Source organism: Mesoplodon mirus, assembly GCF_964341445.2.
Source record: "Mesoplodon mirus genome assembly, chromosome: 15".
In the NCBI taxonomy this organism is placed as follows: Eukaryota; Metazoa; Chordata; class Mammalia; order Artiodactyla; family Ziphiidae; genus Mesoplodon; species Mesoplodon mirus.
Window position 1 is genome coordinate 24,069,244 of NC_138991.1, and position 107,420 is coordinate 24,176,663.

The 107,420-nt window shown below is 46.6% G+C and overlaps 3 protein-coding genes across 4 annotated transcripts; 1 reads left to right on the plus strand and 2 right to left on the minus strand.

The window, feature by feature from the left end:
- Positions 1–310: 310 nt before the first annotated feature.
- Positions 311–73,629, plus strand: TRPC4AP (transient receptor potential cation channel subfamily C member 4 associated protein). 2 transcript variants are annotated; one of them, XM_082643897.1, is made up of 19 exons: positions 311–545; positions 19,637–19,765; positions 23,077–23,193; positions 26,060–26,117; positions 28,351–28,406; positions 32,247–32,375; positions 41,159–41,366; positions 49,889–50,074; positions 58,940–59,082; positions 61,983–62,114; positions 64,215–64,273; positions 65,863–65,964; positions 67,368–67,451; positions 68,525–68,615; positions 69,697–69,837; positions 70,424–70,532; positions 71,152–71,264; positions 72,279–72,485; positions 72,690–73,629. In XM_082643897.1, exons 1-19 carry the CDS (start codon positions 378–380, stop codon positions 72,825–72,827), a joined length of 2,370 nt encoding a protein of 789 aa, XP_082500023.1. In that variant the 5' UTR covers positions 311–377; the 3' UTR covers positions 72,828–73,629. The 2 variants fall into 2 exon arrangements, with proteins under 2 accessions (XP_082500023.1, XP_082500022.1); XM_082643896.1 differs by having other exon boundaries at positions 312–545; positions 58,916–59,082.
- A 65-nt stretch (positions 73,630–73,694) lies between these two features.
- MYH7B (myosin heavy chain 7B) lies at positions 73,695–91,212 on the minus strand (the record flags this gene model as incomplete). Its single annotated transcript, XM_082643895.1, is given in 36 exon segments — positions 73,695–73,859; positions 73,935–74,072; positions 74,526–74,621; positions 74,704–74,808; positions 74,900–75,070; positions 75,155–75,280; positions 75,356–75,752; positions 76,199–76,314; positions 76,413–76,537; positions 76,662–77,011; positions 77,137–77,333; positions 77,424–77,542; positions 77,630–77,756; positions 78,417–78,806; positions 78,884–78,974; positions 79,292–79,437; positions 79,524–79,700; positions 80,360–80,602; positions 81,559–81,814; positions 82,621–82,757; positions 82,859–82,982; positions 85,108–85,225; positions 85,427–85,514; positions 85,939–86,015; positions 86,096–86,228; positions 86,321–86,500; positions 87,625–87,795; positions 87,979–88,128; positions 88,220–88,338; positions 88,639–88,777; positions 88,891–88,994; positions 89,663–89,761; positions 90,811–90,874; positions 91,009–91,140; positions 91,143–91,191; positions 91,193–91,212. Coding segments are annotated over 36 exon segments (5,286 nt in total). The 3' UTR covers positions 73,695–73,847.
- A 1,954-nt stretch (positions 91,213–93,166) lies between these two features.
- LOC309816424 (myosin-7B-like) lies at positions 93,167–97,416 on the minus strand. Its single transcript, XM_082643898.1, has 6 exons — positions 97,314–97,416; positions 95,938–96,044; positions 95,630–95,773; positions 94,966–95,122; positions 94,647–94,674; positions 93,167–93,594 (listed from the first exon to the last, which is right to left on the minus strand). Exons 1-6 carry the CDS (start codon positions 97,402–97,404, stop codon positions 93,399–93,401), a joined length of 723 nt encoding a protein of 240 aa, XP_082500024.1. The 5' UTR covers positions 97,405–97,416; the 3' UTR covers positions 93,167–93,398.
- Positions 97,417–107,420: the final 10,004 nt, after the last annotated feature.

Sequence of the window (107,420 nt, forward strand, 5' to 3'; positions counted from 1 at the left end):
CTGATTCCTGGTCTGGAATCCAAGATCTTTTCCTAGCCGGTTGGCTGTAACCTCCCCAAATAGGCAAAAAATGGGAGAATGCACACGCAGGGACCTGTCTTCGACCTCGAGGGACCTCGAGGGACCTCACTGAAATGCTGGACGGAGGGGCCAGAAGGACAAGTGGCGCAAGAAACGCCACATCGCTCTCTCGCACCTGCCCTCCTGAGAGCAAGACTACATTTCCCAGCAGCCCCCGCGGCGCGCACGGCCCCTGCCACGCGGCTTGCACCTCCGCCGTTGGCCCACTGGGGGCGCTGCGGCGACCCGCTCCGCCGCCCCGTAGGAATCTCCGCGGCCCCGGGGCCGCTTGCTTCCTGTTTGTCGGACGAGGAGACATGGCGGCGGCGCCGGCGGCTGTTGGGTCTGGGGTCGGCCGAGGGCGACGGGCGGCGGCAACTGTGGCGGCTTGGGGCGGATGGGGCGGCCGGCCGCGGCCTGGTAACATTCTGCTGCAGCTGCGGCAGGGCCAGCTGACCGGCCGGGGCCTGGTCCGGGCCGTGCAGGTACGAAGCCGGCCCGGAGGGGCGGGGCGGGGTGGACCGGGCGGGAGCTGGCGGGGGGCCGGGCAAGAGGCCTTTCCAGGCCGCCGCTGTACGGGTCCGACCCCTCTTGGCTGGCCACGGGGCCTCCCTGTGGGCTGTCGCGACGCTGTCAGCCGCGGCGGGGCAGTGGGCAGCGGCAGGCTAGAGGCTCCGGGTTAGGGGCCGAGCAGGGCTGGGCTGCATCGGGCATTGATGGCGTGTACGAGTCCTAGGCCCAGCTCCTGGATCCTCCCTTCCTTGCGCCACGTCTGCACGTCTGGGGGACCCTGGGCGAGTTTGCTGTAGCCTCTACGGGCCGCGAGTTTCTTCCCCGTGACTTGGGCGGTGGGTCATCACTGCAAACCCCAAACGGTTGCAAAGCCATCATAAATGTCATTCTCTCAGAGAGGCCTTTCCTCGACACAACCCTCCCTCTTCTAAAGTGGGTCCCCACTGTTATTCAGTTACAACCCTGAATTCGTTCCGTTCACATTACTTTCTTAGTCTGTAATTACATATTTCTTTGTTGTCTATCCTTTTTCTCGCGTGTATCCCACGTTAGGCTGAGCTCCAGCGGGTGCAGGGACTGTATCTGGTTTGCCAGAGTAGAGCGTCATGGTAAAGAGCTAGGGCTCTGGAGTCAGGCCTGGATTCAGAACCCTGCTCTCTCTTGCTTGGGCAAGTTATGTTTCTGTGCCTCAGTTTCCTGATTTGTAAACTGGAGATGATAATTAGTAACCTACCCGTTAAGGTGTTGTGAGCATCAAAGACAATTGTGTAAAGCGTTAAATGCATTTCTGGTGCACAGCAAGAAGCTGAAGAGTAATCAGTTAATATTAATGCTATACTTGGTATCTGGCTTATAATAGTGCCCAATATATGATTAGTATTTTTTTTGAATGAATGAATGAAGGACCCTGCTGTAGGGTGAAGCAGGATGAATAAACCTAGGCTGCTTGCTCCTCTACTCCCCCCGCCCCCATGTTCCCAGAACTTACGTTGCAAACACACCTGTAAAGCATTGGCTTAATTTAAGGATAGCTTTTGCATAAAGAAACTTTTTTTTTTTTTTTTTGCAGTACGCGGGCCTCTCACTGTTGTGGCCTCTCCCGTTGCGGAGCACAGGCTCCGGACGCGCAGGCTCAGATGGCTCACGGGCCCAGCCGCTCCGCGGCATGTGGGATCCTCCCGGACCGGGGCACGAACCCGCGTCCCCTGCATCGGCAGGCGGACTCTCAACCACTGCGCCACCAGGGAAGCCCCATAAAGAAACTTTTTAAGTAAATACAGGAATAGTAATAAAGTGATTGGTGGGAGTGGAGTGGGAATTGGGTAGATGAGGGAGAGAATGAGAGTGAGACTTTTCACAGTATAACTTTATATATGAACTTAATTTTGAACCACTTCAATATTACTCATATGGTTAAAAGGACAGAATATAAGATAAAGACCAGGTGGTCTGTGTTTGTAGAGGGTTACAGATAAAGAAGCAGTTCTGGGTGAACAGTATTTTCCTGAACATCAGTTAACCATAGATGAGCAACTTTTTTCCCTTTGCATTCTTCTCTGTCTGCCTTAAGTATTCTGGAAATACTTGCTCTATCCTTTAACCCAAAGACCCTTACTGAGCTGGGTATGTAGGAATGGGCAGAAAGGGAACTAACTCACCTTTACTGAGCACATATTTTGGATTAAGCATTGTGCAAGGTATACAGTGTCTTTATTTAATTCTCAATCTTTTGAATCAAGTGTCAGGACTCATCTCAACACAGATGAAGAAACTGAGGCTCAGAAAAATTAGGTAATTTGCTCCTAAGCACTCGTCTTGATAATCCTCTATGTTCTGAGGGCAATAGTGAGCCACGGAAGTTCTTTAACTTAATGAATGGGGAAATTTAGTACACTTAATTTGTTTCCAGTGCTGGATGACTTGGAATGGGAGGAGACTGAAGAAGCTCACCAGATAGAAGGTGCTGGAATGTTCTTGAGCCTGGTCTAGGCTGGTTATTGTGGTAATCAGTAGTTGTATACAGATAGGAATGGGAGCTATTTCAGAAGTTGAGATGGATGTACCTTCCCAAAACTATAGTGAAGATAAAGTGGGGAACTTCATCTTTCAGATGTGTCCTTTCTTAGTCACTTTCTTTGATCTCTTCCTTGCTACACCCCCACATTGCAGAATAAATTATATCCTCACAAGTATTTCCATAGCACTGTAAGCATATCCATTATGGCATGTGGTATACTTGGAAAGACCAGATTAAAATTTTTTTCTTTATGTTTTTTTTTTTTTTTTTTTTTTCTTTTTGCGGTATGCGGGCCTCTCACTGTTGTGGCCTCTCCCGCTGCGGAGCACAGGCTCCGGACGCGCAGGCCCAGCGGCCATGGCTCACGGGCCCAGCCGCTCCGCGGCATATGGGATCCTCCCAGACCGGGGCACGAACCCGCATCCCCTGCATCGGCAGGCAGACTCTCAACCACTGCGCCACCAGGGAGGCCCTTCTTTATGTTTTAAACACATAAAATTTACCTTCTTAATCATTTTTAAGTGTGCAGTCAGTAGTGTCAAGTATTCACATTGTTGTGAAACAGATCTCCAGAATTTTTTCATCTCGCGAATCTGAAACTCAACCCATTAAACAACTACTTTTTCCCCCTCCCCCAGCCCCTGGTAACCACCATTCTACTACTTTCTGTTTCCATGAATTTGATTACTTTAGATACCTCATATAAGTGGAATCATACATTGTCTTTTTGTGCCTGGCTTATTTCACTTAGCATAATATCCTCAAGGTTCATCCATGTTGTAGCATGTAACAGGATTTCCTTGGAAAAGACCAGATTTTGAAGTAAGATGGACCTGGATTGAATCCTAGTTCTGTCACTTATAACTAGGTTATATTATTTAACCTCTCTGAACCTCAGTTTCATTATTTCTAAAACGGCTGTAGTAACATCTACCTCATAGGGCTGTTAGGAGGAGTGAAATCACATGTCTAAAAAGCTTGGCCAGTGTGTGGCACATAGTAAATGTTGAGTAAGTAGTTGCCATCAGCTCAGCCATCAGAGTGGGCTTCTTGAGAGACTGTCTTAATTTTTCTTTGTGTCTGCAGAGCCTGAAACAGCGCCAGTCACTTGATCTTCAGGACTCAGGAAATTGTTTGACTTGAAATACTGTACGTGAGGGCTCTGTCCTCCTCCTCCTCAGTCCTGTCTCTTTGTATATCCCAAACAGTCCCATGGCTTTAAGGAGTTCTGGAGTCAGATTACCTAGGTTTGGGTTCCAGCTCTGGTACATACTTGCTATGTGTCTTTGGACAAGTAGCTTAATCTCTTTATGCCTCAGTTTCTTCATTTTTAAAATAGAGATAATCATGGGACCTAACCTGCTAAAGCTGTGGTAAGGACCAAGAGCGTTTATACATATAAAGCCCTTAAAATGGTATCTAAAATATAGTAAGCACGTTATAAAGATTAGCAACTATCGTTTTTAGCAAAACTATATTCTGATAGATCCTAAATCTGTATTTCCATCCTGGTTTCTCTCTTTAGCTCCAGTTGGATATATCCAGATACTTTCTCAGGATCTCCACCTAGGCGTCTAATGGTCACCTCAAACTTAATATGGCAAATACAATTCCTGATTCCTCTTCCACCAAACCTGATCTTCCTCAAGTCCCAAACAGAACTTGAGAGAAGCCTGGGAGAAGACCCCAGGCCACATGATTTAGAATGGGCCTGTCCTACTTGGATTTTAATGTTCCTTATTTTCACCTCTCCCTTTCAGTTTGACCTCTATCAAGGTAATAAAATATGCTGGTATGATGCTTTAGCATTTACAGAGCCTGTTCACATTTATCAGCACATTTGATCCCTAAAGCAAATCAGATCTTATAATCCCTTGCTTAAAACCCTCCAATGGCATCCCATTGCAGTTGGAATCAAATCCAGATTCCTTTCCAGGGGTGCACAAGACTCTGCACGATCAGTAGGAATTGAGGGAAAGGGATAGACTAGGCAAAGCAACTCACACAGGTCATGACCCACCACACCTAGAGATATTACTTCAGTTTGGCAATCTGGTGACAGGCTGGGTTATGGCATCCTGTTTTGTTTCCCAAATTTCTGGTCATTGCTTCCTTCGTGATTTTTGGCATATCTAAATTTTACCTGAGTGTTACCTCATATATATTTTTTTAGATTGACTCCTCTTCTTTTTTTTTTAATTTCAGTTGGCACAATTGTTTTAACCTTGTTCTGAGCATTAGCATTTGAAACCTAGCGGTTCAAGTCAAATACAGTCTTCCTTTGCCTGTCAAGGATAATTTGATATCGAAAACCCTGTAGATAGGATAAATTCTCATTAATTAAAAATATGAATAATGTTTAAAAAGTTTTTGTATTCGCAAACCATAAAATTCATTCTTATATTGAAACAAATCCCATTAAAGTAGACACAAGCATTCATTGGTTAATGTTTGTTATCAGAATAATATAACAGTGTATTTAATCTTCATTAATTAAAGGTATTTAATCTTCATTAATTATTCTTTAAGAAGGGTATTTACTTGCACTTAATGCATTTTGAGGCATTATATATCTTAGGACTAAACAAGTAAGATATACATTTTATGTTTATGGAATTCAGCCTTTAATTATTTAAAAAGAAAAGCAGTAAAGACGAAAATAAGTCAATGAAAACTGTAAATGTCTGGAAGTGTCACATTCACTAAACAGGTTGACAGCTTAGGCAGCATGATGTAAGAGATTATCACTCCTGTAAACTGTCAAACCACAGGTATTCTGAGAGAAGAAACCCATACAACATCTGCCAAAAATTCAACTTTGAAGATGCCTGGATGGTGGCTCTTTTCATCACACTACTCAGCTGTTCACAAGGAAAACAAAATCCAGATGATTATTTTTATCTTATTTATTTATAAATTTATTTAGTTTTGGCTGCATTGGGTCTTCGTTGCTGCATGCGGGCTTTCTCTAGTTCTGGCGAGTGGGGGCTACTCTACGTTGCTGTGCGCGGGCTTCTCATTGCGGTGGCTTCTTGTTGCGGAGTGCAGGCTGTAGGCACGTGGGCTCTAGAGCGCAGGTTCAGTAGTTGTGGTGCATGGGCTTAGTTGCTCTGCAGCATGTGGGATCTTCCTGGACCAGGGCTGGAACCCATGTCCCCTGCATTGGAAGGCGGATACTTTTAAAAATTTTTTAAAATTAATCAATTAATTAATTTTTGTTTTGGGCTGTGTTGGGTCTTTGTTGCTGTGCATGGGCTTTCTTTAGTTGCGGCAAGCGGGGGCTACTCTTTCGTTGAGGTGCGCAGGTTTCTCACTGTGGTGGCTTCTCTTGTTGTGGAGCACGGGCTCTAGGCACACGGGCTTCAGTTGTTGTGGCACATGGGCTCAGTAGTTGTGGCTCGCAGGCTCTAGAGTGCAGGCGTCAGTAGTTGTGGCTCACGGGCTTAGTTGCTCCACGGCATGTGGGATCTTCCTGGACCAGGGCTCGAATCCATGTCTCCTGCATTGGCAGGCAGATTCTTAACCACTGAGCCACCAGGGAAGCCCCAGATGTTTATTTTTAAATGAGAGTAAATGCCTTGTGAGACAAACTAGTAGTGGTAAAAGAAATTCCATGTGAAGTTGAAAATTTTGAATATGATTTGGAGGATCTCTGGGTATCATGAACCATGTAACAAATAACAACAGTGCCCCCACTTTTCACCCCCAAGTTCCACCCTCCCCAGGCAACCACTGCCCACACTGTAGCTGTTTTCTTTTGTAGGGGAAGAGTCCAGGAAACAGGAAAGCCAGCATTCTAAATAACATGCTTATAAGGCTATTTCTTGACTTTACAGTTTTAGAGATTATCTGTTTTCTTCCTCTTGTAGAGATTAGGATTTAATTCACAGCACCCTGTGCTACACATTTGGTCTCCATCATTCTCCTTATGTAGTTATATCAGTTTTGGCTGTTGGTGTTAAGTATTTACATTATGATGATAGTGATGAGATATAATTGTTTATAGCAAAGGCATATAGTATACAACAATTGTATTTGTTCTGTATGATTTGTTTTTCTTAGAGTTAAAAGCTGCCCTTTCTCCCCCTACTCTTTAAATTGAGATACAAATATAGTAGAATTCACCCTTTCAGTGTATAGTTCTACAAGTCTTGACAAGCACACACCGTTGTGTGGCCACCACTACAGTTAGGATTTAGAAATTCCCTTGTAGTAGTCAACCCCTTCCCCACCGCCCTCCTTTGGCAGCTTCTCATCTGTTTTCTATTCTGTTAATGCCATTTTACTATCATAGAAATGGAATCATTCCATATGTAGCATTTTGAGTCTGGCTTCTTTCACTAGTATAATCATCCTTATAAAATTTGCTTTTCTTTTTGTTTACTTACAATTGACTCCCAAATTCTAAAACCCCTACTTTTTTTTTTTTTTTTAAAGAAATCTTTCTTGGAACCCTCTGTCCTCCAATTTGGACTAGTTATTTGCTAGAACAGCTGTATAGGTGAATTCTTGGGATTTCCCTTCACCAAATTCAGGGCATTTTATTTATTTTTCTCATGTTTTGGATCTCTGTTTTCTGAATCCTGTTTTCCTTTTTCTTGGGGGAGTACATTCTCTAGTAGCCTCCTAAGAAAGCCTACATGGGAGGTAACTTTTTTTTAAAGCTTGCGTGTCTGAAAATGTCTTTTATTCTTATACTTGAGTATTTAGTTTAGCTGGGTATAGAATTCTAAGTTGGAAGTTATTTTCCCTTAAATTTTTAATGGCATTATATTATTCCATTGTCTTTAAGTATTTGGTGTAGCTGTTGAGAGGTTCTGTTCTGATTCCCTGTCCTTTGTGCATGACCTATTTTCCCACTCCTCACTCCCTAAGCATTTTTCGGATCATCTCTCTTTCTGGTATTCTGAAATTTAACTATGATATGCATTGATGAGAGTCTTTCTTTTTATTCATTGTGGGTACACCTCGTGTAGATATACATTAAAATATATAAGAACTATAATAAAGTCATGTCTATCACCTGACATTAACTAATCCCCTCTGCAAAATGATTCACTAAGTGTTCTCTTTTTTTTTTTTTTTTTTTTTTTTGTGGTACGCGGGCCTCTCACTGTCGTGGCCTCTCCTGTTGCGGAGCACAGGCTCCGGATGCGCAGGCTCAGCGGCCATGGCTTACAGGCCCAGCCGCTCCGCGGCAAGTGGGATCTTCCCGGACCGGGGCACAAACCTGTGTCCCCTGCATCGGCAGGCGGATTCTCAACCACTGTGCCACCAGGGAAGCCCAGGCTTTCACTTTTTTAAAAAGTGAAGTCCATCCTTTATTCAGATTTCCCCAATTTTTCTTTTCTTTTTTTAATTGAAGTATAGTTGATTTACAATATCATATTGTTTCAGGTGTACAACATAGTGATTCAGTATTTTTACGGATTATACTCTGTTTAAAGTTACTATAAAATAATGGCTATATTTCCCTGTGCTGTACAAAATATCCTTGTTGCTTATTTATTTTATACATAGTAGTTTGTATCTCTTATTGTCCCTCCCCTCTTTCCACTAGTAACCACTAGTTTGTTCTCAGTATCTGTGAGTCTGTTTCTGTTTTGTTATATTCATTCGTTTTATTTTTTATTTTATTAAAAAATTTTTTTTATTGGAGTATAATTGCTTTGCAGTGTTGTGTTAGTTTCTGCTGTACAGTGAAGTGAATCAGCTATATGTGTACATATATCCCCTCCCTCTTGGACCTCCCACCCCCACCCCCGAACCCATCCATCTCGGTCATCAGAGAGCACCGAGCTGAGCTCCCTGTGCTATACAGCAGGTTCCCACTAGCTATCTGTTTTACACATGATAGTGTATTTATGTCAAACCTAATCTCCCAATTCATCCTGCCTCCCCTTCCGCCCCATGTCCACAGGTCCGTTCTCTAGGTCGGCCTTTCTATTCCTGCCCTGCAAACAGGTTCATCTGTACCATTTTCCTAGATTCCATATATATGTGTTTTACTCTTTCTGATTTACTTCACTCTGTATGACAGACTCTAGATCCATCCACATCTCTACAAATGACCCAATTTCATTTCTTTTTATGGCTGAGTAATATTCTGTTATATATATGTACCACATCTTCTTTACCCATTCATCTTTTGATGGACACTTAGGTTGTTTCATGTCCTGGTTATTGTAAATAGTGCTGCAGTAAACATTGGAGTACATGTGTCTTTTTGAATTATGGTTTTCTCAGGGTATATGCCCAGTAGTGGGATTGCTGGGTCATATGGTAGTTCTATTTTTAGTTTTTTAAGGAAATTCCATACTGTTCTCCACAGTGGCTATATCAATTTACATTCCCACCAACGGTGCAAGAGGGTTCCCTTTCTCCACACCCTCTCCAGCATTTATTGTTTGTAGATTTTTTTTTTTTTTTTTTTTTTTTTTGCGGTACGCGGGCCTCTCACTGCCGTGGCCTCTCCCATTGCGGAGCACAGGCTCTGGACGCGCAGGCTCAGCGGCCATGGCTCACGGACCCAGCCGCTCCGCGGCATGTGGGATCTTCCCGGACTGGGGCACGAACCCGTGTCCCCTGCATTGGCAGGTGGACTCTCAACCACTGCGCCACCAGGGAAGCCCTGTTTGTAGATTTTTTTTTTTTTTTTTCTTTTTGCGGTATGCGGGCCTCTCACTGTTGTGGCCTCCCCCGTTGCGGAGCACAGGCTCCGGATGCGCAGGCCCAGCGGCCATGGCTCACGGGCCCAGCCGCTTCGCGGCATATGGGATCCTCCCAGACCGGGGCACGAACCCGTATCCCCTGCATCGGCAGGCGGACTCTCAACCACTGCGCCACCAGGGAGGCCCTGTTTGTAGATTTTTTGATGATCGGCATTCTGACCGGTGTGAGGTGATACCTCATTGTAGTCTTGATTTGCATTTCTCTAATAGTGATGTTGAGCATCTGATTTTAATGTGCCTCTTGGCCATCTGTATGCCTTTTTTGCTGAAATGTCTATTTAGGTCTTCTGCCCATTTTTTGATTGGGTTGTTTGGTTTTTTCTTGATATTGAGCTGCATGAGCTGTTTGTATATTTTGGGGTTAATCCTTTGTCTGTTGCTTCATTTGCAAATATTTTCTCCCATTCTGTGAGTTGTCTTTTCATCTTGTTTATGGTTTCCTTTGCTGTGCAAAAGCTTTTAAGTTTAATTATGTCCCATTTGCTTATCTTTGTTTTTATTTTCATTACTCTAGGAGGTGGGTCATAAAAGATCTTGCTGTGTTTTACGTCAATGAGTGTTTTTCCTGTTTTCCTCTAAGAGTTTTATAGTGTCTGGTCCTACATTTAGTTCTTTAATCCATTTTGTGTTTGTTTTTGCATACAGTGTTCGGGAGTATTCTAATTTCATTCTTTTACATGTAGTTTTCCAGTTTTCCCAGCAACATTTATTGAAGAGGCTGTCTTGTTTCCATTGTATATTCTTGCCTCCTTTGTCATAGATTAGGTGACCATACATGTGTGGGTTTATCTCTGGGCTTTCTATCCTGTACCATTGATCTATATTTGTTTTTGTGCCAGTACCATACTGTCTTGATTACTGTAGCTTTGTAGTATAGTCTGAAGTTGGGGAGCCTGATTCCTTCAGCTCCATTTTTCTTTCTCAAGATTGCTTTGGCTATTTGGGGTCTCTTTTGTGTTTCCATACAAATTGTATGATTTTTTGTCCTAATTCTGTGAAAAATGCCATTGGTAATTTGATAGGGATTGCATTGAATCTGTAGATTCCTTTGGTTAGTATAGTCATTTTCGCAATATTGATTCTTCCAATCCAGGAACATGGTATATCTCCCCATTTCTTTATGCCATCTTTGATTTCTTTCATCAGTGTTTTATAGTTTTCTGAGTACAGGTCTTTTGCCTCCTTAGGTTTTATTTCTAGGTATTTTATTCTTTTTGTTGCAATGGTAATTGGGAGTGTTTCCTTAATTTCTCTTTCTGATCTTTTGTTGTTAGTGTATAGGAATGCAAGAGATTTCTGTGCATTAATTTTGTATCCTGCAACCTTACCAAATTCATTGATTAGTTCTAATAGTTTTCTGGTGACATCTTTATGATTTTCTATGGATTGTATCATGTCATCTGCAGACAGTGACAGTTTTACTTTTTCTTTTCCAATTTGTATTCCTTTTATTTCTTTTTCCTTTCTGATTCCTGTGGCTAGGACTTCTAACTATGTTGAATAATAGTTGCCAGAGTGAACATCCGTGTCTTGTTTCTGATCTTAGAGGGAATGCTTTCAGTTTTTCACCCACACCATCACCAGAATGATGTTTGCTGTGGGTTTGTCATATATTGCCTTTATTATGTTGAGGTAGGTTCCCTCTATGACCACTTTCTGGAGAGTTTTTATCATAAATGGGTGTTGAATTTGTCAGAATCTTTTTCTGCATCTATTGAGGTGAGCATATGCTTTTTTTCTTTAATTTTTAATATGGTGTATCACATTGTTTTGCATATGTTGAAGAATCCTTGCATCCTTGGGATAAATCCCACTTGATCATGGTGTATGATCTTTATATATATAGATATAGATATAGATATAGATATATATTTATTTATTTATTGGTTGCGTTGGGTCTTCATTGATGCATGTGGGCTTTCTCTAGTTGCAGCAAGTGGAGGCTACTCTTCATGCAGTGTGCGGGCTTCTGATTCTGATGGCTTCTCTTGTTACAGAGCATGGGCTCTGGGTGTGCGGGCTTCAGTAGTTGTGGCGCTCAGGCTCAGTAGTTGTGGCTTGCAGGCTCTAGAGTGCAGGCTCAGTAGTTGTGGCGCATGGGCTTAGTTGCTCCGTGGCATGTGGGATGTTCCCGGGCCAGGGCTCGAACCCATGTCCCCTGCATTGGCAGGCAGATTCTTAACCACTGTGCCACCAGGGAAGTCCAGTGTATGATCTTTTTAATGTGTTGTTGGTTTCTGTTTGCTAGTATTTTGTTGAGGATTCTTGCATCTATGTTCATCAGTGATATTGGTCTGTAATTTTCTTTTTTTGTGATATCTTTGTCTGGTTTTGGTATCAGGGTGATGGTGGCCTCATAGAACGAGTTTGGGAGTATTCCTCCATCTGCAATTTTTTGGAAGAGTTTGAGAAGGATAGGTGTTAACTGTTCTCTAAATGTTTGATAGAATTTGCCTCTGAAGCCATCTGGTCCTGAACTTTTGTCCATACTTTATTCAGATTTCCCCAGTTTTTCTTTTTCTTTTTTTAATTGAAGTGTAGTTGATATACAGTATCATATTGTTTCAGGTGTACAACATAGTGATTCAGTATTTTTACGGATTATACTCTGTTTAAAGTTACTATAAAATAATGTCTATATTTCCCTGTTCTGTACAAAATATCCTTGTTGCTTATTTATTTTATACATAGTAGTTTGTATCTCTTATTGCCCCTCCCCTCTTTCCACTGGTAACCACTAGTTCACAGTATCTGAGTCTGTTTCTGTTTTGTTATATTAATTCATTTTATTTTTTAGATTCCACATATGAGTGATAATATGCAGTATTTGTCTTTCTCTGTCTGACTTAGTTCACTAAGCATAATACCTTCATGGTCCTTTCATCCTTTTTTATTGCTAAGTATATTGTATATTGATTTTGTATCCTGCAACCTTGTATTCTGTTGTATATATATACCACATCTTCTTTATCCATTCGTCTGTTGATGGATGCTTAGGTTGCTTCCATATCTTGGCTATTGTAAATAGTGCTGCTATGAACATTGGGGTGCATGTTTCTTTTTGAATTAGTGTTTTCGTTTTCCTCAGATATATAGCCAAGAGTGGAATTGTTGTATTATACAGTAATTGTGTTTTCAATTTTTTGAGGAACCTGTGTACTGTTTTCTGTACTGGATGAAACAATTTACATTCCCACCAACAGTGTACTAGGGTTCCCTTTTCTCCACATCCTCCCCAACATTTGTTATTTGTAGACTTTATGATGATAGACATTCTAACAGGTGTGAACTGATATCTTACTGTGGTTTTGTATTGCATTTCTCTGATGATTAGCAATGCTGAGCATCTTTTCATGTGCCTCTTGGCCGTGTTTATGTCTTCTTTGAAAAAAATGTCTATTTAGGTCTTCCACCCATTTTTAAATTGGGTTGTTTATATTTTTTTCCTCTATTCTATTAAAGTATAGTTGACTTACAGTGTTAAGCTAATTTCTGCTAATTGGGTTGTTTGTATTTTTGATTTGAGTAATATGAACAGTTTATATATTTTAGATATTAATACCTTATCAGTCATATATTTGCAGATATTTTCTCCCATTCAGTAGGTTCTGCCTTTTCATGTTGTTGATGGTTTCCTTTGCTGTGCAAAGGCTTTTAAGTTTGATCAGGTCCCATTTATTTATTTTTGCTTTTGTTTCTTTTGCCTTAGGAGACTGGTACAAAAACATACTGCTATGATTTATGTCAAAGTGTGTTCTGTCTGTGTTCTCTTCTAGGGGTTTTATGGTTTCCAGTCTTACATTTAGATCTTTAATGCATTTTGAGTTTATTTTTTATATGGTGTGAGAAAATGTTCAAATATTTTAAAAATTTATTTTATTGAAGTATAGTTGGTTTACAGTGTTTGTTACAGATTTCATTGTTTATCATGTAGCTGTACAGTTTTCCCAACACCACTTATGGAAGAGACTGTCTTGTCTTATTGTATATTCTTGTCTCCTTTGCTGTAAATTAATTGACCATAAGTGTGGGGGTTTATTTCTGGGCTCTCTATTCTGTTCCACTGATCTGTGTCTGCATGTGTGTGCCAGTACTGTGCAGTTTTGGTTACTGTAGTTTTGTAGTATAGTCTGAAATTGGGGAGTGCGTTACCTCCAGCTTTGTTCTTTTTCCCTCAGGATTGGTGTGGGAATACAAGGTCTTTTGTGGCTCCATATAAATTTTAGGAATTTGTTCTAGTTCTGTGAAAAATGCCATGGGTATTTTGATAGAGATTGCATTAAATCTGTAGATTGCTTTGGGTGTATGGACATTTTAACAATATCATTCTAATCCAAGAACACAGGATATCTTTCCATTTCTATGTATCATCCTTAATTTCCGTCATAAGTGTTTGATAGTTTTCCGAGTATAGATCTTTTACCTCCTTGGTTAAGTTTATTTCTAGGTATTCTTTTTGGTATGATTTTAAGTGGGATTGTTTTCTTGTTTTCTCTTTCTGATAGTTCATTATTAGTATATATAAAAGCAACAGATTTCTGTATATTAATCTTGTGTTCTGCAACTTTATTGAATTCATTTATTCTAATAGTTTTTTGGTGGAAATTTTAGGGTTTCCTATATATGGTGTCATGTCATCTGCAAATAGTGACAGTTTTACTTCTTTCCTTCCACTCTGGATGCCTTTTATTTCTTTTTCTTGTCTGATTGCTGTGGGTGTGGCTTCCAATACTACATTAAATAGAAGTAGCAAGAGTGGCATCCTTGTCTTTTTCCTGATTTTAGAAGAAAATCTTTCAGATTTTCACTGTTGAGTATGATGTTAGCTGTGGGTTTGTCATAAATGACCTTTATTATGTTGAGATATGTTCTCTGTATTACCAACTTTGACAGGAGTTTTTATCATGAATGTATGTTGAATTTCGTGAAATGCTTTTTCTGTATCTATTGAGACGATAATGTGATTTTTTATCCTTTTCTTTTGTTAATGTGGTGTATCACTGATTGATTTGCAGATATTGAACCATCCTTGCATCTCTGGAATAAATCTCACTTTATCATGACGTATGATCACTTTTATATATTGTTGAATTCAGTTTGCTAGTATTTTGTTGAGGATTTTTGCATCTATATTCATCAGAAATATTGGCCTGTAATTTTGTTTTGTAGTGTCTTTGGTTTTGATATCAGGGTAATGGTGGCCTGGTAGAAGGAATTTGGGAGTGTTCCATCCTCTTCAATTTTTTGGAATAGTTTGAGTATAGTTATTATTTCTTCTTTATATGTTTGGTAGAATTCTCCTGTGAAGCTGTCTGGTCCTGGACTTCTGTTTGCTGGAAGTTTTTTAAATTTCAAATTCAGTTTCACTATTAGTGATCAGGCTGTTCATATTGTCTGTTTCTTCCTGATTTAGTATTGGAAGGTTGTATGTTTCTAGAAATTTGTCCATTTCTTCTAGGTTGTCCAACTTGTTGGCGCATAACTGATCATAATATTCGCTTGTGATTTTTTTGTATCTTTGTGATATCAGTTGTTATTTCTCCTCTTTCATTTCTTATTTTGTTTATTTGTGTCCTCTCTCTTTCTGGCTAAAGGCTTAACAGTTCTGTTTTGTCTTAAAAAAAACAAAACTAGATATTGGTTTCATTGATCTTTTCTATTTTTTTTTTTGGTTTCTCTTATATATTTCCTCTCTGATTTTCATTATTTCCTTCCTTCTGTGACTTTGGGCTTTGTTCTTCTTTCTTATTCCTTTAGATAGTAGGTTAGGTTCTTTATTTGATATTTTTCTTGTTTCTTGATATAGGCCTGTATCACTATAAACTCCCCTCTTGAACTGCTTTTGCTGCATCTCAGATTTTAGAATGTTGTGTTTCCATTTTCATTATTTGGGTATTTTCTGATTTCCTCTTTGATTTCTTCAGAGACCCATTGGTTTTTTGGTAGTTTAATTTAGTCTCCACCTCTTTGTGTTTTTTCCCCATTTTTCTTGTAATTGGTTTCTAGTTTCATACTGTTGTGGTCAGAAAAAATGCTTGACATAATTATCTATGCACTTAAATTTGTTGAGACTAGTTTTGTGGCCTAGCATGTGGTCTTTCCTGGAGAATGTTCCATGTGCACTTGAAAAGAATATATGTTCTTTTTTTGGATGGACTGTCCTGTAGATACCTATTAAGTACAACTGGTCTAATGTGTTATTTAAGACCACTGTTTCATTATTGATTTTCTGTCTCAGTGATCTGTCCATTGATGTAAGTGGGGTGTTAAATCCCCTACTATTATTGTGTTATTGTCAACTTCTCCTTTTATGTCTGTTAATGTTTGCGTTATGTATTTAGGTGCTTCTGTATTAGGTGAATATATGTAAATGAGTGTTACATTCTCTCTTCTGTTGATTCCTTTACTATTATATAATGCCCTTCTTTTTTTGTTATATACTTTGCTTTAAAGTCTATTTTGTCTGATATGAGTATTCTTTCTTGTTATTTCCATTTGCATGAAATGTCTTTTTCCATCCCCTCACTTTCAGGTGTGTTTTTAGCTCTGAAATGAGTCTTTTATAAACAGCATATAGATGGGTCTTGGTTTTTTATCCAGTCAGCCACCCTATGTCTTTTGATTGGAGCATTTAGTCCATTGACATTTAAAATGATTATTGATAGGTATGTACTTACTGCCTTGTATGTACTTATTGTTACTTTTTTTTTTTTTTTTTTAATGATCAGGGCCTTCTTTCCTTTTTTCAAAAATTTATTTATTTTTGGCCACGTTGGGTCTTCGTTGCTGCATGTGGGCTTTTCTCAAGTTGCGGTGAGCAGAGGCTACTCTTTGTTGCAGTGCGCGGGCCTCTTACTGCAGTGGCTTCTCTTGTTTCAGAGCACAGGCTCTAGGCATGTGGGCTTCAGTAGTTGTGGTGCGCGTGCTCTAGATTGCAGGCTCAGTAGTTGTGGTGCATGGGCTTAGTTGCTCCGCAGCATGTGGGATCTTCCCGGATCAGGGATTGAACCTGTGTCCCCTGCAATGGCAGGCAGATTCTTTTTTTTTTTTTTTTTTTTTTTTTTTCCGTACGCGGGCCTCTCACTGTTGTGGCCTCTCCCGTTGCGGAGCGCAGGCTCCGGATGCGCAGGCTCAGCGGCCATGGCTCACGGGCCCAGCCGCTCCGCGGCATATGGGATCCTCCCAGACCGGGGCACGAGCCCGTATCCCCTGCATCGGCAGGCGGACTCTCAACCACTGCGCCACCAGGGAGGCCCTGGCAGGCAGATTCTTAACCACTGCACCACCAGGGAAGTCCCTATTGTGACTTGTTTTCTGGTTGTTTTTGTAGTTCTCCTCTGTTCTCTTTTTCTTCTTTTAGTTTCTTCCTTTGTGGTTTGACGATTTTCTTTAGTGGCATGCTTGTGTTCCTTTTTCTCTAGTGTTTGTGTATCTATTTTAGGTTTTGATTTGTGGTTACTATGAGGTTCATATATGTTGACTTATAACTGTATTGACTTGTTTTAAACTAATAGTCATGTAAGTTCAAATGCATTCTAAAAGATCTACGTTTTTTTTACTCCTCCCCCTCACATTTTGTTTTTGATGTCATAGTTTATCTTTATGTTTATCCCTTTATTGTTTATTATAGTTACAGTTGACTTTACAATTTTTTGTCTTTTAATCTTCATATAGCTTATTTAAGTGGTTGATCCTCAGCCTTTACAATATATTTGCCTTTCAGGCTTTCACCGTTAATTATGATGATAGCTGTGGAATTTTGATTAATGCCCTTTATCAGGTTGATTACATTGATTAGTTTTCATGTTTGACCCAACCTTGCATTCCTGACATGCATCTTGCTTTGTCGTGTTGTATAATCCTTTTTACATATTGTTGGATTTGGTTTGCTAGCACAGCTGATCCTTGAACAATAGGTTTGAATTCCATGAGTCCACTTATACATGGATTGTTTTCAATAAATACTTACTGCAGTACTACATGATTTGCGGTTGAATCTGTGGATGTAGAACCGTTGATACAGGGCTGATTGTAAAATTCAACTGTATGGGCAGTTGTCACCCCTAACCCCCATGTTGTTCAAGGACCAGCTATTTTGCTGGACGTTTTTGTGTTTATATTCATCAGAGATATTGTTCTGTAAGTTTTCTTTTAATGTCTTTGTTTGGTTTTGGTATCAGGGTAATAGTAGCCTCATAGAATGAGTTGGGACCTGTTCCCTCCTCTTCTGTTTTATGGAAGAGTCTGTGAAGTATTTGCTAATTTCTCTTTAAATGATCAGTAGAATTTACCAGGGAAGCATCTGGACTTGGGCTTTTCTTTGTGGGTAGTTTCTTTCCTTCCTTACTTGCTCCCTCCCTCCCTTTCTTCCTTTCCTATTAAATTACTAATTTGATCTCTTTAGTTGTTGTAGGTATGTCAGATTTTCTGTTTCTTCTTGAGTCAGTTTCTGTTGTTTGTGTCTTTCTGGGAATTTGTATATTTCATCTAAGTTATGTAGTTTGTTGGCATACACTTGCTCCTAGTACTTCCTTGTAAACCTTTTTATTTCCTTAAAATTGGTAGTATTGTCCCCTCTTTCATTCCTGAATATAGTTGAGTCAGTGTGAGTTGGTCACTGTAACTATTTTCAATATTGTTGGTTTTTCAAAGAACCAAATTTGATTTTGTTGATTTTTCTCTGTTATTTTTCTTTTCTCTATATCACTTATTTTTGCAATGATCTTTTTAATTTCCTTGTGCTTGCTTTGGGTTTGGTTTATTCCTTTTTTCTCCTAGTTTCTTATGGTGGAAGATAAGATCATCTGAGATCCTCTCTCCTTTTTAATATAAATGTTTATAACTATAAATTTGTCTGTAAGCACTGCTTTTGCTGAGTCCCATGAAACCATTATTGTCTTCTCTTTCTCTCCTTTCAAGGAAGGGAAAGATGTTTTTTCATAGTTTTGGGGCATGCCTTGATTTGAGCTTGCTTGAAGTATATAAAATTTCTGATAATCATTTAGACCTACAGAAGTGGTAATTTCCTATGGTTCACCCTAATACAAATTACTTTCACAAACGTCTCATTACCTCCCATTACCCCTGTATTATCTTATTTTTACAATCTAAGAAAACAAGCTCAGGAAGAATAATGGGACTTGTTCAAGGTCATAGGACTTATATGCGTCCGGATAGGCTAAGATGTTATTGAAGACCTGCATGTCCTGTAATACATTACAGTGAACTTTTGATCTAATTGAGGGACAAGTGTACATGAGAATAATTGACTTCTGGCACCTGGTAATGCTGTGTCCCCAAAGTAGACACTGCCATATTGATTAATGAACCTGTCATTAGACTAGGCTATTGCTCATGCCTTCACACATTTACTGAGTGTCTGATCTGTGCCTGGCATTCTTTGAGAGAAAGAAGGTGTGCACAGTAAACACAGCTTGGTACCTACTTTGAAGGAGCTTGTGGTCTACAGGAGGGGGGGACAAATGAGCCAGTAATTATGATACAATATGATAAATGTTAGATAAGGCCCCAGACTCTTAGAAAGGAGAGAGGGGAAGGCCTATCAAGGAAAATTTCTGGTTTTTTGGCTGGCATTTAGTAGAAAGAGCTTTCTGGGTAGAAAAGACAGGGAGGAGAAGGAGCTTTCCAGATAGAAAAGACATCCAAAGATGTTCTGTGGCAGTAGAGTTCACTCTTGAACAATACAGGGGGTCGGGGCACTGACACTCCACAGTTGAAAATTCTTGTATAGCTTTGAGTTGGCCCTCCATACCTGCAGTTTCCCTGCACCTGCAGATTCAACTAGTCGTGGATTGTGTAGTACTGTAGTATTTACTTTTGAAAAAAATCCCACATATAAGAGGACCCACGCAGTTCAAACCTGTGTTTAAGGGTCAACTGTATATGGGTGTGTGTGTAAATAATTACCCCCCTAGCCCCAACCTTAGGTTTATTTTCTCCCTGCACAAGTGGCATATCATATATACAGGTACACAGCTCTGTAGGCAGGGAAAAGCATGTGCAGAGAGGCACAGAGAGAGAACATGTGCATCTGGAGCCTAGAGCAGGCACTGGGAAAGAGATGAAGCTAGAGAGGAAAGTAGGCGATAGACTAGGAAGGGTGTGTATCACGAACACGGAGCTGGACTTTTATCTTGCAGGCTGTTGGGGAACTTCTGAACGTTTAGAAAGACCTTTGAATTACTTGTCCTGGGTGGGTTTGGGAGCCAGCTGCTCTCTTTTGCTGTATATGCAAGCAGTTCTTTCCTCACCAGTAAACGTTTCCTCTTTTTTTTTTTTTTCTTTTGCCTCACAGTTCACTGAAACTTTTTTGACGGAGAGGGACAAACAGTCCAAATGGAGTGGAATTCCTCAGCTGCTCCTTAAGCTGTATGCAACCAGCCACCTCCACAGTGACTTCATTGAGTGCCAGAACATCCTCAAGGTAACTGTTAGGGGACTTGGAGGGACTGCATTCAGGGTCTCCAGATGATACAAGATGTCTGTTTTTTTTTCTCTTCTTCCGCCTACTTTTTAAAATAGTCTGTTTTTGGGCTTCCCTGGTGGCGCAGTGGTTGAGAGTCCGCCTGCCGATGCAGGGGACACGGGTTCGTGCCCCGGTCCGGGAAGATCCCACATGCCATGGAGCGGCTGGGCCCGTGAGCCATGGCCACTGAGCCTGCGCATCCGGAGCCTGTGCTTCGCAACGGGAGAGGCCACAACAGTGAGAGGCCTGCGTACCACAAAAAAAAAAAAAAAAAAAAAGGTCTGTTTTTATTACATAAGCTATAGAAAATTTGGGAAGTTCGGAAAAAGTGCAAACAAGAAAATAAAAATCACCAGTAATCCCCCACCACCCAGAGATAATCACCATTAAGTTTCCTATGTATATACTTTTGGGTTTTATTCACATTTGTTTTGTATCAGTGCTTGCTTAATTAAGGAGGCCTGTGCCCTGGGATTAGGTTACATTCTTTTTCAACAGGATTTAAAAGATCCCATTTTGCTGAAGGTTCAAGAAGTAGCCTTGTGGCTGTTGATAATTATGACTAGCATATAAAGATGAAGGGACTGGGCCTGGTGGTTGGGAGAGGGATGGAAAGAATGCATAGACATCTAGGGCAGTTGTTCTCAATCTTGAGTGTGTATCAGAGTCACCTGGAAGGCTTGTTAACAGAGTCCTGGGCCCTACCGGCAGAGTTTCTGATTTAGTAGGTCAGACTTCAGCTTGGGGAGGTGGGTCCAACTTTGAATTTAGATTACTGGCTCTAATGTAGCTAAAACCCATGCAAGTTATATTTGATCATAATGAAACGACATAATGTTTTTCAGAGGTGAAATTCTGTTTATTATATCGCATAAGAAGTCATTTAAAAATATAATAGGGCCAGGGGCTTCCCTCGTGGCACAGTGGTTGAGAGTCCGCCTGCCGATGCAGGGGACATGGCTTTGTGCCCCGGTCTGGGAAGATCCCACATGCCGCAGAGCGTCTGGGCCTGTGAGCCACGGCCACTGAGCCTGTGCGTCCGGAGCCTGTGCTCCGCAACGGGAGAGGCCACAGCAGTGAGGCCCGTGTACCGCAAAAAAAAAAAAAAAAAAAAAAAAAAAAAAAAAAAAATATATATATATATATATATATATATATATATATAAAATAGGGCCAAAAAGTTTAGTCTGTACCTTTGAGAAGAGATGTTTTGGGACTTCCCTGGTGGTCCAGTGGTAAAGGATCTGCCTTTACCACTGGTGAGGACGCGGGTTCAATCCCTGGTCAGGGAACTAAGATCCTACATGCTGCAGGGCAACTAAGCCCACTTGCCACAACTACTGAGCCCGTGTGCCTCAACTAGAGAGCCTGCGTGCCACAACTACAGAGCCCAGGTGCCCTGGAGCCTGCGCGCCACAACTAGAGAAGAGAAAACCCGCACGCCACAACTAGAGAGAAACCTGCACACTGCAACGAAAGATCCCACGTGCCTCAACAAAGATCCTGCATGCTGCAGCTAAGACCTAACACAGCCAGAAATAAATAAATTAATTAATAAATAATAAATCTTTTTAAAAAAAGAAGAGATGTTTTGTCTATACAACTTTTTTGTAAGTTGAAAATCATTCCCAAATAAAAGTTTAATTTAAAAAAAGGCATTTTGTGTTCTTGATCTTCTCACAGTCTGATTAGGATAGAAATAGTGTCTTACACTTGTTTGAAAACATTTTGTAAGGAATAATGCATTATTTCATTTGATTCCTGCAAAATCCCTGAGATATGAGGTAGATGAAAGAGGGAAATTAATATTTTGAGTGCTTGCTATATGATCATCATTTCTTTATGCACTCAGCAAATACTTATTTGAAATTTACTGTGTACCAGGCATATTTAATTTTTATGATAACTCTGTGAGATGGGTGGTATTAGTGTATTAGTCCAAAATAGTTTGATTGCAGGTAACAATAACCCACTCAGATTAGCAACAAAGATCTTTTATTGTCTCACGTAATTGGAAAAACACAGATGTGAACTGAGGGGCCAAATAGAGTTAGGCTGTCCATTTCTTATCTTGACAACTGTGTGTGGCCTCCTGTTCCTCCACAGAAGTAGGGCTGTTGCCTGAGGAAGAGAAAAGGAGATACTGAGCAGGCAAATCCGGATGTCTTCCCCGTTCCCTTTTTCAGTTGAGAAAACAGACTCAGCATAACCTGCCCAAAGTCACGTAGCTATTATTGCTGTGAGCCCAGATTTGTCTTACTCCTGAAACCAGTTTTGTACCATGTTGCCAGCAGAATTACATTCTAGTTTTATAAATGAGAGAAATGAAACCCAGAGAAAGTAGTTCAGTCACTTACTAATTATGTGATCTTGTACAACTTTGTGATTTTGTTTTTCACCTGTAAAACTACACTCACTTCACTGAATTGTTTTAAAGATTAAATGGTCTAAAGTATAGAAACCCAGTGCTTGGCATATAATAGATTATCCATAAGAGAGGGTTCTGCTTTTTCTTGATGGACCAACATCAAGTTGGTCCAGTTGGTCCAGTACCTGGACCAACATCAGCATCACTTGGAGACTTATTATAAATGCACATTCTCAGGCCCCACCCCAGACCTATTAAATCAGAAACTGCAGATGGGACCCAGCAGTCTGGGTTTTAACAAGCCCTTCAGATGATTCTGATGCTCATCACTGTGTGAGAACTACTGCTCTAGCCCACTGTGTTCCATCTTCCCTCGAGGTTCCTGAGAAGGGAGCATAATGAGTAGGGCCCTATTATATTCTTCCTATCCTATCTCCTGTTTCACCCAAAATAGTTCTGCTTGCTTTTGTGAGCACAGACTCAGGAGCCAGACTTCCTAGGTTTAAGTCCTGACTCTGTCACATACCCTGTATGACATTGACAACTTCTTTGTGTCTCAGTCTCCTTATCTGTAAAATTGGACTGATAAATTACTATTATATCATTGGGTTGTGAGGATTAAAATAGGTAACAAAAAGAAAAAAAATAAATAAATAAAATAGGTAACAGATGAAGTACTTAGAACCATGCCTGGTACATAATAAGCATTTAATAAGTTAGCTATTCTACTGTTATAACAACTTTTATTGTATCAGCTTTTCTGTAAGATTTTTTTTTTTTATGGTTCATTGTCTTTGACCTCATGGGAGTTCAAGTTGTGACTAAAATGCAAACTGTTGTTTTGGTGTCTGGTTTGTGTTGGATACTAAACTGAATGTCTTTCTGTATCCTTTTTCACTAGGAAATTTCTCCTCTTCTCTCGATGGAGGCTATGGCATTTGTTACTGAAGAGAGGAAACTTACCCAAGAAACCACTTATCCAAATACTTATATTTTTGATTTGTTTGGAGGTGTTGATGTAAGTTGTTGTTTATTATTACTACTGCTACTTAATGGCTTGGGAATTTAACTCTTGAAATGGGAGGTAGGAAACGTTTTAGAATTTATAGCAAACATTTCAGAATTTTCATCTTTCTTTATGATTTTAAAAAAATTGTTATTTGGTTATAATTTACGTACCATACAGTTCACTTGCTTTATTTGTACAATTCAATGATTCTTGGTGTATTTACAGAGTTACAGAGTAACTATCACTACAGGCATAGCTTTTTTTTTTTTGGCCACGTAGCATGTGGGATCTTAGTTCCCCAACCAGGGATTGAACCCACACCCCCTGCATTGGAAGGTGGAGTCTTAACCACTGGACCCCCAGGGAAGTCCCCAGAATTTTCATCTTTAGAAGCTCAGTGGTATTCACATGTATTGAAGCACCAAAACTTTTACACTAGAATAATTGATTTATGTAAATTGATCTGGTGGTGCAGTGGTTAGGAATTCACCTCCCAATGCAGGGGACGCTGGCTTGTTCCCTGGTCAGGGAACTAGATCCCAAATGCATGCCGCAACTAAGACCCAGCACAACCAAAAATAAATAAATTAATTAAACTAATAAAATTTTAAAATATATGTATATATCCCCTTTTTTTTTAAGGTACAAAGTAAAAGATATGTCTCTCTGGGACTTCCCTGGTGGTCCAGCGGTTAAGAGTCCACATTCCCAGTGCAGGGTGCCCGGGTTCAATCCCTGGTCAGGGAACTAGATCCCGCATGCTGCAACGAAGATCCCACACGTGGCAACTAAGACCCAGTGCAGCCAAATAAATAAATTTAAAAAAAAAAAAGAAAAAAATGGAGATCTGTATAAATTAAATGACTTCAGGGACTAGGATGAACTGGAGAGTGCATGCCTGCTTTTATGGGGAAATGGCTTCCATTCCTATTGACCTTTGCCCTCAGGGATGTAGGAAATCTAGATTCTTATGTAGAATCTCCCAGCTTTTCAGTAGATGTAGACCACGTGAATTATGCCTGTGGGCCAGGTATGATCCATCACTTGGCATTCAGGGACTTTTAATTTATTCATTGACATAGTCCATCCTCTATTTGAAGAGAATTTATTTTAAATATAATAACCTATGCAGATGAATATCTTATACTCTTCTTGGATGACTGTGAAAAGTGGGGCATCTCTTTTCAAAAGCATTTGTGTAGTATGCCTCAAAACCTTAAAGATCATTACTCATTTTGCCCTGTTGTTTCCATTTATGTGAATCTCTCATGAAGACATAAGTCAAAATGAGATAAGGCTTTGTATACAAAGATGCTTAGTGTGGCATTATATATAATAGTTAAAAGTATTCATCAGGAGGAAAGCAGTTCTTGTTTTCTATAAGATCAGTGGTGATCTCGTTGATATTCTCTGTTATTTTCTATTCTCTGCTAAATTAGTTTCCATTCTAATCCTTATTACTTCTTTTCTTCTGCTTGCTTTGGGTTTGTTTTGCACCTCTTTTTCCAGTGAATTGAAGTGAAAGATTAGGTTATTGGTTTGAGATAATTCCCTTTTTTTTCTTTTAAGAGAAATTCATTTTTTGCATTTTTATTGAAGTATAGTTGTTGTATAGTATAGTGATTTTAAAGGTTATGCTTTGTTTATAGTATTGTAAAATATTGGCTGTATCCCCCCATGTTGTACAATACATCCTTGTAGGCTATCTTAGACATACTAGTTTGTACCTCCCACTCTCCCACCTTTATATTGCCCCTTCCCCCCACTGGTAACCACTAGTTTGTTCTCTGTATCTGTGAGTCTGCTTCTTTTTTATTATAGTCACTATTGTGTTTTACTTTTTTAGATTCCTCATACAAGTGATATACAGTGTTTGTCTTTCTCTGTCTGACTTATTTCATTTAGCATAATGTCCTCCAAGTCCATCCATGTTGCTGCAGATGGCAAAATTTCATTCTTTTTTATGGCTGAGTAGTCTTCCTGTGTGTGTGTGTGTGTGTGTGTGTGCATGTGTATTCCATGTGTGCTTGAGTAGAATGTGTATTCTGCTGTTGCTGGGCAGAATGCTTTATAGCTGTCTGTTAGAGCTTGTTGGTTTATAGTGTTCAAGTCTTCTATATTTTTGGTAGTACGTCATTGTCTATCCATTATTGAAAGTGGGGTATTATCCAGCTATTACTTTTGAATTGTCTCCTTCAGTTCTGTCAGCTTTTGCTTCATGTATTTTGAGGTTCTGTTGTTAGATGCATATATGTTTATAATTGTTATATCGTCCCGATGGATTGACCCTTTTATCATTATAAACTGTCCTTTGTTTCAGCAGAATGGGTTTTTAAATGCATATTTATTGTAAACAGTTTAAACAGAATTATGTGTTATATTAAAAGTATGTAAAATGAAAAATGAATGCATATACTCCCCAGCCCCCTGTAGAAATCAGTATTAACGGTTTATGGTATACCTTTTGTGATTCTTTTTATAAACTTATGTTTATAAAAAGAACACAAATATTCTAAAGCAAAAGAGGAATCGTAGTGAAAATGTTCTGCAGCTTTTAAAAAATTAAAGCTACCCCAGAGATTAACTAATCTAACGTTCTTATTTTTAAAAATGAGAGCCAAGGCCATGGAGGGACACTGACTTGCCCGAGTTTACATGGGGAATAGGTGGCTGAGCTGCAACTAGAACCCAGGTTTCCCGACTCTTGGTACAGTGCTCATTTCCCTGAACTTCACTGCCTTCTGCCTGTGTTGGGAACAAGAGGGTCTTGCAGTACCCTGACAGATATTTGGGCCATGAGTTGTCATGGCAAAGATTGTTTTGTAAGTTGTGCTTTGAATTTTGAAGGTTTTATCCAATTTTTTTTTTTTTATAGCTCCTTGTAGAAATTCTTATGAGGCCTACAATCTCTATTCGGGGACAGAAACTGAAAAGTAAGTATACTTATCAGCCACTGGTACTCATTTCCTAACCTGCTGTTATGATGACAATTCCCAGGAGTTTCTCTTCTTTCCCTTCCTAACTCTTAACAATGAGGACATGCCTTATATTCGGCTGTAGGACACTCTCTGCCCCTAACTAAGCAGCTTTCTTTATTTTATACTTGGTAGAAATATAAGTCTAGTGCTTTAAAAGAAAAAGTGTGAAAACTACTGGGCTAAAATTATTGCATCTTTGTAGTTTCTAATAGTCCTTGGTTTCAGCTTTTATGTTTTCTTTGCAAATTCTTATTTCTCATATAGTTAATTGAGAGAGTAAGGAAAAGCCTGGTAAGATCATTTGTTTTATTTTTAAAAATTATTGTCTTGTTTTTGTTGTTATAAAAGTGATATAAGCTCTTTGTGAAAAGTTCAGTCATTACCAGAATGTGTATGGTAAAAAGTCAAAGTGTTTAGGGTAGCACATTATTTCTTGGACTGGGTGGTAGGTATATGGGTATTATTCTATTATTATTCTCTATAACTTACACATGTTGCAAATATTATTTTTAGGTAGTCAGTTGATAATTTAAAAAAATGAGTAAGTACACTTACTTTGGCATTAGAAGCCAGAGATCAGTTAACATCTGATGAATGCTCTACTACAAATATCACTTTTTTTTTAATTAAAAAAATGTTCCCCCCAACATCAACATGACATACTATGTTAAGGCCTTGTTTATATGTGTAGTAGTGGTTAAGAGGATTCATATTCATCTTTTATGTCGCAGCTTTGTATCCTATCTAAATTGGTCATCATGTCCTCTACCCTCATAGCAGGTAGCATCTTGTAATTACTTGTTGGTGTACTTATTTATTCTCTCTTCTCCCACTAGATTTATAAGTTCCATGAGGCTTTGTCTTTTTTTTTTTTCTCACTAACCACTGTATATTCTGTATCTGCTCTAGAGTGGATGCTGAATAAATATCTGATGAATGAGTGAATTCCAGTTCCCTTTGAAAATGAAAGGTCTAGAAGTACTGAGATATACTGATTTGGTGTTCCAGCCTGCTCTGAAGTCATGAAATAAATAAACCAAAAAGGCTCCATAGGTTGAAAAGTGGTGATGAGGGATACAGGACACCTGCATTGTCTCAAGATTATGTCAGATAACCCTTCTGGTCAAGCTAGCTTGGCAGGGCTGCCCACTGGGATCTTGGAGGGAAGCCTAACATTTTAGAGTGTGTGGCAGCATAGGAATGAATGGGAACAGTTTTTAAAAATAAAAGTAATGCCAAACAAAACACTTTATCCATGATTCATACTCAATTTTATCATCTCCCAGTTTTGAGGACTTGAAAATTTAGTTTCCTTTTTGTCGTACTCTCCTGTTCCTGCTCACAGAGAAGTAACTAGTTCTTTATTGGTACCCAACGTAAATAACAACAGAACAAAACACATTGAGTCTGTAGGAAAAATGACATCCTTGTTTGCTGCTAGTAGAATTTTCAGTGGAAATTTATAACAACAATCCAATTACTTTGGATTCTCGTAATTCTGCTTTTGGAGATGTACCTTAGGGAACCAGTTCAACACAAACATTAAAGGACTATATATTATGTTGTTTATTTCTAGTCTGTTTAAATAGCAAAATTTTTAAAACCCTGGATATAATTCTTTTTTTTAATTTTTTAATTTTTATTTTTATTATTATTATTATTTTTTTGCGGTATGCGGGCCTCTCACTGTTGTGGCCTCTCCCGTTGCGGAGCACAGGCTCCGGACACGCAGGCTCAGTGGCCATGGCTCACGGGCCTAGCCTCTCCGCGGCATGTGGGATCTTCCCGGACCAGGGCACGAACCCGTGTCCCCTGCATCGGCAGGCGGACTCTCAACCGCTGCGCCACCAGGGAAGCCCTAAAACCCTGGATATAATTCTAATCAAGCTGTAAAGGGAACATGGCTTACTAAGTGATAACACCACAACAGGTTGAAATTATGAAGACTATGGAACATAATAAGCATAATACTATATCAAACCAAAAAGCAGTATACAAATTGGTTTGTAGGCTCTGATGCAGGCACCATGAAACTCTTTGGTGAATAAGGACTAGAAGGAGGTATGCTAAAAGGAAAATAATCATCTTGGAGGGGATTATGAGGAACAATTCTATGTTCAAAAATTTAATTCTGTTACACTATCTTTCCAATGAGAAAAATAACCAGTTATTCCCCTTTTGCTTTCAGTAAGTGATGAAATGTCCAAGGACTGTTTGAGCATCTTGTATAATACCTGTGTCTGTGTAAGTATCCCTGCCATCAGGGCCTCATTTTTCTCCCTACCACATCTGCAGTGCTTGAGGAGGGAAGATTTGACTGCGGGTGGTAGACATGACAGCTATCTTCAGACATTGGAGAATTGGACTTATATGTGCCTGAGAACCATAACCAACAGGTAGAAATTATGGATGGCAAAATTTCCTATTAATTGAGCCATGGCTGCTTCAGCAGGTACTGAACTCCTCTAGCCCTGGAGGTGTCCAAGCAGAGACTGAACAAAAAACTTGTTAAATGGATGCAAGCATTGAAAGAGTGCCTGTGACCTTTTAGGATTCCTTTAAACCCTATTGTGCCTACTCCTTCGTTATTATTGTTAGAAAACAAAACAAGAACCAGAAGACCCACCATGTGTTGACCAGGACACCCAACTAGGTTGATCACTGAGTGGGAAAGAATGGTGAATAGAAGAAGCAATTTGGTGGAAAGAGCATAGCACTTAGTGCTAGAACTTGGTTTGGGGTTCTAGCTCTTGGCTTCATGCTTATTAATTCTCCTCCCTGTGCTTTAGTTTCTTATCTTAGTAGAGTGTAGTTGGTAATCATACATCATAGGGTTGTTGTGGGATTTAAATGAGATGATAGACGTGAAAGCACTTTGTAAAGTAATATACAAATGTTAATTTTTGTAAGACCCAGTACCTGTCTTTTGGGAACATATGTGGTAAACTGTAAAGAGTGAATCAAATACAGCAGAATGAAACAAATGCTGTTGTAGAAGTGAAACCTGTATGCAATGAAAACACAAAGGAACATTTAATTCCATGTCATTTCTTGCCTCATTCAAAAAAAGATTTCGGGCATCGTTAGGAGCATGTAAGATCTACCAATATTATAAATTTAGAAGTAGGTATCCAGGAATTGGGCTGAACATAAAATCATCTGTACTGCGGATGGGGTACAAATTTGGGTTTAAGCCGATATCGTGTATTAACGCATATATGTGGAACCTAGAAAAATGGTACAGATGAACCGGTTTGCAGGGCAGAAATAGAGACACAGATGTAGAGAACAAACGTATGGACACCACGGGGGGAAAGTGGCGGGCGGGCGGGGTGGTGGTGGTGGTATGAATTGGGAGATTGGGATTGACATGTATACACTAATATGTGTAAAATGGATAACTAATAAGAACCTGCTGTATAAAAAGATAAAATTCAAAAATTCAAAAAATAAATAAAACAGAAGCAATATTGTAACAAATTCAATAAACACTTTAAAAATGGTCCACATCAAAAAAAAAAAAAGAATAATGCTACTATGAACATTTGTTCATATGTGTAAACTTGACTGAGCTAAGTGATGCCCAGATATCTGATTAAACATTTTTTTTCTGGGTGTGTCTGTGAGGGTGTCTCTGGAAGAGATTAGCATTTGAATCAGTAGATGCCCTCACCAATGTGGGTGACCACCATCCAATCCATTGAGGCCCTGAATAGAGCAAAAAGGTGGAGGTTGGGCGAATTCACTCTCTGCCAGAGCCGAGACATCCATCTTCCCCTGCCCTCGGACTTGGAGTTCCTGGTTCTTGGGCCTTTTGCTCCAACAGGGACTTACTCTGTTGGTTCTGATTCTCAGGCCTTCGGTCTCTGACTGAATTTCATCACCAGTTTTCCTGGTTCTGCAACTTGCAGATGGCATATCAAGGGACTTCGCAGCCTCCATTAAAAAAAAAAAAAAAAAATTTGGGTTTAAGCTTCTTAGCAACCAACACAAATAGGGAAATATGTTTCAACACTTAACACAAAGTTCAGCATCCATAACATTGCTATGCAACAGAAATATAACACAAAACACTTAGGTTATTTTATTTTACCTTTAGGAATAGCATATTTATTAGTTCAGGATTGATATCTTTTCTTTTTTTCTTTTTTGTTTTGGCTGCGTTGGGTCTTCGTTGCTGTGCGCGGGCTTTCTCTAGTTGCGTTGAGCAGGGGCTACTCTTCGTTGCAGTGTGTGGGCTTCTCACTGCGGTGCCTTTTCTTGTTGCACAGCACAGGCTCTAGGCGCATGGGCTTCAGTAGTTGTGGCACGTGAGCTCAGTAGTTGTGGCTCATGGGCTCCAGAACGCAGGCTCAGCAGTTCTGGTGTGTGGGCTTAGTTGCTCTGCGGCATGTGGGATCTTCCTGGACCAGGGCTCGAACCCGTGTCCCCAGCATTGGCAGGCGGATTCTTAACCACTGCACCACGAGGGAAACCCCAGGATTGATATCTTAAGATAAAATCAGCATCCACAAAAACCTTGACAACATAAATGATAGGCTGTTTGAATAAAAAGAATTGAAAAGGGATAATGTAAAGCTTTGGACATAACTCTAAACAAACAAATAAGAAATTAATGCTGAGGTCCTGAGCAAGGGAGATATGTCTTAGGGACATACAAATGAAAAATAGTTTAGGGGCCTAAACTGTCAGTAAGTTCAAAAGGATTCAGCAAAAACTATTGTCACCAAAAAGGCTAATGCAATCTTAGTGTAATAAACCTGCACTTTTAGTCACTGATTAGGCTATATGTGGTATTTTGTGTTTGCTTCTGTGTATCGCATTTTAAAAAGTATAAGAATGTATTATACCAGTCTCTCGAGAATATTATAATATAAAAATACTCCAAAAACAAGTGAAATAACCCATCACCCCACCATACTTAGGTTATTTTCAATTTCCTTGTAGCCACGTTTTTTAGAAAGTAAGAAAAGAAGTAGGAAGAAATAGGTGAAGTTAATTTTAATAATGTGTTTTATTTAGCACAGTATATCAAGAATGTTATTCCAACATGTCATCAATATAAGTAATTATTAATGAGATATAATTCCTTTTTTTTTTTGTATTAAGTTTTCAAAATCCAGTGTGTTTTTTACTCTCAGAGCACATCTCAGTTCAGACTAGCCACGTTTCAAGTGCTCAGTAGCCACATGTAGCTAGTGGCACAGGTAAGCACAGACAGACCCGTGAGATAAAAATAAACTAATTGTTCAGGTAGTGCACAATTATTCTTGTAACTAAGGCCAGTAAGAAATTGTTCTTGTAAAAAAGATGATATATGTGTGATGTAATGACTCCATCATTGTCAGCTTCCATGTAGTTAATAGTCTTATGAGGCTGTTCTTTAATAATGACACCTAATGTTAATGATACTCCAGCAAAACACAGTTCAGTTAAAAAAAGGAAGGAAGGGAAAGGAAAGAAAGGGAAAGAAGGAAGGAAAGAAAGGGAAGGAAGGAAGGAAAGGAAGAAAAGGAAAGAAAGGGAAAGAAAGAAAAGGAGAGAAAGGAAAGGAAAGAGAAGAAACAAAAACGTAAAGAACATAGGGTGATATGGTCCAACTTTGTGCTGATCTGGCTTAAATCCAAGTTAGATGGAAACCTAGGGCTTTTAGAGTTGCAAACACCAGTGCCTCCAAGGATCAGGAAGAAAACAAGAAACGCTTGAAGTTGCCTGTTTGGAGTGGGGACTTGTGCAAATTGTGACTAACCTGGAGTAAGCATATCCTATCTGAAGACTTAAAGTCAAAATTTTAAAGGTATTGCTGGCCAAATAAAACTTGGCCTACTGGGTGCTGGCTTGTAGCTCTTGATTTAGATACTAGGTTAAAAACCTATGATGGATATTATTTAAAACTCCTCCCCAGAAAAATACATTTGTACACCGTGTTTTATATATAGTTTTAGGGAATTAAGGGCTCAGCTAACAGTTCCTGATGTAGCATGGAATTGCTTTTCCAGTGTCTGGAATGGATATTTTGCCCTTCATATTTTATTTTGGGGTTATAACCTATTCTGCTTTTTCTCTTCTTCTCCCTTGCGATAGACGGAAGGGGTTACAAAGCGTTTGGCTGAAAAGAATGACTTTGTGATCTTCCTGTTTACACTGATGACGAGTAAGAAGACATTCTTACAGACAGCAACCCTCATTGAAGATATTTTGGGTGTTAAAAAGGTGAGCTGTATCCTCTAGCAGGTGAATGACCAGGTAGAGAGTGCCTCAGACAGTTGACCAGGTGGAGAGAATGACCAGGTGGAGAGTACCTCAGTTGGATTCTCAAACCTGAATAGTATACAGAACTCTTTTAAAGAAAAACTCTGCCATATTCCTAGTGTTAGAATTATTTTTTTGTGTTACTTAAATATATTCACTAGGTTATACTACTTATACTAATAGGTCTTAAATGATTATAAAACCTAAACAAATAGATTGAAATCAAACTAATCATAAAACTCAAAAGCTCAGATTGACTTTGTGAATTTAATGTGTTAGCTAATGTTACTTTGCTGAAATCAAATTGTCCCTCAATTATTATGGTGCAAGATCTTTTTAGCATAGCTCTAATACTGTATGCTGTATAATAACTCCGTTCTCCTACCACTTTTCTATATTTGAACTGCTGTGAAGCTTTCTTTTGATGATGTTTGACTTTCACTTATTACGTTCACCTCTATTTTTTCTCATTAGTTTTCAACAGTTAAAGTTTAATTGACACTAACGTAGGAAATAACAAATACGAGCACTGAAATCCTGCCAGTTGGTCATAAGATGGACATTCAAATGATCCAGAATATGCTTTAAAAAAAAAAAACAAAAAAACTATGATTGAAGTGAAAGCACTAAATTAAATATTTGTCATCGAGAATTCACAGACCACGCCCCCCCCCCCCCCCCCCCCCGGCAAACAGATCTATAGGCATGTTAGAGAATCACTATGTTAGATTTTTGGTGTAATGCTTGTTAGGACCTGGCTTACTTCCCCAAGTCCTTGTCCCATGCCTTCATGTCGGTTGCAGGTTTGCAGATTTCTTCCTTTTACTACCGAGGAGGTAGGAGCAGCCTCTTAGATTTTCTGTTGTAGTGAAAAGAGTACCCATGTGCATTGTGGTGACCCCAGCTTTCATTTCTGTGTTTCTGCTGCACTTTCCCCAGGCTCTGCTTGTTATTGCCCAGGCAGAAGATGCACAAGTGACCCATTGTCTGTAGGAATACATTGGAGATGTGTGCAGGTCCCAGACAGACCCTTTGTGCCCTTTGATGAAAAGGCTTTGTTATTTTTCCAATAATTGTATGCACCAGTGTGTGAGAAGGGGCTTCCAGGGCGGAAACTCCAGACTCCCTGGCAGTCTTAGCATAAGACTCTAGGATTGCTCCTTCATAACTTTTCCGGCTTGTCCCTCATGCCCTCTCCCTCCCTCTCATACCTTTCTGTGTTGCCACAAATAGTGATGAGTTCTGCTAGACATTACGGGTACCTTAGTGCTGTTTGAAAGGGGGATAGACACCATAAGAAAGTGGGAACACAAGCCACAAACTGGGAAAAGATATTTGCAACCCATGCAACTAACAAAAGATTGGTATTCAGAATTTATCATGGGGAATTCCGTGGTGGTCCAGTGGTTGAGACTCCAGGCTTCCACTGCAGGGAGCATGGGTTCGATGCTTGGTCAGGGAACTAAGATCCCGCATGTAGTGTGGCACGGCCAACAAACAAACAAAAACGACAACCAAAAAAACTCCCAAAACAACAACAGAATTTATCATGAATTCTTGTGAATCAGCAAGGAAAAGACAAATGGCCCAGTAGAAAAATGGGCAATGATAGGAGCAAGCATTTTACAGAGGAGAAACAAATGATCCATAAAAAGAAGATGCTTAACTTCACTGATAATCAGGAAAATGCAAATAAGACCACAATGAGAGAGCTCGAGAATGTGTATCACTGGAAACACTTACATTACTGCTGATACCTTTTTATATTAGCAGAATATACCTATTCTGTTTTTTAGTTGAATGTGGGCATACCCTGTGACCCAGCACCTAAGGAAGCACTGACCTGAGGGCCGAGGCATCAGTATCGTGGCCTGGGTAACCTGTAACCTATGCCCAGGCACACTCGTGGGGAAGCTCAATTCCAGAACAGTGATTCTTAGAAATAAAAACACTAAATTGAAGCCAAGAGGGTGTGAAATGAATTCAGTGGATCTACCAGCTAAATAGAAAAGATCAAAATGTATTGTGTAAGGGTACTGTTTAAGTTTTTGTTTCATATTTATACACATACATTCACCTGTGTATATTTACTGTGTTGTGATGGAAAATTTATTTTTTATTCTTGGACATTGTCAGAATGGTTTGGAAGCCACTGCCTCAGAAAAACTTCTGCACATGTGCATCAAGAAACACATAAGAAAGGTTATAGAATTATTGATTAAGGGCAAAACACTGAAACCAGGTCTCTGATCTGTCAACAGGAAAATGGATAAATGTCCTCTATTCACACAATGGGATATTATACAATGACTGTTGCTATAGGCAACAACATAGCTAAATCATAGAAATTGTTGATAGAAGTCAGTTGCAGAAGATTGTATATAGTATATCTTTTTTTAAAATAGATCTTTATTGGAGTATAATTGCTTCATAATACTGTGTTAGTTTCTGCTGTACACCAAAGTGAATCAGCCATATGCATACATATGTCCCCATATCCCCTCCCTCTTACATCTCCCTCCCATCCTCCCTATCCCACCCTCTAGGTCATCGCAAAGCACCGAGCTGATCTCCCTGTGCTATGCTGCTGCTTCCCACTAGCTAATTATTTTACATTCGGTAGTGTATATATGTCGATGCTACTCTCACTTTGCCCCAGCTTTCCCCTCCCACCCCATGTCCTCAAGTCCATTCTCTATGCCTACATCTTCATTCCTGCCCTGCAACTAGGTTCATCAGTACCATTTTTTTTTTAGATTCGTTAGCATACGGTATTTGTTTTTCTCTTTCTGACTTACTTCACTCTGTATGACAGACTCTAGGTCCATCCACCTCACTACAAATAACTCAATTTTGTTTCCTTTTATGGCTGAGTAATATTCAGTTGTATATATGTGCCACATCTTCTTTATCCATTCATCTGTCGATGGACATTTAGCTTGGTTCCATGTCTTGGCTATTGTGAACAGTGCTGCAGTGAACATTGTGGTACATGTCTCTGTTTATCTTTTTTTTTTTTTTTTTTGCTGTACGCGGGCCTCTCACTGTTGTGGCCTCTCCCGTTGCGGAGCACAGGCTCTGGACGCGCAGGCTCAGCGGCCATGGCTCACAAGCCCAGTCGCTCCACGGCATGTGGGATCTTCCCGGACCGGGACACGAACCCGTGTCCCCTGCATTGGCAGGCGGACTCTCAACCACTGCGCCACCAGGGAAGCCCTACATGTCTCTTTTTGAATTATGGTTTTCTCAGGGTATATGCCCAGTAGTGGGATTGCTGGGTCATACGGTAGTTCTATTTTTAGTTTTTTAAGGAACCTCCATACTGTTTTCTATAGTAGTTGTATCAATTTACATTCCCACCAGTAGTGCAGGAGGGTTCCCTTTTCACCACACCCTTTCCAGCATTTATTGTTTCTAGATTTTTTGATAATGACCATTCTGTCTGGCATGAGATGATACCTCACTGTAGTTTTGATTTGCATTTCTCTAATAATTAGTGATGTTGAGCATCTTTTCATGTGCCTTTTGGCCATCTGTATGTCTTCCTTGGTGAAATGTCTATTTAGGTCTTCCACCCATTTTTAAATTCCGGCCATTTTTTAATTTAATTGTTTAATAGTTTAAAATTGCAAATATTTTCTCCCATTCTGAGGGTTGTCTTTTTGTCTTCTTTATGGTTTCCTTTGCTGTGCAAAAGCTTTTAAGTTTAAGTCCCATTTGTTTATTTTTGTTTTTATTTCCATTACTCTAGGAGGTGGGTCAAAAAAGATCTTGCTGTGGTTTATGTCAGAGGGTGTTTTTCCTATGTTTTCCTCAAAGAGTTTTATAGTGTCTGGTCTTACAGTTAAGTCTTTAATCCATTTGGAGTTTATTTTTGTGTATGGTGTTAGGGAGTGTTCGAATTTCTTCCTTTTACATGTAGTTGTCCAGTTTTCCCAGCATCATTTATTGAAGGGGCTGTCTTTTCTCCATTGTATGTTCTTGCCTCCTTGGTCGTAAATTAGGTGACCATAGGTGTGTGGGTTTATCTCTGGGCTTTCTATCCTGTACCATTGATCTGTATTTCTGTTTTTGTGCCAGTACCATACTGTCTTGATTACTGTAGCTTTGTGGTATAGTTTGAAGTCAGGGACCCTGATTCCTCCAGCTCCGTTTTTCTTTCTCAAGAATGCTTTAGCTATTTGGGGTCTTTTGTGTTTCCATATGAATTGTAAAATTTTTTGTTCTAATTCTGTGAAGAATGCCATTGGTAGTTTGATAGGGATTGCATTGAATCTGTAGATTGCTTTGGGTAGTATACTCATTTTCACAATATTGATTCTTCCAATCCAAGAACAATAGTATATTTCTCCATCTGTTTATGTCATCTTTGATTTCTTTCATCAGTGTTTTATAGTTTTCTGAGTACAAGTCTTTCTCCTCCTTAGGCAGGTTTATTCCTAGGTATTTTATTCTTTTTATTGCAATGGTAAATGGGAGTGTTTCCTTAATTTCTCTTTCTGGATTTTCATTGTTGGTATCTAGGAATGCCAGAGATTTCTGTGCATTAATTTTGTATCCTTCAGCCTTACCAGATTCATTGATTAGTTCTAGTAGTCTTCTGGTGGCATCTTTAGGATTTTCTGTGGATAGTGTCATGTCATCTGCAAACAGTGACAGGTTTACTTCTTCTTTTCTGATTTGGATTCCTTTTATTTCTTTTTCTTCTCTGATTGCCATGGCTAGGACTTCCAAAACTATGTTGAATAAGAGTGGTGAGAGTGGACATCCTTGTTTTGTTCCTGATCTTAGTGGAAATGCTTTAAGTTCTTCACCATTGAGTATGATGCTTGCTGTGGGTTTGTCATATATGGCTTTTATTATGTTGAGGTAGGTTCCCTCTATGCCCATTTTCTGGAGAGTTTTTATCATAAATGGGTGTTGAATTTTGTCGAAAACGTTTTCTGCATCTATTGAGATGATCATATGGTTTTTATTCTTCAGTTTGTTAATATGGTATATCACATTGATTGATTTGTGTGTGTTGAAGAATCCTTGCATCCCTGGGATAAATCCCACTTGATCATGGTGTATGATCCTTTTAATGTGCTGTTGGATTCTGTTTGCTAGTATTTTGTTCAGGTCTATAATTTTCATTTTTTGTGATGTCTTTTTCCGGTTTTGGTATCAGGATGATGGTGGCTTCATAGAATGAATTTGGGAGTGTTTCTCCCTCTGCAATTTTTTGGAAGTATTTGAGAAGGATCAGTGTTAGCTCTTCTCTAAATGTTTGATAGTATTCGCCTGTGAAGCCATCTGGTCCTGGACTTCTGTTTGTTGAAAGATTTTTAATTACGGTTTCAATTTCATTACTTGTCATAGGTCTGTTTATATTTTCTAATTCTTTCTGGTTCAGTCTTGGAAAATTTTACCTTTCCAAGAATTTGTCCATTTCTATGTGGTTGTCCATTTTATTGGCATATAGTTGTTTGTAGTAGTTTGTAGTAGTCTCTTATAATCCTTTGTATTTCTGCAGTGTCAGTTGTGATTTCTCCTTTTTCATTTCTAATTTTATTGATTTGCGTCCTCTCCCTTTTTTTCTTGATGAATCTGGCTAAGGGTTTATCAGTTTTGTTTATCTTCTCAAAAAAACAGCTTTTTTTTTTTTGACTGGTCTAAATACATAAATTTATTTTCCCCCTTACCTTCCTTTCTTTGGGAAAAGGAAAAAGGAAACATTACTCTGTCTACTCAGAGAGCAAGGAGAACAGCAGAACAGATGAAGGGGGACTGAACTTACTCTTCTACCTGCTTCTGTTCTCTCTCAGCCTGTATGTTGTCCTTATAGGTGAGTGAGAGATGTTAGGATTTCAGCATGCTGCTCCTTAACTGGAATGGGGCAAGAAATGCTCCAGCTGTTTTAATCAGTGACGTTTATTAACATGTTTCAAGTGGCCAAAGTGTGCAGCCAGCACAATACCCAAAGCAATTAGATCATTCCTTTCTTTTTTTTTTGTGGTACATGGGCCTCTCACTGTTGTGGCCTCTCCCGTTACGGAGCACAGGCTCCGGACACGCAGGCTCAGCGGCCATGGCTCACGGGCCCAGCCTCTCCGCGGCATGTGGGATCCTCCCAGACCGGAGCATGAACCCGTGTCCCCTGCATCGGCAGGTGGACTCAACCACTGCACCACCAGGGAAGCCCAGATCATTCCTTTTTAAGACCAAGAAACTTTCTCTTGGTTTGATCTACTCCAAAATACCAAATACATAGATTTTGGAATAAACTCAAATAAATGGTAATTTACTTTCACCCAAAATTACACAGCCTCTACCTAAGGACAAAGTCACTGCTCTTCTAAAGATACTGAGGGGAAGGGGAGTAGCTCAAATGAGCCTGTAATTTAAAATCACAACCAGAGAAGAAACACTTCAAGCACAATGGGGACATTCCATTGAAGAGCCACATTCATTTGGAATGTTTGCTTTGAAAACAACTCTTCTGGGGAATAAAGAACCAGCTTTTAGTTTTATTGATCTTTGCTATTGTTTTCTTCATTTCTATTTCATTTATTTCTGCTCTGGTCTTTATGATTAAGATTTCCTTCTACTGACTTCGAGTTTTCTTTGTTCTTCTTTCTCTAGTTGTTTTACGTGTAAGGTTAGATTGTTTATTTGAGATTTTTCTTGTTTCTTGAGGTGAGATTGAATTGCTGTAAACTTCCCTCTTAGAACTGCTTTTGCTGCATCCCATAGGTTTTGGGTCGTCGTGTTTTCATTGTCATTTGTTTCCATGTATTTTTTAATTTCTTCTTTGATTTCTTCAGTGATCTCTTGGTTATTTAGTCGCACACTGTTTAGCTTCCATGTGTATAGTATATCATTTTTACAAAGCTCAAAAATAGGCAAGCTCAAATCATACAAAACTTTTTTTTTAATGAAAAAGCAATAATAAACAAAATTCAGGGTAGTGGTTACCTCTGGCTGAGAGAAAGGGAGATGTGATAGGAAAGGCACCCATAGCTATTCACTTTGTTAGGCTTTATAACATATGTTGTATCAAGTATTAAATAAACATTAAAATATAACACAAAGAAGTGGGCCTGGAGGGTAGGGGCACCTGGTTTGCAACCCATACACTAAGCTGGACAGGGCTAAAGGAACAGGTGAGCTGGAAGTCCCAGTGTCCAGTAATAACAATAACTAACATCTGTGTACTGGGAAGGCAAAGGTGGAAGAAGCTGCTCCCAAATAACCCCTCCACAGCCAACCAGAAATGGGAGTGAGATTCACAAGGGCTTCTAGGAATCATTCATTGGTTCAGTACACATTTACTGAGACCTTCACTACCAGGTTCTACGCACTGAGGCTCTGGAGAGGAGGTAAGACACATTCCTGCCTCAAGGCAGTGTCAGTTTATTTGGGAAATTAGATGCAGGAACAGATAATGACAAGGTCATGTTATATGTGCAGTGATAGAGAAATACCCAATCCAGTGGAAGTTAAGTACGTTAGTGGGATGAAGGGTAGCAGGGATTATCTGAGGAATGTAAAGATGTTTCAGAAGGAGAGAAGATCATGTGATGTACAACGTTTGTGGATATTAAGGAAGAAAGAAAATGGGAATATAACCGAATAACAAAAAGCATTTCATAAAATTCAGTACTCATTCATGATAAAAGCTAGGAATAGAAAGAAAATTCCTTAACTTGGTATTGGATATCAATTAAAACTTAACAGCAAACATCAAACTAAACCTGAAACTTTGGAAATATTTCTAACAAGGAAAAAGAGAAGGTCTGCTATCACTTACTCTAGATAATTGGTTACATGGGCATGTACACAAGGAGACATCTATAGGAATGTTCATTGCAACCCTGTTTAATAGTGAAAAATTATAGTCCACCTAAACATACACATATTTAAAAAGGAGAATGATTGAATAAATTGTGAATTAAAACAATGAGAAATGATTGAAGTAGACTTACTCGTATCATTGTAGTTGAATCTCATTGTTGACCGTGAAGTATCATTCACACTGTGCATGCAGAACAAAACCATGTATTTTGGTTTTATTTTTTATTGAGATATAATTGATTTACAGTATTATATTAGTTTCAGGTATACAACATAGTGATTCAAAATTTTTATAGATTATACTCCATTTAAAGTTATAAAATATTGGCTGTGTTCCCTGTGCTCTACAATATATCCTTGTAGCTTATTTATTTTATACATAGTAGTTTGTAAACAATACCATATATTTTTTATGGAAATATTTGTAAGTGTGAAAACATATAGAAATAATAAACAGAGTTCAAAATAATGGTTACATCTTGGGGGGGAATGAAGTGAATGCAACTAGGTAGGGATACACAAGGACCTTCAGCTATATTTGAAATATTTTATGTCTAGAAAACATCTATGGCGATTTCTGATTGGTAAAACTTGAGTGGTAGGCGTTTTTTTTTAGGCAAAATGGGGCATATGAGCAAAGGTGGAGAGTAAGAATAGTGGTCCTCAAAGGGTTTAATCCTCAAGCCAGTCCTATGAGGTAGATTAGATTAGTCCCATTTGACAGAAGAGCAGACAAAGACTTAGGTTCCATGACTTACCTAGGGTTGTGCAGCTGCGAATTGTGGAGCTGGGGTTTGAACCTAAGTGGTCTAGCTACCAAGCCCCATTCTTAGGGGAATGCAAAAGAGCAGCACATTCAATCTCAAATGAACTGAGCGTGGGGATTGTTTTATTTGTGTCTTTTGTAGGAAATGATCCGACTAGATGAAGTCCCCAATCTGAGTTCCTTAGTATCCAATTTCGATCAGCAGCAGCTTGCTAATTTCTGCCGGATTCTGGCTGTCACCATTTCAGAGATGGATACAGGGAATGATGACAAGCATACGCTTCTGGCCAAAAACGCTCAGCAGAAGAAGAGCTTGAGCTTGGGGCCTTCTGCAGCTGAAATCAACCAAGGTAAAGTCTCTAAGTTGTCAGAATTTTGACATTGTAGTTCTGAGGTCCCTTCCTAAATCATCTAGCTCTTTCAGTATTTCTAGAGATTTGATCCATGTGAGGGCTCCTTGGGTCCACTTAGAGTATGTAAAACTTATATCTATGTATCTCTTCATTATTTTGGGGGACCAAGTCCATAGCCATCAGACTTTTTAATAGATCCAGAACCTCAGAAAAGTTAAGAACCATTATTTATCAGAATTAAAATTACATACGTTTTCTTCCACTGAGCCTTTTCTGGGCCTTTATCCTATATGATAGATATAGATATATGAGATAGATATATGAAATATATATATATAGAGAGAGAGAGAGGGGGAGAGAGAGAGAGAGAGAGAGAGAGAGAGAGAGAGAGAGATAGAGATAGGTACAGTCATACATCAGAGACACTGGGAGTTGGGTACCAGTATCTGTGACACTGCGATAAAGCGCATATTGCAATGGAGTCACACAAACTTTTTGGTTTCCCAGTGCATATAAAAGTTATGGTTACACTATATCGTAGTCTATTATGTGCAATAGCATTACATCTAAAAAAAGTACATACTTTAATTTAAAAATATTTCATTGCTTAAAGAGCTACCCATCATCTGAGCCTTCAGAGAGTCATAAATAATCTCTTTGCCTCCATATTGATGGCTGCTGACTCATAAGGGTGGTGGTTGCTGAAGCTTGGGTGGCTGCGGCGATGTCTTAAAATAAGACAACAGTGAAGTCTGCCACATTCATTGACTCCTGCTTTCATGAACGATTTCTCTGTAGCAGGCAATGCTGTTTGATAGCATTTTACCCACAGTAGAACTTCTTCAAAATTAGAGTCAGTCTTCTCAAACCCTGCTGCTGTTTTATCAACTAAGTTTATATTATATTCTAAATCCTTTGTCATTTCAACAATCTTTTTTTATTGAAGTATAGTTGATTTACAATGTTGTGTTAGTTTCTGCTTTCCAGCAAAGTGATTCAGTTATATATATGTATACATTCTTTTTTATAGTCTTTTCCATTATGATTTATCACAGGATATTGAATATAGTTCTCTGTGCTATACAGTAAGACCTTGTTGTTTATCCATTCCATATATAATAGTTTGCAACTGCTAATCCCCAACTCCGGAACCATCCCTCTCCCACCGCCCCTCCCCCTTGACTGTTGATTGCATCAACAGTCTTCCCAGCATCTTTGCCAGGAGTAGATTCTATCTCAAGAAGCCCTTTCTTTGTTCATCCATACTCTTCATCTGTTAAAGTTTTATCATAAGATTGCATCAATTCAGTCCCATCTTCAAGCTCCACTTCTAATTCTGTTTCTCTTCCTGTTTCTACCACATCTGCAGTTACTTCCTCCACTGAAGTCTTGAACCCCTCAAAGTCATCCATGAGGGTTGGAATGAACTTCGTCCAAATTCCTGTTAATGTTGATGCTTTGACCTCTTCCCATGAATCATGAATGTCCTTTATGGTATCTAGAATGGTGAATCCTTTCCAGAAGGTTCTTATAGGGTTTTTACCCCCATCCTCCTTTCTTGTGACTTTGGGGGAGTTCTCATTTTACTGAATCATAAAATATACATTCTTAAAAACATGAATTTTATTATAACTAAATTATACCTCAAACCTAGTTTAAGCACATGCATACACCTACATTGACAAAAGCTAATGTTTTTAAGCTCCTGTGTGTGGCAAACATTGAGCTAACTGCTTTACCTAGGAGTGATTTTGTTTAATCCTCCAAGCAACCCTGTGAAATAGAGATTAGCATCCCCATTGCACAGCTTGGGAAACTGAGGGTCATACAGTTTCAGTAATGGATACCTGTGTGTGCTGAGGTACTAAGTAACTTTCATCTTTTAGTTTCCCATTTAAGGAATCTATTCTGGCAGGTTAGTTTTATCCTCTTGATATCGATTACCTTCATGGACCTGTTTGTAAGCTGACAAGTAAAACCACCATTACCCATCATCCTTGGGGAATGAGGTATTCTAGTCAGTTGGGTTTTTAATTAACTGAGGGTTAACCCCAAGCCTAGTTTTCATTGATTTGGGGGATTGAAAAAAGGAAGGCTTTATAAAATGTCAAGGTTCACTTTCATACCTGTGTGGCTAACCCATGAGATTATCTACATGTAATGTCAGCTTATAGCTTTTGGGATAAAGCTTTATTAAATGTTGTATTTTAGCACATGTTGTTGTACAGGGTCTAGTCCTCCCTGACTCTTTGACCATAATTCCTATCTCCTTGTTCCCCCGCCTCACACACATTTTTCTCCAGTCAAATGCCCTAGGAAGGCCAAGGTGAACATAATTAAATTACAAGTGAATGAGAAAGATCTTAGTCTTTAGTGTTGTCTATCTTTAATTGAACTCCAGTAGTGAATACCTTTATTTTTTTATTCCTTTAATTAATTTTTATTGGAGTATAGTTGATTTACAGTGTTGTGTTAGTTTCTGCTGTACAGCAAAGTGAATCAGTTATACATATATCCACTTTTTTTTTAGATTCTTTTCCCATAAAGGTCATTACAGAGTATTGAGTAGAGCTCCCTGTGCTATACAGTGGGTTCTTATTAGTTCTCTATTTTATATATACTAGTGTGTATATGTCAATCCCAAGCTCCCAGTTTATCCCTCCCCCCCATCCCTTTGGTAACCATAAGTTTATTTTCTACATCTGTGACTCTATTTCTGTTTCGTAAATAAGTTCACTTGTACCATTTTTTTAGATTCCACATGTAAGCGATATACGATATTTGTCTTTCTCTGTCTGACTTACTTCACTCGGTATGACAATCTCTAGGTCCATCCATGTCACTGCAAATGGCATTATTTCATTCTTTTGTGTGGCTGAGTAATACTCCATTGTATATATGTACCACATCTCCTTTATCCATCCATCCATTGATGGACATTTAAGTTGCTTCCACGTCCTGGCTGTTGTAAATAGTGCTGCAGTGAACATTGGGGTGCATGTGTCTTTTCAAATTATGGTTTTCTTTGGATATATGCCCAGGAGTGGGATTGCTCTATTTTTAGTTTTTTAAGGAAATAGAGGTATGTGTAATAGTCAGCTTTGGCTGTCATAACAGGATAGCACAGACTGGGTGGCTTAAACAGCAGAAATTAGTTTCTCACAGTTTTGGAGGCTAGAGGTCCAAGATTAAAGAGCCATCAGCAGTGGTTTTTTGTGAGGCCTGTCTTCCTGGCTTGCAGATGGCCACCTTCTCACTGTGTCCTCATGTGGCCTTTTCACTGTACATGCACAAAGAGAGCTCTGGTGTCTCTTCCTCTTATGTAAGGACACCAATTCCTATCAGATTAGGGCCCCAGTCTTACGAACTCATTTAATTACCGCCCTAAAGGCTCTGTCTCCAGATACAGTCATATTGTGGATTAAGGCTTCAACATATGAATTTCAGGGGGGACACAATTCAATCCATTTTAGTGTGGAAAGCTGAAGTGTGTAGGGTGTTGCGGAAAAGTTTTTGTTTTGTTTTTAATAAACTGCAGCCGTGAAATAGTTTTCTTGGCCAGCAAAATGATGTCTTATGCTATCTTCCTGGAGCTTAGATAATAAAAATGTTAGAGAACTTCTTAGGCTTCTCAGAAAGTACCAGTTATCTCTTCTGTTGATTCAGATAAGAACAAATGGATCCATCTGCAGGGAAAAAATCACTCAAAATGTTAGTCAGATGTAGATGAAGCCACAGGCCTGGTAATTATCAGTTTATAGGTGACACCAATCTGATTTACACAGCATATGAGCTAATTTAGAATCATCTCAGGGAGATGGAAAGCAGAGCCTAAACTGCAACAGGAAAATTTACAGGAGTGTTTGGGAAATACTAATGTTTTAACAAATAAGAGGAGAGAAGAGGTCTGCTTTTGCAGAAATTATCGGAAGTTGTGGGTGTTTTAGCTGTCAACCTGTTTAACGTTAACCAGCAGTGCATGTGGTAGCTACTGATAAAGCTGTGAGAAGTACAAAGACCGTATGATGCTGGGGTGCCAGTCCCCTGAGATTGTGTATAAGTTGGTGAATATAATGGGCCAGTGAGTTTTTCCTGGGGAGAGAATCCAAAACTTTCATCAGCTTTTCAAGAGACCAACAAAAGCTCAGGAATCTCTGGGGTGGAAGTCAGTCTCAGAACCCTGAATACTGGGTAGGTTACATCTGAGGGTCTGTGTTCAGTGTGCAGGGTGTGAAGACTAGGTCTTAGGAACTGCCCTGTGAGGAACAGTTAGAGAAACTGGAGCTATTTACCTGGAGAAACGAGGTGTGACTAAAAGTCCATCTTTTTGAAATTTTTCAATATTAGAAATTTTTAGAAATCCAAACTCTTCATTTATTTAATTTATTTTGGGGGGAAAAAATTATAGTTTTTGTTTGTTTTAAATTTACAAACTACAGGGGAACAGCAGGTGTACGGTAGAAAGTTTGTTCCCATCCCAGTGGTGACCTATTACCAGTTTCTCATTTGTCCCTCCAGGGATACTCTGTACGTGACCAGTTACGGGGGTGGAGGAGGGAAGAAGAGAAGACAGGCTCCCTTCTGTTTGTACTGATGGTGATGTAAAATGAGCACCATTCTGCCCCTGGCTCTTTTCACTTAACTTTGTCTTGCAAAGCATCCATTCCAGTACATACAGAATTATCTGATTCCTTTTTACAACTGGATAGTATTCTAGTATATGGGCGTAGCATAATTTATTTAACCAGTCCCCTGTTGATGGAAATTTGGTTTACCTCAAGTCTTTTTTCCTACAAATAACAGCCTTATGTATGGAGTTTAATGTGCTGGATATTTGCCTTTTAAACTTTGATAGATATTAACAGATTTACCTTCCGTAGAAATTACTAGTTCATCTTTCCACCCTGTATACCCTTCCCAGTACAGGGCCTTTTTTAACTTCTTGATATTTGTCAAACTTGATAAGGAAAAAAATGGTATCTCAAAAAAAAAATCTATCTCAGTATATATATTTTTTAAATTGAGGTGAAAGTCACATAAAAAATTAACCATTTAATTCAGTGGTTTATAGTACATGTACAATTTGTGCAGCCACCATCTAGTTCCAAAACATTTTCATCACCCCAAAAGGAAACCCTGTACACATTCAGCAGTTGTTCTCCATTACCCCCAATCCCTGGCAGCCATCTGCTTTCTGTTAGTGGATTTATCTATTCTGGGTATTTCATATAAATGAAATTTTAAAAATGTGATCTTTTGTATCGCATATCATACCTTTCACTTATTGTGATGTTTTTGAGGTTCATCAGTGCTGTTGCATGTCAGTATTTCATTCTTTTTTATGGCTGAATAATATTCTTTGTGTGTACATACCAATTTGTGAAACATTGATGGACATTTGGGTTATTTCTACCTTTTCACTGTTGTGAATAGTGCTGCTCTGAACACATGCATACACAGGTATTTCTTTGAGCACCTGTTTTCACTTCTTTTGGGTGTGAACTTAGGATGAAATTGCTAGGTCATATGGTAATTCTATATTTAACTTTTTGAGGAAAAGTTAATTTCAATGTAGTTGGTTTTCTTTTTTTAAGATTTTTTTTTTTTTTTGCAGTACGCGGGCCTCTCACTGTTGTGGCCTCTCCCGTTTCGGAGCACAGGCTCCGGACGCGCAGGCCCAGCGGCCATGGCTCACGGGCCCAGCCGCTCCGCGGCATGGGGGATCTTCCCGGACCGGGGCACGAACCCACATCCCCTGCATCGGCAGGCGGACTCTCAACCACTGCGCCACCAGGGAAGCCCTTTAAGATTGTTTTGACTTGGGCCATTTTAAAAGTCTTTATTGAACTTGTCACAATATTGCTTCTGTATTATGTTTTGGTTTTTTGGCCATGAGGCATGTGGGATCCCAACTCCCCGACCAGGGATTGAACCCACAGCCCCTGCATTGGAAGGCAAAGTCCCAACCACTGGACCACCAGGGAAGTCCCTCAGTGTAGGTGTTTTTTTTTTTTTTTTTTTTTTTTTTTTTTTTTTTTTTTTTTTTTTTTTTGCGGTACGCGGGCCTCTCACTGTTGTGACCTCTCCCGTTGCAGAGCACAGGCTCCGGACGCGCAGGCTCAGCGGCCATGGCTCACGGGCCTAGCCGCTCCGTGGCATGTGGGATCTTCCCAGACCGGGGCACGAACCAGTGTCCCCTGCATCGGCAGGCGGACTCTCAACTACTGCGCCACCAGGGAAGCCCCCTCAGTGTAGTTTAATTCACCTTTTTTTATTAATGCAGTCACACATTATTTTATAGTCACTCGCTAATTTATAGAGAATGGAAAGGGGGCTAAGATGATTTGCCAAACTCTGTGCTGGGACTAAATTCATATGACTTCATATAATCCTCCTAACTACTTTGTTTTTATTTATTTTATTTTTAAAGAATTTTCTTTAATGTATTCTTTTAAGGTTTACTTTAAAATTTTTTATTATGGGAAACTTCACACATATAAAAGCAGAGACATATATATGACAGTGTAATGATCCCCATTTACCTATTACCTACCTTCAACAGTTATCAACTGATGGCCTGTCTTTTTTTTTTTTTTTTTGCGGTACGCGGACCTCTCACTGTTGTGGCCTCTCCCATTGCGGAGCACAGGCTCCGGACGCGCAGGCTCAGCGGCCATGGCTCATGGGCCTAGCCGCTCCGCAGCATGTGGGATCTTTCCGGACCGGGGCACGAACCAGTGTCCCCTGCATCGGCAGGCAGACTCTCAACCACTGCGCCACCAGGGAAGCCCCTGATGGCCTGTCTTTATCTCTACCCTCATTTACTCCTACCGTCCTCACTTTGGATTATTTTGAAGCATATCCCAGACATTGTAAGATTTCACTTGCATATATTTCAGTGTTTCTATAAGATAATTACTCTTTAAACCATATTGTACACTCCCAAATTAATATCTTGATGTTTTGAAATATCTAGTTATTTATTAATTTTTGATTAGATGATACATGATTCAGAAAATTTACAAATTCAAAAAGTTGTTCACTGAAGATTACCCCTCCCACTGTATTCCCAGTGGTGTTATTCTCTTTGCCTTTGGCAAACCACTGTTTTCTATCCTTAAGAAGATTTAATGCATACACAAGCAAATACGTACAGGCGTTAGCTTTATTTTAAAGAAGGTTAAATTTTGGAGCCAAGATTTGAACCTGTATTCCCTGCCTTCAAAGTTTATTATGTTCTTTATGCTGACCAGAATTTCTGTCCTACTCATCATTGTCAGTAAAATGGGACTGGTGCAAATAGGAGCTGGGTAATTAATTATTCAGTTTCTTTCTTTACCTTAAAAAAAAAAAAGAAAAGGCTTATCTTTTTTCTTACTGCTAATATGTGTGTGTTATAGGAAAATCAAACCATAGTTAAGTAGTTTTAAAAGAAGCATTTATATCCTCTCCTACTCAGGAACAGCCACAGTAAATACCTTCCACAGTATATATCCTTCCATTCTTTATCTGTGTATATGTATATTATGTGCATATTTTAAAGAAGAAAACTTTAAAAATTTTAAAGAAAATGGGCTTAAGCCAATACTGTTTAATAATTTACTTCCTTGGGGCTTCCCTGGTGGCACAGTGGTTAAGAATCCGCCTGCCAGTGCAGGGGGCACAGGTTCGATCCCTAGTCTGGGAAGATCCCACGTGCCGTGGAGCAGCTAAGCCCGTGTGCCACAACTACTGAGCCTGCGCTCTAGAGCCCGCGAGCCACAACTGCTGAGCCCGCGTGCCACAGCTGCTGAATGAAACCCGCGCACCTAGAGCCCATGCTCCACAGCTACAACAAGAGAAGCCACCGCAATGAGAAGCCCGCGCACTGCAAGGAAAAGTAGCCCCTGCTCACCACAACTAGAGAGAGCCCACGCACAGCAACGAAGACCCAATGCAGCCAAAAAATAAATAAATAAATAAATAAATTTTTATAAAAATCACCAAAATAATAATAATAATTTACTTCCTTAACAAGTAAACTCAAACATCTTTCTGGAGTTGCTGTATAAAGATGTGTGTGTCATTGGTCTTAATGTCTGTGTGTTGTATTCCACTGCATGGACGTATCATTTAATCAGTATGCTATCAATGAACACATAGTTATCTCTACCTTTTTGCTGTTATAGAAACCACACCAATGAACCTCTCTATACAGATATCTATGTATATATAATTAGTTATTTCTTTATGGTAAATCCCCAGAAATGGACCTCCTAGCTCAGAGACACACAGATTTACGGCGTAAAGGTTATTCCAGTTTATATTCCCACCAGTAGATATGAATCTGTTTCCCTGCACACGCTAAAATTGAATTTGTTTTTATAACTTTATTACTATTTTGCCTTGGGTTGGCATTTCATTTTAAAGGGAAGCTCTGACTAACTGCCGTCAGATTAAGGTGAGAAGCCGGTTGTTTGTTGAGTGCTTTAGAGCTGGTCTCTGTTTTGACATTTCCTCTTTTGTTCTTTCCTCGACAGCGGCCCTTCTCAGCATCCCTGGCTTTGTTGAGCGGCTTTGCAAGCTGGCAACTCGAAAGGTGTCAGAGTCAACGGGCACAGCCAGCTTCCTTCAGGAGTTGGAGGAGTGGTACACCTGGCTAGACAATGCTTTGGTGCTAGATGCCCTGATGCGAGTGGCTAATGAGGAATCTGAGCACAATCAAGGTACTCGGGATGGGTGTCCTGAGAGGTGGGGAGTGTTCCTGTGGGTTCCTAGAGCCATTCTTGACCTCTTTTCCAAGCAGAATAAGTTGAAATTTGCTCAAAGTAGAATTTCCCTCAGGGCAGTCCTGGATCATGATTGTTAAGACTTTTGATAGCCAGTGACAGAACCTCTTTGAGCTCCCTTAAAGCAGACCTGATTTCAGGGACAGGGGCTTTGTTGCAGAACCCAAGGAATCAACTGGAAACATTACCGGAGCATTTCTAGGAACCCAGAGGGTTCTTTCTCTGTTTCCACTTCTTTCTACACGTTTCTTCAGTCTTATCTTTCCTCCATTCTGACAAGTAGGCTGCCTAGTGAATGTGTGCACTCCTAGTCTCAGCTCCAGCTCCTTGGTGAACTACTCTGGCCTGTTTTGGGTGAGGTGCTCAACCCAAAGCATTTGACTCTGGGATCAAATTGTACAAACCCAGGAATTCCCACTGGAATCATGCAGGTAAAAGTGAAGGGAGGAGTTTCGTTCCTGGGATGGCAGTGTGTGGAGCTCCGTGGATCTGCTTAGTCAGTGAAACTAAACAAAGCCTGTATACAACAGCAGCAACAACAAACATCCACATAAAGTCTGTGGAAGTTGTTCTCAGACTGTGCAGCAAGTGGGGAAACATCTCTTCTAGAAAATCTACTGAAATTTAGGGAGAACATTGAGAGCCTATGACACTAGAATTTCTGCTTGATGCAGGTTCCACTCTGGACAGGTGTGGCCTAAAAGACAGGGCTCCCTCAGCTTCCAAACAAGGAGTACGGAATCTCACTGGAAGGGGCAGGCTACCAGCTTTTCTCATCCCTTCCAGCTCCGAGTGGAAGACGCTAAATTCTTGATGAATATAGCCAAGAGGGCAGGGGCTCCTTTCTTTCTCCCTCCCCTCCCCTCCCTCCCTCCATCCCTTTTCTCAACTTTCTTGAGATATAATCAACATATAATATTGCGTAAGTTTGAATTGTACAGTGTGTTGATTTTGTACATTTATATATTGTAGAATGATTACCACTGTAGCAATAGCTAACACCTCTATCCCATCACATAACTACCATTTCTTTTTTTCTGGTGAGAATATTTAAGATCTGTTCTCTTAGCAACATTCAATTATATGATATAGTATTATTGGCTATAATCACCATCCTATACACTGGATACCCAGAATTTGTTAACCTTATACCTGGAAGTTTGTGTTCTTTGACCAATAACTCCCCATTCCCCCCAACCCCACCCCACCACTAGTAACCACCACTCTGTTTCTCTGAGCTTTTTTAGATTCTACATTAAATGATACCATACAGTTTTTGTCTTTCTCTGACTTATTTGATTTAACATAATGCCAGGGGCTCCTTCCCTCCATCCACCTCCATACTGTACTCATAGTACAGAAGCTCTACCCAGGCCCAGTAGGCCAAGAATTCTATGGCCCTTATTGCCCTTGCCCCAGCTCTCTTATAGGACAGAGGTTCCACCATGTAGGCAGAGGCAAGCTGAGGAAGCTATAGAGGCTACCTATCCTGCTCAGAGTAATAGCACTGAGATTTTGCCAGAGGGAGAGGTAATAGGTAAGAACAGAATGTTGGGAAGTTTGAGCTCAAGGTCATTCTCAGAAACAGTGTAGATTTTGGTGGTAAGAAAATAAAAGGAGCTCTTTTTAATTGAGAACAAAAAGCCAAACCATATGCCAGCTAGTTCACCAGAGAGAACCAAGGAAAGAGGTGGCTAAGAAGAACTTAAAGCTGGGGTCAAAACAAACCTCAGTCTCAAAAACTACCCCTGCCTGAATTTAATTCAATCAGACTTTGGAGCAATTTATGCCTCAAGGCATTGTCAAAAACAGTAGAGCATTCAGCCAGCAGTTAGTGGAGCCTGACAACTGAGTTTCATACTAGATGAGGCAGAAAGTTTAACAGAGATACCAAGGAAAGAGCCAGACAAAGAGAGCCCTGCTAAAACACTGTCATCCAGGGACACATGCCCAAGGCTGCACTCTCTGCCAAGTGGCCTCATCAGTCCTCAGAGAAATAGACTTTACTGAAATAGGCTAGCCAGGGCATTAAAACAAATAAACAAGAAAACAACCACAAGCCCTGAAAGAAGAAAGAGGGAAGAGTATCAAGAGTTGCTACAGTATTTACTTAAAATGTCCAGTTTTTAACAAAAATCAAGACATGCAAAGAAACGGGAAAGTGTGACCCAGACGTAGGAGAAAGCAGGCAACAGAAATTGCCTGTGAGAGAGCCCACATACCAGAATTAACAAAGACCTCACAGCAGCCATTATAAATACGGTCAAAGAACTAAAGGAAACTATCCTCAAAGAAGCAGTGATGACAATGTGTCATCAAATAGAGAATATTAATAGTGAGATAAGAGATATAAAAAGCCAAATGGAAGTTCCAGAGATGAAAAACACAATAACTGGAATGAAAAGTTCACTGAGAGAGAGAAAGGAACAGAAAAAAATAGAAATAATAGCTGAAAACTTCCCAAATATGGTTAATGTACATATCTGAGAAGTTCAAAGAACTGCAAGTAGAATAAACTCAAAAGATTTACACCCATTCACATCATAATGAAAATGCTGACAGAGAAAATCTGGAAAGTAGCAAGGGAAAAATGACTCAACATGTTCAAGAGTATCCCAGTAAGATTATTGGCTTACTTCTCATCAGAAATGACAGAGGCCAGAAGGGAGTGGGATGACGTATTCAAAGTGCTGGGAAAAAACTCAGCCAAGAATTACATCCAATAAAACCTTCTTTCAAAAATGAAGGTGAGTGGGCTTCCCTGGTGGCGCAGTGGTTAAGAGTCTGCCTGCCAATGCAGGGGACGCGGGTTCGTGCCCCAGTCCGGGAAGATCCCACATGTCGCGGAGCGGCTGGGCCCGTGAGCCATGGCCACTGAGCCTGCGCGTCCGGAGCCTGTGCTCTGCAACGGGAGAGGCCACAACAGTGAGAGGCCCACGTACCACAAAAAAAAAAAAAAAAAAAAAAAAAAAAAGAAAAAAAAAATGAAGGTGAAACAAACAGCTTCCTAGATAAACAATAACTTAGGGAATTCACTACTAGCAGACCTGCCTTAGGAGAAGTACTGGCTGAAAGCAATTTATCTCAGCCAGTAATCCAAATTCACACAGCAAAAAAACGGAGCATCAGTGAAAGTAATTGTATAATAATAAAAGACAATATATGTGCATCTTTCTTCTCCTTAACTAATTTCAAAAGCAGTTGTATAAAACTATGTGTTTATAGTTACATTGTTGAACCTATAACATATAGAAATGTAATATATTTGACAATAACAGGTCAAAGAAAGTGGGTGGACCCAAAGTTGTATTGGAGTAAGGAAATTGGACAAGGTGGTAACTTGAATTGACAGGAATCAGTGAAGAAAATCAAAATGGTAAATAAGAGGGTTACTATAGCAGACTGTAAATATTTACTTGTCTCCTTTCTTTTCTCAGCTGCTTTAATGGACATAAAATTTTTTAAAGTAATAATTATAACAGTGTATTGTGTAACAATGTATACAGTGTATTGTACAGTATATTGTTTGGCTTTTAGCACATGTAGATGTAGTATGCATAATAATAGCACAAAAAGGGGGAAGAGGGTGCTCTGGGAGCCCTGGAATTAAGTTAATTTATATCTGAAAAAGAGTCTGTCAAGTTAAGATGTATATGGCAGGCAAGCCTTGTAGCAACTGCTAAGAAAGTAACTTTAGAAATATAGTGAGAAAGTCATTAAAGGAATTACAGTGTTATACTAGAAAATATTTACTTAATGCAAAAGAAAGTGTTAAAGGAAAACTAGAGGAATTCAAAAAAGTGAGCTATATAGAAGACAAAAAGTAAAAGGCAGAAGTAAATCCAACTTTGTCAGTAATAACATTAAATGTGAATGGATTAAATAATTCATTCAAAACACAGATTGTCATGTTGGATTTTTAAAGAAGATCCAATTATATACAGCCTACAGGATACACACTTTCTATTCAAAGGTAGAAATAGGTTGAAAGTAAACGACAGTATCATGCAAAGGACAACCATAAGAAAACTGTAGTGGCTGTACTAAGAGTGACTTTAAAACAAAAATATTATCAGAGATTTTAAAAATAGATTTTATAATGATATAAAAAGGTGCATCTGTCAAGATATAACAGCATGTGTATCTAACAACAGAGCCAAAAATAAGTAAATGAAGCAAAACTAACAGATTCAAAGAGAGAAAAATAGGCTGGAGACTTTAATAACCCATTTTCAATAGTGGACAACTATATAGAAGATCAGCAAGGAAATACAAGACTTGAGCCACACTGTAAGACAACTAGACTAAACTGATATATATATAGGACACTCCACCCAACAACTGTAGAGAACATATTCTTCTCAGGTACACATGGAATGTTCTCCAGGATGGACCATATGCTAGGCCTTAAAAAAAAAAAAAAGAACAACTCAGGAAAGTTAAAAGGATTAAAATTGTACAAAGTATGTACTCCAATCGCAAGGGAGAGATATTAGAAATTAATAGCAGAAAGAAATTTGGGAAATTCACAAATGTATGGAAATTAAGCAATACACTTGTAAATAACTGATGGTTCAAAGATAAAATCACAAAGGAAACTAGAAGATATTTTGAGATGAATGAAAATGAAAGCACAACATACCAAACTTATGGAATGCAGCTAAAGGATGCTTATAAATTTATAGTTGTAAATGCCTACGTTTAAAAAGAGCTCAAAAAATAACCTAACTTTCCGCCTTAAATCATTGAAAAAAGAAGAGCAAACTATATTCCCAAAGCAAACCGAAGAAATAATAGGATTGGATAGGAAATTAATGAAATAGAGAATAGAAAAACAATAGAGAAAATCCACAACACTAAAAGTTGGTGCTTTGAAAAGGTCAACAAAATTGACAAACCTTTAGCTACACTGACCGAGCAAAAAAGGGACAAGTTCAAATTACTAAAATCAGGAATGAAAGAGGGTATATTATAACCAACCTTACAAAGATTTTTTAAAAGGACTCTAAGAGAATACTATAAACAACTGTATGCCAATAAATTAGATAACCTAGATGAAATGGAAGAATTATAAGAAAGATACAAACTCCTGCAACTGACTCAAGAAGAAATAGAAAATCTGAACAGACCTATAACAAGAGATTGCATTAGTGATGAAAAACTACCCCAAAGACAAGCCCTGGCCCAAAAGGCTTCACTGGTTAATTCTACCAACCACTTAAAGAAGTAACACCAGTACATCACAGACTCTTCCATAAAATAGAAGAGGAAAGAACTTTGCTTAACTCATTCTGTGAAGCCATATTACCCTGATACCAAAACGAGACCAAAAGAAAAAAAGACATCACAAGGAAATTACAGACTAATGTGTCTTACAAGTATAGATATAAGAATAGCCAGCAAGCACATGAAAACATGCTCAGCATCATTAGCCATCAGGGAAATGCAAATCCAACCCACAATCAGATACCACTCCACACTCACTAGGATGATTATCATCAAAAAGACAGGTAACATGGGGCTTCCCTGGTGGCACAGTGGTTAAGAATCTGCCTGCCAATGTAGGGGAAAACGGTTTGAGCCCTGGCCCGGGAAGATCCCACATGCCGCAGAGCACCTAAGCCTGTGCACCACAACTGCTGAGCCTGCGCTGTAGAGCCCGCAAGCCACAACTACTGAGCCCGCGCACCGCAATGAAGAGTAGCCCTGCTCGCCTCAACTAGAGAAAACCCGCGTGCAGCAACAAAGACCCAATGCAGTGAAAGATTAATTAATTAATTAATTAATTTAAAAAAGAGAGACAGATAACAGGTGTCGGCAAGGAGATGGAGAAATCAGAACCCTCATTCCCTGTTGGTGGGCATGCAAAATGGTGCAGCCACTGTGGAAAACAGTCTGTCAGGTACTCAAAAGGTTAAACATAGTTTCCGTATGACCTAGAAATTCCACTTGTAGGTATATACCCAAGAGAAATGAAAACATATGTTTACACAAAAGCTTAGACGCGAATGTTCATAAGAGCATATTTACTATAGCCAAAATATGGAAACAACTCAAATGTCCATCAACTGATGAATGGATAACAATGTGGTATATTGTATGTAATAGAATATTATACAGTAGTTTAAAAAAATGAAATACTGTTACATAGTGCAACCTGAATCAACCTTGAAAACATTGTGCTAGAAACAAAAAAACACAAGTTGTATGATTCTATTTATATAAAATGTCCTGAATAGGCAGTTCCATAGAGACAGAAAGTAGTCTAGTAGATGCCTGGGGCTGTAGGGGCTTGGCGGGAAATGGGGAGTGACTGCTAATGCGAACAGGATTTCTTTTAGGGGTGATAAAAATGCTCTAATATTGATTGTGGAGATGGCTGCACAATTCTGTGAATATGTTAAAGGCCAGTAAATTGTACGTTTGAAAGGGGTGAATTGTATGGCATGGGAATCATAGCTCAGAGCCTTTTTTTTTTTTTTTTTTTAAAGTGAGTGTGCCCCAGGGTACAGTACAGATATATGGAGGGTGGTACCCACTTTAGTCAGTATTGTGGAGCTGAAGAGATTTGGAGGGAAGCACAGGCCTCTTAAACTAGTTTTTCCATCCTCATCCTTGGGAATCACTTCGTTACTAAGCTCTGGCCATTGCTTTCAGGACTGTGATTCGTGAAAATAGTTATCCCAGAGAGTTTCTTGTCAGGCCTTTGCAAACCAGGCACCAAAAGTTGGCAGTGACTCGGCAGAATCCAGGCTGCCTGCATCTCTCTTTCTCCACAGACGTTCATTACTGAGGAGGGCTCATGCGCCATCCGCCGCCCCTGCTTCTTCCACAGACGTCCTCTCCCACAGTCCCCCCCAGACCCCCAAGCTAGGTGATGAGGACGCTGAGGCGCTGGAGGCTACATGGCAGGTGTGCAGCAGAGGTGCGATTCTGCGTGATAGCTCTTCAGATTCTCTTTACAAATCAGTTGACTCTTAAACTGTTCTGGGAGTGGGGCCAAGGAGTCCCAAGACGTAAATTGAGTAATTATGGTTTTCCTCCCAACATGCAAGAAAAGATATGTGAATAGATAGAATTTTCTCAATTAGATTTTTTCCAGTAAATTTTTCTTAGTCTTTGCTGGCTGTCACTTTCGTTGTCATTAAGAGCTTGCAGATTAAAAGGAAGAAAACATATAGCGAGCAAGCATTAGCAAATACTCAGAGTTCGTTTTCTACTTCTGTTTAACACATACTTGTATGTTGGGTACATGTGCCCTGCATTTTTTAAGCACTTTCAACATATTAAATCATTTAATCTTTGCAGTGTTGGTAAGAGATAGGTTGTTGCCATTATTTCTGTTTTACAGATGAGGATGGATACTGAAGCATAGACACATCAACAGACTTCCCCAAAGCCACCCAGCAGTCTGGCTCCGAGTCCTTAACCCCTGTGCTGCACTGCCTCTCTGTCCTGCTTCGTTCAGCAGCTGGTCGTCTTTCAGCTTTTATATTAGTGATGTAACATGGCTGGAAAAAATAGTTCTAAGTCTGTAGGGTGGAGTAAGTTAGGTTTTTAGGTCATGATATCACCGTACAGAAATCATAACTGCATGCGCCTCACCCGAATATATCTCATGACCACTGCTCTGTACCACATAGACTTTCTGGCCTTTTCAAAAGGCCTCTAGGGCAACAGTTCCAATAGGAATTAAAAAGGACCTTAGTAGTTACTGATTCATCCTTTCACCTTAAAGATGAGGAAAACTAAGGGGAAGTAAATCCTAAGGTCTCCTGACTCTGACCTTTTAAAATAATAGGGACCTAAGAGTGAGGCTTCCCAAGAATCAGGTGCTGGGCTTTCTTGTGTCCTCCTTCACTCCTCACAGGAACTCGAGCCGACCGCTGCAGCACTACTTTTCTTCCCGTTTACAGAACGCTTGAAAGCCTGCCGAGGAGGTGACTTGCCCAGGGTCACACAGCCAGCAAGTTGTCGTTCCACAGCCGCCCTCAGTCTTCATCCCTTTGCTCTGCCCCCACTCCCGAGAGTACCCTCCAGTGCGGCCTGCGTGACCCACTGAGACTTCTTTGTTAACTGGGTAGTAGAGGAAATGAGATGGTTTACCTAAAGCCCAAAACCCAATGCCTGACACATATCGTGTCCATGAATATTAGGTAGCTTTTGCTGTTGTCGCTAATAATGAAATTGGGTAAAATGAAAACCTGCTAGTAGATAATATGTTCATCTGTATCACTAGTATCGATTGTGATGCCTCGTCTGCCTTAGGAAACTTTCCATGGCTGTTTGAAAAACAGGAGGGAAAAAAATCTTCAAAAAGCCTCCATTTTAGTCCTTCAGCAGTGCCCCCTTGTGGCATCTAAGCAGAGGGACCAAGTACTCAGAGTCCCTTGTGACCTGAAGAGAATTTGACACAGTTTGCTGCTGGACATCTGTCTGGGCAGTTTCTCGGGGTGGGCGCGGTGGGTCTGGTGGTGGCAGGAGAAGGGATTTGGGGGCAGGGCATGGATCAGGTTACTGGTTGGCTGTGTCACAGTATTTTTGCTGAGTGTTAAAAGCCGGTGGGATACAATTGCAGAGTCCATGTTCCTAAGTTTCTAAGCTTCCCTGAACCCGGTGGCCTGGAGAGAGTTTTGTGGCTTTCAAAGTCTCTGTCACAGACTCAGGGCCCAGTCTGATGGCTCCGTTACCTCAGGTCTGTTCAGCGCAGGTTTGAGGGGCAGAAACGTGTTTCCTCATGAGCAGTGATTGAACCCTCTCTCCTGGTGGCTGTCTCAGCCTCCATTGTGCTCCCTCCTCCAGGGGCTTCGGAGGACAATGGCCTGCCTCACGCTTCTCCTAGGACCCAGCTGCCTCAGTCAATGAAGATCATGCATGAGATCATGTACAAACTGGAGGTGCTCTATGTCCTCTGCGTGTTGCTGATGGGGCGCCAGCGAAACCAGGTGGGCCCTTCCGCCACGTCTCAGAGCAGGAGGAGCCGCGGGCAGACTCTTCCCAGGCACCTGTTAGGCCGCCCCTCACAACGCCTCTGTCTCTGGCCAGCAAAGCGAGGGGTTGGCTCCCTTATCCCTGTTTTACACATCAGGAAACCGGTCGGATTCCGGGGCTCATAGTCTTTCCACTGTACCTTGCTGTGGGCATCATTTCTAGACAGAGCATTGGTGCCCCGGGCAGGAGTGGGCGGCTTAGCCATGTTATCTGACCTTGTTAATGTGCAGAGTAAAGGGTGGGTGTCTGCCCTGTAGATGCACTGGAGGAGTTGCCAGTCTGATGGGGGCTTGGGGTGGTGGGTCGGAACTGTGTCAAGTTATGAAAACTAGGCAACTGCGGGGGGGCCCAGCCATGCTGAGGTTCCTTGAACCTTGAAGCAGTTCCAGGAGGGAGGAGCAGGGGGGAGGGGGAGGGCTCTAGAAGTATGCAGCACTCCTCAAGGTACATAAGCGGCCCACTCGCGCTCCCTACGCATTCTCCTAGGGGTGAAATGAGGCCTGGGGGGAGGGGTGGGCTGAGGGAAGGGGGAGCCGGGAGCTCAGCAGTCCTTGAGCACCTTTCTCAGTTAAGGACTGTACTCTCACACAGCTCTCTGCGAGGTGGGTGCAGTTATCACAGGTTTACAAGTGAGGAACAGTTTAGAGAGGGCAGCAGGGAAAAGACCGGCCGAAAGATGACGTCTGGCCCGGCAGGGTCCTCAAGAAAGCGAGGAAGCCAGGCATGCTGACCCTCAAGGCAGCCTGCCAGGTAGAGGGAGCAGGCCCAGATGGGAAGTGGGTGCGAGCCTGCCTGGTGGGTTGGTGGAACAGTAGGGAAGCTGGGGCATGGACAGGAGCCAGCAGCGAGGAGAGGTGGGCTGAGGGGTCACGCGGGGGCCAGGTTGCATTGGGCTTTCATAGGCCATTTAAGGGCTCTTGTGTTTATACTCTGAGTGCAATGGGAAGCCATCCTCCGGCTGCTGTGCGAAAGAGCTCACAGTAGCTAGGACCAGCATGTTTGTGGCAGGAGTGGTGAGAGGTGCTTGCGTTCTGGATCTATTCTGAAGGTAGAACAGGTAAGATTTGCTGATAGGTTAGGTGTGGACATAAGTGGAGAGAGGAGTTAAAGGTAACTTCCTTACCTCTTTGCAAGCAGGTGGGAGGAATGGTTTGCCATTTCTTGACATGGTTAAGACTGGTGGGTAAGGACTGGAGGGGCAGACGTCTGAAGGGAGGAAGGGGAGGAGTTCAGTTTGAACAAGGTAGGTTTAGGTGTCTGTTAGAACTGGCATTTGGCTTCCCTGCACCTGGAGTTAGGGGAGAAGAGAGGCCTGGAGGTATAACTTTGGGCGTCGTCACCCTGTGGTTGGCATTTAAAACCAGGACGCTGGATGAGATCCTGCCCTGATGTCCACAGCACTGGGGCTCCTTCCTTTAATATGGGATATAGTTCTTATAAAAAACATTAGTCATGATATCTTAACCTGTGTTGAGTGCTTTTTCTTTTTTGAGGCACTTTCACAGTCATTCATATTTGAATTTGAGGTTATTTGGTAAGTTATACAGCAGGTGGTGACCTCTACCCCACTTGATGCTTGTGAAAACAAAGAAACAAAAAAGGGCCCTGCCCTCAGTCATCTCAGGCATCGTGAGAGCCAGGATGTAAACTCTGCTGCCCCGACTCTTCTTTCTGTCCCCTCACCATGACAGTTCCCTGCTCCCTGAGCCTTCCTGTTACCAAGCTTCTATGAATCATTGTGGTCTTTAGTTAAACTGTGATCACAGCTGCCGCTTCCTTGGGAGGGACCTTCAGCTGGCCCAGAACCCTACCTTCCTGAGAACCAGTGTTATGCTGCTGTGTCCTCATTTGCACAGTCAGCATTCACTGAGTTCCTACTGTGTGCTAGGCACTGTGGGGACATGGATTCACAGACCCCGCCTACACCAGGACAGCAGGGGGAACAGTTTCCCCGGCCAGGTCCCCCAGAAGGCTCCTCCTTGGAGTGACCTTATTATTGTGCACTCGGGCCAGGTTCTCTGACCAGTCTTGGCTAAGTTGAAATCACTAGACTGGAAATGCTCACCAAATGTCATAAGTTCCATCCCTCTGGTGCTAATGAAAATAATCAATACAACAGTCCTTTTTTCCAGCGCTTCCTGTAAGTCAGACCCTGAGCTTCCCCCACATGACCTCATTCAGCCCTTTCAGCAGCTTCATCAGCCCTCATTTTCCATCAAGGGACGCAGGCTTAAAGAAGAATGTTGCCCAGAGTCACAGCACTGTCAAGTTCTGGTCTCCCAAGATAAACACCAGCCTGTGGTGGGCAGGGAAGGGACAGGCTTTCAGATCAGAACACCTGAGTTAGGGTGACATTTCCACCCCTGCCTTGGCCACATCAGTCCTGCTAAACTTTCCTTTCCTCTGTAAAATGGGAATTAGTAAGCCCTGGGGCTGTGCTCTGGACTAGACATACGTTTTCTGACTTTATCCTTACAACAGCCCTGAAAAGTAGTAATAGTTTTGTTTTATGTTATGTAAAAAATTATTTTAATAGGTCAGTAATTCACATAGCTCTGTATTAAAAGGTGTAAATGAGTATAAGTGAAGCCTTTCTCCCCTCTGATCCTGAACATTCAGGGTTCTCCCATGAAGCATCTGATTTTACCAGTTATTAATGTCTCCTTCTAGAGAGTTTAAGAGCATGTTTGTGCGTAGTGGGAGCGGTGGTGAGGGTAGAGCAAGTGTGGCTGTTCTCTTTAAACATCAGCAGTGCTTTCTTCGTCCGGAAGCCTTATGGGACCTACCTGCCCAGGCTTTGATAGGCCTTCATAGCACATTTGTCTTAATGCTTTTGCCTTCCTGCCCCATCCAGGTTCACAGAATGATTGCGGAGTTCAAGCTGATCCCCGGGCTGAACAATTTGTTTGACAAACTGATTTGGAGGAAGCATTCAGCATCTGCCCTTGTCCTCCACGGTCACAACCAGAACTGTGACTGTAGCCCGGTGAGCAGGGACCCCGGTGACAGATGGGCTTTGCTTGCCAGAAGTAGTTGTTTCAAGAACTGCTGTTGGCCCTTTGAAATTCCGTTCTTTGAGAGTAAAGCAGAAACTGAAAGTCATAGCCTGTGTAACCCCATAATTGGAAGCCACCTTGGGGAAGGATCTGAGCCCCACCCTTCACCTATCCAGACATGCCTTTTGAGGCCCTCCAGCCAGCCTTCCCTTGTTCACCTCTGGGCAGGGCACTCACTTTCCTCCAGACAGGGCCACCCTCTCTGCTACGGAACAGCAAGTTTTTCCTCATTCCGTTCTCTATCCCATTGTAATTTACATCCACTGATACTAGGTTTGCCTTCCAGAACCACGCCAGTGGTCTGCCTCCAAAAAGGGCTTTAGGAGGTTTTCTCATTTTTAAGGGCCAAGGGCTCACCTTTGCTTGGTCTTTCTCACGGTGCCCTAGAGGGCACTGAACTGCGAGTCAGGAGCCCTGTTGTGCCACTCAGCTTTTTGAGAGAGCTTGAACAAGTCACTGAATCTCTGAGCCTCTGTTTCTTGCAAAAGAAAGATCATCGGCTATCAGCATGAGGGGGAAAGTGCCACACGGCCACCAGGCCCAGTGACATGGGTCCTCCCTGGTCTCTAAGCTACATTCTGGGGACTTTCCTCAGTGCCATATCTTCCAGTTTACTGTTTTTCTCCTTGGCTTTGTCAGATTTACCTTTTAGCACATCCATTTGAATTAATTTCAAGTGAATATATTGTGCATTTCTAGACATTTTGTCTGGATCTTTGTCAAAAGCTACGTGGTCTTTTATTCATTATGTTAATATTTTGTTCTTCTGTTGCATTTTCTGTCTTTAATTTTACCTCTTTAATTATTCATAACATACTTTTTGATAGTCTTTTTTGGATTGCTCATGGGGAGCTACTTGTGTCTGAGTCTTCAGACTCACCTCGGGGTGGAGTGTTGCCTTGTGTTCTGTACTGTTTGTAGAAGGTCACCTTCAGGGGAGGGGGAGCTTGTTTCCCCTGTGAGTACGTGTAGCCTGGGCCCTGGAAGTAGTCCTATAGAACATTTGGCTTTTGTCTGCCAGGTACTTCAGAGGGCACAGCATCCCAGGGCAAGGTTTCATTTTGAGTGTCTGCCCTCCCACTCTGGTAGTATGAGCCCAGGGTCCTCCTGGGGACCTGGGGGCTCCCCTCCACCACCAGCAGCACCCTGGCAGAGACAGGCTTCTTTGCCAGCTCCCTGGGCTGGTAGGTGGGGTTTTTCTAACCCTTTTTTCACCAAATGTATACATTCTGCAGGCTTTCCATGCGCCCAAGGTTCTGTCTGGTCCCTGCAGAGCATTGAAACCCAAGCCCTGGCCCGAATAAGTCTCATTTCCACTTCTCCACCCACCCAGAGTTGCCAGCCATCAGCTCTCGTGGTCACTGCTCTGAACTCGGTCCTTTCATTTCTGATTCTAGTGGAATTTCCTTTCTTTCCTATGAACTTAGCCTCACATTTAAAATAATTTCAGTTATTTATTTTTAAGACTTAAAAAAAAAATTAATTTATTTTATTTTTGGCTGCGTTGGGTCTTCATTGCTGCCCGTGAGCCTTTCTCTAGTTGCGGCGAGCAGGGGCCTGTGGTGCGCGGGCCTCTCACTGCGGTGACCTCCCCCGTTGTGGAGCACAGGCTCTAGGTGCACGGGCTTCAGCAGTTGCAGCTCACGGGCTCTAGAGCGCAGGCTCAGTAGCTGTGGTGCACGGGCCCAGTTGCCTCGCAGCTTGTGGGATCATCCCGGACCAGGGCTTGAACCCATGTCCCCTGCATTGTCAGGTGGATTCCCAACCACTGTGCCACCGGAGAAGCCCAATTTCAGTTATTTTTTATCCAGTATGTTGGGGTGTTTTTAACAGGAAGGGTCTACGTTAGCTTAATCTCCTGTTGGCCAGATGTGGACAAAGGATTTTCTGACTAAAGAGAAGTCCTCACTGTGCGCGAGGACAGGGGCTCAGAGAAGCAGAGTGACGTCCAGACTGTCAGCAGAGCCTTTTGTTTTCTTTTGGAACATTGTGACTGTGGTTTTAACATCGAGGATGCACATGTATTTTAGGACATCACCTTGAAGATTCAGTTTTTGAGGCTCCTCCAGAGTTTCAGCGACCACCATGAGTAAGTACAAGCCGTCCCTGGGAGGAGAGTTGTTTCGTTGTCTTTTCTTCTCCCTTTGTCTCATCGCTGACCTCGGCTCAGGAGGACCTGGGCGCCGTGAGAGCCACTCTCACCTCAGGGCAACCGCATGGGGCTGCACTTCGTGATCAGGGCTGCCATTTGTGCAGCCCTTCCTTTATGCCAGGCCCTACACTGAGTTTCCCCTTGCCCCACAGCCACCTTGGAAGTGAGTGTGGAAGTCGCTGGCCCCTTATTACCCTTGGGGTCAATACAGCTCTCAACCGTCTGTCCCTCTGAGCCAGGAGCTTGGCTATTCGCAGGGGCCAGCAGGAACCTCAGATGGCCAAAGTGGGCTGAGTATTGACATGTTGAGCAGATGGAATATTCTTCACCTGTACAAGGAGATGTACTCTCCCCCGTTTTCCTTGAAACACACTCTGCCCTCTTATTTTAAATGTCCAACCTTTGGTGGAGAATGTATTGGAGAATGATTCTCTGATATAAGGAAAGTGCAGGGGAGGGGTAAATGGCAGCTGACCTTGGCGTTGGTGAGACCTTGGTGAGCTGGAACACACAGGCAGCCACTGCTCAGCTCTTAGCAGCTGTTGGTGTACAGGAAACAAGGCCCAGTGTTGCATAGCTTCTGAGTTTTTCCCCCAAGGAAAGCCAGAAATTAAGATTTATGTGAAAAGTCCTGATCTTTAAGTGCTGGTTTATATTCTTTTGAAATATTGTATAAGCTAATAGGACATGCCTGAGGACACATGTGACCTCAGGGGCCTTCACTTTGCAGCTTTTGTCTGGATCGTGTTGATCATCCTCTTTGAGAGGTTCTCTGTCTGAAGGACTCAAGCTCCAGCAAGTATGTCAGCCCTGAAAAATGGCACCAATATGTTCTGAATGTGTCCTTTTTTTCCTGAAGAATTGAGCCCCTAGCTTTCATCAGACTCTTAGATCTGATGGGTCGTGTTCTCAGGCTTGGATTTTATATATTCTAAAGCAGTGTGAAAATGTGGGAGCATTGTTTATGGGAGTGACATGATCAGATTCCAGTTATCTGAAGATCACTCTGGGTGCTGTGTGTGGGATTGACTCCTGTGGGGAGACCATTTAGGAAGCTGGTTCTGTCCACATGACTTGGGTGACGAGAGGCCTGGATGTGAAAGGGAAAGGAAGGAGGGAGTGTCACAGCCGACTCAGGCCTCCTGGTGGGAATGCTGGAACAGGGCCAGTCTTGAGGAGTAAAATGATGAGTTTGATTTGGACATCACTGAGTTGAAAGTGCCTTTGAGAAATTAAATAGAAATGTTCAGTGGCAAAAGAAAGGCCTAGAGATGCTAAGGAAAGGGGCCTCATAAGTGGACGTGGCAGGCAGAGGGTGGGCGTTGGGGCCAGGGAGACTCCCACAGCATGAGAGCAGTGGGCTGCGTGCCCTGCCGCAGAATGCTGGCTCGGGGTAAGTGGCGTTGGGGGCGGGTACCCCGGGGCTTCTTGGATTCCCTCCACAGCAGATGGGCAGGGGACTAGCCCAGTGTTGATGCGGCAGCCACAGTTCCTGTCCTTTACCGCCTCTAACATATTTATTTCAGGAACAAGTATCTACTGCTCAACAACCAAGAGCTGAATGAACTCAGCGCCATCTCTCTCAAGGCCAACATCCCCGAGGTGGAAGCCGTCCTCAACACTGACAGGTGAGCATGGCTGGGGTGCATCTGTGGCCCACAGCCCACCCTGGTTTCCTGCAAGTCCCAGGGCTCCCAGGTGGGTGCACACAGGTGTGTGTACTTGTCCTTTCTCACTCACATGTAGCTACAGTGTCTTGAGGGCTCCTGTGTGCCAGGCACCGTCCTCCCGTCACCTGCATTATCTCATTGGAGCCCCACAGCAGCCCTTGGAGGGAAGCGCCATCGTCGCCTCCACTTTACAGACTGGGGAGCAGGGGCTCAGAGAGGTCACCTACCACAGGTCATATATACTCGGCTCTCTCCCCTGTCACTCAGCTTCATTGACATGCTCCTTTCCTGCCCTCTGCCAAGTCCCATTAGCTGGGTTATACTTGTCTCACTTTCTAGAGCGGAGCAAGGAAGTCACAGGCTCACAGGGGTCAGGGGAGGGAGGACTGTATCCAGCAACAGGAGTTGTAATTCTCCAGCCTTTTTTGATTGTTTGTTTGTTTTTACTTTTTTTTTTTTTTTTTTTTTTTTTGCGGTATGCGGGCCTCTCACTGTTGTGGCCTCCCCCGTTGCAGAGCACAGGCTCCGGATGCGCAGGCCCAGCGGCCATGGCTCACGGGCCCAGCCGCTCCGCGGCATATGGGATCCTCCCAGACCGGGGCACGAACCCGTATCCCCTGCATCGGCAGGCGGACTCTCAACCACTGCGCCACCAGGGAGGCCCCTGTTTTTACTTTTAAAGTAGCAGAAATCTTTGTTCAACTGAAACTGAATATAGTCCCACCCTAATACCTGTAGTGGGTGAATAGTAGAGCTGCTCTATTTGAAGGAGGAGTTTAAGGACCTAGAGTCCCTGGCTGCTTGGCCCTCTCTCCCCGATAATGCAGCCTGAGTCATTTCCTCACTTACTGTCTTTGCTTCCTAGACCAGGAAGCTGAGGCCCAGAACCTCAGGTACTTGTCCAAGGCCAGCTGGAGCTGAACCTGGGGCCCAGGGTACTCCCTGCCTCACCCTGTGGGCACGGACTTTGCCCCATCTGCTAGACTCTGTCGTGGTATTTCAAACCCACTTTTGTTGTAAGCAGCCCTCTCACCAGCAGTGCTGAGCCCTGTGTGACTCTGGTTGTGGCCTCTGATCACTTGTCAGTGAGTTTGGGCAGGGAAAGCTGCCCTGAGATGTAGTGAGAATGCACTTGGCTATTCAGTTGTGAGACTGCAGGAGTCCTTAGGGTGCTCTGGACCCAGGTAGAGCAGGAGGACATCTTGTACGTTTGGAAATGTCACCATGTTTTTTTACCCACCTAACCCAGCAGAGACACCCAACCCCAGGGCCCCAAGACACAGTCCTTTGGCCAAGTGGAAGTTGGCCCCTGTCAGCCTCTCAGATCTGCCCCCAATATGTTCCTGTCTATTTTATTTCAGGAGTTTGGTGTGTGATGGGAAGAGGGGCTTACTAACTCGTCTGCTGCAGGTCATGAAGAAGGAGCCAGCGGAGTCATCTTTCAGGTAGATCTGGGACACGCACCTGCCACTCCTGAGGGCCCAGGAGCCAAGTGTTTCTTAAGCTGTTAGAATTACCTTCTTTAGTCACCAGCTTCTACTCCGGACATCTGGTTACTGTCAGGGAGAGGGAGTTTGCCATCTCCCTTGTGTTGACTCAGCACGTACTCACTAGCTTCTGCTGCGTGCCACCAGTGTGTTTTAAGAATTGACCAAGCATTCACCAAGCACGTGTTCTGTGCTGGTGCTGGACAGGTGGGGGAGAAATGGGAGCTACAGTCCCTGCCCACATGGAGTTGCCTGGGTTGTGAGAAACAAGCATGAAAAGAAACCTGTGTGGGGGTTGCAGTGTGGAAAGGCTCGGAGCCATGACCTGCCCCGGGAGCCGTGGGAGCAAAGGGAGCTGGTGGGGCGGGTGCGGATAGGGAGGGCACCTCAGTTCCTTAGACTCATCTAAGTTGAGTCTTAAAGGCTGCAGACAGCAGTAGCAGGTGAGGGAGGCATTCCATCAGGGTGGGTGTGAGTTGTCAGTAGGCTCCATCCCCAAGGGTCCCCTGTCAACTCAGCCTGCTTTGTCCTGACGTCCTCTTATGGATCCCAACTGTGCCCTCCGGGGCCACTCAGTCAACATCAGCCACCTCGTCTCTAGGACAGCCCATCAGAAGTGAGCTCGGTGGTCTGTCCACAGGTCTGTCAGGTTCCCTTATGCATTCCCAGCCCCTCGCTTCCATGTCCTCCTATTCCTCTGAAGCGGCAGAGGCTAGAGTGTGTTTTCACACGTGATTCACAGGGCCAGCCCTTTGATCCTAGATGCTGCCTTCTCCAAGACACAGCTCCTTCCAGACGAACCACATGGAGGACTATTCCCCCCTGAGCTGTCAGATCCCTGAGGATGGGGACCCTTGATCTGTCCCCAATGCCTAGTATGAGGCCCGATGCCTAGTAGATAGACGTTCAGTAAATGTCTGTTGGATAAATGAAAAGACAGCAGACATCTCCCAGCCCCTTGGTGAATAGAACATGGGCCAGAAGAGGGCAGCCTTAGCCACCTGGGCCAGGGGTCAACATTTGGGTCGCAGGTTTTGGCAAGCCCGGGCTGTGGAGAGTTTCCTCCGAGGGACCACCTCCTATGCAGACCAGATGTTCCTGCTGAAGCGAGGCCTTCTGGAGGTAATGGCCCGGAGGAGCCAGGGTGTCGGGTGTCCCTCTCCCCAGCCCCATGTGTTGCTTTCCTGTCCTGAGACCTAGACAGCTGGCAGAGCAGACCAGATCTCTTTATCGTAAAATGCCAGTGCAGATCGCCCTGGTACTTCCCCATAGCTGTCAACTCTGGGTTCCCCATGGGTGCCTAACGGGTGATTGAGGGATCTGGGGGTGGCCATGGAGGATTATAGGAGTCTGTAAAGTTGCTCAGCAAGGCCTTTTGACCCTGAGGATATTTTGCTGCTGACTAAAAGTTAATTTCCCTTTCTTGAAAAATGGCCTCCATAAAAAGCAAAATTTACGAAGGGAGGTAGGGCAAAATGTCCAAGGTTACAATTGGGTAAAAAAAAAAAAAAAAAGGATACAAATAAGAAACTGATCCATGCATTGTTTTAAAAATCCGTAAGGAAAAGAACTGATCCAAATTGGTATATACAACTTCAAGAAAATAAAAATGAAAAAGGAAACAGTTTAACTGTCGTAGAAAACCTTCTCAAGGAGTTAATTGCTTTATGTTCTTGATAAAAGTTCACTGACTTTAGTGTGAACTTCTTCTTTTATTAACATAAAGACAAACCATGGGGTCAAAATGTGTCTCGTGTTCTTAAACCCTGTGCTTCACTTGAATGGCTTCGGTGCTCGGGCAGTGGCCAGTGTTACCTCTGGAGACGGCCGCCTCCCTGCGAGCTGGAGAGCCTAGCCGTCTTGCAGACACTTTAGCTCGGACCTGGGCAAGCAAGAGAGGTGGTGGCTACGTAGCCCAACCTCCCCCCACACCCGACTTCCTGGTGAGGTGTGTCAGGCCCGGCCCTGCCCTGGGAGCCACCAGTGTCCTCAGATGAGAATCTATAGACAGGAGAGCAGGTTCCATCAACCTGGATGCTTGCTCAAAGCTAATGCCACGTGGTCTGAGCTATGTGCCAGGGCTGGGGGAGGCCGGCGGTGGGCAGCTTAGATGAGCGCAGCCTGGGGGCAGCAGCCATATGTGCCTGTTGGTCCCCGGGATCAGCCGCCTTCCTGCCTTCACCCTGTCCTCTCCCACCCCCAGCACATCCTCTACTGCATTGTGGACAGTGAGTGCAAGTCGCGGGATGTGCTCCAGAGTTACTTTGACCTCCTGGGGGAGCTGATGAAGTTTAATGTTGATGCATTCAAGAGATTTAATAAATACATCAACACGGATGCAAAGGTAAGTCTAACCCAGGGTTCCGTGGGGTTTGGCACATCATCCAGAAGTTATGTTGGAGCCCAGTCTTCAGGTGCTGGTTTTAAATTGCAGAGTCCTGGGGAGTCAGCGGATAGTTGTCAACAAACATTCATTAGCCCTTGCTGTGTGCCAGGCACTGTGCTAGACCCTGGGTACACAGGGATGAAAGTCTCAGCTGCTTGTGGGCAGGTGGGCTTGGAAATGGGTCTGATGCAGTGTGCTGGGTGCCATGATGAGCCCCAGAAGGGCAGGACTGGGCCCGGTGTGTTAGGCTCACAGGATGTGTGTGGCAGAAACCCAGCTCAGACAAGTTGAAGTAAAAATGACAGTAGACCCTTCAGTGCAGAAAACACTGGACATAGCGTCAGAAGGTCTGAGTTGAGCTCTTTTGCTGGGACTGCTTATTAGGTGGTGAGGGCAGGGCACAGGTTTGTCCGAGCTTCAGTCTTCCTGTTGGAAACAGCTGGGCCAGGGTACGGGGATACCCCCTGCAGTGACTGCACGCCCTAGGCCTTGGCTGTCTCCAGCCGAGAGCCCACCGCCCCCGTCAGCCCAGCTTCCGCTCCAGTTCCAGGTGTTCCTGAAGCAGATCAACAGCTCGCTGGTGGACTCCAACATGCTGGTGCGCTGCGTCACTCTGTCACTGGACCGATTCGAAAACCAGGTGGACATGAAAGGTAAGAAAAAGCCGTAATGCCGATGAATCGGTCCAGTGTGGCTGCGATTGGTGTCAAACGCCCAGCCTCTAGCAAGGAGACAGAAGTGTCTGGAAGTAGCTGCACCAAACACTCACATGGTTGGGGTCAAGGCGGTGGCTCTCAGGGTGATTTTCTTGGCTTTACTTTTATCATCCATGCTTCCTCTAATAAGCATGTGTGACATTTTAATGGCAGGTGAAAAAAAAAAGACACTGTTTCCAGCAAAATGCAAAAAACAACACACACCCTTCCTCTCCTGGCCTGGACTTGCCTGGGATGAGAGGCCCCCAGGTGGTGAAGCCTGGGGAGGGCCTCTGGGAGAGACGGTCCCCAAACGTGACCGAAGGAAAAGGTGGAAGCAAACTCCTGGCAGGGGCTCTAGTGAGAATGCAGGCTTTAGCCGGGGTGGCAGGGCAGCTGGAGGTTTGTTCCTGCTGCAGCCAACCTTTCCTGTAGTTGTTTTGACAGTGGGGGCTCCCAGCTTCAGAGTCAGAGCCCCAGGGGGGCTTGACTAGAAGCCTGGGTGTCAGGCCCCTGGGCCTGAGCCGCAGACCAGCTTCCACACCTGCTGCTCACACCTCTGCCTCTCTGTCCCTAGTTGCAGAGGTCCTGTCCGAGTGCCGCCTGCTTGCCTACATATCCCAGGTGCCCACACAGATGTCCTTCCTCTTCCGCCTCATCAATATCATCCACGTGCAGACGCTGACCCAGGTGAGAGGCCCTGCAGACCTGCCACAGGGAAAGGGAGATTGGAAGCAGTTACCCTCATCCCAGAGCCACCTTCACCCTAGAAGTGTTGGGTTGGCCAAAAAGTTCGTTTGGTTAATGAATACATTCACTAAAGTTCTTGGTGAAAATGAAAAATGTGTCTTTTTACTTAAAACTGAACAAACTTTTGGGCCAACCCAATACACCTCCTGAGACCCATCCCTTGGTTCCTGGGAAACCCTCCCAGCTATTCTGAGGACTTTTCTCCAATAGGGATCAGTGCCCCATTTTACAGAAGGGGCCTGGGGAGGGTGCAAGGCTCCAAGGTCACAGATGGTTTGGGGCAGAGTCAGGATGGGCACTGAACTCTGACTCCCAGTCCAGTGCTCTCCGAGCCCAGCCTCCTGTGCAGACTTTGGGGTTGGACCTGATGTTGACTCCCACCTCCTTCAACAGATAACTGTGCAGCCGACCCTTTTCCGAGCTTCACACCCCTCTTTTCTAAAATGGGGGTAATACTCAGAGGTTGTTCTTTCATTCCTTCGTCTAACATTTACCGAGGCGAGACCCTGGGCTGGGGATGCACAGTGAACGAAACAGTCTGAGACACTTGAGGAAGCTGCCTGTCTAGTGCTGAGTGAAGCGGAGTGAGACACCTGGATCTGATGCGTTCACCCCGCCACCCCAGGGATCGAAGCTCCTGGGAAGAAGCGATGCCTGAGCTGGTTCTGGAGGAAGAGTGGACTCTAACTAGACTGATGATACCGTTCCCACCGGGAACATCCCAGGGTGGGGATGGGGGTGGGGTGGGGTGAGGGACCAGGAAGGCACTTGGGCCAGGATGCGGGCATCGTTCCTCTCCCCAGTCCTCTTGTCAGCTTCCTGCAGGGGCAGTGCAGTGCGTGGCCCCTGGACTCCGCCAGGGACACGGTCCTCCCTGCCCAGTGGCACCCCCGCTCCACCGGGGCCCCTGGGGCTGCCGGCACGTGCGTGACCTGGATGGCCTGGTGCTTGCAGGAGAATGTCAGCTGCCTGAACACCAGCCTGGTGATTCTGATGCTGGCCCGACGGAAAGAGCGGCTGCCCTTGTACCTGCGGCTGCTGCAGCGGATGGAGCACAGCAAGAAGTACCCTGGCTTCCTGCTCAACAACTTCCACAACCTACTGCGCTTCTGGCAGCAGCATTACCTACACAAGGACAAGGACAGCACCTGCCTGGAGAACGTGAGTGCCCCGCCCCTGAGGGGTGGTGGGCGGGCTGCGGGCACACAGACCCAGGGCCCCTTGGAGGGGCGTCTGGGGTCCCTGGTCCCCGCCTGGACCCTGTGGCAGGCAGCTCTTTGTCCCCTTACGAAGGCCCTCCCCGCGGGGTGCTGGGCTTGACCCGTGTCCCCCAGGCGCCCGCTCAGCCCCTCTCTCTTTGCCCAGAGCTCCTGCATCAGCTTCTCATACTGGAAAGAGACCGTGTCCATCCTGTTGAACCCGGACCGCCAGTCACCCTCTGCCCTTGTCAGCTACATCGAGGAGCCCTACATGGACATAGACAGGGACTTCACCGAGGAGTGATCTTGGGCCAGGCCTCGGGAGGCTGCTGGGCCTGGGCCAGTGCGGGTGAGCGTGGGTACGTGTGCCTCACGCCCTGCCCTGTCCCGTCCTCCCCCGCCCCTCCGCCTCCCTGCTGCTCTCCGCCGGCCCCAGGTCTTCAGGTACAGGCTTGGTGGGAGGGAGCGTCTAGAAGCCCTTGGCCCCTGGGTCTGAGGGCCCCGGGTCATTGGGGAGTCTCAGTTCCCTCAAGATCTCTATGATGAGGACAGGGACACTGTGCCCACCCTTCCTTCAGAACCCTGGGGTCCCGGCCCACCCAGAGGTAAGGGGACTTTTAAAAATAGCTCTGTCTGAGCTCCTGCCCGGTCTCTTGGCTGTCAGTCCTGGGGTGGGGAGGGAGATATGGGCACCCTCCCCCAATCTGTGAGCCAAGTTTGCCCTGGCCTTTGGACCCAGGCAAAGGCTTCTGAGCCCTTGGGCAGGGGTGGGGGACACCAGAGAACGCTACCTTCCCCCAAGCCTGCCCATCTGTCCCTCCCTTCCTCCCTCCTTTGTTTTCCTTTAGCTCCTCTGGTTCTGTTTGCTCATTGGCCGCTGTGTTCATGGGTTCCCCCAGAAGTGGGAGGGGCCTTCTCTTTCCATCCCTTGGAGCACAGGGAGGCTGTGCCCCGGCCCCCCCCCGCTCCAGGGCAGCGTCTCCTGCCTGAGCCCACCCCGCGCAGGAGCCTGCCTGGGAGCATACCCTCGGCCCCTCCGTGTGTTGCCAATTTATTAACAACAAATAAACCAATTAAATGGAGACTATTAAAGAATTTATTTTAAATGACTGATGTGGACCTGACTTTTGTCCATGAGACCACGTGCTCCCCTCCCCTCCTGAACCCCAAAGAATGAGAAGGAACCCGGTAGGAGCTGCAGACGTGGCGTTTATTCAGGGTGTAGCAGAGCTTGGGGTGGCGAGGCTCCAGCAGGGGTGGATGAAGAGAGGATCAGTGTGGGGCAAACAGCAGGTGTCCCTCTTCAGAGCCCAGGGCTCAGGTGTCACTCCTTGTGCTAAGGGGAGAGGGGTGCCTGGGTGAGCTGCCCCCCACGCGGAGGGCAGGGTGGGTGCCTCACACCACTCCTCACCTTGGGGCCCAGGGTGTCCCGGGTCCGCGCCCGCAGCTTGTTGGCCTGGGTTTCCGCCATGTCTGCCCGCTCCTCCGCGTCATCCAGCTCGTGCTGGGCCTTGCGATACTTGGCCAGGTTAGTGTTGGCCTGCTGCTCCTGGGGGCACAGGCAGGCCTGCTCACCCTTTGGTCACTCAAAGGGTCAGCACCCCCAGAAGGGGCTGGCTTCTCCGGGTCCTCACCTCTGCACCACCACTGCCCGCGGCCCTCCTCCCCCCTTGCCAGTACCCACAGCAGGAAGGAGGGGGTGGAGCCACTCCTTCCAGAGGTGCCCGTGTGCCAGACCTGCCTGGCAGGGGAAGGCGCATGCGGTCCCTTCAGAGACAGAGCTAGGTCTCACGTCTTGCCGGAGCTGTTAGAAAGGTGTCTGTCTTCTTGCTGGGCAGTGGGATCACTGTCCCAACCTACACACAAAGCCAACACGGGGGAATCCACGGCCCAGCGATGGAGCAGGCCTGACCGGCTGCTGGCATCCCACCTGGCTGCGGAGCCTGGGGCCAGCTGAAGAAGTTGGGTGACCACAGGCATCCTCAGACCCCCGTGCACTCACCGCCTCTTCACACTGACGTTTGTAGCTCTTGACCTTGCTCTGCAGCTTGTCCACCAGGTCCTGCATGCGAGCCAGGTTCTTCCTGTCCTCCTCAGCCTGGGCAGGCAAAGGGGGTTCAGGTCTTGCCCGAACCAGGCCAGCTCCAGGGCTGCCCCCCCAGGTGGACCTGGTCACCCACCTGGTACGCGAGCTCCTTGACCCGGCGCTCGTGTTTCCGCACCCCCTTGAGGGCCTCGGCGTGCTGCTTCTGTTCTGCGTCGAGCTCGGCCTCCAGCCCCCGCACCTGCGAGCAGCCAGCCAGTGGGCCTGGTGCCCTCAGCCTGCCCTCGGGTGGCCCACCCTGCAGAGCAAGGGACTGGGAGGGCCGCACACACCTTGGCCTCCAGCTTCTGCACCTGCTTCTTCCCACCACGGAGGGCGGCTTGTTCTGCCTCCTCAAGCCGGGCCTGCAGCTCCCGCACCGTCTGCTCCAGAGTCTTCTTCATCCGTTCCAGGTGTGCAGTCGTGTCCTGCTCCTTTTGCAGCTCCTCTGCCATCATGGCTGCCTGTGCGGGAGGAGGTGGCGTGGTCGGGGGTGAAAGTCCCTTCGGGCTCTGCTCGGGGCCCCCACGGTCCCGGCCCAGCCTCACGTCAGTGATGGCCTTCTTGGCCTTCTCCTCGGCTTCCCGCCTTTCCTGGGCAGCCTCCTCTGCCTCCCCGCTCAGCTGGGCCAAATCCACCTCTAACTTCTTCTTCTGGCTCAGGAGGCCTGTGTTCTGAAGGAGGGGGCAGGGCTTTAGAGTCGGCCTTCAGGCCCCCGCCCCTTGCATCCCTGTGACCCCCGTCCTCACCTGCGAATGCAGGAGGCTGAGGCGCTCGGTGGCCTCCAGCAGCTCCTGTTCCGCTAGCCGTCGGCTGCGCTCGCCCTGCTCCAGGGCGGCCCGCAGCTCTTCCAGCTCCGCGGCCAGCAGGGCGGCCCGCCGCTCCAGGGCCTGTGCCTGCTCGTGGAGCTCGGCCGCCAGCCGCTGCTCCTCATCCCGCCCCGCCTGCTCCTCCTTGAGTTGGGCCTGCAGCAGCCGCGTGGCGGCCTGTGCCTCCGTGGCCTGGCGGGTGGCGTGGCCCAGCTGCAGCTCCAGGTCATTGAGGTCGCCCTCCATCTTCTTCTTGAGCCGCAGCGCCTCGTTGCGGGCCCGAGTCTCTGCATCCAAGGAGGCCTGCAGGGACTCCACTGCCCGCTGGTGGTTGCGCCTGTAGTTAGGAGGGATGAAAGGAAGGGTCGTGGCCTGCGAGGGACTTGCTTACAGACATGCAGGGAACACTGGAGACATGAAGCCAGTTGGGGAATAAATGACTGATCTCTCCCCGGTTTCAAGCCCCTTGTGTCTGCCTGCCTGTTGCCCATCAGAGCAATTTCACAGGCAAGAGTGAGGCCCCAGAGCAGACAGACAGGGACTGAACTCTGGCTCTACCCCCACTGTGTAACCTTGGGCAAGTCCTCTGGCCTCTCCGAGGTTCACCTCCAAACTGTGGACGATAGTCCCCACCTGACACGGTCGTGTGTATGGGGGCATAAGGTGTCTGTGCCAGTCCCCCGCACAGTGGGGCTCAGCCAACATCACCTGCCTTTCTGCTCTCAGGTGGTTGGGATGGGAGAGGCTGTCAGCCCGGGGAGGAGGGACAGCCCGGCCCCGCACCTCAGGTTAGTGCACTCCTCGTCTTTCTCCGCCAGTTTCCGGTCCACCTCAGCCTTGACCTGGGAAAGCTCCAGCTGGATCCGCAGAGTCTTGGTCTCCTCCAGCTCCAGGGTCCCCTGGGGGTGCAGAGCAGATAGTATGGTGGTGGGGCCGTGAGTGTGTGTTGAGAGGGGAGGCCAGGGAGCAGTGGGTCAGGGTCCACCCCGCCCCTGACCTCGGCCTCCTCCAGCGCGGCCTGGAGCTCACTCTTCTCCCCTTCCAGTGCCTTCTTGGCTTTCTCCAGCTCCTGGATGCTCTTCCCGCTGAGGCTGACCTGGTCTGTGAGGTCACTGATCTCCTCTGCAGAGTGGACGGGGCACTGAGGGGCCACCCCCACGGCTCATGCTCCAACCGCATCACCCGGTGTGACCCTGAGGGACTCCCAGTGACCCCAGAGCGGCTCTGACCCTGGGGTGGGTCATACCTTGCAGGTTCTTGTTCTCCCGCCTGAGCGTCTCCAGGGCCTCGAGAGCCTCCTCGTGGCTGTGCCGCAGCCGGAAGAGCTCCGTGCCCAGGCTGCGGGCCTCCCTCTGGGCTGCCTCCAGCTCCCGCTGCCCCTCCTCCTCCTGCCGCCGCCGCTCCTCCAGCGCCCGCTCCAAGTGCCGCTGCTTCTTGTCCAGCGCCGCGGCCGCTGAGGTCGCCCGCTCCAGCTCCAGGGTCACATCCTCTGACTCTGTCTGCAGCCGCAGCTTGGCCTTCTCCAGCGACGAGCACTTGGCATGAGCGGCCTCTACCCCCGCCTCTGCCTCCTGCAGCCGCAGTGCCAGCTTCTTTCTAGGCCACGGGAGCAGACAGGATCTGGATGCATAGCTGAGCCCTGCATCTCCCCTCACCCCTGACAGCTCAGAGGTGCAGGCGCCGTCCCTGTGTGGTGACGGCCTGGCCGGCAAGGCACTCACTTGGCCTCCTCCAGTTCCTCGGTCCTCTGGATGGCATCTGCCTCGTACTTGCTCCTCCACTGGGCCACCTCGGCGTTGGCCTTGGACAGCAGCCGCTGCAGCTCGGCCTGGGCTTCAGCCTCCTCCTCGTGCTGCTCCCGCAGGAGGTCACAGTCATGCCGCGAAGCCTGCACGGCATGGGCCAGCGCGCTCTTGGCCTGCAGAGAGCCCAGTGACCTCAGCATCGGGCCGGGCCAGTGGCCCTGTGCCCACACCGCCTGCTCTGTGGCAGCCAATGGCTTGCCCACCTTGCTCTCCTCCTCCAGCTGCCGCCGCAGTTCCTCCAGGCTCTGGGTGGCCAAGGCCTTCCCACGGCTCAGCTGGCTAATCAGAGACTCCTTCTCCTCCAGCAGGCGGCTCAGCTCCCCTGCAGGCCAAGGGGCGAGCCGGCAGGTCAGGTGGGTGAGGGGCAGCACCGAGCCCCACTGTGGCCCAGCCAAGCCCCCGGCCTCACCACTCTCGGCTTGTAGCCGCCCCCGCTGGGTGCTGGCATCTGCCAGTTGCCGCTGCAACTCCTCCACCTTGATCTTGGCCTCGCTCAGCTGATCCTCATAGGCCCGGCACAGCTTCTCTGCACTAGCCTGGGATCCGGGGTCAGGGATCAGAAAAAGTTTTTGACTCACAGGGCTGCCAGTCAGAGACGGGGACCCGGAGTCGGGAACTAGCAGGCTAGACACGTGCCCAGGAATCAAAGGGAGAACAGAACACCACGTTCAGGGTCCGAGATTCTATTGCTGGACTATGGCTTAAAAGATGAGTGTCAGAAGTGAGAGAGGGCTGTACTAGTCCCAAGGCCAGTGGGTCAAGGTGAGGTTAGGATACTAGAGTCTGAAGTCGGCCGGGGACACTGGTCAGAGGTCAGCTGTCAAGCTTAGGTGGTACAAAGGTCAGGGGTCAGGGTTGGGTGCTGGGATTCAGGACAGGAACAGAGTCAGGACAGGTATGAGGTCAGAATTCAGAGGTCAAGGACTGAGAAGTTGGAATTGGATGCTGGGTCAAAAATCCCCTGGAGTCAGGGCACAGAGTTTAGGGGATAGGGTTTGAGGTCAGGACTGGTGTGGGGTTCAGGCTGGGTGTCAGGTGAATCGGTCAGGGGTCCCGATCGGGTGCAGGGCCAGGACTAGTATGGAGTCAGATTGGCAGCGGGTGGTCAGGGGTCAGCTGCTGGAGTCAGAAGGGGTTCGGTCAGGATAGGCTGCTAGAGTCGGGTCAGAGGTTGGGATCAGGAAGGAGGCAGGCACCTTGCCGCGGGCCAGAGTCTCCACGCTGGCGCCCAGATCGTCCACCTCCATGCGGAGCTCGCTCTTCTCCTTTTCCAGCTTCTGCCGTGCCCGCTGCAGACTGTCCGCCTGCTCGCCCAGCTCGGCCGCGCTCTCCGCCTGCTTGCGCCGCAGCGCAGCCACTGTGGCCTCGTGCCGCAGGGCCGCCTCCTCCAGTTCCCGCCGCAGCCGCCCCAGCTCGGCCTCGTGCTTCCGGCAGCCCTCGCGCCGCCCCGCGGACGCGCCGCCCGCCTCCTCCAGCCGCTCGCTCAGCTCCGCCAGCTCCCGGGCTTCCTCTGCCCGCTGCTTCTCCACGCGGGCCCGGGCTGCCCGCTCGGCCTCCAGCTCCTCTTCCAGCGCCTCCGCCCGAGACTGGGGACGCGCAGGCGGCAGTGTCACCCCCAAGGGCCTCCGATCCGGGTCTCCACCCACCCCGTCCCCCCGCACACCTGCAGCTCCTTGATCTTCTTCTGCAGCTGGGCCCCAAGGAGCTGCTCGTCCTCCACTCGAAGGTTCAGCTGACTCAGCTCGGAGTCCTTTCTGGAGGTCACAGGGTGGGCATGAGCCGGCCCAGGGCCTAACTCCCATCCACCTGCCTGGGGCCCCTCCGTACCCGCCCCCAGCACACTCGCTGACTGAGGGACCTCGCCCGGAGCAGCCCTAAGTGACCTCATCCCTGTGTTCCCTCTCAAGCCCCGGCCCCAGATCCTGGCCCTTGGTGACCCCCTACACCCTAGGGTTCAACCTCTGCTGTGATGCAGAACTGACTAGAGTCCAGGGGGATGAGAAGCGGGGTGCAGGTTCAGGAAGCCCCCTGTGGCCAGGAGGTCAGGGCTGCGGGCCCCCCCAACGCCTACTTCTGGAGCTTCTCCTCCAGCTGCTGCTTGTCCTGGGCAGCATCCGTCACCGACTCCTGCGTCAGTTTCAGGTCACCCTCGAGCTTGCGTTTGGCCCGCTCTGTGTCCATGCGCAGCTTCTTCTCCTGCTCCAGGGAGCACTCCAGCTGTGGGCAGGACGGGGTGGATGGGCTCCGCACTGTCCCGGCTGTCCCGGCCCCACCGCACAGCCGCTGCCGTGGCCCCGACTTACGTCTTCCACCTGCTGCTCCAGGCGGGTCTTGGCCTTGGCCAGTGCGCTCACACGGTCCTCCTCAGCCTGCAGGTCGCCCAGGGCCTGCTGGTGGGCCTCCTGCAAGGCCTTCTTCTCCTTCGTCAGCCGGGCCACCGACTCGTCCAGCGCCAACATCTCCTCCGTCAGGTTCTTCACCTGTGTCAGGGCCAAGGTCACCACGGGGATGCCTCCCCCGCACTCTGGTCTGAGTGGCCGCCACACCATGTCACAGCAACCATCCCCTTCAAGCCAGGGAACCTTGGGCAAGTCACTTCATCCTGAGCCTCAACTTCTTCATCCTTAAGGGGTGATTATAGCGTCTTCCTCGAGGGATGAATGAGCAAATGCTCACAAAGCCCTGTGCACAGTGTCCGGCCCAGAGTGAGAGATCAACAGACACCAGCTATTTTGGGGATTCACAGGTGTTTAAGCAGCTGTTTCCTAGTCCTGCCTTCCTTGAGGAGCACCTGTGAGAACCTGAGTAAACGGCTTACCCTGCTGAGCCCCACTTTCCCCTCCTGTGTGAGGGAGTCAGTACCCCAAGTCTTTGAACCACCTGAGCTCTTGGGATGGTTCAATGAGGGAAGGCACCCGGGGGACATGGAGCTGGTGGATGACAATCACTAGCATTTGCTGAGTACCTACTACAGGCGAGGCCCAGTGGCGAGCGCCAGCACAGGCTAGTTACACACTGAATCCTCACCTGCCCTGATGAGGGAAGTGCTGCTATTAACAGCGGCATTTGACAGATGAGGAAATTGAGGCCCACAGAGAGGAAGACACCTGCCCAAGGCCACAGCCGGCCCGGTCCACACCTTATTCTCCGTGGCTTGCTTCTCCTTCTCGGCCTTGGCCAGCGTCAGCTCCAGGTCATCAATGTCCTTCTTGAGCTCTGTGCACTCATCTTCCAGCTTGCGCCGGCGGGCAGCCAGGTCAGCATTCACCTCCTCCTCATCCTCCAGCCGCTCGCTCAGCTCCTTCACCTTCGCCTCCAGCTGCACCTTGGACTTGATGAGCAAGTGGCAGCGCTCCTCGGCATCCGCCAGGTTTTCCTGCTCCTGGAGGGGGACACGGGGAATGGGGCAGGATCAAGGCAGCTCAGGGACACCAGGCCAGGCCCCGGAAAGCAAGTTCATTTGTCCGTGCAGAGGTTGGACACACGCTCATTTGGGCTCCGGGACCAAGGAATGCCGAAGACCTGCTCTTGGCCCTGAAGGCGTTCAAGTATGGTGGGATAAGGACTCAGGTAGAGGGATGGACGGGGCAGCAAGAGGGGAACGTTAGACAGGCTGGGGGCAACCCAGAGTAAGGCCCAAACAAGGGCTCTTGCAGGGAAGCCAACTGCCAGCTCTGCCCACACTGGGCTGAGGGGGTGGGGAGAGCCCTGCACGGCCACGGAGGGCTCAGGTTCTCTGCCATCACTGTTTCCTCACTACCTGGCTGCATAACGTCTCCTGCTCTAGCAGGTGAATCTGTGAGCACAGGCCTGTCTGTTCTCCCACCAATGTATCTCCAGAGCTTCCATGGGGCCTGACACTCAAAAGTATTTGCTGAAGGAAGGAATGGCTCTGTGGACTCGGGGAGGATCCAGACCCTTGATCTCTACCTTCTGGTTGTTACTGTTACCTGCTGCCTGGGTTCCCGTGGCCCTTAACCAGAGAAGGGAGCATGGGGCTGTCTCGGGGATGGAGAGGAGGGGAGAGTTGGGGAGATGGGGCTACGCTGTAGCTTTGCAGGAAGCCATGGGGGCACAAGGCGTGGGAGCATTAGGACACGTGCATAGACTGGGTGGGGAGGTTGGGAACATGGGAGGCTGCACACGGGCACAAGCCCATGAGCCTCCGGAATAAGAAGAAAGACCCGGGTGAGGCCTGAGCACCCAGAGCACGCCAGGTCCGCCCTGGCTGGGGATCTGGTTATGGTATTTTCTCGGAGCGGCCTGGGGTTCTCTGAGGGGGCTGGGGGCCAGGGGGCACCAAGTAGCAGAAAGAAGCCCTGCCCATCCCCTACTCACTGCCTGCAGCTGCAGGGCCAGGTCGTTCTTCTCCTGGGTGACGCTGACGTGCGTCTCCTCTAGCTCCTGGCGCTTGGCCTCGGCTGTGGCCAGTGCCCCTCGCAGCCCCCGCAGCTCCGCCCGCAGGGCCGCCAGCTCCTCCTCAGCCTGCGCCGAGCGTAGTAGTGGCTTCATCTTGAAAAAGAGCTTCATCCATGACCAGTTCTTGACGGCATTGAAGGCGCGGATGTTCCACTGGATGGTGAACAGGGCATCCCTGGGGAGGGGCAGCCACAGGTGGCCAGCAGGTTCAGTGCCGCCCCTTCATAGTGACAGCCCCGATGCTGTCCCTGGGCCCTGAGCAGGTGTCCCTGAGCACCTACCCTGGGCCGGACATTGCACTGAGCACTTTAGCGTGGGACCGCGTTAACCTTCCCAACAGCCTCTCAAGTAGGTCCTAATCCTCTGCTTTACAGGCGAGCTTGAGGGTGAGGCCCAAGGTCACACAGGTCTGCCTCCGGGGCGGGAGCTCAGGAGCCCTGAATGGCCCCTGCAAGTGTCCTGAAGACACCAGGGGCGGTTAAGCTACTGGGCTCTTATATAAGGTCAGACTGCCTGGGCTCACATCCCAGCCTCCCACCTCCCGCCACAAGCCAGCGGACAGGCTCCCTCTGCTCAGACACCCCCTTTAGTGAACAGACACGATCATGGCACCTACCTCTCAGGACTGTCCTGTACTTTAACCGAGATAACTTCAAATAAAGTATCTTGCCCAGGGCTTGGCACTTAAGAGTCTTGGGAAATACTAGATGCCCTTATTACTACTCCGGGCCACACTCTGGGATGGCCTGGAGTACAGGCAGTTTCTCTCACCCCAACTTCTGAGGTGAGGAAGTGGTAGCTGGGGGCTGCGGGGCACAAACCACAGCCTTGCCCCTTGGGAGGCACGCAGGGAGCCACACGGTGAAATCTGACCCACAGGACAGTATGACAGGGTTCAGAGAGTCTGGGTTCAGAGGGTTCTGCGAGCTGGGGGACAGTGGCTGTACCCCCGCATCCCCCCCACCCCCTTCCGACACCCACCTGCCTCCAAGCAGGCGCTGGTACTCGAGGCGCATGAGGCGGCCCCGGCTCCGTGCCTGCAGCAGTGTCAGGACCTTGGCCAGACGCTGGTCACGAAGCTCCTCCAAGACGCCTAGAAGCCCAGCCTTGAAGAACACCTGGGGTGTGGGCGGTAGGTGTAACCCTCAGTCGCCTGAGTGACCCCTGCAGTGTGACTGCCCACATCCGGTCCAGCGCCCTAATTCCCTTGTGCCCTGACCTTGGTATGGCCAAACTGGTACTGGGTGTGGTCGATGTCCAGTGATGCCAGCAGCTTCTCTGTGGCCTTCCTGCCGTCCATGAAGGTGTCGTCCGGGATGGCGCTGGGGTTCAGGATGCGGTACCTGGGGGAGCGGGGAAGGGCTGGAGAGGAGGGTGCTGGGCAGGGAGCCGATGACTGAAGAGGCTGGCCCCTCAGAGGCCATAGCAGAGGCTCCAGTGGGGCACCCTCTGAACAGGCTGGTGGGGGACGGCCTTGTGACACTGGAGGACTGGGCATACTCGGCTTTAAAAGCTTGGGTAGCATTTAGGGGCTTCCCTGGTGGCGCAGTGGTTGAGAATCTGCCTGCCAATGCGGGGGACACGGGTTCGAGCCCTGGTCTGGGAAGATCCCACATGCCGTGGAGCGGCTGGGCCCGTGAGCCACAACTACTGAGCCTGCGCGTCTGGAGCTTGTGCTCCGCAGCAAGAGAGGCTGCAACGGTGAGAGGCCCGCGCACCGTGATGAGGAGTGGCCCCTGCTCGCCGCAACTGGAGAAAGCCCTTGCACAGAAATGAAGACCCAACACAGCCATAAATAAATAAATAAATAAATAAATAAATAAAATTTTTTAAAAATTGGAAAAAAAAAAAGCTTGGGTAGCATTTAAATGCATTCAGTAGTTAAGTTCTTTAAGAGCCTGCAGCATTTGCAGAAGGCATACAGCACTTTTATAATTTTTTAGTTTATAATTTTTAATAATTTATCATTTTTCTCAGAAGGCCAAGAAAAGTAAAGAAAGTGATGTGTTACAGTGTATCACAAACTGAAGAAACATTTGGGAGAGAATTCTAACCAACAAGAGCGAGGGTTCTGGCACATCCACTTCTAAAGGGGGCACACTTGCGCATGTGTACAGGGCTGTGTGGGTCAGGCTGTCGCGACCACACTGTGAAGGCAAAACCCTAGAAACACAAAAAGGCCCCTTACTGAGGGACTGATGAACAACGTACGGTGCACTGGATTATGGGATATTTTGCTGCCGTAACAGAATGGATGCTGCCGTATGTGTCATTACATTTATCCAAAGCCCTAGAATGTACACCACCAAGAGTGAACTGTAATGGAAACTATGGGCTCTGGGTGAGTAGGATGTGTCAGTGTGCGCTCATCAGCTGTAACACATGTCCCGCTCTGGTGGGAGATGCTGATGACGGGGGAGGCTGTGCACGTGTGGGGGAAGGGGCTTATGGGAAATCTCTGTGCCTTCCCCTCAATTTTGCTATGAACCTGAAACTGCTCTAAAAAAAGAAAGTCTTAATTTTTTTTAAAAAAAGGATGATGATGCAGACTTATGTCTATTCATAAGGAACAATCTCCAAGACATATAGTTACAGGGAAAACCAAAGAGAACATGTGTGTGTGCACCCATGTGTACAATATTTGTATGGAAACACAAGTATAACGGTCAGCGTGGATGGCCCCAGTTACTTCTGAAGGGGGGGAGCTGTGCACGATCGCAGCCTGACAAAAATCAAACCTATAAAGGGAAGGCAGAGGGGCTAACACCACGGACTGAGCCCTCACTTGGTGCCAGCCATTACATAAAGTCTAGTCCATGTGAACCCTCATTCAACTCCCAAATCCACATCCAGCTCTGCCTGCCCCCCGACCCTTGAGCTCCAGACTAACAACTCCAATCTCCCCCTCAACTTTCCTATCTGCTGGAGACATTTCTTTTTTTTTCCGGCCATGCTGTGTGGCTTGTGGGATTTTAGTTCCCCGACTAGGGATCGAACGCCTGGGCGCTCAGCAGTGAGAGCGCGGAGTCCGAACCACTGCACCTACCAGGGAAATCCCTGCTGGAGACATTTCAAAGTTGACATGTTCAAAGTAGAGCTCAATCCACTCTCCTCCTACTTCCCCACAAAATTTTTAAAATCCTATCTTGGTTTCTCAGTACATCTACCACCAACTCCCCAGTTGCTCAGGCCAAACAACCAGAAGTCACCCTTGTCTTTTCTTTTTTTTTCTTATTCCACATCCAATTCATCAGTAGCAAGGCCCGTTGGCTGCACCTCCAATATTTACCCTGAGCCTGTTCACTTCTCCCCCAGCCCACTGCCCACCCCCAGGTCTCAGCTATCAGCATCTCCCACTGGGATACCTTCTGGCCCCCTCCCCAGTCCTCCTGCATCCTCCTCAGTGCCTTTCCACCCCCTCAGGCTGGAGCTGGGGAGGAGCCAGGGCTGGGGCAGGGAGACACCCACCGCTGCCGGAAGTCAGCGTAAGGCACCCTGTTGGGGAATCCTTGGCGGCAGATCCGGATCCCCTCCAGAACCCCATTGCAGCGCAGCTGGTGTAGCACCGAGAAGGCATCCGTGACCCCTGGGTGTGGTGGGGGTTAAAGGAAAAGATTAGAGGTCAATGGACACAACTTCATGCCCCAGAAAAGACGAGGAGTCCAGACACAGGCCTCACTTTGAGGCTGAGCAGGCCCTGTGGAGGGGGCAAGACCCAGCTTCCAGTCTGCCCTGTCCCCTCCCGCCAATGTGCCCCCATGCCACCAACCCACCCTGGGGTGACTACCTGGGGTCTTGTTCTCGTTGGGGACAATGCAACGGACAAAGTGGGGCTGTGTGGCCCGCAGGTTGGTCATCAGCTTGTTGAGGTTCTCCTGGGGGTGAGGAGAGGGGAGAAAGCACAAGAGGGCAGAGAAGCAGAATTGGAAACCGCAGTGGATGAGCCCCTTAAGGACTGCGCAGTAGGCGCCTAAGCGTGTCTCTGCAGTGCTGCCCTTTCACTCTGCTCCTTGTGACCCTTTGCCCTCTTCTGTTTGACTGGGTCCCCATTACCATCACCAAAGTCCTCACTCCCCCACCCAATCCCTGTGGCTCCGGCCCATCCCCCCCAAACCCTGCCCAGGCAGCATGGGGACGGGAAGCAGCACAGACTTGCTGTGATGTTCACGTGGAGAGGAATTAAACATCACTGCAAGTCTTAACGGCCGCCCGCCCAGGGTGCAGGGGACAGAGCAGGGAGCGGGGACGGGGTGGGGGCGGCAGGGTGAGGGCCTGCACGAGGCCTAGACTGGGCCTCACCTTGTGTAGCTGGGACACCGTCTGGAATGATGCTGCCTTCCTACGCTTCTCTTTCACCCCAGACTTGGGGGGCTCGGCTAGGAGAGACATGGGACCAGTCACTCCAAGGGACATCCCTCTGTGAGTCCCCTACAGAATCTCATCCCTCTGTACTCACTAGAGCAGGAGCCAGCATAGTTCTCGTAGAGAGTAGCCAAGAGCTTGTTCTGTGACTTTTGGAAGATGGGGACCACCGTCTCATTCAGTGGATCCTTGTTTTTTTCCAGCCAGCCCACGATGCTGTAAGGCACCTGCCAGAGACCCGACGGGGGCTGAACTGAGGTGGGGGAACCCGGAAGAGGGAGCAGAGGGGTCAAGAGCTGGGGTTTCAACAGGTACCTACCACGCCGGCATAGTGGACCACCTCAAAGTGGGCCTGGTATTTGCGCTTCTTGTCGGGCCGTGGCTGCTGGAAATTGGGTGACTTCCCTGCGTGGTTATCATAGAGCTTGGCCCGGAAGCTGGCATCTGAGGCCTTGGGGAACATACACTCCTCCTCCAGAATGGACAGGATGCCCAGTGGCTGGGGACAGGGCACAGCTTGAAGGGCCTCCGTCAAGCCAGCCCATCCAGGCTGGGCTGGATCCCCATTTCCTGGAGCCCCTCCCTTTGGGAACTTTCCCAGACCCTCCAACCTCAGCCATCTGCCCTGAGGGACAAAGAACTGACCTGCACCCAGGAGCCCTGTCTTCTAAGAAAGGAAGTTTGTGGTTTGGCTTCCAAGCCCTTTCTGCCCAACTTGCAGCTCTGAGTTGTTCTCTTTACTTATAAGAAGTGTGCAAACTCAAATCGGCATCTGTGGTCTCACACTCTCACACGTGGTACAGTCAAAAAAGGCAGTTGAGTTCAAATTCTGGCTTCCTCACTTAGTAGCTATGGGGCCCTTAGACCTCTCTAAGCCTCAGTTTCCTAACCTGCAAAATGGGGAAATGAATACTTTCATTGCTGTTATAACAGCAAAAGCTGTCAACCCCCTAAATGTCCACTAGTAGGAGATTACAGAAATGCATGAAAATCATCTGCTGCATGAGCTACTGTGCCTTCTTCAACAAAGCACCATGCTCAAAATACACTCTCAGAGAAAAGGTAGGATGAGAAATGCGTCTGTGTTCATAAGAGAAAAGAGATGCCCAGGATAAAGGACTGGGAGGAAACAGGTTGTGGTAGGATTAGGGGACACATCTTTTCTCCTTTATTTCTGATTTTTCCATTTTTCTTTGATTTTTCTTTCTTTCTAGTCTTTGTACAATAGGGAAATATATGTAATGTTTTACAGACAAATAAACAAACACACCCTACCCTGCCCTGTAGTTCCCGACAGTTTTGAGGGTCCAAAGAAACTGTGGCTGTAACAGTGCTGGGATGCACGCTCACACACACACACTGCTCACCAACACACAATCACACTCAATCTCCAATACACCTAGTCACACACATGCACACATTTCCATTCATATACACGTTACACACACACGTGCACACATTTCCATTCACATACACGTTACACACGTGCACAGCCACGCTCACACATGCACAGACACATGCAGGCTTGCACACGCTCGCTCACACACAAGTGCACATTCATTCCTGCTCACCCACTGCACCCATGCCTTCCCTTCCTTTCAGTGACCTGGCCCTGGGCCTCACCTTCTCGATGAGGTCAATGCAGGGCTGCAGGTCCAGGCCGAAGTCGATGAAGACCCAGTCGATGCCCTCCCGCTTGTACTCCTCCTGCTCGAGCACAAACATGTGCTGGTTGAAGAACTGCTGCAGCTTCTCGTTGGTGAAGTTGATACACAGCTGTTCAAAGCTGTTAAACTATAGTGGGAGGCGCCCAGCTCAGCAGGCCTCCTTGTAGGGGGACAAGGAGACCCACAGAGAACAGGCAAGTGTGGGAGCTCCCCCCGCCTCCAGGCAGACACCCAGGGCTCCTGTCCCCACCCACCATGGTCCTCTACCCCAGAGAGAACAGAGCCTGGGTGGGGGTGGGCCTGCCCTCACCTCAAAGATCTCAAAACCGGCGATGTCCAGGACGCCAATGAAGAACTGACGGGGCAACTTGGTGTCCAGCGTCTGGTTGATCCGTGACACCAGCCACCGGAACAGCCGGTCGTAGGTGGCCTTGGCCAGAGCCCCCACGGCAAACACCACCTGGAGGCGCGGGGAGGCTGCTCTGGGACCTGGCAAGGAGGGGACCCTGCCCCAGCTGCCCCCAGGTGGGCCCCGCCCTCCAGCCACTCACCTGCTCCACGCTCTGACCCTTGGTCACATACTCGTTCCCCACACGCACTCGGGGGTGCAGAAGGCCTTTGAGGAGGTCTCCACCGCTGACCCCCATCAGGTAGGCAGCCTTGTCAGCACCTGGCAGGGCACATGGGTGAGATGAGGGGGAGGAGGCCAAGAACACGGCTATGTGGGAGCTCTACCGGCCTCGACTTAGGGTTATGAGAGGGAGGTTGGAAGAGGTCAAGTTCAGGGTCAGCAAACTGTACAGCTCAGGAGGGTGAGGGTCTGGACTTGAGAAGTCAGGGTTTACAATCAGGGCCAGGTTAAGACTGAGGTCAAAGGCTGTGGACAAGGCTTAGGGTTAATGGTCATGGACTGGATGCTGGGATCAGGGTCAAAGGATGACCAGGTCAGGCCAGGGCCAGGGCCCCTCACTCTCGGTGCCGTCGGCCTCGGCCTGCTCCTCCCGAGGCTTCTGCTTGAATTTCATGTTGCCGAAGTGCAGGAGGGCCCCCACGATCTTGTAGCAGGCACACTTCTCATCCGCGCTGAAGCCCAGGATGTCCATGGCATGCTGGGGGTGGGGTGTGGAAGGCTCAGAGAAGTCTGGGCTCCTCCAGGGTTCAGCCGAGCGGAGGGCACTGGACCTGCTCCCCCAGGTTTCCTCCCCTCCCACCACAGACATACGTCAGTGGCCATGAGTTCCTCCCCGTCATTCACGCGGTCCACAGTGATGACACCCTGGCTGCAGAAGTGGTAGTCATAGGGGTTCATAGACAGAAGCAGCATGTCTGGGGGACACGGGGCGGAGAAGGGCAGGTCGGCTGTGTTCACCCAGCTCTCCTCCGTCTCCCCATCCCAGCGTGGTGGATCCTGGGAGCCAGCCTGGCAGGAGAGTGTAGGGCCCTCCCGAGACTGTAGCTTGCGTTTCTCTCCTCGACTCCCACACCCATGGCTTCTCTTTCTTTACGGTTCTAAGAAATGAGCCTCGGTCCCTATGTCTCACTCATCTTCTGACCATTGCGCAAGCCACGCCTATGGCCCAGACCCTGTGCTGGGTGCTGCGGCCCAGCGAGGACCAGATTCTGCCCTTGAGGGGCTTGCAAGAGAGGGGAGCTGGGCCTAGACAGAGCCATCGCTCCCCACTGGTGCTAGGTGGGGCCTCTCTAGTCTCAGGACAGCAGGAGAGACAACCTTGCCAGGGCAATGGTGCTAAGGGGCCCATTTCCTAGCACGAGGAGGAGAGAGCTCAGCAAGAACTGGAAGTCCCAGGAAGGGGGTGGGTGGATAGAAGGGGCTCTGGGTCTCCAGGAAAGAAGGGATGTCACAGACCCCAGAAGAGTGGGGGACCAGGTAGCCCAGGGCCTGATCTGACGGGGGCCGGGACAGGGCTGGGCAGCCCAACTGCCACCCAGACCTGTGGGCTCTGATTCCCACCCCATCTGCTGCTGGCCCTCACCCTGCAGCTCTGGCTTCTTCCCCGAGAGGATCTGGTAGTAGACGTGGTAGCTTCGCTCACCGGGCAGCTGGAAGATCACCCTTGACTTCTCCAGGAGATCTGGGGAAAAGGGAGGTGCTGGCCTAGTTTCATGAGTGGGTCACCCCACTATGGCTGAGGGGCAGGGAGGAGGTGTAAGCAAGGGGCAGGGCTGTGTGTAGAGGTGCCGTGTCTGCACGCATGCCAGCATGTGCTGAAGGGTGCCTCTCCATCAGCACACGCGTCACGGTGTGGGAATGCGTACGTTTGTACGTCTGTGTGTCTCCGTGTGTGGGTATATGAACGTAGCTGTCTGTGTATGGGTCTTGGTTTGTCTATTCTTTCATCTGTGCTTTCATGCCACCATCCACGGACCACACTCCTTTCCTCCAGAGCACTGCCGGTGTGTCAGCGTGCCCACTGAGCAGAGCCTCTGTGTGTTTGCGCATGGGTCGGTCGGGGCATGAATTATGACGTTCCCGCCTATCACCACCTGCCCATGCTTATCCATCAGGATCTGGCCATGCACCCCAAGATGGGGAGCAGTCAGCGTGGGGGCCCCTCTATGCATGCAGCCTGGGCACCTGGTGTTTTTGCAGCAGGTCTGGGTCAGGCGGGATGGGCAATGACCCCAGAGAGGCATTGGGGGAGGCTTCCAGGAAGGATGGAGACTCGAGGTGTAGAGATGAGGCCAGGGCAGGAGGGGCACAGGCCTGCCCTATCGAGGGCCAGAGAAAAGACTGGGATGGTGGGTGAGGGGAAGGGCCCAGTCACAAGGAGCCTGACTGGCCAAATAAAGATTTGGGTCTCCATCTTAAGGTGATGGGATCTGGAAAAGGTTTTTAAGCAGGAATGCGATGTGGTCAGATTAGTCTCTAAGAAAAGATCACTCTGGCTGAAAGGAGATCCAGCGGAAGAATGGAGAATGGAAGACCACATGGGGGCTGGGGGAATGTTCCAGGTGAGAGGTGAGGTGGCCTGAGCTGGGCTGTGGCCGGGGGATGAAGAGAAGCACCTGGGACAGGTGGGAGCCCCAAGGACTTGATGACAGACACTCAGTCTGAGCGGAAAGACTCAGGCCTGGACCTGTTTCCCCATCCTCACCCTCTCCCACCCTCTCCTAGACTCACAGCTGTCAATATCCGCGGATGCCAGCTTCCCAGAGGGACCAAAATGAATGCGGATGAACTTGCCCTGTGGGCACAAAAGCAGCCTCAGTTGGGTGCCCAGCCAGCGCTGCCCTATTCGTCCAAGGCTCCCACCACCTTGTGTCTCCCCGCGACAGACCGGGCTCCACCCACACCCGGCTCTCCCACTGCGGCACTCACGAAGCGGGACGAGTTGTCATTCCGCAGGGTCTTGGCATTGCCAAAAGCCTCCATGGCAGGGTTAGCCTCAATGATTTGATCCTCGAGGGTGCCCTGGTGGTGGCGGGCCAAGGACTCTGTCAAGCCCGTGGTCCCGGGGTCTCGGCCCAGCCCAGACAACCTCTGGTTGGGAAGGGGAGGGGAGGGGGGTCCCCAAGACCTCATAATTGTTGCCTGCCCCACTCACACCAGCCCCATACCTACCCTGGTCTTCGTGGCCAGAAACTGCCGGGAGGAGAAGAAAGACAACGTTAGAGGCTGTGAGGTGTCACCAGGCGGGAGTGGGCAGCGGGTGGCTAGCGGGACAGTGAACGTTAGTCACCCAAATGTGTAACCCCCAACCCCTCATGCCCGACCCTCCAGGGACTGTTAGAAGGAGAAATGCTAGAAAGTGGAGCAAACACGGCCCTAGTCAGGGGCTTGAGGCAGGGGCTGCGTCTGGGGGTCTCCTATTCACAGCCCCCCCAAGCCCTGTCTCTGGCCTCCTCCCTATCCCTTCATTTCCCATGCCCCAGGAAGTGACCCTGCCCCAAGCCCTAGAGGTTCCTGACTACAGTCTACTCCCCTTTAGAGCCCAGCTCAAATGCCCCTTCCTGTAGGAAGGCTTCCCTGATGCTCTGAGGCTGGAAGAGACCTCTTCCTGCCCAAACCTTCTGACCCCTCCCCTCCCTCTGTGACTGCTCTTCTTCACACTACTCCTTTGTATTGTGGTGAGGTGCATTTTCATTGTACAGTTGTACACCGACTATTATTCAAGATAGCCCTGTCGGGTGCATATTATTAGCCCTAATTTGCAAGTGAGGAAACTACGACTCAGAGCAAGAAAGTGATCCGCTCCAGATGGCACAGTAAGTCAGGGGCAGAGCAGACACTGAGCCCAGGCATCCTGCTTTCCACGATGCCCGAAGCCACCTGTATGTCTCATCTAGAGGGACTTACTGAATGGAGGGGATCCTCCCCCCTTGCTCTCCTAGCCTCACCCTTGTCTTCCCTCCTTTTCCCTTTCTTTCTCTTCCCTACCCTGGATCCCAGCAGCCTGGGAAAAAAGGGAGAAAAAGGAAGGAATAGATTCTGGAGTGACAGGTGCCATGCCACCTGTCCCATGCCAGGGGACTGTGGTTATTCACTCACCTCCAGGGAGCCCAAGACTTAAAAATCCCCCTGAGGTATTGCTGGGGAGACAGAGGCAGGAGAGAACTGGCAGGAGCCCCTCCCCCGAGCTCCACCCCACACATTCAAGTCCAGGGTTTTTGAACAGGGCTCTCTTTGGAGATGTGGTCAATTTGGGGGCCGAGGGGAGGGAGGTTGATAAGGCTCTTAAGCTCCAGCACCCGTGGCCCCTGCAGGGCAGCCTTTCTCTCTACCTCCCCTGCCTGACAGCTTCCCCCAACCCCAATTCCACAATGCAGGGCTCCTTTCTGCCCAGGTGCCCCCTACCCCCGCCCCTCCCAGCTGCATCCCTGCCAGCTCCCTGCCCTCCATTCCTGTTCCTGGACCAAGACCCGACTTTCTGTAGCATCCTCAGAGACACTCTGGGAGTTGGGAAAATGGGGTGGGGGGGAGGGAGGAAAAAAACAAAACAATAAAAACAACCACCACCACACCAAAAAAACAAAACTGAAATAAAAAGAAAAAACAAGAAAATCAACTGGGAAGATAGGAAGAGGCAAAAAGAAAAAGTGAAAGAAAAAAACTTTAAATGGAAAAAAGAAAAGAAAAAGAAGAAAGAAAAATGTCCCATAATAAATGCAAGGCTCAACAGGACCAGGAGTAGGGGCTGTGCAGGAGGAGGACTTGGGTTTCTGGAGAGAAAAGGCAGCCCATTTTGGGGTAGGGGAGCACACAGAGCTCTGAACAGCTGGCCCTGGGACTAGGAATGAAAGTTGTACCTCGAAAACAAAAGCAAAACAAAAAACTGGTTCCCCCATTGTTTCAGAAAATTTCAAAAACCATAAAGAAATCATGGGGTGCAAAACTGCCCCTTAACCTTGGCTGTTGGGAATGCCAAGTGCCCTTGGCTCTGGCTGAACCTGCTTGTTTGATTGACAGCAGGTAACTGTGTCTTTGGTGCATGAAAACCAAGAAAACAATTACTTCTTGGTAAAAGCAGCCTACCTGGTAAACTCTTTCAAAATATGAAGGTCATGATGAAAGGGAAAAAATACATAAAATGCTTAGGAATAGCAATGTGGTCCCACCTGCTGTGTTCTAGATGGGAACAGTGAGGCAAGCCTGGAACTACGTCATACAATGTGACAGAGAATGGCCACAGCCTCGCTGGTCGAGCCTTGCTCAGGCCAGAGTCTGCCACCAGGGTGGGAGGCTCAGGCAGGGCTGGAGGCTCTGGGGAATCAACTTTTTAAAAAGAAAAAAAGAAGAACAAAAAAAGGAGAAGAAAGAAAAGAAAAACAGAAGCAGCAGGGAGCAGCGCCCGCGTGGGCAAGTCTTACGGCCTTCTTGCCCAGCCCGTCTCCCAGGGCAGCGACGATGGCAAAGTACTGAATGACCCGCTTGGTGTTAACCGTCTTACCGGCCCCCGACTCTCCCCTTGGACGACACAAACATGAGTCACCAATGTCCATCTGGCTACTCTAATTCATCCCATCCCCCAACACCCTACCCCTCAAGCAGGGCCCCTCTGCCCTCCCCACACCCAGCTCCCAACTCAGGACCCACACCCCAACTCAAAACTCCTGAGATAAATTAGCCCTCAGAATTGTTTACAAAACAAGCCAACATAGACCATCCCAGTGAGATGAGAAAACACAGTATGATGCCGCTGTTTACTGAACACTAACTTACTGCCAGACACTGGGCCAAGTGCTTTACCTATATTGGCTCATTTAAGCCTCAGAAACCTGTAAGGCAGGCACCATTATCATCCGCTTTTGATAGATAAGGAAATGCGGCTCAGAGAAGTTATGTAGCTGTTTCTGCTGTGTGCCAGGTACAGACATTAACTCACTGACTCCTATAGCTCTGTGTGGTAGGTAAGTAGGATTGTTCTGTCTTTTCTGATGAGACTCAGAGGCCCAAGCACACCAGCAGGAAGTGGACCCGTGAGAACTTGAATACAGGTCTTTCTGGTTTCAAAGGCCTTGATCTTCACCAGCAGGCTGCACACACACACACACACACACACACACACACACGAATGATGTCCATATTGGCTTGGCTGGATATAAACTTGGTATGTAAGAATTCTACCACTTACCAGTGAAAGCAAACAAAGGATTAGAAATAAGATTCAGAAATAAGGAGATGGTAAGAAGGAGGAAAGGGGTCTCCCCGCTCCCCTTGAGCGAGAACCAGAACTCCCAAAAGATCAAGGTGGGAGAAGATTCCAGGCCCTAGGGACAGAGGGTATCAGGGCTGGTGATCAGTCTGGTACCCCCTTCCTGCTCACCACCCATAACACATCTGTCTAGAATAGGGGGCAGAGAAAATGCTCTAATTTAGTTTCACCTGGGACAGACTCCAGGCGGTAAAACCCTTGCCCTTAGCACTTTGTATTCAACCTTGGGAAATGATTTTAGTTCCACTCTCTTCCTGCCAGATGGCCAGCATTTCCCACCCCATCCCCAGAGCCCCACACTCACGTGATCAGCATGGACTGGTTCTCTCGGTCTGGAAGAAAGGGGAGGAGATAGAGAAGTTAGCCAAAGTGAGGGACCAGCCACAGGTGGAACACCTTGGGTATCCTTGGGGCTGGGGCAGCCCCTCCACCACCCAGGGCCAGAAACGGGAAGGGCCAGGTGGGACCTTCAGACTGCAGGCCAGCTCCCACTCAGAGAGCCAGAAGGATTATGCTAGAGTGTCCAGCAGCATCAAAAGGAGGGCAGTGCAAGTGGAGGGAAGGGGGTCCTGGAGCCGGGGGAGGGGCCTCGGGTGGGGGAGAGGAGTCAAGGCGGCCCTTACTGCGCAGCATATCATTGTAGGCGTTATCTGCCACCGCATATATGTGGGGCGGGGCCTCCGAGCGGCGCTTTCCCTTGTAAGCGGCTACCACGGAGGCTGTATAGATCGGGAGCCATTTGTAGGGGTTGATGGTGACACAGAAGAGGCCCGAGTATGTCTGAGGAGAGAGTGTATAGATAGGTTGTTGGAGGCCAAGGTTCCATCCCCAGGCTCTAGCCCTCGCAAAACTGTGACCCTTGCAAAATCCCCCAAGGAGCTGCTTAAGGTGCGATGCCACACCCTCTGTGGCCGCCCTAGCCCCGCCCTAGCTCTTACTCCTGCCCACAGCCCGTGGCCCCTTCACAGCCCCGTTGCCCAGCCTCTGTGCTGCTGCAGCTCCGCCCCTACACTGCCGTAGCCGAACCTCCAGCCCTACCTCGAGCCCCGCCCCAGCCAGTGGCCCCGCCTCCACAGGCCCATGACATCACCCTACCCTGCCTCTAGCCCTGCTCCCCAACTGCACACAGCCCCGCCCCCCACTGCACACATCCCGGCCCCTTCCCCCCCGTTTTGTCCCCACCAAGCTGTGCCTCTTGCCCTAGCCCCGCCCCTGCTACTATGGCCCCGCCCCCACCACACACACAGCCCCATCCCACCCGTGGCCCCTCCCCGGCCCATGGCTCACATAGATCATCCAGTGAGCATAACGCTGGCGCAGGTTGTGCAGCACGGATGCCTCGTTGAGGTGCGTCATCATGGCCATGTCCTCCAGCAAGTCGAAGCGGGGCGGGTTCATGGGCTGCAGTTCAGCTTCACGAACCGTCAGCACCTGCCAGGAAGGCCGTATGGTGGGGTGACAGGTGGGCAGGAACAAACTGACCTCAGCCTCTCACTCCTGTACGCTCCCAAACCCCCTTTCACCCAGAGCACACTGGACAGGAGCTACACCCGGGAAGGTGGAGGAGCTAATTCCGGGAAAAGGGGGAGCCAAACCTTCTGGTCTTTGGTCTCCACGTTGACTCTGCCCCCAGTAGCCTCGGATTTGACCTCAGCCTCCACGTAAGCATCCTGTTCATCAGGTACCCAGACCCGCTTCTTCCCTGGGTTTTGGGGAGAGCATGGGGGTTTTGAGAAAGGCTGACGCACATCCAGGGGTTGGGGACCCAGCTGGGGTTCCCAAATCGTGTCTGCAGAGCTGTGCCCCTCCTAGGAGCCCCTCTGTCAGGATGCAGGAGTACCCAGAAAAGATCCTTCCAAACAGAGACTCCTGGAAGGGCAGAGCTGGGAGGGTCCCTAGAGATCTCCTCAAAGGATTCCCTGACTGAGGTTACAGTCCCTCACAGCCCTGGATTACACACTTGGGTTCAGATTCCTGCTTCTGTTGTATTTGCCCTGTGACCTCAGGAGAATCCCTCATTCTCTATGGGCCTGTCCCTCAAAGGTAAAACATTATGGGCATGTCCTCAGTTCCCATAAGGAGCAGCCCTCAATATCAGGCACTTAATTCTCAGTGGGTTCTGCCTCCCCCATTTCACTGAAGACTCAAACCTGGGTCTTGTAGGTCTGTCTTATGCTCCTTCCTGCCTGGCCAGCTGGCCCCAGAGCTCCAGGGAGCCCATATTTCATGGTAGTTAAAGGCACAGACTCAGGTATTCTGCCACTTACTAGTCAAGTGCCTTAGTCAGGACCAGCTCCATAACTTGCAGGCCCCAGTGTTAAAATGCAGATCCTCTTGTTAAGAAATTATTTACAGTTTCGAGATGGTGATAGCAGAGTGTTAAATCGAGCATGAGGCCCCTCTGAGGGTGGTGCCCTCTGTGGCTGCAGAGGTTGCACACCCACGAAGCTGGCCCTGGCCCTGGTCTCCATCTCCCCAGGTTGTTGATATGATGCATGGAAAGTCATCTGCTCTGGGCCTGGCACACAATAAGCACTTGATACACATTGCCTATTGTTATTATTGTCCTATGAGCAAACCGGGTCATAAATAGTATCCTTTATTCCTGTCCCTGATAAACAGAGGCTTTGGCTCTATGGAAAGCACTAAAAATAACTCCAGCACAGGTTTTATGGACATGTGGAGGCAGCCTGCACACATACCAATCACTCTCATCTCAGAAGCTTCAGGCTCCAGCCACAGACGGCAGCCCCAGGAGGCGGGTGATACGGTCCCATTTTACAGAGGAGCAAACCGAGGCTTGCTCACAGACATACAGTGATATACACAGGCTCCCTGGGATTTAATCATCAGGGCTAAAGCTGTCAGGCCAGAGTGCTCCTTCAGACCCGAGCTGAGTCCCCCCACCCCACTCCTGGTCTGAGTCCATAAGGGCTTCTCTGTAGCTGTGCCACACTCTGCCCTCACTTACCATCCCACAGGACAGGGTACACCTTCATCTGCTCCTGGTAGCCCTGGCGGAGGTAGCGGGCAGACTCCCCAAGTTCACTCACATCCATCATGGTAGTGGCACTGAGAGGTGGAGGATGAGATCTTAGAGGTTCAAGGCAGTCCAAGGCAGCAGGCACTGGAAGATGGCAGTGACAGGGGAACTGAGGGACCAGGGGCCCCAAACTGGGGCATGATCGAACAACCCACAAGACCTAACAGTAGGTGATTCCGTGGGGCTCCCCACTTCAGCCTCCCTGGTGAGCCCCCAACACACACACACACACACACACACACACACACTCACTCTCTCCCTCTCTCTCTCTCTCTCTCTCTCAAACACCAGAGCATCCTCTCCCACAGAAATGGAGAGACTTGTGCCAGCCCACAGGCACCCTCACCCATCAGCCTGTCTGCCCTCCCTTGGGCTCCAACTCCAGCCCTGATCACCCACCTCAGCACCACGGTGAGGGCTGGGAGCTGGGCTACCCCTTTTATTGCCGCTGTCAAGGTCAGCGGAGGAGAGCTATGTCAGCAATCTCCACGTGTCACAGCCCCCCCGGCCTGGCCACAGGACACAAAAGGCAAATTCCCTTTTATCTCCACCAGCACGGCCCCTGGGCTATTTTTACCTCCCATTGTCGGGGATCACAAAGGCAGATAGAGACACTCACTCCACTCAGAGGTTGAGATTCAGACCGACAGGGGCAGGGACAAGGCAGTGAGAGATTTGGGAAGACTGAGGTGCTGGGAGAGAGAAACTGAGTCACAGGGAGTCTGATACACCCAGAAAAAGGTCCACACCCCCAGAAGTGGAGAGCAAGGAGACTCAGGCAGGGCGACCACAAAATGCACTCTGGGACTATTTGGTCCAACCCTCTTTACACATCCAGAGAAACTGAGGCCCAGGGAAAGGAAAGCGCTAGCCAAACCTCACAGATAAACAGTGGCAGAGACCGAGTCAAAAAGAGAAGCAGAGACACTAAGGCATCGCTCTTCAAGCGCCTGGATACTGTCTCTTCCCCACTCCCCCTCACCTCTATCCCCAGTTCTCTGAGGTCCCCTGGGGAAATTACACAAGAAGAAAACCAGACCTAGGACCATAGGCATAAAGGAATAATTTGGCTGAAGAGGAAGCAAATTGAGGAAATTTAGACGAATCAGGAGCCCCCTTCATAATGACATTTAAGATTCACAGGAAGCCAAGTTCCCACTCTTAGCCCCCTCCTGCACCCTACTCATATCAGGGGTTCGGGGTGCTGGCACTCAATCTGCCTTCAGAATGTGTCAGGGCACTTCCAGGCTCTCCTTTTCTGTCACCCCATTCAGGCCCTGGTGACGCCACAGAATCTTGGAGTCAGAAGATCAGAGGATCCTGGAACCTTTGACACTAAATACAAAGAGATCCAGAACCAGGATTCCAGCCAGACATTAGGCTGAGCTCACAAAGAGAAATCTTCTATACCAACGGGCTACCAATTCCAAAGGGACAGACATATCTATATTCTATAGGAATAATTTCAAAGATACATTATCAACCATACATAGTTCAAAACAGGCAAAACTAACGAATGATGATAAAGAGTGGTCCTTTGAGGGAAAGTATCAACGAGAGGAGGCACAAGAGAAGCTTCTGGAATGCAGGAAACACTTCATGTACTGAGCTGGGCTGTGGTTACACAGGTGTGTTCACTTCGTAAAACTAATCGTGCTATACGCTTAAGATGTATGCACTTCACGGTACGTATGTTACATGAAAACCTTGTTAAAAATGCATGACTGGGCTTCCCTGGTGGCGCAGTGGTTGAGAGTCTGCCTGCCGATGCAGGGGACACGGGTTCGTGCCCTGGTCCGGGAAGATCCCACATGCCGCGGAGCGGCTGGGCCCGTGAGCCATGGCCGCTGAGCCTGCGCATCCGGAGCCTGTGCTCCACAACGGGAGAGGCCACAACAGTGAGAGGCCCGCGTACCGCAAAAAAAAAAAAAAAAAGCATGACCAAATTTGGCAATATCTATCAAAATTACAAATGCCCAGAACCTTTTAGTAATTAATGCTACAGATATTTCCCCATGTTACAAAATGATACATGTCTCCTTTGGGTGGACACTTAGATTGTTCTCTTTTTGCCATTACAATCAGGGCTGAGGTGAATATTCTTGTACAGTCTGATGAATTTTCACAAAGTAAACACACTCCGTTCAAGAACCCAAAATTACCAGCATCCCCATCAATCCTCTTTCAGTTATCACTCCCTCACCTACTATCCTGACTTCTAATATCACAGATTGTTTTGAAATTTATATGAATGGAGTCCTACATTATGTATTCCTTTCTTTTTTCTCTCCACATCATATTTGTGATAACATCATTCTGTTTTAATTCTCCTCATAGAACTTAGATTGTTTCTTCCCTGCCTCCGCCTCCCACCCACACCCACACCCAGTAAAGGGCAAGAGCTTGGTCTAGGCCCCCAGCACCTTGCAGAGTAGCTACACATAGTAGAAAGTCAATAAATATCTATGAAGTAAGAGAATGAAGCAAACTTGATTGATAGTTTAGATTACAGAGTTTTAATATCCATATGGGGTCAGAGGCTAAGGAGCTGGGCTTGAGCAATTTATAGAAAGCCCAGAGGGTAGGGAAAACTCTGCTCCAGTTCAAAGATGCTCAAAAAGCAGGGCTTTGTGCCTAAGCCCCAAGCAATAGAGCTGGCCTGGAGAATCAGAATCTCTAACAAGCCTAGCCTATACCAAATATAATGTGGGTCTGAATTCTAGAATTACTTGCTCAGTGTAGAAACCTGGGGCTGAAAAACCAACCCAAAGAGGTGGGTCTAGAACTGCCCTGTAAGTTCGCTTCTACTACACCGGACACACCTTCCTGCTGAGATGAGTTCACAGACAAACATGACAAAGGAGTGAGGAAACCCAAGATGCACCTGAGAGATGCAACAAATGCTACAATCTGCAAGGACTTAAGGTACCAACTTTAAACACCTGAAGAGCCATGCTGGAACAGAGGGAGCCTGTGTGATTTGTGTGGCCCCCCACAACAGTGCAGTTTACAAGGAAGCAGAGTTTGAAGATACACACAAAAAAGGACTTTTTCACACTTGGAGCCAATCAGCAATGGAAGAGGCTGCCTTGGAAGAAAGTGAGCCTGCCAAAAGCAAGGAAGAATCAAGTAGAGGCTGCACAGGGCTTGAGGCTTTGGACTGGATGACCTCTGAGGTCTACTCCAACCTCAGGACTCCAGGAGTCCAGGATTTTAGACCCTCTGGAAGCTTGTTTCTTAACAACCACCCTCTCAACCCAACAAACCCACCCACTGCGTAGCCAGTATAGACAGCCCAAAGTCTTTCTTCCTGCCTTCTCTTCCCAATGTTTTAAGTACAGAGACAAGACATATATGCACCTCAGTTTTAGAATGCTGGGGTGTTAGAACCCAGGGTCATTAGAACTCTGAAGTGCTAGAATCCTGGTGCAAAAGACTTGAAGCACATATGACAAAAGGTACAATGGTTTGTTATTATTTGTACTTCCCTGTATCTTTTACATTTTTCCCTCCTTTGGGTTTTTTTGTTTGTTGTTGTTTTATTTTTTATTTTTATTTTTAAAGATTTTTTTGATGTGGACCATTTTTAGAGTCTTTTATTGAATTTGTTACAATATTGCTTCGTTTTATGTCTTGGTTTTTTATCTGCAAGGCGTGTGGGATCTTAGCTCCCTGACCAGGGATCGAACCCACACCCCCTGCATTGGAAGGCAAAGTCTTAACCACTGGACCGCCAGGGAAGTCCCCTGTTGTTTTTTTAAATTAAAGACTCCTAGCACATTAGGAATCAGGAGCATCAGGGCTGGAGGGCTGGAAGGGAAATCAGCTTAGCTAAGGACACCAAGACCCTGATGGGGACAGAGGGAAGCCCAGGCCAGACTCCAGGATCCCACTCCGAGGCAAGCTCTCTACCCCTGCACGTGAAAACTGGGAAAGGAGAAAGCAACTTCAGGCAGGACCAGCATGAGGGCAGCTGGGTCACCTGCAGCCTGGCCAGCAGTGTGTCCACCCTCCTGGGCTAGAGGGACTCTCCCTGGAAATCACTCAAAGAAACACCATCTTCAAGGGACTTAGGGTACTGATAGCCCCAGAAAAGGCTGTCGGGGAGGGCTGGACCTCAGGCTTTCTAGTCTGTGTCTCCAGGCCCCCAGACCCAGGTGGCCCTGAATACGTCTATGACTGCCCTCAAAAACTCATATGCTGTCCACCAGCCCCCACTTACACCAGGGAACCTTGGGCCTGGCTAGGAAGAGAGTTGGAGGGAAGAAGCAGGAGTCAGGGAAGAGAGTAAAGTGGCCAAAGATAGAGATTGGAAGTCTTAGTATGTAGGGGGCTAGAGCCAAGCTGGGCACCAGGGTCTAGGTGTCCCCACTTCCTCTCCACCAAAGACCTCAGATCAGCAGTTGCCAAGAGTCCTGGAACCCACAGCTTAGTAGCAGCCAGACTGATGAGGCAAAGCCCGGAAGGGGCATAGTACCTGTGGCGTCTCCTCTTCCAGCCCAAAATGCCAGTAGAGGAGCTGAGTATTGGAGAAAGCAAGGGCAGGCAGGTAGGCAGAAAGGATGTAACTTGGGAGCCACCCCAGCCCCAAATATATCTGCCAGCAATGCACCCCAGTGCCTGGAAGTCCTTCTTTGGATAAAGACATTGAAGGACTCTGTGAAGGAGGGAGGGACACATGAATTCAATTCAAGATGCATCTGACAGCTTCTCTTATGTGTCCAGGATGGGAACACAACACTCACTGTCCAGGAAAAAAAAGTGATGCTCAAGGAGGAGGTCAGAACGGAGGAGTTTGAAGGATAAAAGACTGTGGCACGTGCTATGAAGGCACCACGCAAAGTAGTGCTGTGGAGGGTAACGGGGGTGTAACTCTCCTCAGGTTAGTCAGAGAGGGCCTCTCTGAGGAGGTGACATTTAAGGCAAGACCTGAAGGATAAGACGGAGCCGGTTAGGTGAAGAGCTGGGGGAAGGATATTCCAACCAGGAGGAACAGTAAATACAAAAGCCGAAGCATAGCTTGATGTGCCTGAGGCCCTGTCACAGTGCTAGTGCCGCTGGGGTAGGAAGGTGGGGAAGGTTTTGCAAGGTGGGGTTAGACAGGTAGGCAGGGGCTGGGTCACCGGGACTCTTGGAGGACTTTATTCCAAGGGCAAAGGGGAGCTGTTAGGGCAGGAGAATAAGTGGTGAAGGTTATTAATGATCACTCTGGCTGCCATACAGAGAATGGACTGGAAGGAGTAGGAGATGCCACAGGCAGACCAGTGAGCAGGCTGTGGCCATCCAGGGAGAGGCACTGAAGGTAGAGGACAGGAGACGGAGAGCATGAACCTGAACTCCAAGCCCAGAGCAGCCACACGGGCACAAAGGGAGGTGAGGCTGGACGGAGCAGTTGGGACTGGAGTGTGAAGGGCTTCAAAAGCCAGATTAGGATTTGGTTCTTTATCCTGCAGGAGTTGGGGAGCCATCAAAGGCATTTTTATTTATTTTTTTCATCAAAGAGCTCAGAGCAAGAGCATTTGACAGTGTGTTCAGATTTATGTGTTCTCAAGAGCCCCATGACAGCTGGTGTGGAGGATGGACTGCAGGGGCGAGACCGGGGCAGGAAGACTTAGGAGGCGGCTGCCATAAGGGTCTAAATTCGAGGTGGTGAGGCCCAAAGAGGGGCCTCCACCCTGGCACCCCGGGGGGGGGTGCCCCTGCTCGTCCAAGGCTTGTCCCCCTCCTGGGGCCGTGGGCAGCTGCAGAGGGCCCGAGTGGGCCCCGGCTCTGATGCTCCTAGCAGAAAATAGGATGAGGGCAGCCAAAAGGCATCAGGGCTGTTTATCCGGTGGAGAGACGCCTCAGCATGGATTTATGGCTGAAAGGTTACTGGGGGGAGGGGATGGGGGGGACCAGCTGTCCCCCATCCTCACAAAGGGCAAACAAAGGAGGGAACTATGGCCTCCACTGCAGCAAGAGGGAGAGAGGTTAGACACATGAGGAATATGTCCTGACAGGCATCAGAGGATGAAAGGGCCCTTCAGGGATCATGCAAACCAACTCTCTCATTGGGCAGCTGGGGAAACGGAGGCACAGAGGAAGAAGCAGGTCCATGCCCCAGGTCACATACCGAATTAAAGCTACGACTAGACACAGCAGCACAACGTCTTCCTTTCAAAGATCTCAGGGGTCTCCCAGAGCGCTCCCCAAAGCATGTTCCTTCAACTGCCTCGGAAGAATCTGGGGTGTGGCTCTCCCAGAGAGAAGTGTGCTTGTGTAGCCCTCCCAGAGCCCCAACCAGTCTCTGGGTTTATGGCGTTTGGTGCGAGCCTCCTGTATCTCTCAAGGGTCTTGGTCTTTCTGTGTTACCCTGTCTCTCTCTGCCCTCTGAGACTCTATTTCTTTGTCTTGGCCTCTGACTCAGTCTCTGTAGAGCTGAGCTAGGCTAGACCAATCTCCCACTCCCAGGGGGCCCTCACTGGTAAAGTACCCCCACGTAGACAACGCTTGGGCCCAGTGCCCAGGCTGGAACAGGTGACAGCAGCTGTGGATCTATCTATAGCTCCCCTGCCCTTCAATTGTTCCCAACATCAAACAATGGTTGGGCCCTGGATTAGAGGCACCCCCCAGCAGCCCTGCTGAAATGGATCCCGGGGGCAGGGGATGAGGCTTACGAGGGCCACACTGTGATCTCTCGTGTCTACTTCTGTCTGGGTCTCCATGTTCCTACCTATAGCTCTGGGCTCTAAGGCCTTCCAGCTCAGAGGCTGAGTGAGTGAAGGACCGGTGGATAAGGGACAGGGTGTGTGTGAACAGCAGACGGTATACAGGCATGTGAGTGACACGTGGGTTTCCCTCCTCCTACCTTGGTTGACAGACACTCATGGGCACTGGGATGCCAGTTCCATGAGGGCAGAGACCTAGTCTTTTATTCTTTGCTGCAGACCAGCCTGAGCCTGGCCATGGCACGTGTTCAATATATAGTACATCTCTGACCTTGGCCCTTAGGAAGAGCAAGGGTGTGCTGCGTAGTGACATGACATAAGTGTGAGCAGCAGTACGGAGCAGTGATGAAGAATACCTTATCTAACGTCAGACTGCCTGGGACTGAATCCTGGCTCTGCCAAATACCAGCCATGAAACCGTGGAAAATCACTTAACCTCTTAACAATGGAGATTTGTACAAAGTACCCACCACATAGGATTCGGATGAGCAATATATGGGTTAAAACATCCCAAGTGCTTAGAACAGTGCCTGGCACATAGCGGAGACTCATGATGTAACGTGGGTTTCCCTCATATTATATTGTTATTTACATTATTGTTGTTACTTTAAAGATATCTCGTTAGGGGCTTCCGTGGTGGCGCAGTGGTTGAGAATCCGCCTGCCAATGCAGGGGACACGGGTTCGAGCCCTGGTCTGGGAAGATCCCACATGCCGCGGAGCAGCTAGGCCCGTGAGCCACAACTACTGAGCCTGCGCATCTGGAGCCTGTGCTCCGCAACAAGAGAGGCCGACATAGTGAGCAGCCCGTGCACCGCGATGAAGAGTGGCCCCCGCTTGCCACAACTAGAGAAAGCCCTTGCACAGAAATGAAGACGTGACACAGCAAAAATAAATAAATTAATAAAGTCCTACCCCCAACATCTAAAAAAAAAAAAAAAGATATCTCATTAAACAAAAAAAGGGAGGAGCAGAGAGGAATAGGTGGCTGGAGGCTAGGAAAGGGATAGACTGATATTTTTTCCTTGTGTATCCTTCTATACCTTTGAATTTTGAATCATGTCTGTGTATTACCTATTTCTTAAGTGTTTGCTCAATGAATAAAGGTCACTTCCAACATATCGACCCTTAAAAAAGCAAGCCCCTACTCTGTGCCAGAGGGGAGGGCCTGGAGGAGGGCGGGTCCTCAGGGTGTGGGCTCAGTGCCCTCAGCCCTGGGTCTGAGTCCCTGGGACACCCTCTGTCCTCCAACCCAAAGGTGGACAAGATGTATCCATGCAAAATCATCCCAGAGCAAACTGTAAGCCAGAAGGAAGGCTTCCCAGTTTCTAGGCCAAGCAGCAGGGGTGGAAGGGGCAGTGGAAAAAGGCTCCTGCCCTCTTCCCTGGCCCCAGCCCCCAACTCTTCAGCCCAAGCTATTCTTAGAACCCAGATAATGCCAGCAGTTGCTGCTGCTCATATCAGCTTCCAGAGCCACCCGGTCCTGAGAGGCCCAGTGCTGCCCCCACCCCCAGAACGCTGGCCTCTCTGCAAGGTATGGGCGTCCTGCTCACTCTATCCACCGTATCCCGCAGGCCACTGCAGGTAGGTAAGAGGACTGGGTGGTGGGCCCCTCCAAGACTTCCCTTGCCAGGCAGCCAAGTGGAAATAGGAAGAGCTAAAGGACACCCTAGGGCATGGGCTGACCCCTGGAGGTCACCATCCAGATAGGCTGACCCGACCTCAGCCTCCAACTATGCTCAGAATATGAATGAAAGGGCTGGGGGCTCCGGACATGGGTTAGCCTGGGGAGCTGGGGGGGTGGGGAGAGTGGAAACAGCAGCAGAGGGAAAGCCTGGGAGGGTCAGTGTATAGGGGAGGGAGGACGCTAAAAAAAAGGAGGAAGAGATGGCAGAAGAGGGTCTGATGGCTCTGGCTCCAGAGTCAGACTGCCCAGCTCTGCCCCTTATTTGCTATGTGACCTTGACCTTTTCCTGTTGGAGCTTCAATTTCCATCATAAAATGAGCATAACCTTATTCCATTGGGTTGTTAAGCAGAGTCAAGGAAATAATGTATGTAAAGAGCTTAGCCTGTGCCTGATATATACAAGCCCTATGTAAATGTCTGACGACATTATCGTTGACTCTGTTTGAGCAGGCAATGGTTCTTTTTTAGCCTTGCACCTGCAGGGACTAGGCTGGGCACATGTTAGGACTGCCTCTTTGAGTCCTTGCGCTGCCATTTACAAGCTAAGTGACCGTGAGCTAGTTACTTAACCTCTCTGAGCCTTGGGTCCTTCGTTGCAAAATGGATATACGAAGAGTACCTGCCTTATAATGTTGCTGAGAGATATAAATGAACCAGAGTGCTTAGCCCACAGTAAGAGATCAACAGTGTGAACACGCCAGCCCTGTGGTGATGTGTATGTTGGGGTAGTCTGGCGGGGAGGCCTTGGGTCTGCCACTCTGGGGATGGAATTTGAGGTAGTGCCCAGGGCAGCCAACATTCTGGAAGAGACATCCTTGTGGGCATACCACGTGGAAGGAAAGTCCCAGGGTCTTATAAGACCACAGCCACCCCACTGCCAAAATCCTGCGCCAAAGCCTTGGCCCTGCCTCGGGTCTCAGGATCAAGACAGGCTTGTCCCAGCCTATGTCAGCTTCCCGTTTTGTTGAGTTCAACAAACACTCTCTGATGCCACCCAGATTGGGACTGGTTGTAGGCTTGCTCCTAAGGAGGAGTCTGTCTGGTAGAGTGGAGACTGGGGGAAGAACTCTCAGAAGACCAATCAGAGGTAGAGTGGGATGGTGGGGTGAGGTTGTGTCTCTGCCCTCGTGATCATGGTCAGTCAGCTTGGTAGGTGAAGGGCAGAGAGAGGCTCAATGAGTTGGGATTGGAAACCAACCCAAACGGTCTACCCTGGGTATCGTGAGGTGTGCAGGGTGACCCTGCGCTCTCCCACATCTCAGGGTATACTGCAAACCTCTCTGAGAATCTGCACGTTGCTAACTTAAGGGTGAGAGGTCTCCTTGAGCACAGCCCTCAGTGTTTTTTTTTTTAATGGGTTGAAAATGTTGTTATTACAAATATCTCTATTTTCCTACCTAATTCTTTGGGCCTTAAATGTCATTTTCCAATTGAAATTTTTGAGATAATTGTAGAGTTACAATAATTTATAAGAAATAATCCAGGACTTCCCTGGTGGCATAGTGGTTAAGAGTCCACCTGCCAATGCAGGGGACACGGGTTCGAGCCCTGGTCCGGGAAGATCCCACATGCTGCGGAGCCACAAAGGCCATGCACCACAACTACTGAGCCTGTGCTCTAGAGCCTGCGAGTCACAGCTACT

Coding starts and splice junctions, on each gene's coding strand:
- TRPC4AP (XM_082643896.1), top strand. CDS start 378: ATGGCGGCGGCGCCGGCGGCTGTTGGGTCTGGGGTCGGCCGAGGGCGA. Junction 70,533..71,151: donor AAACCAGGTGGACATGAAAG/GTAAGAAAAAGC, acceptor CTCTGTCCCTAG/TTGCAGAGGTCCTGTCCGAG. Junction 71,265..72,278: donor ACGTGCAGACGCTGACCCAG/GTGAGAGGCCCT, acceptor TGGTGCTTGCAG/GAGAATGTCAGCTGCCTGAA.
- LOC309816424 (XM_082643898.1), bottom strand. CDS start 97,404: ATGATGGATGTGAGTGAACTTGGGGAGTCTGCCCGCTACCTCCGCCAG. Junction 96,045..97,313: donor GTACCCTGTCCTGTGGGATG/GTAAGTGAGGGC, acceptor CCCAAAACCCAG/GGAAGAAGCGGGTCTGGGTA. Junction 93,595..94,646: donor AACCAGTCCATGCTGATCAC/GTGAGTGTGGGG, acceptor GTGTCGTCCAAG/GGGAGAGTCGGGGGCCGGTA.